Source organism: Centruroides vittatus, unplaced genomic scaffold (genome assembly GCF_030686945.1).
Source record: "Centruroides vittatus isolate TY-2023 unplaced genomic scaffold, ASM3068694v2 contig_875, whole genome shotgun sequence".
Classification (NCBI taxonomy): domain Eukaryota; kingdom Metazoa; phylum Arthropoda; class Arachnida; order Scorpiones; family Buthidae; genus Centruroides; species Centruroides vittatus.
The window spans coordinates 2,244,233-2,363,569 of NW_027122567.1; the positions used below are offsets into that span (position 1 = coordinate 2,244,233).

Below are 119,337 nucleotides of genomic sequence, written 5' to 3' on the forward strand. Positions count from 1 at the left end.
TTTCAACAATAAGCTTTCATTATGATTCATAATTGTCAAAATATTTAATCTTCAAAATTGAAAATTACATTGATACATACTTATATGCACACATTTACAAAAAAAAAAATTATTTAAATTATAAATACAAAAAATTACAGCAATTGTTATAATGATAAAGTATGTAACAACATTTACAGAACCAATTTCTTGCATATAATATAAAAAACGAACACTGCACAAACATTTTCCAACTCCTGATTCTTCAGGTTTGACAGAATGGTTACCAGATGAAACTTTATTAGAACAAATGTCTGTTTGTAAACATTTTTAAAACAACATAATTTGAATAACCTTCAAAATTGTAAACATAAATTTACTGCTACATTGGCATTGTCATGTGCATAATGATCATTCAATTAACCACTACAGGTGGTGTCCAGCAAGGCCTGACAGGCCAATGAAAATGCCATTTCCTCCTTAAAATTTATACAAGATGATTCAAAAAGTTAGCTTTAAAACTTTCTATGGCTTCCAACCATCCGAGAAGCTCTGTGTGCGATGTTGTGAGGAAGAGTTTGACCCGTGTGAAGACCATAACTATTTTCGGGTCTGCTGTATATGTAGAGAAGGATGTCGATGTTCTAGCATGTCTTTGAGTCATCTTGTATATAAATTTTAAAAAGAAAATGGTATTGTCAATGGCCTGGCAGGCTCTGTTCAACACAACATTATAGTGGTTAACTGAATGATCATTATGGCATAACAATGCCTATGTAAAAGAAAAAATGTTTGTTTATAATTTCTAAAGGTCATTTGAATTACTTGTTTTAAAAATTTTTACAAATAGACATTTGTTCTGATAATCTTTTATCTGGTAACCATTCTGTCAAAACTGAAGAACTCAGGAGTTGGAAAATGTTTGTGTAGTGTTTGTTTTTTGTAGAACCACCAGAAATTTGTTCTGTCTCTGGTGTTACATATATTCTGGTGTGGTGTGGTGTATTTTTTTGATAAATTATGTTTAGAATGATTTAATGTCCACCTTGATTACCAAACAGTATTTGAATCTTTTCATTATTTGGATTAGCTTTACCTACAATATTTCTTTCTGCTAGTTCTCTCCAAATTATTTTTGTAATAAAAGGTTGTAATTTCTGAAAATAATATAAAAAGATTTCACTATAATTTTATATAATTTTTCTACTAGTCAAGACAAATCTTACCTGTACAGGATGAAAGCTAAAACTTGGTTCTAACATTTCCCATATTAAATATCCTGATTGTTGCCATTCGCGCATTACTAAGTGATTAATACATATAATTATTGTTAAATATAAATATAATTTTAAAATTTATAGCAGATAAGATTTTACCTTGATGTAATGGATTATGCATATAATGGAGTTTAAATGACTTGAATTTATATGAAATACTTATTTGTTTTAAGACAATGGAAAGTTCCTCTCCTCTCTACATAAAAATATAAATTTTATTTTCAATAATTGCTTATTATATTAAAATCAGATTTAAAAATTTACCTTTGAAGTAGCTGTCCTTAGGGTTTCATTTTTATTCAACCATTGATAACAAGGACCGATTTTCATACAATTAAACCAATTATATAAGTCAGCATAAGTTACATCTTTATTTACTTGTCCCAGAGGATGTAAATGTTTTGCCATTGTAGGATAAATGAAAGAACCATTTACTAAACCCATTAATACAACATGACTATTGGGAGGTAATGTATTTTCCTGTTGAAAATTTTACAGCTTTAAAAAAACAAGTAAAATTAAAGTATTTATAATAGAATAAAACTTAGATTTTACCAAAAAGTTTAGACTTTTTAATACATTTTCCTTAAATTTTTCTGGTTTAATTAAGTCATTTAAAGAATTCATGTAACTGAAAAAAAAATAACAATTGTTATTTATGAACATTAATTTCTTAATTTCAATCAACCAAGATGTTTTATCATCAGATACGTAAAACATATGAAGTATAAATTTAATATGATCAATAAGTCTTTAATTTGATATAAGTTTATAATTTTATTGAATCTTGTAAGAATACCTTAGCTAATTTATATTTAATTTATAGAATTACTTGCCCTGAACAGATATCATTTCCCATCATGGCATATATGGCAATCACAGGTAATGATGTCTTGTTACGTGAAATTCTACCAAAAACAAAAAAAATAGTTTAGAGAAGATATATAAAATTTATTCTAATAAAAACACTTTTCATTCTGTTCTTATATATATTCTAGGGAAGTAAGTAGATAATTTTATCATTGATGTCTAAACAATTACTTATTTAATCATTTTTTTTAGAGTTAAATTAATACTTGATATTAGGCCTAAAAGTTCCTTCATTTAAAATTTTGGTCTTTTCCTACATTTTCAGAATAAATGTTCAAGAATATATAACCATTTAAAATGGGGAAAAAAGCCCAAAATATTTTGGATTGCACTTAAATGTTTTGGACTATTTTTAAAAGAATTTTTGAGCTTAATATATTGAGTAGCACTATTAACTTACGAAGTATAAACTTACTCTTTAATATATTTAATTGTCTCTTCACTGTCTGCACCTAATAATAATTTTATTAATAATAATAATAATTAATCATAACATTAATACAGCAGAAGTTTAATCTGGCACCCTATAATGCAGAATGTCAGGAAAACTGGCTACATCTGAAAAATACTTAATAATCTGAAATTGTGTGATCATCATCCAGCATGCATGTTTTCTGTGAATCTGAATTTACATGTATATAAAGGTTTGTGGGTGGAAATTGAGGTGAAGATGGCTGTTGCTGTGCACACTACTACATATCAGTCATTTGTGGGATCAGCAACGATGTGATAAAGAGGAATAACTCATTACAGCATCTTGTTTCTGTGGGTTTGACATCTTCACTAATGCTTTTCTTTGCCTAATAAATGTATGATGGACAAATGGTGTTCAATCAAATTTTTTTCGATTGTTTCACCTCCACCATTTTATCAAAAGATCTGTTGAAAATCATAAAAATCATTTCCCACGAACTTGCTTCCTCGTTGAGGATGATCCATCTAGTTAGTTGTCTGTCACCCGGAACTTTTAGAAGTAATTCACGTATTGGACACTCGACCCTTAACAAAGAGATCCTGACTTCATGGAAAAAACCCAAGAGGAAAAATAATATGGGAGAATGAGGACAAATCCAGGCAGTCGTCGTCTGGTCATTGTAAAACCAACCCTTGGAAAAACATCCCGAAACTTTCACCTTCAATCTACACTCAAGTGCTACCTAGAAGATCGTGTGGAGTGTTTTACACCATGGACATTGGGACAGTGTTTTACACTGTGGACCACTGAGACACACACAGTCCACAAGGACTGTGTGTGTCTCAGTGGATTATAATTCTTGGATACCATTTAGACCCTGCTAAACGGCCAATCTTCTAACCAAGGTATTTATCAACTCGCGGGTCATTTGTAAACTCTCTCTCTCTCTCCATGTATTTAGAAATTTTGGGTGAGACTGTTAGCTATGCATCGCCTGTATTCACTGTTATTTTTATTAAATTTATTCTTGTTACTTAGCCAGTATCCTGAGTGACTTACTTCCTTGTTTCTCCTTCCTCCACCTCCACAACGGACATAACCACTCACCCACAACTGCTCGCGTGACATAACCACTCTCTGTCACAATTTCAAAGTCCTGAAAGACTCGGTGGTGTCACAAATGTTTATGCTATAATCATTAAAGTTGGTGCAAACATCTTTTAGGAACAAACTTGAAATCATCTTCCATAAGTCTGTATAGCTGTGTGTATGAAAGGAACTTCCCTCCAAACTAATGCCAGTTCTTTGGGAGTCTCTGCAGTTTCTCACAGGTTGTTCTCAAGTTGCTTACTAGCCATCATTCAATAAAGTTGTAAATACATTTGACAAGCTAATCCAACTTATATGCAACTTACTTCTGTCTCTAGATCAAATTTCCAGTACTATTATCCATTTATATAGACTTCAGCTTCTACTTGGTGGCAATTCAAGTATTTATGCAATGTATATATCAATCATGCAAAGGGAATAGAAAGAAAACAGGAAAAGTGGCAAAGGCACAAAAACAGAATGTTCCATACATTTTCTCTTCATCCCATTAACTAGTGTAACAAAGAAAATGAAAATCATCAGATAACTGGAAAAAGATGTATATCAGCAGAAAATTATGAATAATTTTAGCATTTGGTTGCCAACAATCTGACGAAGTAGAAAGCCTGTTGTCATTTGTAGCCAAATGTAAGGCCCGGAAATTCCGTTTAAAGAGAAAAGCGTAAAATTTGTTAAGGTCAACAGTAAAGAAAACAAGTTGTATGAGTGTCGAATCGGTGACACCGGACTTTGATGTCGATGTCGATGCTTATAAAGAGTAGTGGGAAAAACAAAATTTTAGATAAAGAAAATTCAAAATATTAACAATTTAAGATGCAGTTTAGAAAGCAAAACGAAACTAGAAAATTTTAGAATGGGCGTAGGTGTCATAGTCAACGATTAAATGTGATCAGAGTCTAAAAGACTGTCAGGTAAATCATCTCTAGCTGATCTTCCCCGCAACCTATACAGAGCTCCATTTACACTTGGAGACGGGTGGGAGACCAATTAGAAGGTGCAGAAGAAAAATCTGTCCAATTAGCAACAAGTCCATCACTAAAAACTTATAGAAACTCCGACTTCAAGAAACAAAGAGAGCTTCCACTAGACTACCTGTTGTGATCGTTTACCTCTGTTAGTGGTGTTTCCATTCATCTTTTGTGTGCTGTCTCTTCAGATTTTGAACATTTTACTCGACATTGCTACGGGGCCCCTCCAGCGTAGAACCAGACCGAAACCGAAAACAACTCCCGAAGACAACCTAAAGATCTGAACTTAATTAAGGACCATTGCTAAATTAATGTAAGCATTTTTGACAAAAATAAACGGTTTCTATGTGAAACACTTGTTTTTATGCCTCCTCAAAACCACCACCCGCATACAAATAAACCTTAGCCATCCCGATGGTTGGGAATAAACCCCCCCATATCGGGGAACTTACACCAAATATGAAGCATCTAAGCTTTTGGAAGAAAGGATGCATCTAAGATAACCAAAAATGGCTGAATTAGATGTAGTTTTTTGTAAAAATGGTTTAAGACAAAATGCAATGAAAGAGTAACAATTACTAGCCCAGTGGTGATTGAAAAATCAAAACACTTTTACACAAAAATAAATACTGCCGAGGTATGTTCTTTCTCTGATGGTTGGTTTCAAAGATTCAAACTGACACAGCATTGAAAACTTGATATTTGTGGAGAACAAAAGTTTCTGATCATATTGCTGCAGAAAAATATTGCAGTGTTTTGGATTTGGTAGAGGCAATGATTTATCTTCCTCTCAGGTACACAGTGCCAACAAAACTGGGATGTTGGAATGCTGTCTTTTGATCACTACCTTAGTTGGAAATGAAAAGAAAGCTGCTAACAGATTAAGAACAGAACTAGTGTTTGTGCACTTAGAAACACTTCTTGCATGCATGAACTGAAAATTCTGGTTATAGAGAAGTCCAAGAAGCTAAGAGCATTTCAAAACTTTACAAGCTTGCCAGTATACATATAAAATAGTTGAGTGCTTTTGGATGACCTTTGTAATTGCCAAGAACTTGTTTTTTCATGTTTGTGTTATGAAGCAGAATTTTGAAAAAGGAGGACTTCCCCAAGACAACAAGGTCATTCTTGTGGCTAAAAGTTGCAAAGCACATCCCCTCACTTGCAGAAACATTGTTGTATCATCATCTGGCAGACAGTCATTGATGGATTAGTGAGTGAGTACCATTTTTAAATATACTATAGGGACTTTTATTTGAAAGTTGGTTACCTGTGATTGCAATATCATTGAATTTCAATCTGCATACAATGTTAAAAGTAGTGTATACTGCTTATGCTAAAGTGGAACAGTGCGAGAACTTGTGAAAAAGTCACAATAGTAACTAAATAGAGAAAAATAAATATTTCAGTTTATACATATGAATTATTGTGAATACTGATTTTGTGCAGTATAGTGTTCATTGAAATGTTTTAGCAGGCTTTTCAATCTTAGCACAGTATAGTCATGAATGGTATCATATTTAGGCTGATTAATGAGCTTGTATAAACAAGTTTAAAGTGCACAGCAGTGTGTCCTGTTACAAAATGCATAGCAATGTCTGCAATGTTCAGATTGTATATAACTTATCAAATTTTGCAAAAGTACAAAACCATCCAGTAATCTGACAGTTTCAATAATCCAGCACCACTGTGATTCTGTAGATGCCAGATTAACATACTTCTACTTTAATGTGAATATTTATGAAACAATACCATTGACAGCCAAATTTTGATAATCTCTATGATTACATAAATTGTGTTCCCTTAATCTGAAATACAAAGAATCTGTGTATCCTTGAAGTGTAGGCCAAGAGAGATTCTTATAACCTGGAAATAAGTAATAATAATATAGTTTTATGAACTAATTATTAAAATTTAAAATGTTTACCTGTTGCAAATGATGTTTCAGGCCAGTCAAATTCATTTCCACGAATAAATTTAAGGTGTATAAAATATTTCTAAAACAAATGAAAGGTTTGTATATAATGTAAATAATCAGAAAAATTAACTAGGCTTTCTGAAAAATTTATGGTTTTTAAGAAATGAGAATTATTTCTTGCTATCTGTTTAATCTGAAAACAATAACATTTTTACTTTAAAAATCATGAAATAATAATTTAGATATGTTTGTTGGAAGATAACAACATTTCATAATTTTATATATTAATATAATGAATTTGTTACTTTCATTGTAGATAAATTCAACAGTATTGCCTTGTATGTGACTCTTGTTTTCCAATATGTTATTTTGTAGCAATTTAAGTACAGTACATTTCATAGGATTCAGTAGGTGAAGATGATACATTTCCAGAAATGTTTAAACAGTAAATTTATTTTTCTTTCTATTGTGATTATTGCTTTTAGGAAGATTATCTTAAAAAATTTTTTTTGTCAGCAAATACTTAGAAATGTGAGAAACATTTGAGTTAAGTTGTAAATGCATTTCATTTACAATGATATGATATCTGTGAATTAATTATTTTTTTCTTACAGGTCATTGCAATATATTTCCTGAACTTAATTTCTCAAAGATGAATTATTTATATTTTGCATATCTGCTTGAAATGTAATTTTGCAGAACTTGAAAAATAATGTTTTTGACCTTATATTGTGAATGTCCATATTAAATTTTTATCCTAAAAATATTTTAGTTTTTGCATATACTATTTGATAATAGAATAATAAGAATAATAATAATTACATAAGAAGCATAAATGGTAGAAGAGAACAATAGTCCAAGCAAGAAATATAAGTGAGCTTTTTTAATGTCTAAAAATAATCTTAAAAAGAGTTTTTTATTTGTTATTATTTTGTTCATAGTTCATAATTTTAATGAAACCAATTCAACTAAACAATCATCTACACTCCTCAAAACTGAAATTATAGCACCATGAAGGAATGTGCATATCCACATGAACATTGCAGGACCAGTAGAGGTGACTGATATATGCACATGATTAAATTTGCATATGTATCAGGTCATGTGGTACCCAGTTTTGGAGTATAAACACCAGATGCTAGCTCGTATAACAAGTACTGTACATAGTGAGCCTCACTATGTACAGTACTTTAGTTATAATTTTAAATGCATGTTTCTTGTCTTGTGGTTTGTGTTCCATTGGTTTAATAATGTTACTTTTTGAAGTATTAGATAGTAGGCAGTAGGATTAGTTTATGTGCATTTAATAATCTAGAATGTACACCAAAATTTAATTGTGACAACTGTAAAAGAACTGAAGAGGGACGATACAAGTCCAAAATGCATTTTTGTTAAAGATACCTAAGAAGAATAAAAGAAGAGTGTTATAAGTTATTGTGATAAGTTTGGCAAAACACCACTAACAGGTAGGTTACTGAAATAACACTTTTATACAATTTATCAAACAAGAATCTAAATTAAGGAAACAGGTGTCTGTAGGATATCTTTGTATGCTCTTTTAATCTTTTGCATATGTCTTCCATCTCTACCAGTCCTACAACGTGCACGTGGCTAAGCACATTCCTTTGTGGTATTGCGATTTCACTTTTGAGGTGTCTATAACAAAAATGAACAAAATATCGCATCACATTGTAATAAGTAAATTGTTACTTTTAGCAAATCCGTAACCATTAAATATGAAGTAACTAACATTAATCTAACGTTTTCGGTCCTTTTGATCGACAATCTTTAGGAAAATACGTAAAATTTAAAATTTCATAAAAAATAAAGCCGGCGCACCTGGCTACATTTTCATCGCTTTTCACATTCAATGGCAGGTATACGAGCAAAATAAAGGAGTACTCATAGGCAGCCCCGTTTCCAGGTCACTGCGAGATGGTATTGAGATCATTAGAAAGAGCAATCATACACAAAAACAGAGTATTGCTGCATATGCGCGTTTTGTGGATGATGTATTAACAGTATGAAAGAAGAGATGACCGGATGGCCAAGCGGCAAGGTGGTAGCCTATCGCTTTGAGGGGCCCGGGATCGAATCTGGACGACTCGAAAAATTTTCAGGAATTTTTGGGGTGGTCAGTCCGGATATGTCGGGGCCCCATCCCTCACCATCCAGCCGCCCCATTGGGCGCCTGGCCGAACCCATAATGGGCTTGCTAAAAAGAGGCCGCCTTAGTGCCCACAGGAGAAGTATGGAAGAAGAAGCCTAACATCCGGAAATTAAAGAGATTAATTTGAACACATTTGGATTAGAAACAGAATTGGAGCAGGAAGGCGATGTCGCCGCGCACTTCCTAGACATCTCGATGAAGTTAAATGGAAACGTCACCAACGATATTTACAGGAGGCCGACATATAACGCAATATTCATACCGTGAGCCTCCCACGACCCAGTGAGCTATTAGCAGATTAGCAGCATATAGAGCTCTCATAAAACAAGCTTATACGCATTGCACCGATAAGATAAGAAAGCTAGAATATATCGAGGAGATGGCTCGTCTGGTTGGGGTCAAGAGAAAAACGATAAAGAGAATGATATACAAATGGAGAATACAAGACAGGGAGGTGAAAAGAAATGAAATGCAGAACGAATTTGCTGTTGTTGAGTACATGACAACCCTCCGAAATGTTTATTGATTTTGAAACGTGTCATGCGATATTAGCGAGGTTAAGGTCGAAGTTTTAAATGCGAAAACGTGTACGTCGGACTGAACTTCTGCGTCGCTTTCCTGTAAGCCTAGAAGTTTGACAATGGCGTTTGGAATGTCGAGCATGATTCCACTGACTTTCCAAACATCATTGTCAAACTTCTAGGCTTACAGGAAAGCGACGCTGAACGTCCGACGTACACGTTTTCGCGTTTAAAACTTCGGCCTCAACCTCGCTATTGTATAATACGTAAAAATAACAAACACGCCCGTTTTTTAAAATTTGTGTATTCCGAAAATAGAAGCTTATAAAAACTGTTTTGGAATACGAACGGCTTTGTTATTTTTCTGAAATTTTAAATTTTACGTATTTTCCTGAAGATGGTCAGTCAAAACGACCGAAAACGTTAGAGTAATAAATGTAAGTTACTGCATATTTAACAGTTACGGATTTGTTGTGATGGTGCAATTATGGAAAGGATTAAAAATGTTACTTTTAAGTTTACCAAATAGTATTTAACATTTCAAACATTTGTTTAAACTTAGACTATCTTTAGCAAATAACAAACTTTTTAAGTGGATTCATTAAGTGGGAAATATTTAAAAGTTTATATGCTGAAAATATAGCTAAATTTAGGCCAGAAACAATACAGAAGTTAGTGTTTCAGTAAATAAAAAAAAATGCAATTTTTTTGAATAAATCGAATACACTTAAAGCATGTTACTTTCTGTTCATTAAACAGAATAATGCTTGATCACACGACACAAATAATAACGCAGTGAAAATTAAGAGTTTAATGAGACTGGCAGGAAAGGAAATTTGTTAATAATTCTCTAAATTTTAATTTTAATTTTTCAAAATAGAAAAAATATTTGAAAACAATAAAGAAGTTAAAAATCATAACTGGATCGAAGTCTGGAAAAATATATTTGTAAGATGACACGTAAGTGCTCAGATTAAAGAAAAAAGATTATTAGTGGATATTATTTTTTGAAAAATTATAGAAGCTTTGAATGTTAACTGTTTCTATTTTACTTTAAAAATGCATACATTTTCTGGATACTTCATTGTAACAGATGCATATTATTTTTTTAAATTTTAATGAGAAACTCTAGATAATTTTTCTTCGGGATTTATAATGTGTATAAAATTTAATAAAAATTTAATTTACTTTTAAAAATTCTTTAGCAGTAAACCATTGCGAAGGAATGTGTAGATGAGCACCGACTGAATCTCCTATATATACGAGACCACGTGGATTTGTTCCTTCACAAAGCTCTTTTTCGTATGGTTCACCTGTAATTTTATTTGTACCCTGCAATGACAAATCTTAAGTTATAGAGAACTAAAGTATAATTTATGAGTAATTTTTATATCACTGAAAGCTTTTTAAAACTATTAATAGAGTAAAATGGTATTTAAAATATATTTTAATTAAGAAATAATTAAAACACTACAGAACCATTCTAAAGATTATAATATGTTATAGTAGTGATTAGGATGAAACTACTATAATTAATTGGAAAAATTAGTTGTTTTAACAGACTTGTGTGTATGAAAGAATAAATTTTAAGTTGAATGAGTTTTTTATGACAAGCTTGAACTTTGAACTGGGAAATATATTGTTACTCACCCATATTCCATTACAGTTTGAATCAATATCTCTATCATAATCGGCAGGTCTAAGAGGAAGCACAATTGATAAAACACGGATAAATTAACTAACACTATTAAATATAAATGTTAATTTTGAATAAAGATAGTCACCTGCGACCTGGGTGAATATGTTTACTCAAGTCATTGCAGTCTTTTCCTCGCCAAGAACTACCTCTCCAATCCTAACGTAATTATTAAATTATTTAATTTTGAAAGTAACAAAATAAAGCTCTAAAGTATAGAAGTTACAAAGTTTATGTATCAAATTTTTTAGAGATATTTTAAATATTTGTACATATAATAATTTACCTGAACAGTACTGTAACTATCACCGTCCAGATCTATCAGTGGTTTGTTTTGAAGTGAAAATCTATTATAAAATATAATTTTTAAAAGACAAATTTTGATTTTAATGAAAAATGAATTTTGTTATTACCTTTCAAACATATCACACACAATCCGTAAAACTTCATCATCACAGAAAGAATTTACATTTCTAACATTTAACTACATGCAAAAAAGTACATTCAAATTAATTAATTAATAAATGATGATTAAAATGTGAAAATTTTTTAAACCTGTAAAATATTTTGCAAAGTTCTAGAAGCTTGTTGAGACTTCATAATAGCTGGATACATCCCTTCCTATAAATGTTTTATTTGTTAAATTCAAAATATTAAAAAAGTAAGAAAAACAAGTTATAGAAACTAACTTTAGGTATAGGAAAAAGATGGCAAAATTCTTCACCCTTATCAACATGACACATGCCCACACTGTAACAAATTACATCTGAAGATTCTTTCCTCACCATTCTAAAGTTTTGAATTAAAAAGTGTTACAAAATTGGTTTAATAATTTTTAAAAAGTAAGTGTGCAAGAATTGGCATTGCAAGTTGTATAAAAACAATGTAAAAGGAAAATGAAAATCTAAGTCTAGTCTAATAAATAATTACTTGTTGTGACATTGCCACAATGCTGGGCTGCAAGTTTTGATAATTTTACTTTAAAAATAACGTGACTTTTGGCCCCTAAGTTTTCCGCATCTAGTTTCGATTTTCATCTAACTTCGCTCTTGAGATCAAAGAAGGTCAATGGACAACTGGGAATCTATAGGTCTGCAATTTGAAAATTGCATCTCAATAAGTTCTACTATATTCGTTAAAGATTTCTTCAGGTATAAACAATGTAAGCACAAAAAATTTTTGGATAAATGAAAAATTTTAAAAAGTACACTACGTGCCTATTAAGAATAATTGTACAAAAAATAAAGTAGGCCGAAAAAATAGAAAGAGTGCTTGTTTTTTTTTTAAATTTATATTTTTGTACAACTTTCAATGCCGATTATTTTAAAAATCAAAATACAGTATGCAAGCCTCATTATTTAGTTTAATATTTTTTTTTTTTTTATAAATAGAAAATTCTTACTTAGGTATTATAATAGAACCCCATTTTTTCACTATAATTCGACACAACTGCGCAAACGTAGTTGGAAAAACGTCACAGATATTAGAAACGACATCAGTGATATTTTTAGATTCTACTTCAGCAATTTGTTCCAATAATCCAACAGCAATAGTACACGCTAAAAAATTAAGTAATAAGTTATTTAAAAAATATTTATACGGTATATTTACATAATCAGTTCTAGATATATTCACCTAATCTGTAATAGTAGTAAATATTTAAAGTGCTACATTGTAATCAATAAGAGTAGCCTAGTTCTGTTGATAAAACGATGATAAAATTGAATTTTTCATTAACATAAACTCTATAGATAATTGTTTAATCCATGATGTATATTAAAGTTTATCAACTTTATGTAGATTGTATTGAAATAAATTTTATTGTATAGTCTATAATTTGGTTTCCCTAGAGGAAGTATTTATACTAAAAACTTTTCATGTTGTTAAAGAAAATTTTTAGATGGATCATGATTGTGGAAGGATTTATTTGATGGAACTATATACAGTCCTTCATCAGGGTTTTTTCTACGTGTAGTTTACTAATTACAATATAAGAGACATAGAGTAACAAAATAAAGTAAACAAAGTTAGAACTGAACGGATATAAAATGTTATTTTTGCATTTTTTCGTATTTTTTAATTCTTTCCAAATAGGGAGTTAAACCCTCAAAATTCCCCATGTATAGGACTTGTATATACAAAATATGTTAAAACGGAATTCTGCAGCAAAAGATGAAAAATAAATCTCATAAATCACAGGAAATGAGAAATCAAAACATTTATTATATATATATTGGCTTATACATCGTAATAAATTTTTAACTGTTCATTTTCTGTGAAATTTATATATGCATTTAGTATGAAGTGTTTAACACTTCATAAATGCAGAATTGGTGCAGTATTGCTATGAAATTGTTAATTTGAGAAATATATATATATATATAAAAAGAAAGTACCTGCACATTTCATTCCTCCATTGACTCCCCTCTTGAAATTTGTTATAGAAGCAACAGCAAACCCCAACGAAAGTATAACAACAAAAAGATGTATAGCTTTCATTTTCACACAGGTTTTTCTTATGCTGTTTATATATTTCCTACGCTTCAGGTCGCCTTTTATATAATTTTCTATAAGTCATCAAACAAACTGATTATCTCTCAACTATTTTATCTTTGATTAAGATATTAGTTTCAATTTCTATTTTATCATGAAAGGTAAACATTTTGAATTCGAGTCATAAAATTTCGATAACGTATTTAATTATAAATTGTGTTTAATCTTTTTTCATGCGTGTAACTTATCGGTTTCTTTCGAAGAGCCATCACGTTGATCCGAATCGGTCGGAATAATGTCTCGTTTTTGCGGGTGTATGACCGGGATTGAATCGTTTTTATTGTTACTGTAAGTGCTTGCCATATAAAGATAGCAATTAAGTAATTCTGATACAAAGGAAGTTTTATAAAGGCATTTTTGTGAAAAACCACTTACAGAAGAATGTCATAATTCGTCAGATTTTAAATAGAATTTAAATAATTGAAACGTTAAATATATATTTACTCGATTAAAATTGAATTGGAACCGTATTATTAAAATATTTGTTGATTAACAAGGTGTTTTCGGGTGCGATAATCTCACGTAAATACATCCGAGATCGCTTTTATATCTATCTATTACATAACCAATACGTATTTTAAATGTGTTTACATACATATCAAGGACGGTCTTAATCTAATATTTAAGAGCCTTCCACCTCCACCAAATGATTGACAATAGATATTCTAAAGTCTTTTGTACGGAGAAAGCGAAATACTATAATTTTAACTTATGTATAAATCCAAAAAGTATCAAAAATTTCAATTTATTTTATATTGATTTACAATAAATATATCCAGCTATGAGCAAAAGTAAGATGCAGCTGAAGTGCGTTGTCAAAGTTAATGTTAACAAATGGTATTCTTAATGATACTCATTTTTATATAATTTGATCGTTTAATTTCAAATTGCTGCTATTACAAAAGTCACGTTTATATTATTATTATTATTTTTAAATAACTTTGTCTTGAAGACATTAAAAAGGCCCTTTTGCAAGTTCGTGTTCAGCTCGTGCAGGCCCACATGAAGACTATGAAAAAAGGACATAGTACGTACTTACAGTACATTTTGTCACCGGTAAAAATGTTTTGTAATAAAAATGAGTAACTAATTTAAAGATAAATTGAAACCTTAGATCTCTATTGGGGATTTAGAAAAGGGCAACTCAATGACAAAGATGGGGCACACGTTTACCAAATGCCCCAATGTAGTACAGTACGGGTCCTTCTGTCTTACAACAATGCGTCGGGTAACGAGGATGAGCCCGATGCTGCTGAACTAGCCACAAAAAGTTCTGCAGGTGCGACTCAAACTCCTTTAGAGGGAGAGAAAGTGATTCCGGCTGCTCCGCTTTTGATGGCAAATTTCGTTCGTCGAAACAAACGAAAAATAATAAATCGACATCAAATTACTAATCAACTATAATAAACACGATTATTTTAGTGATAACTCTTTGTTTTTTTATTATTATTATTTGTGATGAAATGTAATGATTTAAACAGTTTATAAGATAACGATATCTGATTTTAAGATTTAATTTTCGAACGATAAAGTTTACGTTATGAATGATCAATAATCATCTAAAAATAAAGAGTTTAAATGATTTTTTAACTAAAAACAGATTTCAAGATTAAACGTAAAAAAATAATATTTTTTAAAAGACACCCGAGTTAAAACACTTATTAAATTTACCGTTAATTTATTAAAAAATTTAAAAAAATAATATTTACAACTTTTGAATTAAAAACAGATTTTAAAAAACAAAAATTTTGTTTTAAAACGTCATTGACCACTAGAGGACGTCATGTGACCGGAAGCGTCGAGAGTTCTAGGAAAGCTTATCCTATTGCGCACGCGTTAATACTTAGCGGGGGAAGTTTAAATTTCAGACGTTACGAAGTATCGACCGTTTTAAAGATAATCTTGCTATTCGATCAGAAATTATGGAGTTAGATCCTTTCACAAAGGTATTATTTAGTAATAAGTAAAAGCCACCGTTTACTATATAAAAATAACGAAATTTAACGATTTAATATAGAGTTAAGCACAAATATTCGATTAGCGCAGTTAATTTACACCACGCTATCGTTTGAATGCTCAAATTATTTATAATTTATATTTATAATTACATTTCATTTACTATTTGAATATTAATTTAAACTGTAGTTTAACGTTTTAAGTATATTTTGTATCAATTATTTGAATTGTCCTTTCTTTATCTCAGATTCTATTCACTTAGTAAATATTTCAAAATGAGTTGTTATACAACAGATAAATTGTTTAAAAATAATAGTTTATCAATTTGATTTGTTAAAATTTTAATTTAAAAAGTGATTTTGTTAGTTTGACAGTTGATGTCATTTATTAGATACAAAACAGATTTTATGTTAAACATTTTCAAATCTCGGTTACTATTTTTATCAGTTTAGATGCAGAATTTTGTCCCTTAACCTGATCTTTGATTCTTGTTTATAAAATTCTTACTTACAAAGAATAGGAAATACTTTTTGATAAGTCAGGTTGTTTTTTACCTGATTCAAGATTCATTGTAAATCAAGTGTGTATTTAGTAGATTTAATGTAAAAATACTTTAAACAACTTTATCATTTTATTCATAAAAAAATACTGTATGATTATATTCGAATGCTCAGTTATTTTTGGAAATGAGTTATCATATAAATCATAATTTAAAAATTCTAAAATAATGACTCATAGTTGTTTTATTTTGATAAACTGTTTGACAAGTATTGTCGACTTGGTTTAAAGTATAGTTTTTTAAATAGAAATGTTAAGCGTTACTAATAAAAAAATATATTGATTGGTAGAATTGAAATTAGTTACATGTATAAATGACAACTGAAATGTTTATTATGTGTACATATAAATGTAATAAATGAAGGGTTTGGGTTTAAATATGGTGCCATAAAGCTTTAGAGGAAATGGAAAAATTAAACTTAAGAAGTTTCTTCTTTGTTTACTTTAATCATAATATGATGCATGTTATAGTTAAAAAGTGTTATTTAAATTCAAATATATTGCTGTTTAGCTGTTAACATGCGCTGTAATGTAGTAATCGAAATGGCTACTTGTTTTAAACCCACACACTTCAAATGTAAATATGATAGATAGGCACTTGAAAAAATATATAACTACTAATTTTAAATAATGAATAAAACTGATTGTTTAAAATTTATATAATCTGCTTTAAATATATTAAGTTTAAAACTAATTCACAATTTAACAATTCTAATGGTTGTATATGTAATCAAATCTAAGACTATAATTTTAATTATTCATCGAAAAACCATCAGAATTGTTGTTAATCTCTTTTTATATGATTAAATTTCTGAAAGTAAAATTTATCCTTAGTATTATTCTGTTACACTTACAACAGTTCATAATGTTGCATATTAATAGTTTTTGTACAGTATATTTTTTAGTTTATCAAAATTCATATAGAAATATGTAAGTCCTAGATAATAATTTTAGCATACAAGTGATCTCATTCATAAAAAAATTAATTCTTAAAGATTTTCATTCAGAAGAATATCTTCTGAATGAATATTATGAATACAATATCATAAAATGTAAGGAAAAAAATTAAAGAGTAAATTCATGATACAGCAAAAATCTCATAATAGAAAGTTTAATTTAGTAAAATTGAAAAATTTGAAAGTCATGTACTTTTCAAAAGAAAGTAGTTAAAATCTCAAAACACGGGCAATGAGATTACACTAAATTATTACATTGAATTATATCTTAATTTAAACAAAATGAAAATACAAAATAATGATAAAATGGAAATAAGAGTGTATAATATTATCAGTTATATGATAAATTTTAATAAAACAAATTTCTGTGAATTAAATTATTTTAATTTCTGTTGATATTGTAAAGTATAATAAAATTTTTTATAATTTTGCAATCATTTACAATTTTAAATTACATTATTATATAATATACATTGTCACAATGATGATTGATAATTTAATGTGAATTTTAGCGATTCACGCAGGGTTAAAATATATAGTAATCTTTTTCAAAATAAGATATTTTGATAACTTGACCATTATGTTTAATATATTACATAAATTAATGTTTAGGATTTGTATAAACAATTTATATTATTAATTTGATCTGCTAATTATCCTCTCATAGACTACATACACATCACATGTGATTAAAAGGTTTACTACATGTTAAAACCTTTTATATTCTGTATGCATAAAATAAAGTATACAGTATAAAAAGTATAAAAATATCTATATTTATTGAAAATGATAAATTGTTTATTGCTTAAACTAAGTTTTACTCTCTCAATTTTGTACTGCTTTATATGATTCTATGTGTACATATAATTGGTTTTAATAGGCATTGATTACTTCATTAAATGTTTATTTCTTCTTGAAGAAAACAAAAACTTTTACTGGAGATATACTAAAATTTGCAATTCAGCTGTGATTTGTTGATATTGTTAATACTCAACCACAGTTCTAAAACAATGTCTTTATGATATTGATATTCCATATTTATCCCATGTCATTTAACTAATAAGTAAAAGTTATTGTAAAATTTAGCTAATGATTATATTCTTAAGTACGGTATAAAACAAAATGTTTTTTTCATATATACTGAAATTTTTCTACTAATTTTTTTAAAGATATTCTAAATAAACAGACAATTCTTATTCTAATTTAAATTTCAGTAGAAGTTAGTTAATTGGGAACCTGATAATCTGGAATGTCCTGTAATCAGGCACCCTCTTAAATGTAGGCAATAATTCGAACTGTCTGATGATGATTCATCTTGCTATTATTTTGCAAATTGAAATTTCTTAGTAACATACATTAAGAACATTGGACAGAAAATTGGTACATGTATGGAAAATAATTGACGGTCATTCAAATGAAACCCGATCAACGGATATATCAAAGCGCAGAATGTGTGTTGCGAATCATTCTCCATTTTAAATGTAGGTGGAAACACTGTAGTGTCATGTGACGCTGCTGTCACGTGAACCTACAAACAAGCTGTTTGTTTACCGCGCCAGTTAGATACTCCGTTCAACTTTCAAGCACGTCAACAATTGAGCTGATGGAGTTTACTGCTGTGGAACTACCACAAATGCTTCTCGGTACGTGAAAACTAAAATTTTTGCGAGCTTCCATCAAGCCAAGCGGCTGGTCTGTTTTCGCAAGGTGTCGTCATCCTTCATGACAACGCCCGCCCTCATATCGCGCGCATCGTGCAGGGAATTCCTCGTGAAATTCAAGTGGAAAACACTAGCATCCTGCATACAGTCCTGACTTGTCTACGTGCGTTTTCGACGAGCTTAAGAGGCACCTGAAAGGGCATAAGTTTCAATCGGACGCTGAGGTGGATGATGCAGTTCGGGAATGGTGCAGATGTCAAACCACCGAGTTCTATAAGCACTGAATCGAGTGTCTGGTGTCACAGTAGGACAAGTGCCTTATTCATCAGGTATTTAGTACATACTTTTAATGTAATGTACTAAATACCTACTAAATAAAGCCATTGGTCGGGTTTCATTTGAATGACCTTCATATATGCAATGTGTCATTAATGTTGATTTTGTCCAATAACATCTTCATTAGCGTTATTGCAGGTTTTTCAATCTTAACACAAGTATTAAGACTGAAAAGCCTAATGCACTATCATTTTCAGATTAATTTTGAACTTGCATAAACAGATAGGAAGCATGTGTTGGTACAAAATGTGGAGCAATGTACGAAATATTTCTGCGCTTTTTGTACCACATAGCTTAACCGAATTTTGAGAAAATGCTAAAATACAAGAAAGCCCGGTAATCCGGCATTATTAATAACTTGTCATAATTCCTGTTCCGGGGAAAGCACCCGGCACTTGAATGTCGGATTACGAATTTTTACTATATTATTAATAATAGACCTGTTTCGTAGGAACATTCGGCTCAGCATGCGCTATGAATAGTAGGGCGAGAAAACATCCGGTTTATTTAAACATTGAAGTGTATACGATATTTATTATTATTATAGTTCAATAAATAAATCAATATTTAAAATGCTACAGACATTTTCTTCTAACGGTTGTAATATGAGAATCGCACAAATAACCTTTTATAAATTAAATATTTTATCGATTTCCCATTGGTGAAATTTGTAGAAGTGCGCGGATTTCGCTAAACCAGGACTACACGATTTGTTCAGATGGTCCAAAATCGCCTATAATTAAATCTCTACAACCTGTTACATGGTTATACTACTGAAAATTTCTATTTCCTAGGACAAAAGATCGTCCTTTTTGTTGCTACTATATATTTTTACTAAAGTAAAAATTACATGATGTTGCTATCGTGTGAAACGATGCAATGAACACATTATCCTTCTAAAAACTATAGAGAATTTGCTAATAACATTATCGTAACGGATTAAAAAGAAATGTAAATTTGCTTGTATTAGTTTATTAATTAATAAAAGTATATTAATTGACAAAACAATTACATACATCATTTATAGATATTTTGCTGACTTTTTAACCATATTACTTACATGTAGATTAATTTGTATGTAGAACCGATTAAAGACTAAAATTTTACAGTATTTGGTTCATATCAATTTAATATTACAGATGTAGGAAAAACGAGCGAAATTTCTGATTATATGAAAATTTCATTCATTAAATCGAATTGTAAAGCTTACGCCTTATACAATGTATTAGGGTTTTTTTCCAGGTCCTTTGCTTTTCCCGGGATTTGAGAAAAAGTGATTGTTTCTTGGGATATAATTATTTTTAAGATATAAAATAAATCTTGAAATCGAATGATATAATTATTTTTCATTTTTAAAGTAATTTAATACGTCCTGCGATCTCTAATAATAATAGCATTATTATTATTATTATTATTATGTAAAATATATATTAAAAATTTTAGGTAGAATTTACCTTTGAAAAAAATACCTTTTGAATTAGGTAGAATTTTTCACAAATAGAAAAAATTTATTAAAGTTCGTTGGAAAATGCTTACAAGAAAAATGCCTTTTGAATTGAGTTGAAAATTTAAAAGAAAAAATGAACTTAGATCAAACTTCTAACTTAGAAGCTAATTTTCGTTTTCTAAATAAATCACATTGATGCAAAATAATATTGTAAATTTTTATAAGATTTTAAAAAGCAAAGATGGTCAATACATCGATCACTCAATCTTGTACTTATTTTAGTAATGAAAATCCTCCTACCGAGAATGCTCTTTCCGATTCAATTGATGTGGGTGGAATCGTTTTAAATGCATTTAAGAGAAGACGTGTGTTTTCTTACCTGTAGCCTCGAAGATTTCTAGTTCGTTTTCGAGATGCGTTGCAGTACTTTTTTGCTCTCTAGTATTCTTGATTTGTGTACACCCACCCACCGAGGTCTTTACGTAATTTCTGGACAGCCTCATAACTATTTTTTAGGCAATGAAACTACAGTTCGATATAGATTATAATTCTTCGTAACCAGACTGAGCGCGCAACCTATATCAGATAGCATTAATTGCTTTTGGATTTAACTGCTGTTATGCCGAAATATGTAGCCTCAAAGATTTTTAATTCGTTTTCGAGATGCGTTGCAGTACTTTTGCTCTCTAGTATTCTTGATTTGTCTTACCTCTGCTGCTTTAATAGCTGCATCAAGCTTATACCCCGATAATTCGGCAGTTCGTATGGCTTTCATAATCAGATTTAAGAAGAAAAACTTCGTACTTGCATACTTGATACTAGTTTGTATCCTTGCCCTATTTGCACAACTCGACATAATGCAGTTATTGAAGCTACTGTGCATGGTTAAAAACTAAGACAGCATCGGCGCAATTATTCAAGATATTACAGGTTCTGACAAGTAAAGAATTCTCAGTCCTGCCACAAATAGGCTACATATCATTATTAACAATCTGTGACATGCCATAACAAGCAAAAATTTAAACTAATAAGCAGGCTTAAAATTAATAAATACACTGTTCAAATATAAAGATGTATTCGAACAGTTTGAGTTATACTTTCTATTTGCAAAATTTCTTCAACCTTAATACAAGATAAGGAAAAAAAGTGAACTTTAAGAAATTTGCAGAATTTCCTAAAAACTCCCTGGATCTCGTTAGAGAAATCCTATAGTGTATCACTACACTGCGTAACTTTTTCTTGGAAAAAAAATGAATTCTTACCTCTGGCGCCAGAAAAAATGCACTGAAGAGCCGACACTAGGTTATGTTATGCACATCTATTTTACAGTTATGCTAATATGCTAAATACAATTTGTTCAGAACTATATATGTATCTAATATAGGCATTTTATACATTTCTGACTATGATTTTAAAAGTTTGATTCATATGCGAAATTTTACGCATTATAGAACTATACAAAATGTATCCATAATACACGATTATGAATATAATCCAGACTTATCACAAAAATATTTATAGGGAGTTTTTGTGCAGTCTTTATATTTATTTGTTATTGCACTCGCAAATCAATTAATTAAATGAGAAACTTGTCTAAAACCGTTCAGGTGCAATGCCCGTGCATTTTGTTCTTCCATTTATTTAATGATAACTCGTAGAAAATATTTTACATCGAATTTCATTTGTTGGGCCAGCGAAAACTTCAAGATGCACACGAGCTATATTTTTAAAATGAAAATATAATTATAAGCATATAAATTTTTCTATGCTTTTAGTAATTGACTAAAGTCATGTATTTCTACAAGCTAATGAAAAATATCTGGCCATTTGGTCAACAATTAATGAGAGCGGATGTTGTAAATCTTGATAAAACACCAATTTCATTCCCATACAGCATAATTATTGATATATAGATATACTTTAAGTGACGGCGGGATGGCTGGGGAACTAAGGTGGAAACCTGCTCTAGGAGATCCAGAATCAAATCTGGGCGGTGCCCACCAGTGGCCGAGTGGATACTCGGCCAATGGTGGGCCGAGGATTTGAACACTGAACACTAGTAGTTTTGTCGTTGGTTCACGTTTCGTCAATGGGTTGCCACGTGGAGTTTTTCGGGTTTTCTTTAAATTTGTAACACGTAAATTAGGAAGGAGTCTCCTCCCGGGAGTCATCTTCCCTTGGCGGATCACCCATGTGTCACGCTGCAGTAAACAAATAAACAAAACCAATCGAATCCGGGCAAACGACCCCAGAAATTTTCCGAGTTGTGGTCTGTCCGGAATATGCCAGGATCCTGTCCCTTACCAACCGCCGCCCTAATCTGTGTGCCTGGTCAAATTTGACAAGAAAGATGAAAAAACCCTCTTAGCGCTCATAGGTGGAAAGAGTCAAAAAAGAAAAAAAGAAAATAAAATTCTGTATTTAGGATATTCACGGGGATTATTGTAGGTAACTCTGTTCTGTTCAAATCAGAAAGCAATCGAATTCAAAGACTTGATTTTGGTTAAAGTTTGTAAGCATAGTTTTCTTCCTGCCCTGTTAGTAAGAGGATCTTTTTATCAAGCTCTTCGATCGTTCGACAAGCCCACAGAGGTACGCGAGATTTATATATCCGGGACGGTTCACCCGGAAAAGTTTTTGGCGTTTTTCGATTCGACCTGATTCATTTCCGGATCTCCAAGACCTATTGGATGACACCTTAAACGTTCGGTCATCCGGCCATTCGTTTAAACAGTATAAAGCTCCTGAACCGAATTCGAACATAGGTTCATCAGAACGGCAGGCCGACGCCTTTTAACCTTGGGCATCCGGCCGTCTTTATTTTGGTATCATGGACGTTCCGATATAACTTGTAGATATATTTTGAACTTTGTTTTCGGTTTCAAATGAAATCTATTAAAATATGAAGGTTTTGTTGACAATTGAAACATATGATGTACTGTACAAAGAAAACTTATCTCAAGTGACTGATTATAACGAGTAAAATAAGAATAACACAAACGCTTTCTGCAGTATGTTTCGATCACGCATGTTTAACATCCTCATAGAGTAATTAAATTTTGAAGCGCATCGACTCAAATTTACAAATCGCCGAAGCACGTTTTGTGAAGTAATGGCCTGATCGATTAGAAGAAAATTTTGCACATTATTAGAAGTAATAAAATAGCGTGTCGTTACGGAGGCAGAATTTTAAAATTCGACCTAGTACGGGAAATATCGGGGGCAGGGCAAAGATCGTCCCATGTTGAATCAATGGGAAAATTTTGCATCGAGAAAACTTAAACGAGCGCGCTACCGACGTTCGAAGTATGGCGAAACCCTTGCCAAAATTTTTTTTGAATACAAGTCTTTTCTTCATTTTTTTCGAAAAATTGACATTATATGTATATATATCATAATACTTGCATAACTTATGTTAACGTATTAAACTGCACAACATCTATTATGCAAGTTAACTAAGGAAGTTTTAGAACAGAGGTAAGAATTTACTGCTTATGCAGAGGGACAAGTCACTTTAATTTAGCGCCCCGAAGGATCTAACGCAAGTTCGAAATCCATCGCTACGCTACGAAGTTCTAGTTGTTATTTTTCTACACCATATTTCTCAATACAGAATGGTTAAGACTGCAACCAGTTTTGTAACATACGATCTTTCTGAAGCATGTGCTTCAATTCATCTCATAGTATTTATAGAGATACACTCTCAGGTTAATTATAGATACAGTTTCAGGTATAATAGTAAAATAAAGCTTAATTACTACAATTTTTAATTATATTGATTTTGATTGCTTTAATGCGCAGAATGATTTATCGTTGAACGAAGGTTTAGCAAACTAATTGTTGATTGTTCTTGCGTATATATAATTTTTTTTAATTCTCTACCCTATAAACAATAATTGGACGTTTTTAAATCATCATTTCCATTATGAGTTCGGCCAGCCCCATAATAGGGCGGCCGGATGGCGGGGACGAAGCCGACATATCAGAGATATCCGAAAAAGTTCTGAAGTTTTTCGACCCGATCTGATCCGTATCTTGGTCCCCTATTTGAAATGACTGATTCTTGAATTTTAAAAGTAATACAGAACAAATTATATATATATATAATTGCTGTCTTTGTTTAAATGTATTTAATCTGATACAGAAGTAATTGAATTTCTGACATTTAATAGAAAGTTATCCCATGTAATCTGAAATGATTTTTACATAATTAATTTCAATAACAATATGAAAGATCAGTCACAAACACGCGATAATAGACATATGCAAGTTACGATCTGTTCAAAATTTTTTATTACTAGAATTTTGTACTGTACTGTACATAAAACAATGTTTTAAACGATATTCTTATCTACGGTATATAATACCTTCTCTGTATAGTTAAAACTACTGGAACGTATCTTTGATATTTAGCTTATTAGGAAATAAGACTGCGCGCTTAACAACGTCTTAACAGTTAGGTTGTAAGGCGGAGAGTACTGTAGTTTCAACACAATCTAACGAAACAAAAATTGTTTATAAATAATTGCTTGCAAACAATTCTATAAATATTAATAATTAGATAATTATTTTAAAAATTAATAAAATAAATATACTTATTCTATCCATTTAGACAATTTAAAAATGAAAAATAACATGTTCAACTGATTAATTTTACTTTCCTGATGTAGTAGCTCAAGGTTGGCTAATTGCACAGACCTATCACAACTTGTAGGTTGAGGAAACTGAAATATAAATTATATAAAAAACATATATATGTATTAAACAGGTAAATGTACAGTCTTTAGTTAACGATTCGGTTGAGAGCAAGATCATCGTGTGTGTGTGTGTGTGTGTGTGTACGTTACATACATACACTGTATAAGAAATTCTTCTTATAGGTACGGTTTAAATGTCTGATAATTTAAAATATTATTTAACTGAAAAATAATTTTCTGTAATATTAATTATTTAGTCATCAACGCTTGCTGTTTGGACTGATGAGGGACTGAGTTCGAAATGCATTTTCCATACAAATAAAGCGTATACTATTGAACTTGATCTCTGTTTCATCATTTACAAGGTGTGATAAACTATGCAAGTTAGCCAAATTAAGTTACATCATGAAGCATTAACCCAGACACGAAGCGAGAATTTATAATATGTATTTGTTTCAATACTACCCATGAAATAATTTTACGCGATTTTAATATTCTTGTCTTATTGTCTATTAAAATCGTGTGGTATATAACAAATAGACAAATAGTTGTAAATCCTATTACACACATTAGGTAGAAAGAATAAGCTATTAGTTCAATTTTACTTAAAGTAAATAAATATATTTATTTACTTTATCTCAGAAATCTAAAGATTGAGTGATAGATTTAATTATTATTTTTTTTCCCTTTGTACTATACTGATAATTTATTATCTGTATATTTTTAGACTTTTTAAGAAAACAAAAAAATTGTTTTGTACTGTACTGATAATGAAAATTATCTGTATATCAGGTATTTCAGTTAAACTAAACAAAAAAACAAGAAATTGTACATTTTCGTTATAGACATTATTTACTGGAAATTCTCACAATTTGAATTTATATGCATAAAGTGAATCGAAAAACTGCGCTTCGCTTTCGCGAAACGTTATCCCTATTTTCCCGGCTCTGTTATATGTGACAGAGGGAAAGTATGGCAATCGGTCAAAAAATGACCCCCAAGATTTTTACATTTTTGGACTCGAGACCTTGAAATGCCGAGAAATGCAAATAATTCGCGGTTTTTTTTCTTATATGTATAGATTTAGGGGCCGTCCATAAATTACGTAAGGTATTTTGGCATGGGTGGGGAGTCAAGGATTTCTTACGATTTCTTACTCAGGGGTAGGGGGTAATAGATCTCGTCTTACGTAATATTCTTATTTTTATTTTTTGATCTTGTTGAGTGGTGGAGTTTTGAATTTGGCTTTAATTCGGCGGTTTCTATTAAGAACGCTCGATGTACTGTACTAACGCCATCAAGTGTGACATAATAGAATAATAACGCTAGCACACATTTTTTATCATGGGAGAAAGGCCGTGTAGTTGTCTCGCTCTTTTTTTTTTTTTTTTTGAATAAGTGCATTACTCCTATGGATGTATAACACTAAGAATACATAAACCAAAATACATGATACAAAGTAAACATGAATTAGTATTCGGTTTTTAGTGAAAACTAAAATGTAAAACTAGAAATTATAAAGAGTCTTATCTTCAATATTTTTTGAACATAATTGTAAAAATCATCAAACAGTGGCTTCTGAACAAGCTTACCGAATGGATATGGCCACCTGAAACCAAGCGTAAAGATTTCTAATTTCAGAATAAGTATCTTGATCGTAAATTGGACAATAATAGATTATATGGTCGACGGTGTCTAGGTTTTCTGTAGAGCAAACGCAAGAGGCAGTTTCTGCCCGGTTATACATGCTCAGTAAGTAGTTGAGCAGTAGCAAACGTTAAATCTCTAAGTGGCGACGAGAACCTGCATTCAACACTAGGAAAATAAAGTCTTGTTATTCTACCAGTTATACTGTTCAACCATTGTCGATTCCACTTTTGCATAGCGTTGTAATTAGGGATTGCAATCCAGCAGTGTTTTGAATCCAGCTGGATTTTTGCTGGATTAAAATCATTCCAGCTGGATCCAGCGTGGATGTATTTTTGGTGCAATAGTATTATCTGTCTATCTATCTATCCTTATGTTTTTTTTAATGAAATAAAACATTTTTAAAAAATACTTAAGAAGCTTTTATTATTTAGACTGGTCACTATAAATCAGTAAAACTTTTTACACATTTAGGTAGTAAACTTAACTTTGGTTCGGTTTAACACTTGAGATAGAGATAATTAACTTTAAATGTTTAGTTAGATTATAATTATAATGTAATCTTTAAGTTAAATAATAGCAAAGGTAATTCTACTGATTAATTTATATTAATATATTATATTATAATAATGTAAGGACAGATAATCAGTGGCAAAGTGGCTATCAGTCTTACCAGTTTTCATATATAGGCTCTACATATTAGTCTGTAGTTATTTATAAGTATATAAAACTATGTACTGGAAGTAGAATAAGTTAAATAAACTACACCTTTATCAATCCAACAAAATTTAATAAAATAATAACGTTTTCAATTGTTTTTAACGATCTTCCTCGGTTACAAAAAAATAGAACATCAAATATAGAACATAAAATGTGTTTGGAATAAATATAAAAATTAACGGAAAACGCCCAAACGGACAAAATATAGATAAATAAACAAAATAAATAGCGGAAAAAAATATATATAGGGTGTTTTTTTTTAACTGACGGTACTCTTTTTTTTTTTAACTCTTTCCGCCCTGTGGGCACTAAGAGGGCCTCTTTTAGTAGGCCCATTATAGGTTCGGCCAGGCCCACAATGGGGCAACCGGGTGGTGAGGAACGGGGCCCGACATATCCGAACGGACCACCCCCCGAAAAATTCCTGGGGATTATTCGACCCGTTCGGATTCGATCCCGGGTCCCCCAGAGCGGTAGGCTGCCACCTTTACCGCTCGGCCATCCGGCCGTCAACTGACGGTACTCAGAAACATCTGTAGAGCAATCTAACAGCCGGACTGTCGCCAAATTTGGGAGAGTGACTAAGGACGACATGGAAAAGAGATTCCGCGAAGAAAAAAGTAATACCTAAATTCGCCGGTAGAGGAGGATTTGGCGCTGTTGTAGCGAAAAAGTTACCAGCACTTCACTGAAGAAAGGGTCATCAGTCGCTTTTTTCCACTTGCATGGCCGCCTCGCTCCCCGGATCTAACCCCATGTTACTTTTTCCTGTGGGGTTACTTAAAGTCCAAGGTCTATCTTGGTAGTGTCCCAAACTTGATGACTTTGAAGGACAACATTTCTCGAACTGTGATGAACATTCCTGCGGACATGTTACGTTCGGCCATAGAGAACACGGTGTTCAGGATGCAATGAGTTGTCCAGCAGGACGGTGATCGCATTGAAGAAGGGAGAAGGTTATTTGCTGATTAATTAAACTTTCGTTATTACACTGAAACCTCTGTCTGATTATTCATTCGTGTGTTTGTTAATTGCAGCTGGATTTTATGCAGATTCTTAGCTGTTTCGCTACAACAGCGCCAAATCCACCCCTACCGGCAAATTTGGGTACTACTTTTTTCTTCGCGGAATCTCTTTCCCATGTCGTCCTTAGTCACTCTCCCAAATTTGGCGACAGTCCGGCTGTTAGATTGCTCTACAGATGTCTCTTGAGTACCGTCAGTTTAAAAAAAAACATCCTGTACAGTAATACCTCGACTTACGCTACCCCGACTTACGCGAACCCGGAGTTACGCGATTTTCAAATCTCGACGATTCGTCTTTTGATTGAGCGCCACGCAACCCTTGATTACTCACCTCCCCAAACTATTGTTCAGCTTACAGGTTCGGACGTGTCGCGCGGAATCGACGCATAGCTACAATTCATTTTGTCTTATTTATTTCTGTGTTTGTTATATCTACGGAGACTTGAGACTCTACTGTGTCATCCAAACGAAGTAGAACTGATTCTTCTGCATCAAACAAGAAAAGAAAAACTCCATCTTTAATAATGTTAACTTTACATTCCAAAGACTTCGATACAAAAATGAAAATTTGTAAATTGGCAAAACTTGATCCTTTAGACCCTGTTCAATCAGATGATCGAATGACGGTTGGAAACTTGACAGAAGGCCTCAGTTTAATTAAAAAGAGGTTACAAATTTTAGAAAATATAGACTCAAACGAAGAGCGCATTTCTACAAAACGAGAAATAAAAAAATTATTAGCATGCTACGAGGAAATTTTGCGGGAGAAAAAAAATCTTTGAGCCGTCAGACGAATTTGTTAGATTTTAGGAAGCCTTCTATAACAAAATAACTTCGATTTACGATTTTAATAATATAATTTGTTATACATATGTATTATCTAAGATTTTATTAAACATTTTTCTAAATTATTGTTTTCTTTAGTCTCCGGCTCCAATTAAAAATAATTTGTATGTATTTATATGCGAAGTTATACCCCGACTTACGCGGTTATCGCTCGGTCCCACCTATCGCGTAAGTTCGGGGTATTACTGTATATAAGATATAACAACGAAACCAGCATTGTCCGTTAATAACATTAATTAATGTAAAAGGATTTCCACATGGTAGACAATGAGTCCGCATCTCTATGGTTTATACAACCAGTTGTCATGTGCACCTTGCAGATTGCCAATCTCTCAAGATGTTTGACCGTTTGCCTATTCGTCGTCGTTTTTATAATTGCCGCTCGTACCCCATTGGACGTTAACATCCTTCTGTCTTGCGTATGATGCCAGCGCAGTGTTGTCAAGGTTCTTACTGATTGTATATTTGTGCTCTTGAGCCTTTGTTTTAAACTGCGCATCGTTGCACCCACATAAACAAGCTTGGAATTGAAACGTTGGTTGTGTAAAGGCACCGAATATATACCCGTTGTTGAATTCCGATCCTCTTTCTTTTTATCGTTTCTTAAAAGTTTGAAAACAGTGGGATTACGTCGGTATACAATACGAAAATTATCAGACCTGGCAGTACATCTATGTATCTTGTTTAAAAAAATGGGATGTAATTAAGCACTATTCTTTTTATATTTATTCGAAACACATTTTATGTTCTATAGTTAATGTTGTACTTTTTGTAACTGAGGAAGATCGTTAAAAGCGATTGAATACGTTATTATTTTATTAAATTTTGCTGGATTGATTAAGGTATAGTTTATTTATAAGTAATTTAATTATTAGTGTTAGTAAAGTAGTGAGTAAGTAATTAGTAGCAGTCTAATAGTTAGCAAAGCGGCAACGCGACAACGTAGACTTTTGCGCAATTATTTAGAAAGTTAATTGAGTATTTGCGGATCCGCAGCGCTGGATCCAGCACCAAGTGCTGGATCCAGCAGGCCGAAGAATGCGCTGGATCCAGCTGGATTGCTGGATGAGGGATCCAGCAATTGCAATCCCTAGTTGTAATAAATATAATTTTTAAGGCTGCTGCGTGAGAGAGGTATGTGAGTGTAGTCCTTTGCAGCTGGCATAGCCTCAAAGTCGGCTTTTTCATTTCCTAGTATGCCAGTATGGCCACGAACAAACATAAAAGTTATCTTATTTACAAGATTTTTAATATGGTGCTGGATATATGTGATTTTATTGCTATTGCAATTGGGATTTAATAGAGCTTTTAGGACAGACTAAGAATCACTGTAAATGTTGATAGACAGTTTTGTTTGGTAGTGGCCCACTGAACAGCTTGGTAGACAGCATCATCTTCAGCTTTATGTGGGGATATCTGTACCTTTTAATATATTTTGGGCAAAATATGTCAGTTTGAAGGAAGATACAGATACTCGAGCAGACATGAAGGGGGCTTTTGGACCCATCTGTGTAGATATTGTCTGCATGGTTATTCATAGAGGAAGCAGATGACACCAAATGTACCCTAGGGATAACCTTGTTTACAGGGTGATGATCAGAGATAGTAGGGTAATTGCAATATGGTAGCGTATGAACAGCCGTAGATAGGAGCAGAGACCGTTATTGAGCCTTGATGTTGATAGTTCTGATGTAGTAGTTTAGAACCTTTTTTACAATACATAGTGGCAAAGGAAGGTGCTCCACTAGAATAAGAGAGGCATTAGTAGAAACAGTTCTGCAGCACTTTGAAATTCTGATGGCAAACTGTCCTTGGAGAGAGAGTAATTTACTTGTAACTACAGTAGAGCGTCGATAAGTGGAACCAATTGGGAACTGGGGTCCTTCCAGTTAATGATTTGTTCCAGTTTCCGACTTTGTACGAAAAAATACATTAACCTGTCCGATGTTCAAATTTTTCTCCGTTGCGTATCGCTTCCTGTTGAATTTTCGTCGATTTTAAGCCTAACGAAAATTTTTATAATAATAATCGAGGTTATCGTATCGTTAAAAATTATTTCTGCATTTTGTACAAACAAAATAAATATATTGAAGAATATAAAAACATGAAAATTATACTTTAGAAGTAAATTTAGTATCAAAAACGTTCGATTCAGCACGACACAGTCCGACTGAAAATCGTTCCACTTTCCGGTCATTCCACTTACCGACGTTCCACTTATCGACGCTCTACTGTAGTAACAATTCAGTAGCATGACCCCAGCTAGAGGCCGCGTAAAGTAGCGTTGGTTGTATTGCCCCATTATATAGAGTTTTTTATAAGCTTTATGATTTAGACCCCGGGTGCACCTAGCACATTTTAGCAGCATGTAGTTTATTTTCTTGGCCTTAGCCATGATGTAATTAATATGGCAACGGACTGTGGTTTCTATTCTCTCTTGTTTTATTTTGTATGACGTTTCTGTTTACACGTGCTAGTTGATCTGTCAAAGTATTTTGCGTCCTTTTGTGAAAATTAAAATTAATATAAAAATGAATATAATGATGATGATTAATGATTATAATAATAAAAAGATTGTTAATAATTAAAAAATAAAGTTCTTAAAATAAATTGTTTATTCGAATTCATTAAATTTTTATATTTTTAAATTTGTTCACATAGTCTTTTATAAATAATAGTACATATTAATTAACTAATTAATAATTATATATTTTGGACCTAAGGTTTTTAGGGTTTCGTTAAAAAATTTATTTTCGTTAAAATCTTTCTATAAAAATTATGCCTAAATATTATGTAAGATAGGGAAGGGAGATCAAAGAAATTATTACGGTTTCTTACACAGGGGTGGGTGGGTATCTAGAATGACCGAAATCGCCCTTACGTAATTTATGGACGGCCCCTTAGTGAAAGATTTTGTTCATCGTCTTTAAAGCTTAATAACTCCTGTGCTTTCTGTCGAAAATTTTTGAAATTTTGCAGGGGGGTTTGTGTATTAGGAGAATTGATGCTATTAAATTTTGGCGGTTAAAGGTCGACGAGTAGGGAGAAGAGGAGTCTCGTGAAATATCTCGAGTAGTATCGGTCTTAACGACGATTTTACTAGTTATTAGCATTTACAAATTTCATAAAACTCATCTCTAACCTCAAAGTTAAGCTTTTTGCCGTTTTATAATAATTAAAAATATAAAAGTTTTTAAAAATAAAATATTATAACAGATGGTGCTACACACAGTTTGAAATGTTACCGAGAAAGTTCAGCGACTCATTGCTCAATTTTTTTTTAAATTTTAATGCATTTCCATGGGATAATTTAAAATCTCACATAAAGTTACGCGACGAACAACCCTCGTGTAAATGGTGATTGCACCGTATTTATGGATACTTTTTTCCATCTGTTACTATATAAATCCATTTAAAAAGATATTTTTATTATGCTGGATAGGACTATTGTAAATAAATTCTTACAACATGTAAAATATGAAATGTGTATAAATAATTTCGAATGATTCGCATCATCCTTGTGAAATATAATTTTGAATGTGTCCAATGACGCCATGATCTTCAACATTGTTATTTTTTTCCCAATTAAATGACTGAATATTTATATTCAAATCTCTCTAACTTTTATGAACAGTTTGCTTTTGTACGTTTAAAATGATTTTTTTTTAATTTAATGTCTTATGATTATTTTGTTGTTGAAAGTGTATTTGAATGAAATAAAATTAGAATCATTTATCAGAAGTTATATTATTAAAGTAAACCCCAATATTTAAGAATTACTGTTTTACAAGAATTCTGCAGTACAGTATATATGTATATACTGTGTAATGTTTCAGACCATAACACTAGAGGCTCACGTGTTGACATAAGACACTTGGAAAAATGGCGACAGGGAAGTCACGTGCGAGGCAACCAAATCTTACAAAACGTGAAATAGAATATATTTGTGAATTGGTCAATAAATATAAAAATATTTTAGAATGTAAGAAAACAGATTCGAAACATTCAAAGATGAAAGAAGAAACTTGGAAACAATTAGCTATGGAATATAATAGATTACCCGAAGTTACGCAAAGATCTCACGTTAAGTTAAAAATGCTATGGCAAAATTTAAAGAAGAGAAGTAAAAAAATTTTGACCGAAAAAAGACATTTTAATCCAGACTGTGAACATTCTTCGAATATTATTGTACCTATGGGTGTGGAGTCTTCTATGGAAAAGATAAGAGATATGCTACAGCAACCCACTCGTTGTTTGTCATCTGATGGTGAACAAGACTTTCCAACATCAGGTTAGTATTTTTTTTTTTTACTTTGTTTGTTATTGAAATAAGTTATATAAGTTTTAAAGTTTCTCTACTATATATATATTAGAGAAACTTTTAAATAAAAGTTAAATAACTTTTAAAAATAATTTGAGTGTTTATCTACGTATATAATTTTCATTTAATTTGTGTTTAAGACTGTTTGAGTAATAATATATATTTATAAAATAAAAATGTATAGAATTTCATACATTTTCAATTTTTATTTTAACATTTCGCAGTATATAAACAAAAAAATTTTTGACTTACATAGGATGTTAAAATAATTAGAATACAGTATGGAAAAAATCATATTTGTTTATATAAGTGTGATGCATATAATTCAAAATCCATATTACTAATAGTTTCACACCAGCTCCAGCTACATTGAATTTATAACTTTAAAGTTTTGTTTGATATATTCCCATTTAATTAAATTTAATAATAATTCTTTTCCTACTCTCACTCAGACTCTATTTAACTGTAAGACACACACACCTTTATGCTGAGAACTATAAATTTAAATTTAATCATAAAAAACAAACGTTTTCGGCCACTCCACTGGCCATCATCAGGTTAACTATATTCGAATACTATTTCGAACAACCCGTTCAAAATTGAAATAGATTACAATAGAACTCACGCGCTCAACTACGTAAACCAAATGTAATATAAATAACATAGAAAAATAAATAAAACAAAATAAATAAAATAAAACATGCCAATGGTACATGTAAACATAGCAATATCTATATATCTATAGGCAATCATTTGCGCCTAGTTAATGTGTTCTTGTGACTTTTTTAATTAGAAACTTCCAAGCTGATGGTAAAATGGTCGCATCTTTGTAATTTAAGCATTTTTTGGTTAAGCTGGACTTATAAATTTCACATTTTTCGGTTGTCGCTGCAAGTGTCGGCGAATGGACAGGTGTTATGATTTTGGCTTCTTCCCATTTAACAACGGATCCCTCCGTCTGCGCCATTTTTGCTAATGTTGTTGTGCATTTACTTTTCGTCACATCATATCTGTGTTCCTTAAGTCTTTTAGTTAGGCTTCTCGTCGTAACCCCGATGTATTCTTTCTCTATCCCTATTTGGTCGTTGCTGTACGGTATCGAGTACACCCCCGGCTGCTCACTTCGTTTAATTTCTTCCTTGTCGTTTCTTAGTAATTTATATATCGAGGGAGCTCTTTTGTACACAATATTGCTGTTCCTGTGGCTCGCAATACACTCCATAACAGAGGATAGACGCTTATTATACGTGAATTTCGTGATGCCGTTTGTAAGATCTCGTTTTTTCTTGTTTTTATTAGGACTCTTGTATGCTGCAATCAAACGTTCAACTGTTCTTGGACCATATCCCAGCATCTTGGCCACTTGCCTGATTCTCTCCAGTTCCCGCATCGTATCCATTATGTTAGAGCAATATTGAAACGCTCTTCTAATTAACGCTCTAAATGCTGAGAGTTTATAGGTAATAGGATCATTGGATGTTGACGGTATATATAGCGGGTCGTGTGTAGGCTTTATATAAACTTTCGTGTTTATTGCTCCATTCTTAAATGTAATACCAATGTCCAAAAAATGTAATTCGTCGCCACTAAGTTGCTCCAAGTTTAGCCGTGGAGACGTATGCATTCGTATTTGTCGGAGTTGATTGGGGATTACCAATTTGTTACAAAGAGCCCGATGAGTGTAGTAAAGGATTTGCAGGAGTTAGCCTTAATGGATAACGAAGTTGGTTCGGTAATGGACTTCGAGAGTATGTATCCGTCAATCAAACCATCCTCATGTTTTGATGCACTAATGGAATTGTTATATGGCTTGCATCCGACGGCGGCAGCGTACCGTAAGGACCTGGAGATGATGGCAGATCTGGTATGCGGGCAATCGTTTTTCGTGTTCGAGAGTAAAATCTATAAACAGTTAAAAGGTGTCCCGATGGGCAGCCCAATGTCTGGTCTGCTGTGTGAATTGGTGGTAAGAAGAATGGAGCGCATCATACTGATCAACTTCAAGGAAGACATAATCTTGTACAGAAGATATGTGGATGATGTGCTTGTCATATGGAAGAACCACGCAAGGATACACCAATTCTTAAATGCCATGAATTCCAACGATCATGGCCTACGGCTAAACTTGGAGCAACTTAGTGGCGACGAATTACATTTTTTGGACATTGGTATTACATTTAAGAATGGAGCAATAAACACGAAAGTTTATATAAAGCCTACACACGACCCGCTATATATACCGTCAACATCCAATGATCCTATTACCTATAAACTCTCAGCATTTAGAGCGTTAATTAGAAGAGCGTTTCAATATTGCTCTAACATAATGGATACGATGCGGGAACTGGAGAGAATCAGGCAAGTGGCCAAGATGCTGGGATATGGTCCAAGAACAGTTGAACGTTTGATTGCAGCATACAAGAGTCCTAATAAAAACAAGAAAAAACGAGATCTTACAAACGGCATCACGAAATTCACGTATAATAAGCGTCTATCCTCTGTTATGGAGTGTATTGCGAGCCACAGGAACAGCAATATTGTGTACAAAAGAGCTCCCTCGATATATAAATTACTAAGAAACGACAAGGAAGAAATTAAACGAAGTGAGCAGCCGGGGGTGTACTCGATACCGTACAGCAACGACCAAATAGGGATAGAGAAAGAATACATCGGGGTTACGACGAGAAGCCTAACTAAAAGACTTAAGGAACGAAAAGTAAATGCACAACAACATTAGCAAAAATGGCGCAGACGGAGGGATCCGTTGTTAAATGGGAAGAAGCCAAAATCATAACACCTGTCCATTCGCCGACACTTGCAGCGACAACCGAAAAATGTGAAATTTATAAGTCCAGCTTAACCAAAAAATGCTTAAATTACAAAGATGCGACCATTTTACCATCAGCTTGGAAGTTTCTAATTAAAAAAGTCACAAGAACACATTAACTAGGCGCAAATGATTGCCTATAGATATATAGATATTGCTATGTTTACATGTACCATTGGCATGTTTTATTTTATTTATTTTGTTTTATTTATTTTTCTGTTATTTCTATTACATTTGGTTTACGTAGTTGAGCGCGTGAGTTCTATTGTAATCTATTTCAATTTTGAACGGGTTGTTCGAAATAGTATTCGAATATAGTTAACCTGATGATGGCCAGTGGAGTGGCCGAAAACGTTTGTTTTTTATGATTAAATTTAAATTTATAGTTCTCAGCATAAAGGTGTGTGTGTCTTACAGTTAAATAATAATAATAATGTTGTTATATTATTTTACTCGAGTGTCTTAATTTTTGACAACGTACGGGTGTCCATAGAGTCCGTGTGCAATTTAAAAAAATTTATAACTTTATCCAGATTAGTATTTGTGATAGAGAAATTATATAGAATGTATTGGAAATAAGAAAATCTGTATTTTTTTTTATTGTATTTTATTAAGTTTCCACATGGTCACCATCATTAGTAATACAAAGGGTAATAGGATTTTGTAGTTCTCTAAAAACATTTGATAATTGATTTACAGTAATGCCTGAAATCATATTAGTTATTTTAGCTTTCATGTCTTCTAACCGTCGAGGTTTGGTTGCATAAGCTAATAGCGAGGTTGAGGCTGAAGTTTTAAATGCAAAAACGTGTATGTCAGACGTTCAGCGCCACTTTCTCGTAAGCCTAGAAGTTTGACAGTGGCGTTTGGAATGTCGAGCATGATTCCACTGACTTTCCAAACACCATTGTCAAACTTCTAGGCTTACAAGAAAGCGGTGCTGAACATTCGACGTACACGTTTTTGCATTTAAAACTTTGGCCTCAACTTCGCTATTGATTTCATGTGTCCCATAAAAAATTCTAATGGAGTCTAGTCTGGCAAATGTGAAGGCCAAGAAAATGGTCTACCTCTTCTAATCTCTAAAAATATTTGTTATTAAATAATGTTATTTAAAACTAGGTACAGGTACATTAAGCTTTCTAATACTTTTTACAGATTTTATTTCTATCACAAATACTAATAAAGTTATAAATTTTTTAAATTGCATCCTGGACACCCTGTATTATTATTATGAGACAAAAAAATTCAAATGTTTTTTTTTATTAATTTTATTGATATTCTATATTTTAAGAAAATGCATTATGACACTAGTACACAATAGAGTTGATAACTGAAAAGTTTAAATCATTAGTTTGATGATAAAATAAGTAATTAGTTTAAAAAATATTCTTTTAAAACAGTAATAAATTTAATAAAAATGAACTTGAATTGGACTTAATAAATGCTTTGAATACCTGAAATTAAATTTATTAAAGTAGGAGAGTGCTGCTGAGCAGCCATTGTTGCTGCATTCATGGATTGTTTTCTAACAACAATTAGGTTGAGACTGTTTGGCACAAGTATAATTTATTAAATAATGTCATCAAATATGTTATCCCACCTCCTGAAAATTAATTTATGCATAGAAAAATTAAATTAAATTAATTAAAGGAAATAGCTTGAATAAACTTCTCCAATAATAATTGAAGAAGTGGTTTACAAAAATATAGTGAACAATGTTCAAATTTTACATTTGAGTAATATAAATGCTAAACTAATTTATTAGAAGTTAACTACACTGTACCAATTACACCTATAATTACTGTTATAAACATCTTTATATTGTTATGTAAACATTTCTATTTAACAATTAATTTTCAAGTATCATCTTTGCATTTTGTTTGTTAAATATCTTTTCAATAATTCACTGACTATAATTGTAAATATTCTTGCTTATTTTTTTTATTTTTTTGCATTAGTGTTTAATGCAGCGTTTCTCAAAGTGGGTGATAATGTCCCCTTGTGGGCGGTGAGTAAATCTAGGGGGATGCTGGAGGCGGGGTACTGAACGGTGACCAAAGGCAAAAGTTGGGGTCACTGACAGCCGTTCCTTTTCTTCTGTTAAACGGATAAGAGGAAACATTGCATTTAATGGTTTCCAGATGTTGAGAACAATGTACGTAAGGCACAAGTGTGAGATTCATAGAAAAGTTTTCCTAAGAATATTTCTAATCCTTTCTCACACAAGAGAAAATGAGTTAGGGGGTGTTGGGTATAACTTTATGGAACAAACGGGTCGTTGGACCGAAAAAGTTTGAGAATCACTGGTTTAATGGAATCTTTTCTTGATAAACAGTTAAATATCTTATATTAAATGATTATTTTTATTATTTTAATAAAACTTTTTATTGCAAGTTAAGATCATCAGTATATTAAATTATTAAAAATAATTTACCCAAATTAGATTCTTGTGATCTGTTTTTTAGTTTTACATCATTTCTCATCATTTCTTAACTTCAGTTTATCCAAATAGAAAATTCATTGTACAATTACATTTACATAATATGTAAAGATTATTTTTTAGGCTGCTTAGGCTTCATCTTCAAATCTCGGTTTTTGAATAAGAATTTCTTATTAAAACAAAACTTTTAAAGCATAGTATATAACATTTTAAAATTGATATAATCATTCTAATTTACATACAGTATATGATGTGTTTAAAATTTTAATAAAAGTTTAAAACTTTTTTTAAAATTTAAGAATGTTAATGTTACATGTATAAATTAGAATTGTCTGTTTTAAACTTAAGAAAAATTGAGAAATAAAATTTTAATTTAAGGCTTTGTAATTCTACATTATACAGTACATTGTACATCCTAAAAAAAGTTTATACAGTGTAAGGTATGGTGATAACACCTAAGCAGTCCTGAAAGCAATAATCTGTAAAAACTAATGCAATATCAAACTAGGTAAAGTTAATATAAAACTAAAAACCCTTTATAAAAAGGTTTTTTTATTTTTATAATAATCTGTAAATGTTGAATGACTTTTTAGTTGTGCGTTACCATTGCATTTAAACAAATGCTCTATTTATTACTATTATTATTAGTTTATAAAAAAAGATTTATTTCTATGTAATATTAAAAGTATATTTATGGATATATTTTCATTTTATCATATATTTTTACATTAGATGCAAATAGAGAATCACCAATTGCAGCAGTTCCAACAGAAATAATTGCTGATATTCCTACACCTTCAGAAACTGTTTTATCAAATAATGTAAGTTACTTTATACTTTTCTATTAACACTATCCTAAATTGCCCAATTCCCTATATTGGAATTTAATACATTTTTTGGGCTGCAATTTAAAAATTACAGTGGGAATTTATAGATCTGCAATTTTAAAATAGTAGATCTATAAATTTCCACTGGCATCCATCTGTTTGTCCTTCCTTAATGTTGAGAACTAAGTTAGATGAAAGTTGAGACCAGAAATGTAAAGCTTAGGAGCCAGAGGCCCCAATTAACTATATACAAACTTCTTGTTTGGACAGAAAGTCATGATATTTCAATTCAAAAATTTTTTCCAGAACAGAGATAGATTACTGGCATGACACTCTTGTTAACAGGAAAAGTTTGATGTACAGGAACAAGACACTACTAGAATGAAGATCATTGTGCACCGAGATCTAAAAAATTGCAGCCCAGTATTGTGACAATGTCACAATAAATAATTGCTTGTTCAAGTTGTGAATTGATTTTTAACATGATAAACTTTTCTGATAAACTTTTACTTTATAATTTCTCAATAATTAAAAGAAAAAACTTTTTTAGTGGAATGATATATTCCACAATATATTTGACAATACTTCTGACATAGGTATCTATATATGTAAAGATTAGATTTCATCATCATTAAGAGTAAGATTTAAACTTATAACAAATGGAAGATTAACTTTTTAAATTTTTTTTAATGAACACATCTACATTAAATAGTTCATAATAATAATAATTTACTGAAAATTTATAAAATTCAGTTTTCTGAAATTTCATTAAAATTGGCATATTTTATGATGATATCTATAAAATAAATGTTTGAAAACATAGTTGTTAGAAAATGATACAAAATTTTCCTTTTATTCTATATTAGAATATTATAATATTCTCAAAACCCAAATAAAGAAAAAATATATATTTCTCTTACAGACAATACATATAAAATGTGTCTTTTATCAAGACATCCTTTCTCATGCAGTTGAGGGATAAGACAATTCCACGGCGGAGTCGACCTTTTATTTGAGGCTTCTCAGTCTACCTCAAATAAAAGGTCGACTCCGCCGTGGAATTGTCTTATTCCTCAACTGCATGAGAAAAGATGTCTTGATAAAAGACACATTTTATATGTATTGTCTGTAAGAGAAATATATTTTTTTTTCTTTATTTGTATTTAATCGTCTTGGCTTATTTTAAAAATTATAATATTCCTTTTCAAATTTTTCTATATAATCAATTAATTACAGTTTGTAAGTACAAAGAATATTCTAAAATAAAATGTCTTTACTAGCTTCCAAAATACTTTTCTGATGAAATATGTATATTCATCAAATTCTTCATAGTGATGATTTTATTTAATAGTGCTTAAGAGTATTCATATCAGAACACAATTGTTTTTAAACTACTCCTTAATCTTAGGAAATAGAAAATTTTTATGATATAGGATTGGCTAATACATTAACACAATTCAATTTCATTGTTTTCAATTGTAATTGTTTTATTTCCCTTTGAATTCAAATGTCTTATTTAAAAGTGCATACAGAATAGACTGTGATGTTTAATTTTATTGATTATACTAGATTAGCTATTTTAGGATTAGATTTTCTTGGCATGTGTGAAATCTGCGAATTTAATGCAGTTGTCGGAAAAATAATTGTAAACAAATCTGATAGAAAAAATGCTCCTTGTGAGAATCCGATCAGAGGTCACCGTTTGCGATAACAAACGGATGGGAAAGTTGGCACATAGCTGTCAAAAATGCGCCGTCATCGTCACCCTTTGCCGATTATGTGATCCCTTTCTTATGACAAGGAGATAAACGCAAAAGCTACCGGAAGCTCGGGGTGATCGTCATAGGAAGTTATAATTGGAGATAGTGTCACCTTGACTTCCGGACCTCCATACAGCAGGCCCGATCCAGCTAAAGGGAGAAAACATCGGTTGGAAGATACCGAGGACTCCTACTGCTTCCATGCATGCATGATCATCGCGTACTTGCCATTAGAGGTATTTTGGGCTGAACTTTGTAAATTCTCTCTGATACGCAGACTAGACACGTGACATAGTTCTGAGATTAGTTGCCACTTTGTGTAAGTAGTATAGTATAACTGCATTTAACCTTAGGATTTATATAGTCTCCTATACTCTTGATTTAATTAATCAATAAATGCTTAGTTATTTTATTATACTTGTCTCCTGTCACTCCAACCCACCTGTTGACTTGCTTACCTCCCTTGCCACGTGATAAAAAGCCATCCGAAATGACAGCATGGGCGGTCTTTGCAGACTGTTGCCGAGTAAGTGGTCAGTAGGGATAACCCTGGCCCATGGTTTCTCAGACATGCAATTTTATGACAGTTACTTGGTTTTATTTCAAATTTGTAATGGATATGCATAAATTGTACAGTACTCAGAATGTTTACCAACTAAGATGACTGAAAAGACTTGATTTGTACCAATTTGTCTAAAGAAATAAAATCCAATTTTAGAAAGTGATTAAAATCTGTAATTAAGAATTTTATTTCCCACATTTAATGTAATTTGATTTATATCTAATATAAAAAAACATGTAAATTTTTAGATTAAACTTTATTTTTATAATTGAAATAAACCCAATTCTGTTTTTACATGGTAGATATGTTCCTGAAAAAACTGTGTAAAGAAGGTACTGTTAATATGGAAGATTGGTTCTAGACCTTAAAAATCAGTAAAAATAATACAATTAATCAATTAATTTACTGTAATAGGGTGCATTTAAAAAGAAATTTTAATTAATAAATCACAAGACTGGCAATTTTATCTTATTTACTGACAAAATTTAATAAATTTATTTTTCACACATTTTATTTCGCATTGCTTTTTCAATTAAATACCAAAATACCTCCTAACTTTTAATACCAAATGGCCTACAAAAAATTATTCTGTATTTGAAAGGATTGGATTGATAAGTCAATGCAACATATGGACAGTCTCTCAATCAGGAGACTCCTGGGAGGACTTTCTATGGGAAATTAGTCTGTTTAGATATTAGACATATGAAGGAAACCCGGAAAACTCCATGTACCCAGCCCATTAATCAGGTGAGAACAGTGGTCAGTGGTATTATTCACTTGGCTCCTGGTGGGCCTTGTATTGATAGGTTTAACAATTATGTCAAGTCTTAAGGTACCTAGATGTATAGGTGAGTTCAAAACTATGTTGTGAATATGTATATGGCAGTAGTGAACACATTTACTTGAAAACCTACTGTAAACTTCGGTTAGATTTCATTCCATTTACAATGTGTGATTATATCAATAAATTATCAGATATTCTAAATATTTTTGTTTTATTTTAACTTTAAATCTGAAATTTAAGTGACTAATATTGTTTTGTAGAAGAATGCATATGGAGAAATAAACTTACTATGCATACAGTAGAGTTCTGGAAACTCAAATCCCGATAACTTGACATTCTGTAAAATTTGTTGTGTCATTAAAAAAAATACTTGTAATTTAATTTTTACTCCTGTAACTTAATACTAAGAGCAAATAACTTATCATTTTTCACAGGTGACACTTAATTAATAATAGCACCAATTCCATGTGTTAACAAAGAATATGTCTTTTAACAAGGTACCACTGTAAAACATCACAATGCAAATGTTACTAATCTGAAAGTCACTGAATAGCCAATATTTTTTTACATTAAAATTTAACTACATATAGAGACAATCATTAATGGTACATAGTTAATACATACACAGATTTGTACATGTAATATCTTTACAAAAATTCTATTTAGACTAATGTCATTGCTATTTGTAAAACTTGTTATTTTTGGCAACTCATTAGTTTCTCAGTTCCACTTTAAGTGGAGTTTGTGGGACTCTACTGTAATATGTATGATATTTATAATCATTTAATAAATTATTCATTCATGTAAATAATTTGAACAAAACACAATTTATAAAATTTCCCAATAAAAATGTGGATAACATTAAAGTTGTTAGATTTTAAATTTGAATCTAGATCAATCAAAAAATTAGAGATGATTCTAGTAATAAAGAAAATATATATAATAAGATCAAGAAGTATTTATTTCCACATTAGTTTTTATGAAAGAAGAGATTAATGTGAAAGTAAATTTATAATTGATATCTTTACAAACAAATATAGAAAAATGATTATTTCTGATGATGATGCTTAATAATTATTATTATTATGGCTTAAATTAGAAGAAATAAAATTTTTTACACATTCTGTGGACAGCCACTATGAATTATCTCTTTTCATATTAATCAATTTATTTTGCCTTTTTTCATTAATAAGAAAAATATGAAATTTTTTATTTTATGAATATGGTAATTGTTACCACAATTTTTCAGTATTTTTTCCAGAACATTTACTCAATGCTAGTATACTTCTATTCATGAGTTAGCTGTTTTCATCCTTAGACATATGGGTCCTTAGGTCTTGACATCATCATTAAATCTATCCATTGAAAGAAATTTGAAAACATGTTATAAACACAAATTGTCAACTTTTGAATTAAACTTTTTTTGACTGCTTCATCATGGCATAGTTGGAATGAAAGATTTGTTTGTTTGTACATGTATTCAAATAAGTTGTAAAAAAACAGCCAAATCTTAAAATTTGAGAATGTATTCAAATGCCTTATATTCAAATTCTAAGAATTTTTCATTAAAAGGAACAATTTTCTAGAAAAGAAAGTATAAATATTTTTTCTTGGAATTGAAATCAAATGGATATTTTTTTTTTTCAGGCTGTTAAATCAAAATCATATTTTAAAAAGTCTATGTAAAAACAGAATTAGGAATAAACATTTTAAATATTAATTTTTATTGATTTTAATTTCATATTAAATTTTATACTCATATAAATATTATTTTAAGTTTTATTTAATTTTATGTATTTCATTTAGGTTACTCCATTAACTTATGTGTCATCAGAAAGACCAGTGTGTACTATTGAAAAAATTACAAAAGTTAGAAATTCAAGAGTATATTCATCAATATCAAAGAATAAAGAGAAGAAAAAAAACTTTTATAATGTTTTAAAAAAATTAATAGAAGAATATCATGTTGTTCAGATTGAAGGATTAAAAAAAGAACAAAATGAAAAACTTAAATTAATGCAAGAAGAACATGAGTTTAAAATAAAATTATTAAAATTAAAAATTGAAGTTGAAACTTTGAAGAAAAATAAACTATTAAATGAATAAGTGTTAACTTTTTTTATTTAATTTAAAATTACAGAATGAACTCTGTATAATATTTGGATTTATCTTTTGAATCTAAGATTTTAATTTGTTTCATGATGGATTATGATCTATGAAATCTAAGTTTTTTCATCTTCCTATAATACAAATTATATTCTCATTATTATGATATTGAAAAAGGAATTAAATGTAGCTTTATCATCATTAGATAATACTTTTATATGTGATTTCTTTTTCTTTAAAATCATAATTATTGAAATAAATGTATATAGAATGTATATATAAATGTATAATACAGATATAGTATGTTATATTTAACATTTAAAATAATCAGTTATATGTGATTTGCTCAATGTAAAAATTGATAATTTAATCAAAAGTACAATTATTTTTGTTAAATTTTGTCATCTGAAAGAAACAATTCTACAATAGTATGTAATTTCATTTTATACTAGCTTTTTGTAATATAAAAAAAAACTTATATCAATAAATTTTATTTGATTTTAAATATGAGTGATGACCAAATGCTAATTGCTTTACCTGATTATATTAATTTTTTGTAAGCATTTGATAAGTATTATTTTATTTATTACACCAATGAATATAATAATAATAATTTTTTTTTTCAGTTATAATTTAGTACAGGGCTTCTCAACTTTGCTTTCTGTGCACTTATGCAACCATTTACAGTTAATACAAAAATGTTAAAATGTGTTTAGAAAAAAGAAGCATTTTTGTATTTTTATTTATTTATTTTATTTATTTTTACAGTACTAGACCAAATATTTGGCAAGTGTGTAATCAGAAGAGGTCTGATTTTTCTGAATACAAGCTAAATATATACTTAAAATATAAGATAAGAAATGGAAAGTAAAGAATGAAACTGTTTTTAACACACTGTAGGTCTATGCCAGCACTGGAACTGGTGTGCATTGTGTGATGCACATGCAACAAAAAGTGACTATGCTGCAAATTACAGCTGCACAATAACCTGCCAAATTCAAAATCAGTTAGTTTCAAAAATAGCTGATTTTCTGATCATTACATATTTCTGGAAGCTGGATATTTTGTCCAGTACTGTACAATGAACAACAGTTTAATCTTGTGTTTCTGAATATACAGATTCAAAATTTTATTATACTGTATAGTGTACACTACTTGATAAAAATATATGCAAGCCAGACTATTCACCAAGTGAATGACATTTAACGATTTTTCATTTTCAGAATTTTAGAAGTTGGAGAAGGATGGTTTGATGACTTAAGAATCAGATTCAGTGATAATAGGAATGGTTAATCTAACCATTCATCAAGTGCAAGACAGATCCATTTATATAAATTCTGTGTAAAACAAGACCATACTGTAGACTATATAACTGGTCTTTTGGTATTTGTAGACTTAATATAAAAATACAAAAGTAAAATTCAGGCAAAGAACAAGTGGAAAATAACAAATAATCAGAGTATAAACTCTTTGTATATAACAGTTTTTTAGATTTTAACAGTAAAAATGCCTGGAAATCATTTTACCTAAAAGCACCATTGCCAGTCAATGACTGGTATAGAAGTGTCCTATTTATTAAGAAAGAATATATAATTTTAAATTTTAGAATATATAATTTTTAGAATACCTGCTCTAAAATTTAAGTATTTATGTTTACCTATTTATTTGTTTGTCTACTGGGTGGATGGAAAGTAACTGAAAAATTGCTATAATTTCTATATTTATAATACAAAGTTGATGATAGTTATTTGACATGTACTTTATTAAACATAAATATGGATTCAATAATTATAACAATGGGATCGGTATACTTAAAAAATACTAAAAATAAAAATTATCTTTAGTTTTAAAACAAGTAAAAACTACTTTGACTTATTCCGACTTCGAGGAACGATACGAGTTTAAATGGACGAATCAATGGTGAAAAATGACCTCAGTATTTTAGTATTACCAGTTTTATTTTGTTATCCTTTATTATGTTTTCCTCAATAGTTGAGCCTCTTCAGCGAAACAACTGAAGAGGCTCAACTATTGAGCGAAATGCATCTGGACTTTCTAAATTGTAAAAAGGATAACAAAATAAAACTGGTAATACTAAAATACTGAGGTCATTTTTCACCATTGATTCGTCCATTTAAACTCGTATCGTTCCTCGAAGTCGGAATAAGTCAAAGTAGTTTTTGCTTGTTTTAAAACTAAAGATAATTTTTATTTTTAGTATATATATTTTTTTTTTATAGATATGGATGCATACCTTAAAATTCAATTTAAGCACTGGTATCATCCATCAACTTCCTCAAATGACCAGAAATTGTGATGATGATAGATGGCTACTTCTCTGTGCATCCACAACTGATCCTATGATCATTATCTTTGAATAAAAATCTTGATTGTTTATGGATGGATTGTAGCATAATATCCTTTCACTGTATGCCACCATCACTGAATAGCAACTGATTTCCACAACTCATAGCATGCAGTAAATCTACTCTTGCTCCTGAACAGACATGTGGTTGGTTATCTCTTTTGCCACTGCACCTGTGACCTCTCTTGGTTATTACCCACTCCACTGATGTGGGAATTATAAAATTTCATTGATTGATGTAATACACAAATTTTATTATGATTGCTATTATTATTATTACTAGAAAAATTATAGCAATTTTTTAATGCTTAGTTACTTTCCACCCACTCTGTATATATAATTCTAGAACATATGAAAGGTGAAGGAAAAACAAGGAATGCCATAAATTCTATATTTTGAGATATATAAATTTTAATATTTAACATTCTAATAACTTTTAAACTAGTAGATCTAGAAAAAACAAAATTATGTTGTATTATAATATAAAGATATTCTTTACTAATTAGAAACAAATTTTATATATATATATAATGAAATACAGAAAAAATGGAAAATTTCTAGAGATGCAAATAAACTGTAAAAAAAAAGGAATGTCATTCAATATAAGCTTTTAATATGTTATTTTCTTTTACTCAGTAATAATAAATAACTATAAGCCCACTGGCCTTATTGTTATGATTAGACACACATGATTCATCACACCTTTTTGATTTTTATTCATTAATATATGATGTCCTACATTTCATTTTGGCATAATCAGCAGCTTTCTTCAGCAGAGTTACATATAACTTACACATCATGACAACATGGTATTATAATTAAAAACATATGAAAGAATCTAATAAATGAAAATATACATATAACCCAACATTTATATTACTATACAACTAACCACTTACATCATCATAACAATAATCATAAAAAACATTCAAAAATTGAAGTTAAACTACCAAATACTGTAATCACACTTAACATTAATTCTATACCTCACAGACACTGTTATGTGATATTCAGTTACTGATGATGCTTTCATTTTGGCATATTCTTTATCTTCTTAAAGTCTAACACACCATGAAATTGAAAACCATCATATTTTACATCAAACTGTCTGTTGACTTCCCTTTTGCATCAGTCATATACATTATTTTTTTCCTTTTAAATTTTTTGACTAAAATGGTTGGTAAATTAAATCATACCATCAAACCATACTATTTGTAACCAACTGTTTACAAATAGTATGGTTTGTATAGCCCATCTCAGTCAAGAGTGCAAACATACAGTATCACTTTATAAGTCATTGAAGATATTCAGACATTCAAAACAACCTTTGTATGCAGAAAAAATTTTAATTACTAATGTTTTCAGTCAAGTTTTACAAAACCTTTCACTCTTTTTCTAGCTACTTTCTTAATTGATTAGATAAGAGAACAAATGCTTTTGGCTATTTTGAATTGCCTTCTTCAGGTTCCACAACATTGAAATGTCAGTTCAATGTTGTAGAACCTGTATTCAATATTGTATTTTAAATACAGTACTGTATTTTGAATAGCCATTGTATACAAAATAGCCGAAAGCATTTGTTCTCTTATCTAATTAATTAAAGAAGTAGCTAGAAAAAGAGTGAAAGATTTTGTAAAACTTATTTAAAGCAGTTCTAGCTTTCCATGCATAGAACTGTTTTCAGTCATTTTTAATGATTGTCTTCAGGTATGATACAAAATTGAATGATGTGTAATATGAAACACTTATGTAGGATGATAAAAATATTTTGGAACGAATGCTGGATAATTTTAAATGAAAAAATTAAAATAAAGAATAAAAATACAAGATAAATACATGTGAAAATACATAATAAATAAACACAAGAAAATAGGTATGATAAAAATATGTAAATAGAAACTATACATAATTGAAACTATTGCCCATAATGGCAAAAATAAGTATAACCAAGAAAAAACAAAGCTCAGTATCCCAAAGTCAGAGAAAGTATCATTAAAAGTATCAGAAACAGATATCCCATACATAATTACAAAGTTTATATATATTTACAAATTTGATGGTTATCCCATCAATAACAAAGATCTTAATATCCTTTCTGTGGCATGGAGAGCTTGCTATAAGTTGAACATTGTGTAATGGGGAAGGAAACTTTCTCTGACTTTGGGACACATTGTGGAAAGAATGGAGAAAGTTGAGCATTGTTATCCATATAAGATCAGCCAGTTGCATGCTGCCCAAATTCAACACTTGTAACTATTGTATTTGGGCCATAAGAAACAAGAAAATTTCTGTTTTCCAGTAGATTTCACTGTACTGTACTTGCCTAAAGTTAGTCTGATGTGGATTCATAGGTACATTTATCTTTGGACCTTTGTTAATTATAAGCTGCATTCAATAATTATAAAAGTTCAAATCAACATTTCGCCCACCAGTGGCCAAGCGGTCTTCGTACCCTGAACACTGGGAGTTTAGTCGTGGGTTCACGCCTTGCTCAGATGGGCTGGCCACATGGAGTTTTCTGGGTTTTCTCCATGTCTGTAATGCCTAAATAGGAGCCAGTTTCCCTTAAAAGACCTCTCAGAAGGCATCCCCTAGGCAGATCACCCAAGTGTTGTGTTGTCATAACTTAACAAACAACAAATCAACATTTCAAATGATCATCTGAGAATTGTTATAATTTTAATTCTGAAAATTTTCATAAATTAAAAACATATTTCCATTCAAGAATGAACTGAAATATTTTATTAAACAGATAACTAGTCAGTTTTATTAAAAAAATTTTTAAATTTTTGAAAATGCTATTTATTTCTGCAAGTGCTAGGTAACTCAAATTAATTCTATAAAGAAATTTTAATGCCAAAAAATAAATGACATGGTTAATGAAATGTTAATTTTGAAGAAATATCTATTTAGGTCAATTCTAATTAATGGTATGAAATGTTTTTACATATTCATAAGGTAGTGTATAATATAACTAGAAGATTAAAATTTTGAAAAAAATAGGGTAAACTTGCCTAATTCGTACCCCTTAAGGAAAAACCATCATATTATCGAAATTAATAAACAAAAATTATTTTTCATTTTAAGTAACTTTTATTTGAGAAATATTTTATTACTACCATAATCAAATTTAGCATAAATCTTATAAACTTCTGAGAAATAAACAATTTAAAAAAACACTAAAAAAGTACGATTTAGAACCATTCATCTTAAATCGTACTGATATATTCTTAAATCGTACTTTGAGATCCTATCATTGGTTTGCATCTTAAGAATCAAAATCTTAATCAATAATGTATTAATACGTGTGTAGATTCGGCTGATGGTCTTCGCCAATTCTTGGCAGTCATTGCAGTTGTAATTCGTTGCTTTTTATTGGTTCCTGCGCAAAGTTCATATACCCATATCTCACATCGTGTGCATTTGATCATACTTTTGCGGTTATTTTTGAAATCAGTAACTTAGTAAAAAAATAACAGTTTACGAATCGGTAATAGCTTATTGTGACATTCATCTAAAATGGTTTTCCTAAATCGTACCAGTACGTTTTAAGAACTTGCCTGGAGTACGAAATAGGCGCAAGAGTCGAACAAGTTTTACATTTGCCTCCAAGAAATTTGACAACAAATACTCATATATCATCACATCAGGTGAAATCACAAAAATACGCATTAATACGTCACAGATAGTTAAAAAACTTGTACACGATCCAATTTGAAGAATGTTCTTACGAAATGTGCAAAAATATTACAGAAAAAGTTGAAAAAACTTACCTTTTCAATATTTTTGTCGGAAGCAGCGTAACAGCGTGTTGTCTGTCAGATGGTAATATGGCCGACTGTTATTTACTTTTTTTGTCACTAAAGGCACTAATAGCTATTACCGGAGTTGAGATATAAGCGAAGTACGAATTAGGCACAAGTACGAATTAAGCAAGTTTCCCCTAGTATTGTAATACTCATTAGTAATAATTTGTTTACAATATTATATGTATAATTAAAAAATTTATAGACAAAATATTTCTCAAAATGACTCTCTTGTTTCATATCTTTGAAACAATTTGAAATGTGACAAAAGATACGAAACAGGATATTTTAAGAAGATATTTTACTGTAATATATATAAACTAATTAAAAAATACTAAAATAAGAAGAATAGTGGAAGAAGGAGTAATAAGCAAGATAATAAGATAATGTGTTTTTTTGTTTGTGTGGAAAAACCTGCAAAACTTACTAAGTTACTAAAATTCAAAGGGCTTTATGAGATTTTTTGGTAACAACTTTTATAAATCATGAAAATATTTCTAAATTACTGTCAGAACAAAAAAAAATTAATGATTGTTGTTTTAGTCAGGTCCCTAAGCTTAGTTTTAGTCATTATATGCTGTATGTATTGTTTTATACTAAAACTACATTTGGGTGATTAAAACATAGTTTTAAGTAAAAGTTTTACCTGCTTATGCTAAGATGATATTGTTCTGATTTTTATAGTATTGAGAAAATTTTTACAAAACATTAAAAAAAATAAAGTTTAATGATTGCAAAGTTTCATTTTAATACTTTTTTTAGAAAATTGTTTTACAATTTGTTGAAAATATTTAGTTTTTTTATTTGAGACATAAAGTCCTTGTAATTAAATTTTATGTATAATTTAAATACTTTTTAAAAATTGTTTAATAAAACTTGATATTATTGCAAGAAATTGATTTTTGTTCTCTTACTAGTATACAAAGCATGTTTCTTAGACACTTTTAAAATTTATATTTATTGTTTGTGTATTTTTACAACTGAATTGTATTTAAGTTCATTTTACTGTTAATTAAGCTACTATTTACTAGTAAACTAATAATTACTGTTATAAATTTTCTTTTAATATTTATATTAACATACTAATTTCATGTTTGCTTTAGTGTAAAACTTTTCATTTCATTTTCAGAAACTTTTAGCACGAACGCAAGCTCGTCGAGAAAATTTAAGTAAAATGGAAACAAATACAACAGGAGCAGCAGTAAGGAAAAGAAGAGTACCTATGTCTGAAAAAACAAATGCAGATTTTTCTGATGGTAAATCAATTTCTAATAATAGTATTTAAACTTTACAATGTTCATAATTTATTTTTAAAGAGAAGGAAAAATATAATAATATATAATAAATAACAATGTTAATTTATAAGTTGAAAATTTATACACAGAATTTGATTTTGAAATATGAACTTTTAGAAATTTAATATGATTTAGTAATTGTAATGATATATAATTTTAAGAGTCATTTTATATCATTTTTGAATATCATTTTGATGTTTAGGTTTGTAACATTTGCATTGTGATGTTTGCATTGTGATGTTTGCATTGTGTATTTTAAGAGTCATTTTATATCATTTTTGAATAGTTAGAATTATATAGAAAAGTATATAATTTAATTTTTATCCTATTAAATTATTAAGAAACTAAAATAGTTTGTAAGAATAAAATAAGAATTAGAGAATTTGTATAAAGGTAAGATTTTTAAGTTTCATTTCAACAGCAAGAAGAGGTTTTTTTTTTTTCTTTGTGGTTTTAGGCCCTTTACCGCTCAGAGCACAAAAGCAAGAAGAGGTTAACCTATAATTACAGATATATATATATTTCTATCATACATTTTAATATCAAAATATTTTAAATTATCTTAATGATTTTAATAATCTTAATATTCTATAGTCTTAATATCTTAGATAATCTTAAATATAGATAATCTTAATATCTATATAGAATTTTTAGTTCTCTATTGATAATTGATTCTTTATTTATATCATCCATAAGACATAATGTTAATAATTTTTAAGGAGTTGGTTTATTACTAAATAAAATGTTTTCTAGGCTATTGTATCTCGTACGATTCAAACTCAATATCAGAATCAAATGTTAAAAACATAGAATTTTATGTTTTTGTTTTATTTTGATATTTTTATTAAGATTTTGGATATGACAATACGATATAATAGTCTTGAAAAAATTTTATCAACTACTGTTTAATCACATCATTGATTTCAAATTTTATCTCAGTCCACAGCAACTTAATATAGGTGATGGATTGAGATTTAAATTTTATTCCAAATCATCTATGAAAATGTGAACGGGTTCATGTGAATTCATACTGTATCTAGAATGATAGAATGATAGATTTTCTTTATCATGTGATTATGTGTTGATCATTTTCTAAAAATTGTTTTATATAATATAGAATGACATAAAGATCTTTCCTCATTTTATTTTATTTCTTCTATTTGAAACACATAATTATTTTAGTAACGTACAGAATGTTTTTTTTAAAGTAGCTTAAATTTTTCTTATATTTCTTACTAATTCCTTTTAAATGTAACAAACTGATTTATTTTCATGTCTTTAAGGATCAGTAAATTTGTTTTTTTATTAAAGAGAAAATCATTAGTATGATAAAGGAAAGTCTGAATGAAAAATCCCTTCTCAGTTTTTATCTGGAAATACTGAAACCAACTTATAAATCAATGTTATGTTAATAGTGTATTTTGTGATGTTTGAATCAGTTACTTGTCATCACAATATTTTTGTCTGCTCTGTATATTTGAATCTGTTAAGTGTTTGGTCTGATGAAACAAAAAAAGGTCTTAAAAAATGTTTAATTGCAAATAAACAGGTCAATTCCTTGAATTATATCGTCTTTGAATTAAATATGATAGAGTTGTAAAGGTTGCCAGTTAATGGATAGCTTATCTCACAATTATATTAATTAGCTACTTATCTGTAATATGATTTTAAATTGATGATAAACTCAGAATATAAATTCAAATAAAATATAAATTTCTGTATTTGAAGTGTTCTAAATAATTTGATAGTAGTTTGTATTATTTTGTATTTAATTCAAACATGTACAATCAAAAAATGAACTGAGGAAAGATTGAAATACAAGACGATGACATTTTTTTCAATATTTTGTGAAGAACTTTTCATGTAACTGTTTGAATGATTAGTAAATAATACTTGTTTCAAAAGAAATTGTCTCTAGAGATGTAAGAAATGGAGAAAAGAAGTACCATCTTTTATGGCATATAAGACATCTTACCACAGAATATTTAGGAAAAAATTATTTAATGTAATTTGAATGTGTGTCTTTAATCCGAATAAATAAATAAATAAATAAATCCGGTAGACTTCCTCACAGGTTAGGTACTCCTTTATTGCAATTCACAATGTGAATTGCAATAAAGGAGTACCTAACCTGTGAGGAAGTCTACCGGATTTATTTATTTATTCGGATTAAAGACACACATTCAAATTATGTATATAACAGCTACCACATCTGACATTGAGATAGCTTATTAAATAACTTATCTTGTGCCTTTGGCACTTGACTCCAAAATTTTTTTACTGTATTCTAATTAAAAAAAAGTAAAATTAGAATTACACTTTTACTAGTCAAGGAAAAAGAGGAGTTAAGTCATTTATCCTTAATTAAATTATTCTACTTGAATACATACAAAAGCTGCTTATCTGTAGCACGAAATGATTATTCTAAAATATTCACATAAATCTAGTTTCAATTTTACAAATTAACTAAAATTTATGTAAATACTTTGATTTATTTTATTATTAGACATTGATAATTTTTAAATTTGAATAATCATTTTCTCGTTCTTAATTGAAATAATTTAAATTTGAAAAAATTTCTGAACACTGTGTATAATGGAATATAAATATCTTTTAAGATTATATACTATTTCTTTTGCTTTGATATTTAATAGATAAATATTAGTAAAAAAGTGAAATAAAAATAAATGGAATTTAATCTTTTAACTAAGAAATTGATAATTCTGAAAATTGAGAAGCTGATCATACTTAATAGCTTATTATTTGAATATTAATTTTCAACTGCATTTTAAATTAAACTTGCTTTTATTAATTAAAATTTTTAGGTATATTTGATATATTTTAATTATAATTTAATGAAATAAACTTAAGAAAAGAAAAAAATTTTAATTTGTTTAATTAACATTATTAAAATTCTTATATATATATATATATATTTTTTTTTTATATATGACTTTTAATTTCTTTACTAATTTCAATGTAATGTAGATAACTTAAAAACACAGTCTTCAAGTAAAGAAAGCCCAAAAAGACCTTGCTTACAGGCTGATGAGATTAATAATGAGAACAATGAAGATTTAACAACTGTTAATGAAGTAGAGTCTAAAATAGAAAATAAAGAAAATATTGATAAAATGGAAATTGAATTACAACAAGAAAACTTTTCATCAAAGGAAAGAAATTTAGATAAAGGTTTGTTTTTTAAATGTAATAAATTTTGAAAGAATTGAGTGTTGGATGTAGCTGCTTTTTCGAAGTTTTCTTTATTTTAAGAGTTTTTATAAGTTTGAAGAAATATTGCATAGTTTCAATAATGAATAATGTGAAAATAAAAAAGAATGAAATAGAATGCCCATTTATATTTATATTTATAAAGTGATTTTCAGAGACAACTAAAGCATGGTCCAAGTTTTAAGGACACAGTCCTTAAAACTTGGCACCATATTAACGTACATACTTCAAATCTGCCTATTCACGAAACCAAAATTTTTAGGTTATTTTTGGAAATGTTTTTGATACTTTTTGAATCAGTTTCAGCCACAAAACCTTTGAAATTGGATTTATCACCTTTCAATAGAATATAGAATAAAATGGTATCAAATCAATGCTTTAAAATGTGAATTATGTTATGCAGCATAATGATGTAGAAATGTTACATTACTAATTTAATCACTTAAACAGATGCAGTGCTAAAACTGGAAAATATAGATAATAACTAAGGTCCGGATGTTTAGGTACCACACCCATTCGATTTTTGAAAGAGGCAGAGTGTAAAAAGACAAACTAAGTTGGTTTTAGTGCAGTAGGTCCACTCATTGCCAAATTGTTTAGCACCCAAATTGCAAACCTGCCCCCAAAACAGTGATTAGCACCCAAACTATATATTTTGCACCCAGCTTCCCCCTTTTATACACTTTCATAGAATATGCTGACAATTATCTCTTTTTTTGGTGGTTTTTATTCATTCACTTGAGGGGGAAAAACAAATTCGTTAAAACCAGACCATGTATGCTGAAGAAAAAAATACAATAATTAGCTTGCTCTCATCTTTTGTTGAGAGAAAAGGGGTAAAGTGGAATTTTCTGGACTAAACTAAGCCTTAGGATTGTTTTAAGAATGTAAACAGATTCACTGAAAATCTGCACTGAGGTCACCTTACCCTGACTTATGAGCACAACAGTTCCAATTTCCTTTGTTTGGTGTCGGCAACATTAGAAAATGGAAAAATTGTCTGCATCTAAACTTAACATTTTAGCAAATAAGTTTAAAGATGAAGGCGTATGTACAGATGCAAAAGTTCTTTGCTATTCCATTTGTGATTCTGATTTCGGTTGATGTGAAACACTAAGAAACGAAAATCAGGCAACACACAAGTTTGGAAAAGCATAGAGAAGGCAAAGAAAAAAGGAGGAATTTTGAGTATATATTTATAGGAGCACCTGGACGTTGTTGGGGACAATCCTGTAGTGTTTATATGGGAAGAAACAATGGATTCCACAAAATGGTACCTGCTGAACATTCTTGTTGCACCACTGGCCAGGTGCTATGTACAGTACAACCAATGTTGTTTAAAATGTACCAACTTGAAAATATGACCTCAACAAACTCTAATATCTGGTCATCCATTGGGGGGGTCTTGGATAAACAGTGTGGTATTCTACTGCGAGAACTTTGAGAAAATTAATGTGTTTATCAACAAACTTCCTCCTGGCGATTCTGCGGCCATCGACAGTGTTGAGAAACTGGTTGCTGATCCAGTAGTGACCACAGAGCTCTACTCCGTGTAATTGTAAAAGTTATTAGTGGATAAAATCAATGAGCTGGAAAGACATGGAACTGAAATGCGGGATAAGTGAAATGTTGTAACTCAGGCGCTTGATGTACTGGACAGTTTTGCCCTGGACAAACTCAAATTTAGTTTATCAAAAAATCCCGATTTGAAAAATATTCTGGATTGCACTGAACTAGAATTCTGAGTAAAACTGAAACATGTCCCCTTAGTCTCCATCGATGTAAAAAATCTTTTTCCTTATATAAAGACATTCTATCTTCTAAACGAGAAAACTTCACTTTTAAGAACATTGAAATGATTACTGTTGTAAATTACAAAGCTCATCTTCATGTCTAAATTGCAATAAACAATTATATAGTTTGTAAATATAGTACATCTTGTTGGTTTTTGTCTTAATGATACAGCATTAAAAGCAACCAAAATGGGACCCAAAATGGAGAAAAAAGCACCCAAATGAGCACCCAATCCATTCTAAAACTGCACCCAAAAATCTGGACCTTAATAATAACTAAAGAATTCTGAATCTTACTCAAAATTTGCTAATAATTATTATTTACTGTGTGCCTGATGCCAATGTATTATGGTTAATGGCCAATTTGATTTCAAAGGATTTGTGGCTAAAGTTGATTCAACAATCAATAATGTTTACAAAATAACTTAAAAACTTTGCATAAAAAGTTACTACTTTTTTAACCATATCTTGATGAGTTAACAGATTTCCAAAAGTCAGAGCATGTCAGAATATCTAAGAAAACTCTGGAAATGTTGAACCAAGGTGGACATCAGATTATTTCCAAAATTGTCACAGGTGATGAGACATACATACCATTTCATGACTGTCCCACATGTCAAGAAAGTCAGATATGGATCCATAAAGATGATCCAATTTCAACAACTGTGAAAATGCAGAGAGCAATAAGAAAGTCATGTTTGCTATTTTTTTTCTGTAGCACTGGTCTGGCAAAATCAATTGAAGCAACTGAGCTTGATGAACAGAAAACAGTAATGGCTAATTGGTACACTACAGCTTGTCTTTCTAGAATTCTGGAGTCACTGAAAATTTGAGGTCAAATTTTGCATCACATACTGCTAAAAAGGCTTCAAGCTAATAATATAAGAATCATTCAACATTCACTATATTCACCAGATTTGGCATTGTGTGATTTCTGACTATTTTGTAATTTTAAAAAACATTTAAAGATTAGCAAATTTAACACAGGATGAAACTGAAGCTTCCATGACAGAGTATTTTGATACCAATCCAGAAAATGAGTGGCATCCTGCTTTTGATCTTTGGATGGAGCAACTACATAAGTGCATTTTGGCCAGAGGAGAGTACTTTGAACATAAATAAGAAATATTTTGTTTCAGGCCTTACAGTATTCCTGTATTGCAAAACTTTCAGTCACCCCTTGTAATAGTCTATTATTATTGCAACTTTGCTTATTTCTAAGAATATTGTTCAAAACTCTGTTAACCTAATATAAGAGATATGTGATGTGTGAAAATGTTTTCTCTGGCTTAAACAGCATAACATTGCAATTGGAAAAATGACTAGATCAATCTGTGGACTATTTGGCACATGTTCACATATCACCAGTTGTCCATGGACCATACTTTGAGAATTACTGTCTTAGAGAATTTGTAATTGAATATAAATATAATTGAAGATTAATTAAGATTATTTTTTTAAATCAAAATTTTACCTGGATAAAATACAATTTTATGATTAATACTACTATTTCTTATTTAAAGAAGAAATATTACAATGTGACTTTTTATATTTTCATTATTTATAAAAATTAAATTCTAATGAAAGTTTACTGGGCTGCAATTTGAAAAAATTGTAGACCTATAAATTTCTACTGTTGTTCACCTGTCTTTCTGTCTTTCTTCAAGAACCATGTTACATAAGTGAAATTCTAGACCAGATAGGGAAAGCTTGGGCGGAAGGTCCCGATTAACTATATATGAACTTCTGATGCAAACTGGAAGTCATGTTATTTCAATTCAAAAATTCCCCTTGAAAGGAGTTATACAGATGATTGGCACAACTTCATTGCTAACAGTTAGACCTGGCACTCTTTGGCCTACCTAGGCCCTTGTATCACCAACTCCAACCAACCAAGCTTTGCTAACAGAAAAGTATGATGTACAGTACATAGGCAAGACCTTACAGTACTAATTTGATGTGAGGAGCATATATTTTAAATTAAATTAATTAAAAAAATGATTAAAAATTGCAGCCCAACATTGTGACAATGTCACAATAAATAATTGCTCATAATTTCTTTAAATTATCTTACTGCATATGTGTAAGTTCGCCGACCTTTAGGGGGGGGATCGTTAATCCCGCGACAGGATGGTCTAGGGTCGTTCGCGTGTGGGTGTGAGGGAGGTGACACAGACAATAAGTGTCTCACAAAGAAACCCGTTTATTTAAACATAAAACAACTCACACTATGCACAGATCGTTACAAAGGTGAACGTTCGAACATTTTTGTGCCGATGTGTTTCCTATCGTCGCTCGATAGAAGGCCCCGGGGCAGCGGCTGGTGCAGCGACTTGTCGGTTGGCGTCGGCGGACCTTTCGATGGACACCTTGGAACACCTCTTGTTTCCCTTGAAACCTCTCGGAAAAAGTCTCTTGTCCTTCCAATTCGGCGATCACTTCAATCTCTCTTTTTCGTATTGTTCATGTTGATTGGCTCCACGTCCTTCCTTTCTCTCTTCTCGATTGGTCCCTCGCTTGTTTCCAAGCGAAAAACGACCCCTGTTCGAGTCACGAGAAAGAACCGCCTCGACAAATCTTACTTGACACCCTCCGTTTACTCAGGATGGAAAGAATTGATGGAACTTTGAAACTTGCGCTCATATTTTCCCTATTGTTGTCTAGTCTGAGAGATTTTTGAAATTCAATGCTTTGATATGAAGTTTCTTTTTATAATTAACTTTTCCCTTTTTCCTAATTTTAATGATCTAAATTTCGTATACGAGCGACTTGTCAAAGGTCCATCTATACTGGAGGACATTCGTCTACAATCATTACTCATTACAATTATTGCGTTTTATTTTACATTAGGCCTTTTTGTCTTTCGACATCTTTCTCCTTTTTTTTCATGCGTCGCGGTTTCAAATGACTAACGCGTCAAATACGATCTTTGATCGGCTTTTGTCCCTTTTAACAATGGACGATTTTCTACATTCGTTTTAACAATTTTCTAATATAAATAATTAATGTTAACCCGTTTTGGGGACTTCACATATGTTCCATGTAATATTTGAGGATTTCTGGTCATTTATTTAATGAGTTTGAAAATGGAAATATCTATGACATTGCTTTTTTGGAATTCTTGTTTAGTTGGAAATGTAATTATTTAAATATGAATACAATTTTAGAATTTTAATATTTATTTAAATTTTAATATGATATAACATATTAAATTTTATTTTTCAGATAAAAAGTCTGCTGATGATTTTCCTGCTTCTAACAATGAATTGCATGAAGAATCAATTACACAGGCACGTTCTAGTTGTAAAAAACGTTTAGCTGCTTTAGCTGCACGTATTAACCAGTGGGAAGATGATTTCACTTACCATTCTTCATCTGAAAGATTTGTTAGTAAACCTTCTACTAATGATTCACATACTAATTCTGTGGTGTCTAAAAATAATACTTTTACTAACCATTCTAAAAAGTCTAATATTAATACAGTGCATATTGAGCAGAATAACAATAATAATAGCTGTAGAGAAACTTCCTCTGAAGATTCTAACGTCAGTAATAAAATCTCTTCTTTAAATGGTGGTGGAAACCAGATTCTAAAATCCATTATAAAGAAAGATAAGAATCATTCACAACAGGTGAGAAAAGTTGTCGTTTGGGATCATGCTATTCTGGAAACTTTGGTGAGTTGAAAATGAGAGATTCAGTCTAAAGAATTTCAAACATTGAAACTGACTAAAATTTTTAATTAATTAAATCACAAATTAAGTGAATCAATTATATTAAAATTTAAATGTCTTTCTAATTGTGTTGTGTTCAGTGTTCATCTTCTTGTGTGATCTATTTTATAAAATAGTATTGAATTTTTCAAAGTTACTACATATCTGAATGTTTTATTTTTTAATATTAAATAGTTTAGAATTTCTAGTATATAGGTTCAAGTTTTTAAATTATTTGAATTATACAAAATATTTCTTTATATTAAAATTTTATTTTGTTTTTATTAAAATGTTTATTGTCATGTTCAGAACTGATTACAAAGCTGTCTGACTGAGAAACTAGAAAAATATTATTTTTATTTTTAATAAAAAATAAAAATAATTACTGTTTTTTTTTCTCCTCTGTATCATCTGAAAACAAAATTTTTTATTAGATCAAATATTAAATGACATTGATGTGACATGACACTTTCTGTCTGCATTAATGAAATAACCAATGTTTAATACAATAAAATAATTTATTACAATTAGATCAGGGGTTTTAATCTTTTATGATTCCTATACCAAAGTAAAAACAATATATTAGCTCACCATAACAGTTTTATTTTGCAAAATCCTATACTTTTTCTTGAAATTTAGACAATTAAGTATCATATTTAAATATAGAATAACCTAATCTAATTTTACCACTTTAAAACATTTGTAAAGATAGAAATAAATTTTAGATTTTAAATAAACTAGATTTTATTATAAAAATTATCAATGCTAATATTAATACAAATAAACTTTCCTGTAAGAAACTAAAGAATTTGATGAAAAGTATATACATTACCTGGTTTTATCATTTAATTATAAGTAAAATTTTATACATAATAATCATATTTCTGTTATAGCTATCAGTTCTTTAATCAATAATTGTTATTGGTGGCAAACAAATGTGAAAGAGTAATGAAATGATTTTGAAAGATAACATTGTAGGACTCAACAGGAGAGTAATTAACAAATCCATGTTGCATATCATAAATGCATGGATTTTATAAAGCTTGAAAGTTCACCTGTGAGATGTGTTGAACAAATTTCACAAGAATTTAAACATAAATAAAATTTTGAAATAAACATGCAGTGGAAGGAATATACAATGAAAATAATAAAATGAATGAAAGTTTTTTTTCTCTCTCAGTGAATTAATCATTAACATGTTTTAAGTATTTTTTTGTCATTCAGAATTTCATTTTTCTGAACTGTTTGCATGGCTATTAAAAATTGCTGTGTGCACTGTAGGTTGCCAATCCCTGATCTAGATAATGAAATTATTTAGCATTATTTATTTCAGTAAAAATAAATAAATGTAAATAAAAAAAAAAAATAAAGTTTGTAGTTTTGATTTAAAATAAAATGTTTATTTAAATACTCTTACATAGTGTAATACCCTGAAATATTCATTACTATCAGTACAGCGGTTAAAAACTTCCAGGAGAGATAGAGTACACCTAGACGATGGGAAATCACATAGCAATGGGCCCCACCATTACAGCTCTCCACCTGAATGGAGTGTATGGCCAAAAGTGGATCGAGTGGGGTGGTCCCGGTGCATTGGCCTGCTCAATCGCCAGACCTCACTTGCCTTGACTATTTCCTCTGGGGATACATCAAGGCACTGGTGTATGAAACTCCCAATTAACAGTGCTGAGGAACTTGTTGCATTCATTGTGGCAGCTGCTGGGGAATACCGGGACATGCTCGGTATTTTTGAGAACGTTAGATCTTCAATGCACTGGAGATGTGAGGCCTGCATCATAGCCTGGGGTCGTAATTTCAAACACCTTCTTTGATTTTTGCTGTACTAAGAATAATAAACATGTTTTCTCACCCTGTTCGTATCCTTCCTTTCTTGTGTTTGTGTCGTCACTACCGTGCCAGGAAAACGTTTCCGACCATGCATTGCTATGTGATTTCCCATTGTCTAGGTGTACTCTATCTTTCCTGAAAGTTTGTAACTGCTGTACTGATACACCCTGTATATAAAATTATTTATTTAATCTTTTTGAGAAAAATACTGATGAGTATGATTAATAGTGAAATAAATTTTTATTGTTAAATATATAATTGAAAAATTTGAAAGATTTTATTTATTTACTTATATTTGCACATTTTACAGGAATGCCAAGGTTTCACAAAATCTCCTTCTACAACCAAATTACAATATGAGTTTTCAAGTAATTCATCAAAAAAGACTGCTGAATCAATTTTAGAATCCAAGGAAGAGAAGCTTCATTCAGTTCCTGATTTAAAAACTAATAAAAATAATAATAATAGTAACAAATTAATTTCTTCTAGAAATGAAGGTAAATACTAATTTATCGTGGATTATGAATAAATAAATATATATTAGTTGAATTATTACATAATACATTTTCTATTTGAGAAATTTTTGTTTTTAATGATTTTACAATTATATTATTTATTTCACTTAGTTTACCAGCACAAAGAATTAGCATATTATATTGGAATTTTCGTACCTTTCTGATTGATTGATATTTTACATATATAAATCTATCAATGAATCAGTTTTTATTATATAAATAGGGAAAAGCTTTATTACAAAGAAAGTTTAAGGAGTAATACACAAAATTAGTAGTTTTACAATTTATAATGTAATAGTTTTAGTATATTTGTATACAATTATTAATTTGTCTTGACACATGATTTTAACCTTTAATATATTTTTAGATATATGTATAACTAAGAAATCTTATACATTTGAAGTTTATTCAGATAAGAGATAATTCTGTGAATTATTTTTGGTTATTAAGTTAGAAATATTTTGAAGATCAGTTGATTTCTGAATAGATTTTAATGCTTGACATTCTGTGAGAATTTGATATATTGAATAATCCTTGCTTTTGCACTAGTAATAACTATCCCTTATCATTTTAATATATTGTTTATATACATTGAGTATTTATTCAGACAACTCCAAATTTTATTAGTCTTTTTATGACAAGCCCAATATTTATGTTTATATATGGTAATACTGATAGAAATTGAAGAGTTTGGTGGTACCATGGAATGTAGAATTGATTAAGGTTCTTTGGTCTTTTAATATTGAATAGAAAAGGCTGATATTACTATTTATATGTAGCCATATTTTTGGTCCCATTTCATGCTATCTGAAAGTAAATATGATACGCAACAAAACTAATAAATTGATAAATTTATTTAATAAAAAATTTGGTTTTTCTTATTACTCTATTTTGATATAGTTTATTCAATTGTTTTAATATTTTTGATATTATTTTGTCTTTATTATTGTTTATTCTTAAATAAAACCTCATCAGTCTTCAAGTAGATTGGAAAGAAACAAAATCTGCTGACTTCATGTTATGTTGTATGGCTTGGAACATTCTTTTCAATGTAAAATAGTTTCTGTAAAAAGTTTTGTATCTTTTCCATGTCATATAATGTTCATATTGGGCTTGCATAATAAATTGATGTGTTGATCAACTAATTAAATATTTTCATGTGAATTCTGATATTTGAGATTTTTATTGAACAGTATAACTTATAATAAGAAATTAGATTAGTTATAGTTTTATTTGTTACCTTTTTGCAATTTATTTTAAAATTATTATTTTAATGAAATGTAATTCTAAGTTAGGTGATCATCTCAATTAATGATATCAAATTATTACCTTACATATATGTAAAATATTTAACATCAGTGCCCAGAATAACATTGAAGCAAAAATTCTATTTAACAGGATATTATTGATCTTGTGGCACTTATTGACATTGTAGAAGGAAAAAAAAATTGCTAGAGCTAAAGAAAACTGCTTTAAACATGTGCACACACATTTTATTAATTTTAAAATTTATGAAATATAACAAATTATAAAAGTTTCTAAAACTTACACATTTTATTTATAGAACAACCTGCTGAAAATGTTTACAGCAAGGATATAGATCCAGCTGAACTGCCATTGACAGCTCGGAGAGCTCTTTTTGAGAAAGCTTTTATTCATGGAAATAATAGAAGTTGTGAAAATCCAGAAAAGCTTTCAGTAGCTGAAAGAGCAGCTTTATTTGAGAAAAGTTCTGGTTTGTGTAATGCTAAATCATCAAATTTTCAAAGTTTCAATCAGAAGAAACAAAATGAGTCTTCATTTAGTCAAAAATCGGAAATATCGTCAAATAATTCATCATTAAAGCCTGTATCTAGTGTTAAATCTTCAACTGGTGAGTACAATTTATTAATCTTATTTTAAATTTAAGAAAATTAAAATAAAATTAAGAAATTTGATTTTGTCTTCTTTAAGAATTACCTATTAATTCTTCTCCGAGTAAAATTGGAAATCATACTCGTAAAGTTCAACATCAATTACTCTCATCCAAAGACAAGAGTTGGCAGCATAATGAAATTAGTATGAAGACAAAGATTGAACGACAGAATGAAATGGCAGTTCTACTAAATCGCTGGGAACGTGCATCCTCGAAAACAAAAACTGAAAATTCTAATCAAGTAAATTTGTTTTAATTAAAATTTTTATTAAATTATTTAATTTAATTATTATGTTTGTTCAAACTCAGATTTATTTGGTTTCTTCAAAAATTTAGCATTATTTATTCATAGAATTAATTTTAAGCTTTTATAATGAATTTATAAGATGATAATACCTTTTTAAAAATATCTATATTAAAATGTATGAAAATATATTTCATATTAAATGAATTTAGTAAATTTTATACATTTATGTCTGATTATTAAATAATACTTAAATTTTATCATTGTTTAAATTTGAAGGGAAAAAAAGTCATATTGGAATGGTAAAATATATTCATTTTATTTTCAAATTATTGGCTATTCTATGAGAATTGAGTTTTAATCAATTGTTGAAAAATGAGAATTTATATCAACTGTTTCTGATTATGATGGGAGTATAACATAAAAAAAAGTAAATGAATATATGGTATATTATATTCTCCGACTAAGATATTACCGTATTTTACGGTAATATCTTAGTCGGATATCCGAGATACACGGTATATCTCGGCAGATAAGACGATAGTTGAATCATAAAAAAAGGCCCCCAAAATCCGGGGTTGTCTTATAGGGCAGATACAAAAAATTAGATTGAAATTTATATAAATTAAAACCATTATAAAAAACGGACAAACGGTAATTATTTACTAGTAGAGAGTAGGGTATGAGCACAAAATAGAATAGCCCATACGACGTTTTTGTGAATAGTCAAGGTCATTACCTGAATGCCGAATCAGTGAAAATGCTTGCAACAATCTCGAGGCAGTGCTGCCAGATGCAAGAAAATAAATTTGTTTATTTGAAAAATTACAAATAGGACATAATTCCATATACACCATACAGTATTATTATTCAGATGATGATCGCTGATCTAAACTAAATTCATAGGCTGTTGATAGTTTGGGGTCGTCTTATAGGACAGATATAAGCTAAAACTATAAAACTTCGACGAAAATTTATACCTCGTCTTATCTGAAGGTCGTCTTATCTGCCGAGATATACAGTAATTAGAGAATATAATATATGATAACCTTATACATAGTTCTTATCCATGCATATAGTATATAAATATAAAATGTATGCTGAGAAATAAATATATATTTCTCAGCACAATTTTAAAAAGCAACACACATTTAAAAAGCTTAAACAATTTGATAGAATTATTATTCAATTTCCTAAAGATTACAGTTTTTTAAATACTAATATTCAAAATACATGTTTATTTATGAATAAAAACAGATAAAACATGATTTAAAATATTCATCACATTGAATATTGTGTTAAATAAATTTTATAGTTTCTAACATACATGAACAACCTGATAATTAATTTATTTAAACAAACAGTCAGATTCTTAATTATCCTCAATGTATTACAATAATTATTAAGGAATTAAGTAATTTGGCTAGAGATACACAGTTAAATTGCCATCTCAAGTTAAATTTAATAATTAGAAATAATTTAATTTAGAATATTCTGGAAGGAAAGATAAACTTGGAATAGGACTTAAACTTGCCAGTCCTTACTGTACAGATGCATTGCCAGGTTTCTGGACTTCTGACCAATTTTTTTGCTTCCCTACCAATTAATTAATTTCAGATATAACCATACTGGTCAATTTATAATTTATCTGATCTCCTATTTCAATAAAAAGTTAATTTTGATATTGGTTTATTTCTTTGAATTAGTTGTCGTAATTTCAAAAGATTTACATACTTTGTTTTTTATAAATTGAATTATTTACTTTAGAAATGACTTAAATAATTTGTCTGGAGTCAAAATTTGAATATTTTTTTTTTTAAATTGGAAATGTATTGTTGGAGAATTTATAATTTTACTAGCTATTTTTAAATTACATATATCATTTAATTTAAAAACATTTCTTAAACATAATCTTGATTATTTTTTAATATTATGTCATAAACAATTAGATGTTACTAATGAAATATGGAAGGTATATATATACAGTATATATAGGTTTATCATAAATTATGTTCTGTGATTAATATATCAGTCAAAGAATATAGCATATGTATGTATATGATAAATGTTATTGTAAAGATATTTTCTGTAAATGTTTGAGTTGATTTTTATCTATATATATAATCGAGACAAGTTGATGATGATAATAATAATAATCAGTGCAGAGCCCAAACAGTTAGGAGTTGAAAGTTGAAATTTGGTACACAGTTAGGGTACGTCACAAGAACGCACACTAAGAAGGGATTTTTTGAAATTCCTCCCCACGGGGGAGAGGGACAGGATTAAGGCTTAACACTTCCATCAACAATGGAAGTGTTACGTAACAATGGAATTGTTAAGAGAAAGCGACTTACAAGACGCAGATGCAGTTTTTTTGTTTTTGCGGGAAATCGAACATATTTTTAGACCCATCTAAAAATTTTGTAATTAGTCTGGAAACGGGGGACCCAATTCTTGCATTCTGTGAAAATGGTTAAGGTTGACTATAACGAAATAATCTTGATTTTCGCTAAAACGGTTAGGAGTTGAAAGTTGAAATTTGGTACACAGGGTACCAAAGTGTTAAGTACCAAAGTGTTAAGTAACAATGATAGTGTCAAGTAACAATGGAGAACAAGAGAAAGCGACATGTAAGATTTACGGGTGCTGGAAAAAAAAAAAAGTAATATGTTAGAACATATTTGATTTTCAAATTTAAACAGATTAGTTCGGTTTTTCTTGACCTTTCTTCTTTAGAACATTCAATGAAAATTGAATGATATAATCAGAACACGTTGTGAAAATCAAACAATATTAGAACATTCGATTTTCAAATTCAACCTTTCTTTAGAAATACTTAGTTCGTTGATGAAATTACTCTGTTTCTTTTGTGACTATAACGTAATAATCTTAATCTTCGCTATCGTTACTTTTGCCCGAGCAATGCCGGGCCTACCTGCTGGTTTATTAATAATTCAGTCTGCATAAATCATACAAAGTCATTCATTAGTTCATTGGTCATTTTAATTTTGATTTCTCGAAACTTAGTGTCTGTTTTTGAATTTATTTACTTGAAATTGTTTTATTTCAGATATAATTTTAAATCAAATAATAATAATAATAATAATATAGTTATTGTCAGTCTATTTTACTGACTATTTCCTTTCTTATATCTATTTTGGCATTTTATGATAGATTTATACTAATATCAATTACAAATATCAGTGTCCTAATTGTAAAATGAAAATCTTGAAATTATGTACTAATGAAATCAAAGTTTACTGAAATATTTAGTATAGATTAGTTGCTATCAAATTAAATAAAATTGATATTGAAATTACTATTTGATTTGAAATAGTTGTTATTTCAATAAACTTGTAAATGATTAGTATTAAAATCTTTTGGAAAAATGTAAAGAATATTCTAAAAATATGAAATCCTCTAAGGAAATTTGATATAAGAATTTAATAGATTTTAAATATAATTTTGAGAATTATTCTTTTAAAAGATTTTTATTATATTATATTAATGCATATTTATATTAATTTTTGTCATTATATTAATGCTTAATTATTATCATTATATTGAAAGGTTATTGATGTAATTTTATAAATATAAAGTTTATCCTTAATAATAAATTTTAAATTAAAATATTTATTTTAAAATACTTTTATTTATAGAAAAATATGCAAATGAAGAGTCCTATTCGCTGCAACCAACCCATAAATGAAGATATCAACTATCCAATATCATCATTATCTACTATAAATGATACAGAAGAAATATCTGAGGTATATATAAATTTTAATAATAGAAAAATATATGTAAATACAAATGTGTTGTAAAGTTTTAAAAATTTTGTAAGGATGATGATGAAATACAACAATCTGAGAATAATAGTGAAGAAGAAATGTATGAATATGAAGAGGAGGAGGAGGAGGAGGAGGAACAACAAGAAGAACAAGAGCAACAACATACTGAAGAGGAGAAAATTTATGAAGAAAATATTAAAAATAATTCAAATTTAAATGAGAGTGAAATGGTAAATGAAGCAGTAGCTATCTGTGAAGAAATTGATGAATTATTAGATGATGCATTAAGTGACTGTGAATCCAGCAGTAGTACAGAATCACTTGTTCCTGTAAAACAGAGTGCCAACCCAGAGGTAATATATATGAATTTAGAATGTCTATACTATTTTATAAATTCAAAAATAAAATATTTTAATATTTAGGTAACTCAAACTCCTGTTAAACCATCAGTTCTAAATAAACCAATGCAAAATAATAAAACACCAATATCATCATCTGTAGCAGAATCTTCAACAGTAGTTTCAAAACCAATTACTTCTTCAGCTACAGCTTCAAAACCTGAAGATTTTCTACCAAAATCCATTATTGACAATGGTGAAGAAGTCCCATTACTACATACAATAAGTTTTTATCGTCGAAAGAAACAAGGACAACAGTTACTCACTCCCGTGAAGAAAATTGTTAGAAGGGAAGAAGTGCACAGTCCTCCCTCACCTGATGAAGAAAGTAGAATTGCCACATTGCAACAAAAAATAAAAGTAATTATATAAAATATTATAAGGTTCTATTAAATTTAACATTTTTTTGTTTTTCAGCTAAATGCTATTACGTTAAAAAAAGTTTTTTTAATAATGGTGCTGATAGAACAGTAAAAATACCTTTTAATGGTATATAAATTCATTCTATTGATGATTCTATAATTAAAAAATATACATGTTAAATTGGGTTTATAGTGTGATATTTTAAATTTAATGATTTGAATTAGACCAGGTGTCACCAATTTTTTTTTCACAGTGGCCAGATAACAGAGAATGATGAGTGTGGGTTGTATAACCATTTTGTTCAATACAGCATACTGAATACACAAAAAGTAAAGACAATCAACAAATTTATTTACCAATATATGAACATGATTGTTGCAGCAAGCTTGTAATCGCTTTCCTTAGAAACTTTATTGCATGTACTTATACAAAAAGCACTCTGATATCCAAAGTGGCAAAAAGTCACCAAATTCTTTATTTCACCGATTTATCTAAAAATTATATTACTGTCAGATGCAAAAATCAGATTGCACCAATTTTGGCATTTTACTTACTTATTTTAATTTTTACATTGTAAGTTTATCTACAATCTATTATATTTTACCGTATACATAATTATATTTTAGCTCATTTGTGGCACAGTGCGGCAATGGGCCGAATGAACTGACTTTGCAGGCGTAGTTTGGTGACCCTTGAATTAGACAATACTAAATTTATATTAGAGAGGTTGAGGCGCACATATTCAGCCCAAAATGTGAACAGCAGATGGATGAGTGCCGCCATCTGGCAATTCTGTATGGTTGATAATGGCGTTTGCTACGTCTAGAATGGCGAGTAGACAATCGGCTTAAACTTATCTCTTATCTAAATTAATAATTATAATAATTTTTAAAATAATTTAGAATATTCTGGAAGAAAAGAACTAACCCATAAGTAACCCGAAATTGTTATATCTAAATTTAAATATATCTGGAAGCAAGATTGCTTGGAGTCTGGATGATGTAACTGGCAAGTACACCACATGGTAAGTGGAGGTTGCTGGTTCAAGTCCTGCTCCATACTAGTTCTTTTCTTCCAGAATATAATAATTTATTAAATAATTTAGAACATTCTGACAGTAAAGAAATAACCTAGAGCGGACTTGAATTCACAATCTCCATTTACCATGCAGTAAGCTTGCCAGTTACGCCATCCAGACCCCGAGCAAGTCTTGTTCCAGATGTATTTAAATTTAGATATAACCATTTCCGGTTACTTATGGGTTAATTCTTTTCTTCCAGAATGTTATAAATTATTTAATAAATTACTAAATTATTATAATTATTAATTAAGATAAGAGATGGCACTAATGTCTTCCTCCAGTATCAAATTACTTAGTTTTTAACACATTGACTGCCACGTGACTTTTTAGGATTCTGTTGTAAAACGCCAACTTAATTTAATTATATTATATTATTAAAAACTCTAATCAGAGTATATAGTAATAATCAAATAGCATATAGAATGTGTTTTTCTTAAAATAAAGGTATTACGAATTATCTCGTAGTTGGCTTATGTAACAGAAAGCTCTTCGCTAAAGCCAAACTACGAGTTAATTCGTGCACAGACACGATTCGTCCTGTCACTTCACTACAGCCAATCGGAGATGTGCGTCTAAATTCATTAGTAATAAATCGGATATAGAGGCGAACACATCACATTACGTCTTTTTTGAGAGTGTTATTTTTTATTTATTTTTATAATCAAATTATAAATATCCCAAAATGGATAAGAAAAGACCACTGAGTAAAAAACAACTTGATTACTACACTAATCTAAGTGATTCAGAATCTGACAAAATTTTTGGTGAGGATGGGGGAGTTTATTTGGCAGCGAAATGGTCCTGTTACTGTTTGTAAATGGAAAGACAAACGAGAAGTCCTTACCATTTCAAACATGCACGTTGTTGAAATGGTAGAGGTGTTCAATCGCAATGGAAAATGTTCGATGAAACCGAATATAATTCGAGATTATAATCATGGAATGTCTTGGCATTGACGATCAGATCAAAATGCTATCGTACTACACAGCTCTAAGAAAGACTATTAGATGGCCCAAAAAGGTTGCATTACATATTATAGAAATATATATACATAATGCGCACAAACTCTTTCAAAAAGCAACTTCTTCTAAAATAAAACTTATAAAGTTTAGAGAAGCATTCGTCAAAGCGTTAATTGGAGAAGAGATTCAACCAGTTTCAAAAAAAATTAAATTGCAGAAGCTCCACTATTTACAGAGTATCCCATCTACTCAGAAAAAACATCATCTGACAAAGCCATGTCGAATTTGTACCAAAGCTAAAAAACGCCGAGAAACGCGTTATTTCTGTCTAATCTGTCTTGAGAAGCCAGCCCTTTGCGTAGAAGATTGTTTTAAAAATTATCACAAACTATAAAAATATCGTTTTGCTTTTGATTTTAAATAAACATTTTATAATATTTTCTGTTCGTTTAAATTTATATTTCTGTTTTATAAATTATCACAAACAATAAAAATATTGTTTTGCTTTCGATTTTGAATAAACTTTTTATGATTATATTTTCTGTTCATTTATTAATAAATGTTCTGTTCATATAAGCCAAACTTGATTTTTTGTTCTTGCCCCTGAAGCTATCTATTCATATTTACACTGATATACTACGAATTACATCGTAGCTGCACAAATATGGCAAGGAAACAAACTACGATATAACTCGTAGGTGGCGTCCTAGGCAGAAACGGTAACTACGAGTCATCTCGTAGATGGCAGTCAACGTGTTAATTATTAACAAGGCTGTGGCCAAAATTTTTATTTCTAAAATGCGAATGTAAAGCGTCGCTATCTTCTAAGCAGCACTTGACGTTCAACATTCATGTTTTAGAGATGAAAACTTTGGCCACAACCTTGCTATTAATTATAGCATAATAATAGACTGATTAATTATGGCAAGAGTTTGGATTAATTTTAACTTAAAAATTATGATATTGTTTAAATATATTCTAAAATATATAATATATTAAATATATTATAACTTGAAATTGTTATAATCTAACCTAGTGTCTTCAAGAAGAAATACTTTCTCAACAAACAATCATCAGTCAAGCAACCCAAGCTTTAAATTTATGTCATGCCACAACAGAATTTTTTGGTTCTACCGAACAAGTTGAAGGCGAACGATTATTGCTTATAGCCAGTAAGATACTTATATTTGTGCTTTTTTTACTACTTTATTCATAAAATTTATTCCTAAATACTTTCTTAGCTCAGAAAAGACAAGCATACCTGAATGAAATTCAGCGTCTAAAAACTGATGGAGCATTGAGAAAGAATTCAGAAAATGGAATGGGAACATTAACTCTTACAGATATAAGTTTAGGAATTAAACGAGAATTTCTAACGGCCCAAGCAGAAGGAAGATTAGGTATGTGTTTTCTATTTATTGTAAAATATATAAATGTGTATTTAACTGTAATACAATATTTAAATGTTTAAAATTGCAGAATATTGTATTAATTTTGTTTTATTTTTTTAGACAATAATGTACACTACTTCATTTGTCTTATTCGATATGGAGCCCAACTAATAGCAACCCAAATGTTATCTACTGATGGAATTTCTGGAAATACACTCAATTATACGAATTATATAACACTACAAGAACTGCAGAGTGATTTTTGTGTTTCATTTGAAGTGTTTGCATTGGTATGTATTTACTGAATTCCTTTAAATTAATATGCAATATTCCTTGTTGATTTTTACTATTTAATTCTAAACTCTATTTAATTCTGTTTCTAATTTCACTATATATATATATATATATTAGAATTTTGTAATATTAAATAAATTATGAATTTTTTTAACATTATAGCAAACTAAGAAAGAGATGATTCCTCATGATAAAAAATATCATATTAAAAAGGTAATTAAATGTTTAAAATTCTCTCTCTTCTTAATATTATTTAATACATTTGTATTTATTTAATTTTGTAGGAACATAGTAAGCTACGAATAACTCCGAAAGCTAAAAAAGATTCTAAATTAATGTCACCTGGTAAGATTATTTCTTGTTATTTATCCTTAAAATACAGTGTTTTGTTATTTATATTATGTATTTTGTAAGTAATTTATATAATAATTAAAATTTTTCTAATATTTAAACTTTTAATGCATAATTGTTCATTTACAAATGTAAATGAGATACAAATACTTTTAAATAAATTTGTTTTATATTATTGATGCATATTTTAAAGACCAGTTCTTAAAAGTTTAATTTAATGACTGTAAAAGTTTATTTTTATGAGTTCAATATTTAATGTTATTTATTCCTTATAGCTATAACAAGTCCTGGTGGTCCAAATGCTGTGAGAACTCCTAGTTTTGCATTAATTGGTTTCACTCGTTTGTGCCTTACAAATTGCAATAAAAGTTCATATGTTCTAGAAAAAGTATGCTAAAATATTATTGAATTACATTTAAATTCTTTAAATTATGTAAAAAAATGTAAGTAGTTTAATGAAAATTTCTTTTGTAGGTTCCTTATCAATCACCATTAGAAGGTAATGTTTATATGAAAGTTCAGTTACATGCTGAGCATAGAATTGAAGAAAGAGGATTTTTGGTATTTTGCTAATATTTACAGTTAATGAAATCTTTACTTTATTTACCTAATGAATTTAATTTTTTTTCCTTTAGACAATGTTTGAAGATGTGAGTGGATTTGGAGCTTGGCATCGTCGTTGGTGTATACTGAAAGGAAATAATTTAGCATACTGGAAATATCCTGAAGATGATAAGAAAAAGGTATATTTTTATAAATGAAATTAATATAAATTGCAGTAATATGGTTCAAAATATTTTAAAATACTTAATTCATTACATCTTGGCATAAAGATGTATAATAATCTGCTCATTTTTTCATTTTTGCATTTCTATAAATGATAAAATCTTTCATATTTTATATTTTTGATATGAATTGGAAAATGCAATATTATTGTGGGTTAATGTTACCTTAGGTATACAAAATGGCGGCTCGTTTCTGACTCCAGCATACAGAAGCCAGGAAACGTGGGGATGCACGTTTTCTAAACCTAACCTATTCTAATAAATTATCATAATTATTAGCAACTAAATTATTACAATAGGTTAGGTTTAGAAAACGTGCATTCCCACTGTTTCCTGGCTCCTGTATGCTGGAGTCAGAGACGAGCCGCCATTTTGTATACCTAGGGTAACATTAACCTTATTGTGATAATGACAGACTGAAATTGAACAGATTAGAAAAAATACATGTTTCACATGTTATTTTAATATAGTGAATTCAAGGGTAAATTGTTACATGTAATAAATCTGCTAATTTCAATAATATGTAAACCTCTTTTTCCTATTATATTTTAATATGAATAATTTTAATTTCATTGGATTTTTATTTTGATTTTAATCTATCTAATTCTTACTCTAATTCATGCCTTTACACTATATATTTATTTTCTGAAATTGTTTATAAATATTTGATACATAAAAATAGTCTAAATCTTTATCGATTTTTTTTCACATTTCTTTCAAAATAATAATTAAAGTAATATATTTAAGAAATAAACTAAACATGAATTGTTAATTAATTATATTAGAATGAGACATATACATTAATAATAATGTATGTCTCATTCTATACATTTCATTTTTGTGATAAGTATAATGTCATTGTAATCTAAAACATAAAAATAAAATTTTGTATAGAAAAATTCAACTCACTCTCATACTGTTTGGGTTTGTTAATACTCAAAAAAAATTTAATGTATGAAGTAATAGAACAATTTACTGTATTTACTGGCTTATAGGACGAGGTGTGACTTTAAAGATCAAAATTTAAAAAATTAGATTTATTAACACAATTCTAATTTTATTTTGTTTAATCACAAGTAAAATGTCAAATGCACGTAAATGCAACATTATCCTGCAAAAAATACTGGCATTTTAAACTTCAAGGAAAAAGCTTGTAAAATCAACAACATAATTTGTTCACATAAAGCTGGACAATCATGAACCTTTTTTACCACTCGAATCCAATCTCCATCAAATACACTTCAGAGTTTTTCCGAATAATCATCTATTTTCACGTGGGAATGGATATCCAACTCCTGTGTAATTTTGGAATTCAATTCAAAAGCTTTGCTTTCTTTACTGCTATTCATCTTTACTTCTGACAATACACAAGAACGATTCAAACGACCCAGATAGAATACTTTTGTTTTTAAAAACAAGAGGGTGAGCATTCGATAAAAAATGCGAATACACGGTTCACAAAAATTATTGCAAAAATGCAAAGAACTCTTCTTTCGTGTATATAAGATTTAAAAAAATTTTTGAAGCAGTGAAAAATGAATAAAAACCTTGTCTTATATGTGACTAAATATGGTAATTAAAACAGTTTTCTACTACTAAAATTTCTGTTTAGATTTATAGTAATGATTGTTTTGTTTCCTAAATTTTAAAATGAGAATTTCATTAATCTTGAAAAAAGTTTTGGGACTAGAAATTTCTAAATTTTGTCTGGAGTAATTGCAAATGGTACAGTTTTTCAGTATTCTTAATGTTAATTTGGACTGTTATATTTGGTTTACTTAATTACTTTTACAATACTAATCATTAAAATAATAAGACTTGTATGTGTATTTATCAAGTGTCAGTTCATTACATATTTATAAAGGTTTCAATTACTTTTTGAAGAATTAAAACTATGATTAGATACTTAGAAAATGATAAAATTCAACAAATACAGTAAAATCTGTTTGTTGTATAATTTTGAAACTTGCCTATGCTGATGACAATGACTAACTGATAACATTAAGCAGGATAAGTAAAACTACAATTACTAAGAACTTTAGTTTTATTGACTCTGATATTAATTAAAAAGATGTGTTAAAACAATTTAATTTATTAAATAGATTATAACTGTTATTTTTGAATACCAATGATTATTTGAAAAAGGTTTTTGGCTCTACTTGAGCTTGCATGAGTTTAAACTTATTCTACTTGGAACAACTGATATTTTCAAACATGACAAATTAACTCTAAAGAATATTTTGTCAGTGTGGTATCTTGAAGTTATACAGTTTTTATTAATAGTAATTTGTCCTGTGAATAATTGAAGTAAGAAATTCCAGCAATTCAAACTACTGTACTTTAAGCAAATAAGAATTAAAACAATTGGCATTTAATTCTTAAAAAGTACTGGTTAAGACTGATGATTGGTAATTATTATTAGTACACTGATTGACAATATCACTAAAATTTATTTGTGTAATTAAAATTATGTATGTATAAGTAGTTTAATTTCACAGAAGAGTTTTCTGTATGTATCATTGCTTATGTACTCACCGTAATTCTGAGAATTATGTAATAAACAAGTATATGATCTAAATCAAAATAAACAAACAAACTAGTAATTTTGGCCAAATTACTAGTTTGGCCCTCTTTCCAAAGGCAATTGTTATTTGTTAATGTGTCAATAGTCAGTAATTAAGAATAATTTGAGATCATCCCATAATCTCAACCACACTATTATAGTGCTTATATTAATTAAAACAAATATTTGTTGAAAAATACAATTTCAGTGCTAATTCTGATTTTAAAAAAATACAACCTGTTAATTTAATTAGGCTTCAATTTTGAATACATTGTAGACCTATAAATTCCCACTGTTAGATAAATGAAATTCAAGACCAGATATAGAAAGCTTAGGGGCAGGTGGCCCCAATTAACTATATAAGAACTTACCAGAAGTCACTTTATTTCAATTCAAAAATTTTCCCCTGAAAGGAATTAGATAGATGCCTGTCATGATTTCATTGCTAATGGAAAAGTATGATGTACAGGGGCAAGACACTACAGTACTAATTCGAGGTGGAGAGCATACATTTTAAATTAAATAAATTAAAAATATGATTAAAAATTGCAGCCCAGTATTATGACAACGTTGCAATAAATAATTACTTGTTACATATAAAAAGCATTTGAAAATTAACATGATGTTAATTTTCACATATGACATAATTTATTCAAATATAATTAATATAATACAGTAGTGAACCGAAAATCGGAATCAATTGGGGACTGGGGTTGTTCAGATTAGGGATTTGTTCCGATTACGGTTTATGTACGAAAAAATATATTAACCTGTCCGATGTTCAAATTTTTCTCCGTTGCATGTCGCTTCGTGTTGAATTTTTGTCGATTTTAAGCCTAACGAAAATTTTTATAATAATAATCGAGGCTATCATATTGTTAAAAATTATTTCTGCATTTTGTACAAACAAAATAAATATATTGAAGAATATAAAAACATGAAAATTATACTTTAGAAGTAAATTTAGTATCAAAAACGTTCGATTCAGCACGACACAGTCCGACTGAAAATCGTGCCGATTACCGGGGTTCCGATTTACAAGTCTCTACTGTATATAATTTATTCAAATAAAAAAAGTTTCTTTCAATATTTTTCAAGTTTCTTCAAAGATTCATTAGAATAGTAGCTACAAAATAATAGCAAGGTTGAGGCCGAAGTTTTAAATGCGGAAACGTGTAGTCGATTATGTTTGCATTGTGACGCATATTAAATGTTTAATTTTAAATAATTTAACTTTGATGAATTAACATTATTACTGTTGACGTACTGAACGTCCGACGTACACGTTTCCGCATTTAAAACTTCGGCCTCAACCTCGCTATTGGCTAAAAATTATTTAATGATTTTGTTTTTAATCTTGTGCTTTAGATTCTTTCTGTATCATTTTAAAATATTTATTTCTTAAAAAACTGTATAATGTATTGATTGATAAATTATTTAATTTAGTTTATTCATTTTTCTACATATTAATTTGGTTTCAAATGTTTATTAAAACAAGTTTTAAAAAATCTTTTCGATATTATAGGCTCCAATAGGAACAATTGACCTTCGCCACTGTGTTACACCTCTTGTAAAATTAGTATCAAGAGATATTTGCGCCAGACCTCATACTTTTCAATTAATATCAATGAGGCCAAAAGAGGAGGATGACAGAGACACACTCATCTCGCAGAGTGTCAATACAATCACTACAACCAAGTATGTAGAAACTCCCATTTCTTTAAAAATATAAGTATTTAACCATTAATGCCATTTCCTTTTCCAGACATCTTCTTTCTGCCGACACTAAGGAGGAACGTATCCTGTGGTGCAATCGCCTGAACGAAGTGTTAAGTAGCATCCGCAAGTGGGATCCCGAAGCGCTCCGTCCGATAGAAATTGCCCAATAAAATTTCAGACTGATGCTTGCCTATCACTCTGCATGAACTTTGACCTGTAACGCCAATGAAAATTTTTTCAACTTGTTGCTATATTATGTTTGAGCATTGTGACGCATATTAAATGTTTAATTTTAAATAATTTAACTTTGATGAATTAACATTATTACTGTTGATCAGTAATAATGTTAATTCATCAAAGGCTTTTATAAGCTGTTAATAAGGGTTAAAAAGCTTAATTTGTATATAGTTTGTAGATTTTATTAAATCAAAATAATTAAAAATATAGTAATTGAATTTATAAAGAACAGAAGTATTTTTTGAATTACAGCATATATTAAATTTTGTAAAGGAACTAATTACTTATAAATGACATAATTATGCACCCCAGTTTGATAATTCTTTGTTTGAATTTAATAAAATTTGTTTAGGTATTAAAACAAGCCATAAATATAAAATTTCTTCTGTAAATGAATTCTTTGATGCAATGAATACATTAACATACTACATGCGAATTACATATTACAAATAATTTTATTATTCTTCACGCTTTTTGTCTCTCTAAAGATAATTCTGATAAAAATGTAATTCAATATTTGCACAAAGATTAAATCTTGAAATATATTTTCATTATTGTGAATGATAATTTATAGAAAAAAAACTGACAGATTTGAGCAAAAGAAGAATTAAAAGTGAATTTAAAACAAATTCTCATTGAAAACTTCTTTAGAAGTTATCGTCATCTTTTTTTATTCTGTTACACAAGAATATAACATTTTAAACATTTCTTTGCATTAAAATTTTATCTGATTGTTTGATAATTTTTGTAAAGGAATTTTCCCATAGCACTTAAAAATATGCTTTTTATCTGCTGGAGATCACATGCATAATCAAAGAGGTTATAATCATCCTTAATAATAATACTTTGTTTGTACTTATTGCAATCCAATTTATTATATAGTAATGTGCATCAATTTTACAGCTTGAGTTTGGAGTGGAATTCTTTATTTAAATGGAAAATCTAGCAGTATCCTTTACATAAGTGGTTCCTAATGGGATTGGTACAGCCCACTGGTGGGCCTTGAAGAGATCTAAGGGGGCTTTTCTGGTCCAAGGTAAATTTAGGGGTTGTTGAGGACCAACCACCACTCCCCTGGGCAATACTTGCAAGAATACACTGATGATTTTTAGTATTAATCAAACTTTTCAAACACATGTTTCAACAAATAGTTATAAATGTCTTTTAAGCAAGACCAGTTCATAATAAAAGTAGGTATTGGTATATTAAAGCTTTGTTCCTAATACTTTTTTGACTAGTACATGAATGAGTCAAAAAGTCTGTATGGTGCACTGCGCATGCTATGCAGTGCACCATATGGAGCACCACAGCGTGTGTGTATTTCCAGCTCGATCAACAAAGCTTGTATTTACAAGTTTGCACAGGTCACGACAAGATTAACACGCGTGCATAATATCAAATCTATGCTTGTTTTTGACAGGTTCATTAAACATTACTATAAATACGTGAGGCTTTTTATCCATACAAGATTGTTTGGAAGTTCTTTCAGAGTAAGTGTGAACCTAAAATTTCTGTGCGGTATCTACAGATCTCATTCAAAGGACAACTTACATGGACCACTTATTACAACAAAAATATATTTTTAATAACTATTTGCCACAAAGGTATGTATGTACATATTTACTATTATTATTTGTTTATTATTCTTTTTACTGACCGATGTTAGCAATGTAATTTAAAACTTATTTAATATGGTGAAGGCTGGTCCTGTGGTGGCCACAGCAGATTTTTTTTACTGTTTTTATTTTTACAGATAGACCCATGTCAGATTCAAAGAAAAAATGTTTACAATATAATGTTGAATATTTGAAGTATGGTTTTATTCAGGCACCCTTAAACAAGACATCATCAATGTGCCTGATTTGCCAGTTTTCTCAAATGAACTCATGAAACCTTCACAATTAGAAGATTTCACCAATACATCCTGACAGAAAAGATAAAGATTTATTTTACTTTCCAAACAAATTCCTACGTTGAGTGCACATCAGTGGTCTCTCGTTGAAAAAACTGTTCTACTTTTAAAACCATTCAAAGAAATTATTGTGGAAGCCAGCAACCAAGAAACCACCTCATCTTCAATAATTCACACAATAGAGACTCTGAAATTATTCTTACTATCAAAAGCAAAGGGCATTAGTTCCTTTAGTGGCATTAATACCACAATAGGACTAGAAAATTCAATAAAATAAAAAAGATTTTCAGCATGTAAAGAAAACAAGTCTTTATGCTTGTCATCTTTATTAGATTCAAGATTCAAAAAAAAAAATAAAATATGATAGAGGAAATAAAAAGATAGACAATCGATAGCTTAGATAATGTTGATAATTCAAAATCTTAAGAAGAATTAAATCCTGAAGCTTCCATTTCTGGAGATGATCAAGATGGAGGAGAATCTCTGTTTTTTTCTAATTTATTTGATGAATTAGCTTCTAGTAAACGAAAAAATGAATAAGAGCATGTTTTTAAAAAAGAACAAACAAACAAAACAAATGTTTCGATCAAGAATTAGAAAAATATTTACAACTTCTTTTTATCAAAGAACATCTGAATTTGAGATCTTCATGCATTCATTTACATATACAGGATGAATCGGATATTTGTAGAACCTATTATAAGTGACTCTTTGATATGACATTATAATTTATAATTTAACAAAATTCAAGGAACTAAATAACAAATTAATATATTTATTGGCTATAAATACTTCTATACAAATAAATAATTCTTATCCGTTACAGAATAAAACGGATACAGATAACAAATATTCGAGCGCGAAATTAAAAATGTGAAATTTATCCTCTCATATTGTTTGATAAAAAGGCAATGTTTATTGCCAAATATAATTGGGAAGCATATATAATAAAATACATTTCTACATTATATTACACGAGTCTAATATACGGTCTGATCCAACTAAAGCGTTCGGTCGTCCTTCCAATTCCACGGGATGCACATCTCTCCGTCTTGAAGGATGGAATAATAGTGTGATATTCTGAGTCTGCAGTTTCTCAAATAGTGCATGGAAGACATACCACTATCCAATAATCTCCTGCAACATTGCACCATTAGGTCGGGTGTAACGTTATCATCCTTGTCCAGTGAAGCCAGGCCCAATTCGGTCATGCAGCGATCGTAGAGTTTCCATTCTTCTCTTCTCAACCTATTAAATAATTTACTATGACTTATTGTTAAATCTAAATTTTAAACTGAAAGATATATTTGGCATTAATTTCAAAAATGGCTGTCTAATTTTTCTGTCGTCTTTAGGACTCAATTAGCTGAACAGATCAGTTCATCAGATCATCCAATTTCATTATGAAACAAAAGCATAAACATGCTATCAATATAATGTAACAAATTTGATATTTAAATATGCAAATCAAGTAATTCAAAGAATTTTGAAAAATTGAGTTAATTTCTTATGAATAAATATAAAAGGATTAAAATTGTTGTAAACATGACTTGATCAAACTTCCACAACTTTTTTGAAAATCTTTACAAATATGGAGCATGCACTGAAAAGTTTCTGGTATATTGAGCTTGCTTTAACCAAGAATATAGGTAAAACTGCAAAAACTAGTACTGAATTGCTAAGAAAGTGTGTCCAGGATCCAATCTCTCAAAAACTTGTTTATTGAAAAGCATGCCACAAAACTGATTTTTTAGCAGGTAACAATAAGTGTCAAAATGAGCCAAAAACAGTAAATTCTAATAACTTTAGTAAAGTTAGTTTCAGTGCAGAGTTCAGTTGGTAACAAAATAAATCTATAAAGTTGATATCGCATACTATCAAGAACCCACTCAGACTGATGAACATTAAGTATTTTTAACCATGGTATGCATTTCGGGCAGACAAGCTGTCTCTCTTCAGTCATTACAATCACTAAATTACAAGCATGTAATCCATAATTGTAAATATATATATCTTGTATCAACATTCCCATTAACCATTTTAATTTTCTGCCCTTTAATTCCAACCAAAAACACCATACAAATAATCTCTGTACGGTTAACAACTATTACTGTAGAAGTTTTACTGTAGCTATAGATTAATTAATCTGTTATTTTCTAATCACATAAAGCATAATACTAATTAATTATCTATTTGTCCTACTATTAATTTATAGTCCTGTACAAATGATAAGACTCCTTTGGACCAGTGAGGTAACTAAGATGGAGAAACTAGGTTTATAAGATGATGACTAGATTAACAGAAAGCTTAATCATTAAGTTTAATCAATTATGAATAAAATTACAAGTTTAGATATAATCATTATTGAATTTATTTGTGATGGTACAGTCAAACCTGTTTTTATGCGGTCTTTTTTTGTGCGGTATAGTTGGCGACTAGTCTCGTGCGATTTATCATGTCTCACGTTGACTTATTATAGCTTAAATGAACTTATTATAGTAATATTATTGCATGAATATGCAAAAAATGAAATAATTTATTTTTTAAGTCAACAAAACACCACCTGGACAAAAATATGTAAAACAGACGATAGACTAGACGATGCAGTCAAGTGCTGACATCTGTTGTCAATAAATTCTATTTCGTACGGTTTTGAGTTATTTTCTATGTGAGACTTTTTTTATGCGGTCCCTATTCACCGCATAAAAAAAATATATTTTTAATTGTGTTGCGAAAACTATTTTTTATAGCCACTCGTGAAGTTTCGTGCGATTTTTTTTTATGCGGTCCCTATCCACCGCATAAAAACAGGTTTGACTGTATTTGAAAATTATGACTTCTGGCACCTATTATTACATGTTTAGATAGTAGGGGATAACAAAATAAAACAAAAGTAATGTTTATTACAACATATCTGTGAGCAAATCTTGCTACAGTATGGATGTATTTTAGTGTATATTACTGTTGCTTTATATGCATTATGCATGTTAATTGCGATTTCACATATCAGCAAGGACTTGATTTTTTTTTTGTGTGTCATTAAATAATCTCTCACAAAACATTCCTATAGAGTAAAAAATGCATTTGACATTTTTACTAATTTGAAAACAGTACTTAAGACAGACACTACATTTGATACATAAATAGAAAGATTTGGATGTCCTGGCTTTTCATCATCCAATTTCAATTTGCAGTAAGGAACTCGGTCTCTAACTATTATAGAAATGGACTGTTTGTGTCAAGGCCAAATTATTTGGCAGGCAACTGTTGTCTACTTCGTGGAAGTGTGGTCATTAATGTAGGAATTTCTAGCCCAAAAACAAATCTGTGTACCAAATCACCCAACATATTTTCAGATATGTCTCCCTGTGACCACTATTTATTTATGAAATTATCATTGAAAGGAAAACTCTGACACTGAAGGCATCCAATAGATTTGTTCTCCACATGATACAGTATTGTGGTCAAACAACAACTTAGAATAATTTGGGCATGTCTTTTATGTATCAATGTAAAAGGGATGTATTTTCAGTGGAATAAATCAGTTTCTCTAAGTCTGTTTTATTTTTTTTTTTTTTATCCTGCTATCTGGTTGAAGGATTGTATATGATTCTGAACTTTGTAGAAAGCAATTTCAAAGCTTTTATATTGCTTTTCCATAGATTAAGTAAATCTACACAGAATAGAAACATTCAAGAATATAGTTTTTACTATTCTGATAATTTTTCTTCTAAAATTGATAGTGAATAAATACAGGGTTAGCGAGAAATAAGTTTTCCACTTCAGAGCACTCTGGAGTGCGTTCTACTGCTCGAAATGAAACAAAATTTGGACTACAGATAATTCAAATGATGCGCTTTACATTTCTTTAAAAGAAAAAAGTACAAAAATCTGTTGATAGGTGGTGCTGGAGCATACAGAAATACTGAATATGCAACACAAACTGCTCAATATGTCCTCCTCCGTTTTGAACAATGTGCTCTAATTGTAAAACCATATTTTCCGCTGCAATATCCAGAGCATGGTGCCGAATGCTGTCTTTCAGATCTGGCACAGATGCAGGGTCTTCTGCAGTAGATGTTGTCTTTCAGGAAACCTCATAACCAAAAGTTGCATTGTGTTTCAAATGTTTGACATATGCAAAGAAATGCCATTCATATTACAGAGCCACCTATCGATAGATTTTTTTACTATATATTTTTTTAAAGAAATGTCAAGCACATCATTTGAATTATCTGTAGTTCAAATTTTGTTTCATTTTGACCAGTAGAATGCAACCCAGAGCAATCTGAAGTAGGAAACTTATTTCTTGCTAACCCTGTATTTTAAAATATAGTTTTAAATGAAAATTTGAATTTACCTTTTATATTCTTCCATTTTTAGTTGTGCTTCTTCCATGTGTTTTGAAATAAAATCTATCAATAAGAATGCAGGGCAAGATGCAGGAACAATAAACTGGCCTGTTGGAGATAGCATCAATGGACCTGCCTCACTACAGAGAGAAAATTTTCATTTTAAATATTACTTATTTTAAATTATTAAACTATAAAATCCTTTTAGAAATCAATTATTTATAGATAAATACAGTAACACTTCTCTAACTCAAACATCTGTAACTCAAATAAAATGAAGCACTTTGTAAATCTTAATGGAATAGCATATAAATTTAACATGAACTTGAACTTGAATTTTCTTCAAGCCAAAGGTTTTCATAGTCCCAACACATTCGTTTCTATGTTACTTTCAAGTTTCCTGACCCAATTAGGATCACTTTGGATAGAACAAACATTAAAATTTATCAGTTTTCCACAAAATTTTCACACAGTTATTTGTACTGTATCTACTCTCCCACACTCATGAAGATAATGTTCCAGTCCAAAGTGAGAGGACCTGTTGCTTTATCTCAATAAGATGTACCTACAAAACTTCAATTCTATTAGTTACATTAAAAAAACACCTTTTCAGCAAAACAGCCAGGTAATGTCTATCAAAGATTCTTTGTATAATGCAAGAGATGTAAAAACAAATTTATTCAGAATTGGCATTTTTTCACTGTATTGTTCTCTAACTCAAAATTTTTTCCTGCCCCTTGGTGCTTTGAGTTAGAGAAGTTTTACTGTATAAATTTAGGTATGGAAGCATTACTATACAGAAATAATGGTGATAAACTACAGGAGCTCCCCTACTTATGAACAATTTGACTGTATGTCTAAAACTTAAATTTCACACAAATTCTGAAGTTCTCTTTGCTGGTTGAAGTCAGTCTTTAGCCAGCAACAAATAATAAATGTGGATTTATTTCTATTGCATATTGTCATTTTTCATTTTATGCAAATTCTGACATTCCATTGCCACTCGAGAGGGGGTATTAAAGTTGGTAACGTCAGAGTGAGTTGGTTTTTCACTATTGTTTGCAATAGTTTTATAAACTTTTATGATTAGTGCTTCAAAAATACATTCAAAATATAATAGTTTTATAACGTCAAGTTTAGGTAATAGAGCCAGACTTTTTTGCATTTATCTCCACTGCAAGATTTACTAAGTGTGTTAGAAAAAAACCATATTTGAAACACCTGCTACTAAGCATTAGCAATCGAGTAAACAAGCATAATGTATTCTATAAGTACATTGAAGGATCAAACACTAACAATACATGGTTATTCTGTGTACAAATATACTTTCTAGATTAGTCTTCAACTTATGACAAAACCTTGGAAACCTAACCCATTCATAAGTAGAGGAGTGCCTGTACATAGGACTAGTTATCACCATCAAAAATGATATACAATATACTTAGTGCACTGTAACTCAATGCCCTGTCTCTATTTTCAAATATTGTTCACTGTATTTTATGTAAACAGAAATCTATATTTAAGTAACAAATAGGATGATACACAAGTCAGTCTGGACCACATTTAATATATAAAGTAATAAATAGTTGAAAAATAACAGTTTTCATTTGTAATTAAGTTCAAAATAATTTTTATTTTAAATAATTCATTTTTTTCTATAACTTTGGAGATTCTATTTTCACACCCAAAAATTAGGTCTTAATTCATTAGTGAATTTGACACTATTGACTTACCTATTGACTATAGTTTCTAGTTATGCTTCCATTTCTTTGGAACTTAGTATAGTCTGTATCCACCTTTAGAAATAAGCTAACAAGTTTGATGGAAAGAAGTATACAAAACTTATTTATTTTAGAATATAATATATGCTTCAGGTCTTTGTACTTTAGTGAGAAGATGGCCAGACATTTGCCTATCCAATTTGAACAACACTTGGCAAGAACATAGCCCTAAACACAGAGATTCTTGTCCAAATAATGGGACACACTAATTATTAATTCATATGCCTTTGTGTCCTTATTTTATTCAATTTATTATAAAAATGTCTACTAGGACATATCATATTATTAGGACTTATTGTACTGGTGTTCTGTTTCTGCAATTGAGGAAAACTTATTCAGAAAAATCAATCTTTATTGTTCAAGTGGTATTTCACCTGTGAACAATAAAGATTATTGTCACAAAGTAAACTTATTAATTAACAGTTTATTATAACTAATAAGGATTCTTTACTGGATATAATTAAAAAACTTTAGAACTTAAAAACAAAGTTTAAAATGATTTATAATATGAATAAGTTTTGAAAATGTTCATGAAGATTGTGACAATAAATACAGAAAATGGCATCACGTTTTTAATCTCTTGCGTTATAAGCTTTAAACGTGAGGAATAAAAATAGGAATAATAATGTTAATGATACAAAATATTTATTTTACTGTATCATTAACATTATTATTCCTAAAATAATAAAATAATTTTGTATCATTAACATTATTATTCCTATTTTTATTCCTCACGTTTAAAGCTTCCCACCACATGCCTTCCCATTTTTAGTTTTTTTTTGTGTAACAAAATTATTTTATTATTTTACTGTTACACAAAAAAAAAAAAAAACTAAAAATGGGAAGGCATGTGGTGCCTACATCACACACTTGGCTATTGCAATTACAAGTGAACTTTCCAAAGACAAACTAAATACTCAATTTTCAGAGGCCCGTTTTTTCAAAAACATGTGAGAAATGGATCTTATTATTTAAACAAGGATCTCTCTGTACTTAGGGCTACATTCTCACCAAGTTTCATTCAAATTGGAGGGGCAAACGTCTGGCCTTCTCCTTGTAAGTACAATGGTTTTTTCATTGTCAATAAGAAATCTTCAGAATTTTTTGTCTTAATCTCTTAGTATACATTCTGTATATTTTAAAAGTTTATATTTATTATTGCCAATACTTGCTTAAACCACACTGACAACTGGAATTGTGATATTAACAATAGAAGTATTTGTTTAACAAAAATGTGCATTTTCATCAGACAAAATCTTTGGATTGTAATTTTCACAAACTGGTTAAAAACTTTCATTGGATTGGCACTGTAACATGGAAAGTTTATATCAACAGAATCACAAAGAAATAAAAAAATGATAATTTAGGTCCTCGTAACAATAAGATATTTCACTTTTTCAACATTTTTGCTGTGGACATAACCTTAAATATTAAAATTCGCTTTAGATTATGCCATCCTAACTATGTTTGACATTTTATTATATTAAGTAAACTTATTAAACTAACATTCTTTACTGGATATAATTAGAACTTTGTTTTTAAGTTTCTTAAAGTTTAAAATGATTTAGAATATGAATAGGTTTTGAAAATGTTCATGAAGAATAAATTAAAGATTTCAATTGTTGATTTTAATCATTCATAAGGAGTCAAAGTACAGTACATCACAATTAATGCAATGTATTTGCAACAGGGCAAGTGCCAAGGATGAGATGCAAGAGGCATCACAACAACAAACATTTGTGTGTTGTGGACTAAAAAAACTAATGTATTGCCAAGGGCATCAAAAACATTGCTATATCTCTCTTTGTATGTATCAATAGCTGATTAAAAATTCTTTCATATTTTGTATAATATACATCTAAACTTACACCTAATCAAATTCTTCCAAATCTTGGAATTGAAAGACATTCCAAAAAGTAATAGATGAATTTTTTTCTCATCAGTGTATTCAAAAATTAATTAAAAACAATTGACTTGATACAACTTACCATTCTACAGCTAATTGAAATTTGTTTAAACGATCAGGCCAAGAATCTGGATATCCATTTTTCCAATAGTATCTATACAAAGCTGAAGTTAATTTCTGTAGTTGTTGCATGTATTTTTTCACCATAACTGACTGTCGAAATTCTCGATGATTAATTGTAATCCCCCTCAAGACATCAGATAATGCTTTTTGTACAGATGGAGCTTGAGCTAACAGGTTATCATACTGATGTACTGATTTAATTAACTGTTAAAATTTAAAATAAATTTATTAACTTTTGTAATTAAAACAACAAATAGATGAAAAGCTTTAGTGTTATCAAACTTACATCTAACCAATTATGTCTCACATCTTCACTGCTCAATATAACATGACTATCAAGACTCACACCTGTTTCTAATGCGAACACAAGTGTCCTACCTAAATTAAATATGCAAATATTCATATTTAATAGTAATTAATTATGAAGTTAATAGTAATTATGAAAAATAAAGATTTTTAGTGCTTTTAGTTAGTTTTTAGTTTATTAGATCACTGTTAATCATGTAGCAAACTAAATTTTTTATGAAGAAAAACATCATGCAAAAAATACTGAACCAATTAATTGTTGTTGTACTTCTAACATTAAAAACAATGGTCTGTACTTAAGATCAATTGCTATCTACTCAACTAAAGAAAGAGTTAAAATGTATACCTTTTAAGAAACATAACCTAAGCAGAAAATTTTTCTAACTACTGAAATTTTTGAAATTATTAGCCAAAAAGCACTAAAAAGTATTATTAAATAACTATTAAATTTTGTAATTATTTCATCTCACCTTTCAGCACTTTCATATCATCAGGATGCTGAATAGCCAGACTCCTAAAACTTAAAAGACATCCGCGAAAATGTGATATGCCCCAACCACATTTCCAAAAAAGATTTTTTAGTTCTAATGAACTTTTAAGTTCTTTACGTAATTTGCTTACTTCATCCCTAATTGGTTGTGATGCTTTTAATTTTTCTTGTGCTTTAGAAATATTTTGAGATAACCAAACCCTTAAAAAAGTGTTCAGTAAAAATTAAATATTCATGCAAAACTTAACTTTAATATATATTAATACTTACTTAAGATCAACCTCTGGTTCCTTCTCAATTTTCTGTTTGACTTCACTAAATGTTATGTCGTGAATTTTCCATTCTTTAACAGGATTAAAATCAACTTTGAATTCAATTCGACTTTCAGAACTAGATGACTTTATATTATTTTTGTTTGCATGCAATTGATCCAGGTATTCAGTTGATAATTGACAAGCTGATAAAATTGCATGAACTGTTTTGTGAATATCTCTTCCCAGGAGTTTTATTTTAACAGATTTAAAATTATCTAAAAGACAAAAGTAGATATATTCAAATTGAAAAGAAAATACACTCATGTTTGTGAAAATTGCAACACCATGAAGGAATTGTCAGAAATTAATGAAATTTATTCCACATATTACTGATAGTGGTACAAATAAACGATCAAATTTACAAGACAAAAAACAAAAAGATCGTCAGAAATCAGTTCTTTGTGTGTCTGCCAAGCTGAGCGATGAGAGCCTGTACAGGTCATGGCATTGAATCATAGAGATTTTGAATGTAATCCTGGGGAATGGCATTCCAGATGGTTTCGACTTGACGCCAAAGTTCAGTCTTATTGTGTGCCCCACCAGCTGTACAAGCAAGTCACCAACCAATGAAATCCCAGATATGATTGATGGGCGACATATCCGGAGAATAAGCAGGCCATGGAAGAAGCAAAACCTGTTGTGCACTGAAGAAGGCTTGTGCAGTCTGAGAAACATGTGCACGAGTATTATCCTGCTGAAATACAGCACCCAGAATGCATCGAAGAAGGGGGAGGACCTCTGGCTCCACAATTTCCTGTATATAGCGATCACTGTTGAGGTTGCCCGCAATGTGCACTAGATGGGATTGACAATTATACCCAATAGCTCCCCACACCATGATGCCAGGCATTTGTGCGGTATGATGCTGGATAACACACTGTGGGAGCAGACATTCCCCTCTGTAACGTCTGACGTGTACTCTTCCATCATTGTACTAGATTGTAGCGAGATTCATCGGAAAAAACAACTTGTTGCCACTGGGCACGTCACGCGCCGTGTTGCTGAGCCCATTGAAGTCGAAGGCGTCTGTGAATCAGCAACAGGGGAATCCTGCGTAGAGGAACCCTTGCAAGCAGTTCATGCTGCAGCAGATGGCAACGAACTGTGGAGCTAGACAACAAAACACCCGTAGCCGTTCTCCAACATTGTGCTAACACACGAGAGGACGCTGTACGGTCCGTCACAGCCATGCAAATGAGGTGTCTGTCGTCCCGTGCTATTGCTTGCCCCACTACCAGGTTTTCGCCTTATTTGGTTCTTCTCTGTCCATTTCTTCCAAACACGCATCACTGTTGTGGCATTACACTGCGTGCGGGCTGCGATTTCTCGATATGAAAATCCACTCTCTCACATACAGACGATGCGGCCCCATACAAACTCTGTTAGTTGTTGGTATGGCTTCCTCCCGCTTTTGATGAGGCATATTAACCACCAATGAAACGTTTACCGCAGACAGAGGAAGATAAACAGATTTTAATGCATCTTTACAGTTCTTTATATACCTGGAACAAGCGGCTGATAAGGAGCAATTTCTCGTTCCACGCATGTGCAATCGCCTTGTAATTCTAATCATTTGCATGTCTTACCTCACTTTACATTTCCTGTAAGTTTGGTTCAATTTGCACAATTCCTTCATGGTGTTGCAATTTTCACAAACACGAGTGTATTATAAAATTGAAAAAAATTTGCAATTATAATATAAATTCAAAATATTTTCATAAAAGCTTAAATATAAAAAAAAAATTGAAATGATTTATATAACTTACAGAATATTTATTTGTAGAAAATGTATCTTCTATACTCTTCTAAAGGTGGCTCATATTTGCTGATATGACTCATGAGTAAATCGTCCACACTATTCAGTCTGGCCAAATATTTGCTCAACAGTCGGCAAATACTGAATGTGTGGGGCCACCTTAATACATCTTATAACTTTTAATTAACATATAGTAAAGATTGGAAATTATAATATCCTATTCTGACTTATTTATAGTAATTTATGAACTAATTATGAACAATATAAATATAAATATGTATATTGTTAATTTTTACAGTTTGAACTATATAACAAAAGTTAATTGTATGTTCATTGATTAATTGCTACATACAATCACCACTGTCATCTAATGTATACTCATCAATGATCTTAGTCTGCAGACATTTGATTCCCAATAAAAAATTAATAGTAATATATTTTGTCTTTTTTTTTTTAGCAATTTATTATAATTTTTAAAAAATTTTTTATATTGCCATATAAATTATACAGCAAAATTTAAAATTTTTTTATTAGTTCTATAAAACAATTCATAAATTTTGGAACTATTTTGCTGTTTTGTGTCAATTTATTTATGATAAAAAGGTCCTCTTAAAACCTGCAGAGAGGAAAGATTTATTTAATTATTTATAATGATCACTTATAATCTCAAATACAGTATATATATAAAAACAGGAAAGTTTTGACAAAACTCTATTCTTGTTTACGTATACATATATAAGCACAATATTTTACGCACTCTTCTTTCATTATTAATTTCTTAATAATTACAAATGGACACAAAATTGTAACACAGCATTTGGAAATGACTGAATGAACATGTTTGAACTTCATCAATATACTAATGAATTAACTCATATTTATTTGAAATTCAGTTGTGTTAGAAAACAATTTTGAAAGAAATAAATCTTCTAACAGCCTTCTGTTTCTAAACCAAATAGAAAAATAGTTTCAAATGCAACTACGAACCTTTTTTCAAGAATTATTCTTAAGATCTTTAATTTTTGTGCATTAGTTTTTAACATGTCCATTCAAATGATATTTAGGAAATCGGTCAACAAATACCCATCGATTAAGAGAGTTGAAAAAAGACTTATAAATAAAAAAGTTTAAAATAGTTTATCGCTTTAATGTATAAATCCTATATCCAGTTAATAATTGGTAACATTTAACACCACTTTTTCCTGAAATATATTAAAATAATTAACCAAATTATATTTCTGAAAAAATTTTATATTCAAATAATAGCGAGGTTGAGGCCGAAGTTTTAGATGTGAAAACGTTTACGTCAGACGTTCGGCACCGCTTTCCTGTAAGCCTAGAAGTTTGACAATGGCATTTGGAATGTCGAGCACGATTCCACTGACTTTCCAAACACCATTGCCAAACTTCTAGGCTTACAGGAAAGCGGCGCCGAACTTCCAACATACAAGTTTTCACGTTTAAAACTTCAGCCTCAACCTCGCTACTGTTTTTAATTTATGTTTAACTGTTGTGTTCAATTGTTATTTTTAAAAACATTATTATTATTTGTGAGACAGATATATAAATCACATTATTCTCAAAGAATAGTTTTGTACAAAAATATATTAATATTAATAATCTATTTAAATCTAATAATCCACTGTATTTGATAGAGCAGAAGATAAAAATTTTGAAATTTCAATAATTTCAAAGTTCAAAACTTAATCAAAAACTGTTCAATTCTTACCTGTGTTAATTACATTAGCTTTTGATTTTGTGTCTCTTAAATAGAAGGTAACACATGTTGGATAATTAGGATGATTTTTTATTAATGTTTCCAAAAACTCATTCAGTTGTTTCAAAGAATTCTCATTAATCTCCTAGAAATAAAAAAATGTATAGAAATTATTTTTTATCTGAATAAAAACTTACTGCTATTTTTCATTTATAAAATTTTAATTTTTCTTTTTCAAAGCAAACACAACTAAAATTTCATTCTAAAAAATTGTCTTACAAATATATTCAGACATACAGCATTATATACAATGAAGTTATATAATCTGTTGTAGCTTTATATATAGTAGTATAAAGTGTATTTATATAATGTAAACTCTACTTTCAATAAACTTTGAGATATATTTAATAAACCATTTCATACATTATTTTTTAGTTTACAAATTTCTAAAATGATCAGTATGTATGTTATAGTATGAGGGTTGGTCAAAAAATTTGAAAAATATCTTTTAAAATTGTCACTTTGCAACAGTGCTTCATCTGTGTTTTTGGCAGGGGTCTCTGAAACTCACATGCAAGATGAAATTCACCTATTTCAATATCATGAAGAAAAATTGTTCTACAAGTGCATCAATCCAGCCTATCTTGTCTTCTGTGACTGAAGAACAGAGTTGCAATTTTGGTGCAGTTTCACCTGGAAGATTCAGCAGTACAGTGTCTCAAAAACTCTGCAATGAGCACATTGTGAACAAGCCCTATCCCAGATACTATTGTGTTTAAGAGGTATCAGCACTTTTGATCTGGGGGCTTCAACCTTTATGATAATGAACGGTATCCAAGGGCTGTGATAATTTCAGGGAAGATTGATGTTGCCAAGGCCTGCTTGATGAAGACTGACAGATAAATACCAGAGAGCTAGGATGTAACCTCAACATCTTTCATGGATCAGTTATTACCATCTTGCATGAACACCTGCAAATGAGGAAGTTGTGTGTACATTGACTACCTCATCGGTTGTAGCTGAACTACATGGGAAACATGAAAATTTTTGCAAGTTTATGCTGGAGAAATTTAACAGCAGAATGTCAGAAACAGTCACCAACATACTGACAGGTGGTGATAACCTGGAACCCTATTATAACTCTAAAACTAAAAACTAAAGCAGGAAGTGGGTAACTGAAGGTGAAGACGTCTCCAAGTTTCTCCGAGAGCACGGTGCTTGAAAAGTCACGGTCTTTGTTTTTCTTTGCCATTGAAACATCTTTCTACCTGTTACCTTGGAACAAGCTACTACAGTGACCAGAGAATGGTACTCTTCTATTTGCTTGCAAAAAGTGCTTCAGTCACTTGAAGAAGAATGTTTAAGACCCAAGCTATGCAACATCATGATCCATTAGGATAATACTCCTGGACACAGAGCCAAAGTGATCCATTTGTTTTTGTAGTCCTGCAAGTGGTCCAGCATCCACATCTGCTTATTCATCAGACTTAGCACCTTGCGACTTCTTCCTCTTCCCACAGATGAAGAGAAATTTGAAAGAAAGTAAGTTTGATTCAAAGGAGGAATGCAATGACAGCAGATTTACTCAAGTTTTCAAAGGTGGATTTGCAAGGGTTCTTTTCAGACTGGTTTTCAAGAATGAAGGCATTTGTGTGCATTGATTCTGATAGAAAATATTTTGAGAAACAGAGAGATCTGTGTTCAAAACATGAATATCTGACAACAATAATAAGTGTTTTCCTGAGAATTCTTTGACATTCTGTACATACAGAAAATACAGATTTAGTACTTTCTAATTAATAATTAAATTTGAAGTAGCTGTTTATTTGCTTCCTTATTTAACAAACTGATCTAGATTCTTATTTTAATCACATCATTTTCATATGAAAAAAGTAAGAAATTGTTGATATTTTGAAAAAATATCAATAATTAAAACAATATTCATACTGGTAGTACATTTTTATAAAATGTATTTTTTTTAAACATTATTATTGATTATTATTATTGTATGCAAATATTCTTGAAAAAAATGATTACAATGCACTTTTACTAATTTAAATTCTGCTTAATCTAAATCAATTATCTTTTTCATTTTCTGCTAAATGTTCCATCACAAAATGATTTGTTTCTATTATCTATTATCATTTAACTTCAATATGAGGTAAATCATTCATATTAAAATGTAACTATAATAATACACATTTTTATTCTTAACCTATTGTACAGTAAATATATCAGCTGTATAATAAATAATGTAAAAATTGTTGTTCTTATATCTGATCAAATTCACTAAGGTATAATAAGAGCTTAAAGGTTATATACATTATATACCAGAGGTGGGCAAGCAAGAGTTCAGTGGGAGCTGAAATGTAGGTTTTGCAAAATGCATGGGAGCCGCAGTTCTGTACTGTCATGGCGGATAGTATGGTAAGGCATATGGTAAGGCATAGGGTGTCCCCCCCATCTGGGTTGAGAACTTGTTTTAAAAAAATAATTTGAAATGTCAATTTAATTTATTGCACCAACTTGGAAATAAATTACTAAATATTACATATATATAATTACATATTTTCACAAAATTGTGGAAATAAAATTGTAAAAATAATAATAAAAAGAAGAAATTAACACTTTCAGCAAGAGCCGCACGTAACTCAAAAAGAGCCGCATTTGCGCATGTCTGTTATATACCATATACATTATATTTGTAATTTTTAATTTGAAATGATTGTGGCCATCCACATTGAGTTTTCGGTTATCTGAGGTACTATTGATCCACATTACATCAGATAATAAATCAAGGTTCTACTATACATGTATTTAACATTTCTTTTATAAAAATAATTTAAGAATGTGTGCATTAAATGACTGGGGAAAAAAGTTAATGCTAATTGTAAAGTTTCTTAGTGTATTTACTGCATCATTTGTAAATATTTTAAAATAATTTAATTAGAAATACTTACTTATTGAACTACTTTAAAATTATATAAATTTTGATAAAACTTAGATAAAAAATTCATAGTTATCCTTTCCACCTTTTAAATAGATTTATTTATTGAAATTTAAGCAACATTCTACAGTTACTAGAACATTCCGTGTTTAAATTTTTTTATCTAGTGACAATCAAAATTCATTTTTACTTTCCTGGCTATTATATACAGTATATCAAAAGGAAAGTATGGTGATTGGTCAAAAAAATGACTTCCAAGATTTTTACATTTTCTGACTCAGTAGACCTTGAAATGCTGAGAAATACAAATAATTTGGGGATGTTTTCCTGTTTGTAATGATTTTGTTTGTTTGTGGGGGGGGCACAATTTTGTTCACCCTTTTTGAAGCTTAATAACTCCTGTGGTTTTTGTCGAAAATTTCTGAAATTTTGCAGGGAGGTTTGTTTATTAGGAGGATTGATGCTGTTAAATTTTGGTGGTTCAACGTCAAGGAGTATGAAGATAATAGGGGGTTGTGTATATCTCCAGTAGGGTGAGACTTAATTATGATCTTACTTGTTGTTAGTATTTACAATTTTTATAAAACTCATCCCTATCCTCAAAATTAAGTTTTTTGCCATTTTATAATAGTTAAAAATATTAAAAGTTTTTTAAAATAAAATATGATAATAGATGGTGCCACAAATGTTGCCAGGAAAGTTAAGAAACTCATTGCTGGATTTTTTAATCATGTTATTTTTAAACTAATTTGAAATTTGTTTTGGCTGATTCCCAGTTATATTATCCAGGCTACAGTTAAAAATTTTCTCCTATATATTTGTAAAGTATTACAAGAATTTGTGTGTTTATTTACTTTTTATTTTCATTATCCTAAGTTTTGGAAATGATTTGTTACATCTTGACTGCTATTTCAACACATTCCATCTTATCTTAGTTTGCATTCCATATAAAATAAAACTATAGCTAGTAAAAATCACTTCCATCATTATTGAATTCATAAATATTAATGAATTTTATAATGATAGAACTGATTTTCTACTAATAAATTTTGTAAATAAATTTCATTATCTGTAAACTTTATATAAATATGACAACATAAATGTCCAGCTTTACAATTGTTTTATATACAAAGTATACTTTAACCAATTTCAGCTAAGGGCTAGAAATCTTGAATTTGTTACATTTAAGTTACTGTGAAGCGATTATAATGATATTTTTTTTATTAGTTTCTTTTCCTTAGTTGCAATTAATGTTAATTAAGAACATATAACTGTAACTAATCATAATTTTATATTATTGTGATTATTAGTTATGCAAAAAGTCTGGTATTGAAAAGTAGTTAATAAACTTTAATTTCAACAAGCTCATAAACCCAAAAAACCAGCAAAAAGGTAAACACTCACATTAGCAAATGTTTTCTTCCATATTAAATGAACATCCCCAGGCTTTTAACATTGAAATTAGAACTGAACATGTTGTAACACCTCTACTTAAATTATGCTGGCTCATTGATTGGTGGAGTGGTCACTGTGATAATCTCCATAGATGTAAGAATATGATGTAAAATTAGACAGAATTAAAAAACATTTTACCATTCTGGGGGTAGGAATCTCCCAGCATGTTACAAACTCGTTTATTTAAAGTTAACAAGTGTTTACTAGTCATTAACTTTAAATTCTTTTACAAGCTCTCCCGAGAAAAGTTGTTATGCCAGCATCTAATGTTACATATTCAACAATATATACAATTTTATTAATTCAAAATGCATTAACTAATCAGCGATAACATTTATAAAGAATTTTAACTTGTGAATTCACAAGCGAAAAGTATCGTTATATTTACGAACTTTAGATAAGCACGGCGAAAAAATTTTGTACATCTTTTCACTCTAATCGCATATCAAGGTACACAGCAGATAAAATATCTCATACTGTGTGTAATGTATTAAGAATTTGCTGAAAGAAATCGAAACCAACATCAAATTTAGTATAAGTAAAATCCTCTTACATGCCTTTTCCTTCGGATATTGCCAGAACAGATCCGGATGCACGGCAAAGTAAAAGGGACGAAGGGCCGCGGCCACCTCCTGGGCGGTCAGCAACGGGGCAGAATGATAAAAGCGGCAAGACACACCACCCTTCTTGAAGAAATATAAACCACATCTGAAACCACGATAACATACAGCATACAGAATACTTTCTGCAATTCATACTTAAATATATAACCTTATCTTATTTTTATACATTTATTTGCAGTTATATAACACCATTGCACTCCGAAGTTTCAATTTATAGGATAAATTAGTTTTAAAAAAATTTATTAATATAATGTGTCAGTAGAAGTTACTTTTAGGTTTATGTCCTATTTATACGTATGGACACATTTCACTAAAACTAACTTCTACCGTGTGCCTATACAATTGAATCCAGAAATTCAATTAACGGCATTATTATTATTATTATTATTAAATGAAGCATAAAACAGACATAAGGTTATATTTTATAAAAAAAAACAGCGCCATTAAACTGCTTAAATGGTTAAAAATATGCAAAATAAAAGCTAAAAACGCAAACCTTCTTATCACGTTACTCGCCATCGTCCGATTTCGTTCATTGTACAAATTTACCAAATTAGTCGCGTGAGGCGCTGTTTCTATTCGCGACGTCACTATTGACCTTTAACAGTTGTTTACAAAGCTCTGTTCAAGGTTCCGATATCGACGACAAATTAATTTAATTGTTAATTCGATTAATTAAACTATTAATAAATGTTTAAATGTTTAATCGAAAATTAAATAAAAAAATAATAAAAAAAAATACGGATATAATCGATAATTTTGATGCATATTAATTGATCGGAGCGGCATCCGAAGAGATGATAAAGTTATTCATGCGAAAAAAAATTATAGAGAAAAAACATTATTCGTTTGAATAAAATTTATATCAATTTTGTGTTACTTTTATTTATGTTCTTTATTTATAATTTTTATCTTTTTGAAGTTGGCTTTCCAGCAATACAACAATTTTTTCATGGCATTCTCCAATTGTATATGGGCCAAAATTCGTTTAAAAGTTATTTTAGATTTGGCCAGGTGTATAAAAATATAATTTAATCTGTTTACTTTACTTTTTCAATCGAAATATTAAACGAGAAAACTCAAATAAACTAAAAAATGTTACAAAAAAAATCATTTGCATCCTTTCAGATTTTAATGAAGTTTAGAATTATCATTATTATAAATAGTTTATTTTATAAATGGTATTTTAACTAATGTATCAATTTCTCGGAATTTTAAAAATGTTTCTAAAAATATCTAATCAATGCTAATGTGAATAACCTAACAAGTGTTATTGTACTCATCCTTGAACACAAATTCATACAATGTAAAAATTGTTTATACAGAAATTCAGTATTTTTTAAACTTTAAATGACATAAGTAAATAAATACATAAAATTGGCTATAAAATTTTTTTTTAATGTTTTATAACATTTTTATTTTAAATACCGTATTTTCCGGCGTATAAGACAAAGAGGACCCCCGACTTTTACAGTTAAAATACAGAGTTTGGGATATACTCGCCCTATAAGACGACACCCAATGTATAAGACGTCTCCCGACTTTTGAGAAGATTTTCCTGGGTTAAAAAGTCGTCTTATACGCTGAAAAATATGATGTATAAATTAATGTTAAAACCAACAGAAAATAAAATTATGAATTAATCGTCTAAAAAAGAAATCTTGAATAATGCAATTATTAGTAATGTTTTCTTGGTTTAAATAATTTGCTAATAAATTAAAGCAATTTATTAGCAAAGTTATTTGATCTTTAGATAAATATCTTTAAAATTGAAATAGGAGAAAGATATCTTTTACCTTTCTGTAAAAAATATTTTATAAGAATTATATTCATTCATTGTATAGATAAATAAGAAAAATAATTTTAATATATTTTAAAAAAACTTTAAAAAATGCATATTTTTTGGACATATTTTTTGAGATTGGGAGTGGGAATGGTAGGATGATCTCATCCTCATTACATAAATCATTACAATGCATTTACATGCACACATGGTGATTAAATTTCACATTTGGTTATGTTTATAGGGTTTCGGGATTGTGAGGTTGGGCCACCCCTTAAAATATTTTTAAAATGCCTTAGGTATGTCCTCAAAGTTTCAGCCTTATATCTTAATTAGAAGGGAATGAAATTTGAGTTCTAAGATTTACAGACAATACAAAACAAGTTCAATAAAGTTCTTTAATAATAATAATAATAATAACATATAAATAATAATGTTTTTTATATGTTTGCTATACAAAATATAAATATAAAAACAATTGCATCTTATATTTGTATTAAAATCAAATTTTGTTTAATGAAATTATGAACTTTTATGTTGACATTTTACTTTGAATCTATAGTATGCACTTCATTAATTGAATGGTCCATTTGTAATAAATTTTGGATCGTATTAATACAAAATGTAATATTTATGACAAAACATATGATGTAAATTTCATTTTATATTTGTATTTTAGGCACAATAGACTACAGAAGATGTAAAGTGTATTTTGATGCATTAGTTATATTTTAATCAATTTAGAGAAACACTCATTACCATAAAACACATCAAAAATATATTAATAAAAAATATGCCATGTAAAATCAAATCTGCAATTCAAAATTATGCAATCAATTCATTAATTATGTTTTATACGTTGTATTAAAAAAAAAACCTTAAAATGAATAGACAAAATAAATGAACTAAAATAGAGAGAAAATGAATAGCATTGAAATATACAATTCATCTACAATGATAATAAATTATAACATCACTTTTATAATTTTACTTGATAAAAATAGATTATATTTGTTTCAATAAGTATAATAATAATAGAATTCAAGAATTAATATAATTATAAAGTAATATACTATTAAATATTTACAATATATAGATTTTAAATAACAACAAAATGGATTGTAAGAGCTATAAACATAGTCTATGTCTGTTAATCAAAATTATAAAAAAAGGACATAAGAAATTTTCAAAAATAATTTTTCTTAAATGGATAAGCATGCAAAACATGCTTGAATTTCTTTGTGACATGCCTCTATTATCATTTGTAATGTATATAAAGTTAATATTTTATAAGATTTTGGTTACATGAAAGAGTAAAAAAAATTAATAATAATAATAATAATTACTTGTTTGTTTTCTGTAATATGACTGACACAAGACAAAAATTTTTTCTTTAGATATCTAGAATTAATAGAGACATGGAAAAAATGCATTGGAAAAGATGGTAATTATATAAAAAAATCCAGCAATGAGTTGTGTAACTTTCTTGGCAAGAGTTAAAATTCTTTGTGGTGTTATCTGTTACGAGATTTTATTTTAAAAAATTTTATTACTATTAATTAGTATAACATGGCAAAAAGCTTAATTTTCAGGGTAGAGATGAATTTTATTAAAAAAATAAAATTGTAAATGCCAATAATGAATAAAATCTTCATTAAATCTGACTCCACTTGAAATATGACATGTGACCATCACTATCTCTCCACTCCTTGACTTTTAATCAAAATTTAATAGCATCAATTCCCCTAATATACAAACTTTCTTGCAAATTTCAGAAATTTTGGACAAAAGGCACAGGAGTTATTAAGCTTCAAAATGGGTGAACAAAATCACGCTCCTACACGTGCACGCAATAACATCCATACGTACGGAAAAATCCGCAAATATTTTTTGCATTTCTTGATATTTCAAGATCCAGAGTCCAAAAATATAAAAATCTTGGAAAGTCATTTTTTTTGACTCGTTTGACTAATCTTGTCTACAACTTGGTTAAACAATTTTAGTTATATGTTGATTGAAAAACTGAAAATATTTAACACTGGTTAAATACAATTTTTCTCTCTTAAAAAATTACAATTATTAAATATTTCTATCAGTAAAACAAATTCATACTGCTTTTCTAAGAGTGAAGAGTTGTTAGAAAACTCAAATGTTGCTTTTGAGTTTATGCGTATCATCAGAAGTAAAACAAAATTTTTATTTTTCTTGTCTATTTTTCTCAAGAATAGTAGTACAGATTAGATTTACATTTGAAGATATATGATTACTAGTAAGGACACATTAATTGAAAATATATGTTCTTATTGATGATAATTTTTTTTTGTTTGTTTTTTGACTGTTTGAAATGTTATTTCTGAGTAAACATAATATTCTTAGTAATTTCATATTTCAATTAATTGTTTTCAAGTTTTTATAAATATCAATACCATATATATAAAAAGCATTGTTTTAAAATATTATTATATATTCCAAAAAATAATTTATGTATAATAATATATTTTATATTTACATTATTTGTTTAGAGATGTTTTTGTAACTTTTAAAATTATTTCATGTACTTATTACGTGTGAAATAACTTACTCAAATCTTTAAAAATATCAAAACAGATAAATAGAATGATTGTAGTATTTTTATTTGGAGTTTACTTGTTACAAAGTTCAAATTATTATTTACTAACTAAAGATAAAAATAAAAATGATCTCAATACTTTGTTTAATAAATACTAATTTATGGAGTTTTTTATATACAAGTATTTTACATAAATATTTACAAGAATAACTTTTTCTTAAAATATTCATATTTCAAATTTCCTATAATTTTAAATTTACTTTGGTTTAATAGAGTTTTGTTTAAAAAAAATTGAAGCGATTACTGTATTCGTTATATAATTTTTTATTTTATTTACATATCCAAATTGGATAGTTTCCAATTTTATTTCTCCATACTTTTTATAATAATATGGTATATCTTACCAAGACTTGTTTTTTACTCTTTCTGCCCTAAGGGCACTGAAAGGACCTTTTTTCTTCAGGTCCATTGAGTTCAGATAGACTCATAATGGGGCAACCAGAAAGTGAGAGATTGAGCCCAATATATCTGAGAGAAAAATTTCTAGAATTTTTTCAACTTGTCTGGATTCAATCCTGGGCTCTGCACAGCAGTTAGACTGCCACTTTAACAACTTGGCCATTCAGCCATCAACTGTAGTACTTTTGAGTAAAAGTATTGATGCCCTAGAGGATTGGCTGGAAAACCCATCTTCAGGAGCATCAATAGTAATAACCACATATTGCAAATAAATGCTCACTTCACTCTCCTAGTTAGTGATGGCTGCTATGGTTAAGATGTCAGTCTACCACTCTGGGGACCACTTGTGAAATTCCTGTGATCAAATCTGGAAGTGATAAATCGCAGATATTTTAGACCCTGTCCTCCCTTGTGGGCTTCATTAAGCCTACAATGGTTATGGAAGAAACTGTTGCTAGCTCCTGATTAACTTCTGCCCTTTGTTGGACAGATTATACAATAACTCCCACTTTTTTCCCCTCCTATAAAACAACCACCCACTCTGTATGTGTCCTGAGATAATTTGGGGACCAAAAGGGTATTCCTTTGACTCCAAATTTCTCACAATTTTTAAAGCCTTAATGAACTGAAAGAAAATTTGTCCTTTAAATCCACTTCCACTTTTTTCTAAACCAATTAGTTCTTTATTGTTTATTTCCCCTTAAACAGACGAGACTTGTTCAAGCAGTGTGGAAAATATATAGTTTGGTGTCAGTGCCTGTAAATATAAAGGGAGGGTGACAAACAGCCCCATTGATGTCTCTGTAAATTTCCTAACTTCCCAATGGCCCCATTTACTCTGCATTTCCAAACAGACATCAAGGAATCTCTACCTCTCACATTAACCACCCTGAATTTACCCCCCTTCTTAAAAGTCATATCACCACCAAACAATTTGTTTTTCACCTCTTCTAATATTCCCATTTCATATTAACCTCCTTTCTCAAAGCCTACTCTGTTAATACCATGGTGATGTTCCTCCTCTTGCAGTCTTTCCTGTGCTCCTTCAATCTAGCCCCAAGTACTTCTCCTTACCCTCATATAACACTTCTTGCCCTCTCTGTATCTTCTATTATTAGTAGTACAGTATATAGACTCCAGCTTTATCCTCTTTCTTATCCTTTTCATTCTTCAGTAAATCAAATAATGTGAGGCCCGGAAATAGCCCCCAAAAGGGATATGTACAAGTTTGTTAAGTCAAACCGCAAGATGATAACTTTTATAAGTGTCGAGTCGGCGACACCGGACTTTGATGTCGACGCTCATAAAGAGTAACAGGAAAAACAAAATTTTAGGTAAAGAAAATTTAGAAAGAAAAATATTAAAAATTTAAGACGCAGTTTAGAAAGCAAAACGAAACTAGAAAGAAAAAAATATCAAAATGAGCGTAGGTGTCATAGTCAACAATTAAACGCGATCATAGTCTAAAAGATGGTGTCGGATAAACCTTCTTTTGTCGACCTTTCCTGCGACCTAACGAAGCTCCATTTACACCTGGAGACAGGTGGGATACCAATTGGGAAGCAAAGAGGAGAAGAGTTAGCCAATTAGCGATGATTCGATCCCGAGAAAATTATAAAGCCTCCGATGTCAGGGACAGAAGGGCTTCCTCTAGACTACCTGTTGTGTTCTTTACCTCCAATAGTGGTGTTTCTGTTCATCTTGTGCGCACTGTCTCTTCAGATTTTCGAACTTTTAACTCGACGTTGCTACGGGGCCCCTACAGCGTAGGACCAGACCAAAACCAAAAACAACCTAAAGCTCTGAACTCAAGGACCATTGCTAAATTTATGTAAGCATTTTCGGCTAAAATAAACGGTTTCTATGTGAAACGCTTGTTTTTCTGCCTCCTCAAAACCGCCACCCACATGCGAATAGCCCTTAGCCATCCCAACGGTTGGGAATAAAAACTCCCCCCCATTTCGGCGAACTTACAATAAGATGGCATTTTTCTCTACATAATCCTTTCCTGAGTCATTTTTTCTGACCTCTTATAAAAAACCCTTTCCATATTCTCTAACATAATGTGCTGGAACTCTTTCCTTCTGGTCTATGCCCAATTTGTCCAGAGTCTTACTACTCTTCCTCACTCTAATACTGACATCATGTATTTCTTGAACATACTCTTGGATATACTATGTCACTTAGCAATCCTTTCAAAGTAGCTCTACTCTTTCCTAAACACCTTTCAATTTAAGAATCAGTTGATAGCCCTTCTTATCAATGTTTCAAATATTGATAATGTACAGTATAACTCCATGGATCCCCAGAATTGTATCAAATGTATATTGATCTAAATATGCCTTTCCTATATGCCCTTGTTTCATAACCAGCCATAACCCAAAGATCTACGAACAATCTTTTTCTATTACTCTTGCTCTTTTTTTGAGAGTTAGACTGAAACTTCTACCTGAAAAAGAATCTATAAATGTATTTAGTTTAACATGTCACTATTCTGATAATGAGAATATATTGTGAGAACTGGGAGTTTGATAGGAAACATTTTTATGCTTTTAAAAGAGATTTTTAGATAATATTTTAGAATATTTTTAAAGCTGTAAAAATATAGAAAGTTTATTTTCTTGTCATCTTCACATCATTAGAGAAGTGACATTGTTACTTTAGAAGTGAAAGTAACACTTCATAGTTTCCTTAGGAATAGAGCATGAAAGAAATTGTGGGCAATACTCATTGGTCCACTGATTCTGTATAAAAGGTGAAGATCATTTCTTTAGTGTGCTTTTTGTCACAAATAACATGTCACTAGCCAAGTAAATATGTTCATTGTTGTTCTCACCTTAATTTTGGTGCATCAATCCCATCACAAAAGAATGATATGAGAAATCCTCCCATTCAAAGAAAAAGGTTCTCTTATCACGTTCATCATTACAAGGACTGTTAACAAATATGTTTCATTGTAAGCTCTCTTGAATTATTTTGTAGTTTGCATTACAAATGTTTACTTAGTTGAATAATCAATTCCTTGTATTCTCATTTAGTTGAATATTGGTTTGATATATATTATTATTGAAATATTATGTTAATTGTAATTATTTTCTATATTAATGTTTAAATAAATATATTTAATCTTTTTATAAATTGCTACTTCCATTTTTATTCCTACAAATTAACATCCCTCTTAATACCACTTGGATTAAACTAAACTAACCACATGGACTAATTTGAGTCTGTTCAATGGTTAGTGTCCTATCAAGAATTAGTGTCAGGACCTGACAGATGAGGCAGAGATTCTTACAATTTTCAGTCTCCTTATTTTTAAATTAATTATCCTTCCTGATTATGGTGAGCGGGATCTCATCACTTCCAATCTCACATTTGGTGTCAGGAGTTTGGATGTTTATCCCATCTCTTCACTGGTGCTTTTCACACAATTTCCATCCTGCAAAAGATGTGAATTGCCTCACTACTGATTTTCACAATATCTTCCTGCTGAAAGTTAACAAAAACATAAGCTACATACCTCCAGTGAATCTTCAATAAACTCCCCTACTTAACACTTTCACCCTTCTAACTACTAACTCCACCAATATCTAACTATCAGGGACTTTACCAGAATTCCCCTCTTCTGCTGATAGAACCTGTAAACAAACTAGAAATACAATCTATGTACAGTACATTGTATAGAGTATATCCAATATCTTCTGAAAGTTCATGCCTTTAACTGACTCCTGTTTTTAGCCAAAAAATCTGTTATAAAAAGGTTTCTGCTGGTTCTTGCTTTACACTTGGATGTAATCACTAACAGTCCATAGTAGTTAAATAATTTTTCCTCTTCTAAAGGCATCTCCATCACACTCTCCTCATTCAAAAAGTAGATAGCTGTATGTATTTGATGAATTTGGAGAAATAAATTTTATGTGAAACATTATCATATTTTATCAATTTGTGTTTATGTATATTTATATAACATAATAACTGGAATGAGTAACTTAAATTTGATATATTGATCTGTCATAATAATAAAGTCTTATAACTATCAGATAAAATTACAGAAAAAATTATTAAAATAGTCATAAAATATTGCTAAATTTTAGTTATAGTAATGAAAAATTAAAGCTAAATCTTGATATATTAATATCATTATTGAAATTTGTTTTGGATTTAATCTACTTATATTCTTTTAATTCCTTCACACACTAACCCATGATGATATTGTTATTAAAAAGTGTGAAAAATTTAATTCCATTCAGATACAAGCCCATTTTTACTATCTGGGTTTTCATATTTTTAATGAAATTATTTATAATTTGAATTTATATTTGGATGTTTGGGACATTTAATTTTAGCAATTATGTAAATTCTACATTCTTACTCTAAATGAATCAGCAAATTTACTTTTTAAAATGTTATACCAACCATTTAAATTTTAAAATATTTTAATCATAATGAAAATAGTATTTGATAGAAAATAATTATGTTGTAATTGCATTCAGAATAAAATATATAACTATTTAAATGAATCGTATCATTTATATATACAGATGAAGATTATAATTGCAGATGATTTTATTACAATGACTCATATGACAACTGATATAGATGTATGTCATAAAAATTCATTTGGAATTAGAAACTATGAAAAAATATATAACAGATATTATTTCCATTACTTATATGTTAATGACATAAATCATATTCAATTTTCAAGGTTTTTTGTTTTAAATATAAGGCGTTACTAATAACATTGTTGCATTTTTAATAAATAAAAATCTTATTGCATAAATTTAGATTATAAATTTAATTTGTTCTTTTTTTGAAATTTTAATTAACTAGAATGACTAATTTGTTGTTTAAAAATTGCATATTTTATTCTTTATGTAATTACAATAAGAGTTTCAAATTAAAGTACATACTTAAAAATTTTACTATAGATATACAAGTTAAAAAAAATTCAAAAAAGATATTTTACTCACATTAAAAATATGAAATGTTTTCTAATTATTTCATCACATTTAGATCTGAAAAGTTTTTATATATTAGAATTTTTTAATATATATATTTTGGCTTATTCATTTAAAATTATAAGTTTGACAATATCTAGTATTATTAATACTGTATAACCATTTTTTAAAATTAATTTTTTTTACATTAATAGCTAACAATAATTTTTAACATCATTGTTTAACTTGATATGCTTCAAGTAATTTTAGTAAAAATATGTAGCCTAATTATTTATAGTGGAATTATAATTTTTCCTGCAAATTCTTTTAATTAATTAATAAATTCAAAATTTATCCGATAAACAGTTTATTTATGCCTATATTTTTGCATTTCTAATGTTAAGACATAATCTGATTATTTTTGCTTTGAGATTTTCAAATTTTTATAACTTATAATAAACTTTTTGTTTTATATTTTTCAATAATATAGTAATCTAGCATAATAATAGTACTGGTAGTATAATAGTATGATAGATAGATATCAGAGATTGCCAAATACAAAAAATGTTTGGCAATTATATTTTACTACCCTAGTTTCTTTAATAACAATAATATATATTTGCTAATAGAATCAGATAGTATGCAAATAATGAATGCATTAAAATACAGGAAAATGCAATAAATGATGCTTAAACATCATTTTCACACTATAGCTATTATTTTTGTTAGATTTTAATTCATTTATAAATATGTAGAGATAAATAATTTAGCAATGCTTAGTCAAAAATTTAATATTTTATAAATGTTCTATCAACCGTTTCATTTTCTTATGCACATCTACTATTAGGTCATTGTTGCCAGTGCCGGATCCAATAGGTGCGAGGCCCGATTGAATTTTTTTTTTGTGGGGCCCCTCAAACTTTAAATAACAAAATTAATTAACAGCTAATTTTCATATTGAAATATGTTGTTTTATTTTTAATAATAATATACCTAGATATTTATTTTTGTAACATGTACTATTTTTAAATATATAAATTTTGATGTGATGCAGGGCCCCTTCAAGCGCGGGGCCCGATTGGCATCAATCGCTCCAATCGCCTCAAATCCGCCCTGATTGTTGCCCCCCAAAAATATCATTTACTGGCATGTGTATATGTATATATATATAAGCTAATCAAAACTGACATTACATAATGCAAAAAAGTTGGTACAAATGCAGTTCTGAGAGAGGAAGTTTGGACCTTATGAGAGTTGTAGACCATGCCCATATGAGTAAAAAAAAGGAAAAATGGGAAACTGATACCTGATGGTTACATATGAGCCTTCACAAGATACAGGCCTCTGAAACTTTGAAACTTCAAAAATGGGGTAAAATTTAAAAGTAAAAAAATATGGAACTATTTCTCAAAACAATGCTAAAAATCAACTATTTTCCCATTTACTAGATAGTTAAAAACTCATAAAACAGAGAAATTCCATTATACTGATTACTTCCAGAGCATGATTGGAATCTCATTGCATGTTTTGTTAAGTCTGTAGCATGTTTAACAAGCAGCTGATTTCATAGGCTATATCTCACAAAAGGTCACATGTAGAATTATGATTCCTTTGACTTTTTTACTCCTATGGGCATGGTCTGCAGCTCTGATAAGGTCCTAACCACCTTATTCAGAGCTGCATTTGTACCAAAAAGTTTTATTCAGTATTACGTAAATGTATTAATAAATATAGAAATCATTATCATCATATCAGTTTTATTACTTTTTTGTGTAGTGATAAATCTGTATCCAGTCAATTATTATAAAAATGAGCAGTACACCATTGCAGAACTTGATGCCAGATACACTAAGTCAGAATTATGAAACCAAATAATGACTTTCAACTCTATTCAGCTTCTTTTGAAGAAAGTTATGGTTATCTCAGTCTGCATCATTAACCTATTTCAATCTGAAATATAATATGAAATGCAAAATTCTAAAGGATGACAAAATAATTTATTTTATTTATTTAGTTTTTATTGCATTCAAAAATAGCAAACAGAATTGTGGAACAGACTTTCAGATTTGTAAAGGATAATATACTCAAAATGACCACTGCTTACAAAAATACATGTCTGCAACTCTACAGAATAGTGATAATGGCAGCAATGAATGAGTTATACATAAATGGCCGAGTTTTGTATATTTTGGATTTCAGGCATTTCTGCAAAAATTCATTAGGTTGAGGTCTGGGTATTTAGATAGCTATTCAACCAGACCATTTGAACATATCCACTGTTATTTGAAACTCATATTTAGCCATTCAGTGTTGCAGCTAATAATGTTGTGCATTGGCATTCAATCTTGTCTTGTCAAATCATACATATGCTTTGAACTCTGGAAAGCAATGTTTAATATTTTGGAATATAATAAAAGCTAAATTTATTTTTTTTGTCATTCTTTATAAGGATGATAAAATTAAGTGTTGTCCTTATCTTTTGTTAGGAATTGAAACGGCCCCTATCCCTTCAATATACAGAGAGGCTAGTTAATTCTATCAATGTTTAGTGCAGTTCAGACTTAGTGTACACTGCCATGTTTCATGATTGATGCACTACTTCATTTACAATAATCAACTGAAGAAATTTCTGTCATCACCCTGTATACATGTAAACATGAGATGCATTGAAAACTTCCAGCAATTGATTAAAACATCAAAATATGTCACGATATAATTTATTTAGTATTTTTCAAGATAATTATCCTGAGTTTAAATGCATTTTCTCCAATTCAGGAAACATTTAGAAAAATTAGTTTCTTTTAGGGAGTGCAAATTTTCTTCAGCTCATCCTGTATTGATGTTTATTGACTCAAAACTGTTTTATTTAAGAACTTTTCAACTTTGGATAAAAATGTTAGGAACTAAATTAAGGAAATAGAATGGTTGGAAAAGAATAACAGTTTAAACTTTAAAAAAAAAAAAACTCATTTGAATCAATAGAACTTGTTACAAGAGAAACTGAAGAAAATTTTGATCCCTACAAGATGATTTTCTGTTTCCTAAATTGGAGAAATCATTGGATAAAGTCTAAAATTGAAGCTCAGTATGAGTATTTTAAAAGATACTAAATTTCTCTACATCCTGTTTTATACTCAATTTAATGTTTTAATGTTGAATAAATCTGTAGATGGAATTCTGAAATGCTTCATAAAATATTAAATGTTTAATTTCTAAACAGTGATAATTTAATTTTATGCCTACATAACAGTATTGGGTTCATTTGGTCTATTTGATATGGTTTCATTGATGCTATCATTGTAGCCTTTTTCTATTTAGTAAAGATAGTATTCTGAATTTCTGTTCATATTTGTTGTCACTCTAAGTTTGTCTTGTTTTACTCAAAGTTGTCTTCATTGGAATCAGATTCTTTTAATCTTCATCTGTTTGTTCATTCCTAGTTTTCTCTCCAATCATAGTCAATTTCAATTTCTTTGTTATCATTAATTTATATAAGCATTAGAAAGATTAATAAATTGATAAAATTAAACATTAGCAGGTGCTATGTTTAATTTTATCATTTAACAAAGAATACATATTTCTGCCATATGCAAGTCTTGTTTGAGTAAGTTTTAAATGAGATCAATGAACTCATTTTTAGAGTGGAGGGAAGTTGAAAGATATTAGTCCTTAAATTTCCTTTTGAAATGATGTTAAATCTTCAAGCAAAAAGTAATCAGAAAATGTACTAACAGAGATATATTGGTTAATATGTGGGAATATTTAATTTACATTATTTAGTACACTATTAACTTTGTCCATTATTATACTTTAATGATTATTATTGCTAATATTTTAAATATATATTTATATTTGATATATCTATATGCATTCATTACATAGCAATTAACAAAATTTGCATAAAAAATAATTTTAAAATTAGAAATTCTCTCTCTCTCCTTCAGTAATAAATTATCCTATAATTTATTTAATCATAAATAATGAAAAATAATATTTGAATTTGCAATCAATACAGAAATTCAATTTTTGAATTTAATGGCAGATTTTTGATGAGTTTTGAACAGTTTTTTTTATATCAAATTTAATATTAGCTTGTTTCTTGATGGATTTTTTTCCTAATGAATGTTTGAACTTTTTGAATATTCAATACATCACTATATTTAGTTTCTTCTTGCTGTTCAAGAAATAACAATAAAGTGTTTGCACAGTTCAGAGCCTCCTGAGCAGTAATTTTATTCAATGTAATTAAATCATCAGTCTCACTAATATCTACATTTGGAATAATTAATTCATTCTCTGAATCATTTTCTGCTTCACTTTTAACTTCAGTAGATAACTGATTTTGATTTGGAGAAATACTGCCTAAAATATTTGCATTATCCTTAAGTGATGTATCTAAAACACATTCAGGCTGATCATTATCAACATTAAGCCATTCTTTCACATCATTTACATCAATATTTTGGAAACTATTAGAATTAAGAATTAATTGAAGAAAATCTGATATATCTAGCTTATCATTTATACATAAAGTTTCATTTTGATTAATATTATCATTCATTTCCTGAGGAAAGAGTTTTTGCCAGGAATGCTTAAGACTAGTTAACTGAATTTGATCCCACGATTTACCAACTGCAAAAATTGCATCAGCAATTGTCCAATTTTTATAAAATTTTTTAACATCTCTCTCTTCTTCCAAAAGAGTACAAAGAAAATTTTTCCTGTAATGATATTTGAGAATCTCAAAAATACCTTGATCCATTGGCTGCACTACAGTTGTTATGTCAGTTGGAAGATATGTTACAAAGATTTGCCCATCATCGCTTCTCAACTCATCTTCGTTTGAATGCAAGGACGATTTATCTAAAACAAGCATCGCTTTTTCGGGGAGTCCTTTAGAATGCAAAAAATTCACGCACAGACGGAACAAAATTTTCAAAAAACCATCTTTTAAAGATTTCGGGAGTCATCCACGACTCCGACTGATGATAATAGTCTACAGGAAGAAAATAAATTTTTTTACCTTGAAAAAATTTTGGTCTTTTAGAACAACTAACACAAGCAAGTTTTAATTTATGCGTACCATTGGCATTAAAACACGGAAGTAACGATATACGCTCTTTATTTGATTTAAAGCCAAAAGGAGTTTTATCGGATTTGGAAGGTAGCGCCTTCCAAAATAAACCAGTTTCATCGGCATTATATATTTGTTCTAATGATAAATTATGACTTTGAATCAGTTTCATAAATTCTATTTGATATAATTCAACCGGCGAAAATTCACGGACCAGCGAGTCACTCTGCATTTCCAGGTGGCGAATACCGTGACGGGTCTTAAATCTCGTCAGCCAGCCCTGCGAAGCCTGAAAAGGTCCCGCCAGCCCCAATTCTTTATGAAACCACTGAGCTTTTTCAATAAGTACCGGTCCCGAAATCGGAATCCCCTCGGCCTGCTGCTGTTGAAACCACTCGAACATAGCCATGTCGAGTTCGTGATACGTCGACTTTTTTATCGTTTTTCTCTTTGAAGTTGCATCGAGACTATCACACGAGAAAACAAAGTTCATTAATTTGTTCTTGTTGTTTAAAATATCACGAACAGTTTGATTTCCTATGTTATATTCTTTAGAAAGTTTGGAAACACTTTCGCCTTTCTGTAACCTTTTAACAATTTTTAATTTTGTTTCAATGGTCAACACTACTCTCTTTCTTTTCATTTTATTAGTATTCTTGGGTGGCATTTTGGAATGAATTTAATTCCAAAGGGATGAAAACAAAATGATTTTACCCCTTATTTGTCCCATAAGCAAATAATGTTTTCTTAAAACATTCTTTGGGCTAGGATTTCTTTTAAAGATTAGATGAACCATTACTATAACGAGTAATTTAAATATACATTAAAACATGTAAACTGAACAAAAAGAAAACGACTGACAGCAACGACACCTCTCAACAGTCCATTTGTTTACACTATTGTGCTTTTACAATGTTGCCAGTTGTGTTTTAAGCAAACGATGTCTATTATTTTTATATTTTTTCCCCCTATTAAAAGTTCGTAAAAAGTGTTTTTGTTATCACGAATTAATAATAATTAAAGCATTTCCGTGTGATTAATTTTCTCCTAATTTTGTAAGTTTTCTAGAATTGGAATTTTTCAGATATGTCCGGCCCGGTCCTTCACCACCCGGTAGTCCCATTGTAGGCCTGGCCGAACCCATATTCGGCTTGCTAAAAAGAGGCCCTCTTAGTGCCCACAGGGCGGAAAGAGTTTTAAAAAAAACACCTAAATAGGAGCCACTTTCTTATAAAAAATTTCTCCCGGGCATCTTCCCTCGACAGACCGCCCAACTGATGCGTTACTTTATTCTATCAAACCAAATAATTTCTTTTGTTCAAAATGATTTCACAAAGAACAAAGAATTTAAAATATATCTTTATTAAATGAATTTTAAAATCACCTTTTTATGTTTAAGGTTTAAGTGTCTGACATTATCTTTATGTAAAGCAGACAAATTCTTATCTCCGTAAAAATTTTGAATATCTTTCTGTAAGAATGGTTGATATTAAACACCTTTAGAAACTATAAATAAAAAATAAAGATAACGGCAAAATGTTATATTGTGATATTATTGAATAAAATATAAAGCAATTGCTAAATATTTTATTTTGTTTTTTCAATGGCAAGTTTCTGTTTTGCTGCACTCTATTCTCTGGGTCAGAAATCAAACAAAAAATTAAAAAACTCCAGAGTAATGATTAAATATTTTGAGATATTTGCTATTAATATATATTATTATTTGCAGATAATATTTAAAACTTTTTCAAACTTTGATACTACGAGTATCACCACGAAAATAAATTAGTTTACAGAAACTACACATAAATGGCGTCGTAGTTTCCGATCACGTGGTATATCCAAATTTCTGGGTTATTATGTGTTAAGAAACATTTAATTTTAAATTTAAATGTGTATTGAAGGAAATTTATACTACCTGTGACATTCTAACGTGTAGCCGTTAATTTTTACTTATATACAACAGAGGAAAAATAGGTTATGGCGATCGGTCACAAAATGACCCACCAAGGTTTTTACATTTTTAGACTTAGGACTACTTGAAAGGTCGAGAAATGAAAAAAAAAAAAAAAAAAAAATTCGGGGGGTAATTTCTATATGTATGGATGTTAGTATGTATGTGGGAACACGATTTTGCTCACCCTATTTAAAGCTTAATAACTCCTGTGGATTTTGTCGAAAATTTCTGAAATTTTTCGGGTAGGTTTGTTTAGTAGGTGAATTGATCCTGTTAAATTTTGGTGGTTAAAGGTCGAGGTGATGTGGGGTCGTGTGTATCTCCAGTATGGTCGGACTTTATGACGATTTTACTGGATATTAGCATTTACAATTTTTGTATAAAACCTACCTTCAAAAATAAGCTTTTTGTATTTTACAATAGTTAAAAATATAAAAAGTTTTTAAAATAAAATATGATAACAGATGGCGCCACCAAAATTGTAAATGTTGCCGGGAAAGTTGAGCAACTCGTTTATTTTATTTTATTTTATTTTTTGTTCGGACGATGTCTGAATCCATAGACAGATAAAGACTAGATAAATCTTATCTAATTTATTGATAAATACGGTTATAAACGTTCGTTATTTATTCAATTTATTTGATTTGATGGATAAAAAGTTAATCACAAATGTATGAACTGCCGAGCAATTAGCAATATGCTAATTCTGGCGTTGATTAATCAATCAATTGACTGATTACTAAAATGCAATTTCTAAATATTTTTATACTTATTCATCTAAGAAAAAATTTTTACAATACTTCTTTTATTTAAATACACTATTGAAATTAGCATTATCTTTATTTAAAAAGAAGAAAAAACAAACGTATACGATAATTGTTTTAAAAATTTCATAGTTAATTAAATTATAAATTATAAATACAATTACTCATTAAACTATACTCTTCATTTTAGCCAAAAATTGGCTAGAATGCATTTTAAAATATTGCAATAGTGAATTAAAAGTTAAAAAAATAGGGAAAGTTCCTTTATATATTTTTTTCTTTATTAGAATGAATTCCTATCAAACCCGGATAAAATATACATATTATTGTAGATAAATATCTTGATAATTTTTAAATTTTATTTATAATTGCCAAAGCATTAAAGTCATCACCCTGCCACTCCGAGGATTGTGATTCTAGAATGGTTTGACCATTCTAGAATTACAATCCACGAAGTTTTCGGGAACCCATCTCGAATATGTTGGGTGCCGTCCCTCACTATCCGGTCCCATTACAGACCTGACCGAACCTATCATGGGCTTGATTAAAAGGCCTTCTTAATGTCCACAGAGCGGAAAGAGTAAAAAAGAAAAACAATCTAACCGTCTATTATTATATAACATATAATAATTATAACACTATGATCCTAATTTTAAATCTTATTAATATTGAAAACTGGTCGGATGGTTGAGCGGTTAGAATGACAGCCCTGAAGGACCATGTATGCTGGATTCGGACGGAAAAACCCCAGGAATTTTTCGTGGGAGAAGTTCGTCCTGATATGTCAAATACGTCCCTCATTATCTGGCTGCCCTATTGTGGACTTGGATGTACCCATGTTGGGTTTGCTAAAAAGATTATCTTAGTACCTACGGGACGGAAAAGTCAAAAAAATATATACATACAGTCGAACCTATCTATCTCGAGTCTCACGGGAACGAGGGAAAAAAACGCTAGATAGACAAGTTTCGAGATATAGAGGTTCCTACGTAGTAAACAGAAATAAGTTTGATTAGAGGTGCGGTATTTTATTAATACAATAGCAAGTACGGTACATAGACCTATCTGTATTAGGTATATATAAGTGGTTCACCTAATGAAGAGATACGGTGTAAGTTGTAAATAAATTTTAAAACTGAATTAAACAAATTCGATCAATTACAAAACAAAAAACAAACAAACAAAATAAAACCACACAGCACTTAGAAGTTATACTATGCAATGGTCAATAAAACTATCATAAAACGTACATTTTTAGTACACGATACAATGATGAAGTATCATAATTTGTTTTAATTTACTTAAATTTCTCTTGCTAGAAAAAATATGTTCTGAAGATCTCTTTACTAAAATCTTTGGATCAACCAAGCTACTTGCTACAAAACTGGGCTTTAAGTGATTTGTATGCTTTTGTGTGGTTAAGTTAAAAATTGTGTTATTAAGATAAGTTGTCACCATATTCTATCTTCGGCCATAAACTACGATCCTCTAAGAACGAATTTGAGTCATCTTCGTACGGATAAACCCCACTATACATTAAAAATTTTTACTTTTTTACCAATCGGCGTCTTGACTAGTAAGAGTTGTTAATTAAATAACCTAGTAAAAATATCCAGCAACGAGTTGCGTAACTTTTCCGGCTGTTATGAGATCTTAATTAAAAAATAAATTTTATATTATTAAATATAAATAAATGTGTGTGGGGCATCATTATTTATGAGATTTTGTTATGAAATTTTTTTTATATTCTTAGTTATTATAAAATGGCAAAAGGCTTAATTCTGAGGATAGAGATGAATTTTATAAAAAAAAAAAATATTGTAAATGTTAATAACGAGTAGAATCTTCATTAAGTCCGACTCTACTCGAGATACGTTCCACGATCCCTCTCATAGACTTTTGTCTACCAAGATTAGTAGCATCGATCCCCTAATATACAAACCTCCCTGCAAAATTCAGGAAATTTCGACAAAAGTCAAGGGATTTATTAAACTTCAAATTGAGTGAACAAAATCGTCCCCACTATACACACACACGCATACATACATACATACAGATAAAACCTCGAATTTTTTTTTTTTTTCGCATTTTCGACGTTTCATGGTCTCGAGTCCAAAAATGTAAAAATGTTCCAATAGTTTCCCTCTGATATATATAAGAGAGTCGGGAAAGTAAAATGCATATATTACCATGATAAACGTTCAGACGCAAGCCAAACTATATAACCTCCACGAACAGCACGGCACAAATATGGGGCAAGAGGAAGAGCGATTACATGACTTGACGATAATGCAAGTTCTCTATAGAGATTTTGAGAGAAAATTATTCGAGATAAACATGGAAAATATATCGAATTTAGGCTGAAAATACAGGAGAAAAAATAAATTTCCTGTTTGAGATAAACAGGTTGAATTGTATTTAGAAAACTGGAAAGTAATTATAATAAATGCATACTAGTCCATGGTTTTAAATTAATTATTTTTTTAAAAAATT

At 29.6% G+C, this 119,337-nt stretch overlaps 5 protein-coding genes and 2 long non-coding RNA genes across 7 annotated transcripts; 3 read left to right on the plus strand and 4 right to left on the minus strand.

Annotated features, from left to right (window-relative positions):
* Positions 1–952: 952 nt before the first annotated feature.
* On the minus strand, positions 953–13,517 carry LOC136983076 (acyloxyacyl hydrolase-like). Its single transcript, XM_067279708.1, has 18 exons — positions 13,321–13,517; positions 12,327–12,483; positions 11,614–11,713; positions 11,480–11,545; positions 11,338–11,408; positions 11,211–11,280; positions 11,013–11,083; positions 10,879–10,927; positions 10,417–10,560; positions 6,547–6,616; positions 6,372–6,485; positions 2,542–2,578; positions 2,089–2,164; positions 1,812–1,928; positions 1,521–1,736; positions 1,356–1,452; positions 1,206–1,282; positions 953–1,136 (listed from the first exon to the last, which is right to left on the minus strand). Exons 1-18 carry the CDS (start codon positions 13,421–13,423, stop codon positions 1,014–1,016), a joined length of 1,758 nt encoding a protein of 585 aa, XP_067135809.1. The 5' UTR covers positions 13,424–13,517; the 3' UTR covers positions 953–1,013.
* Positions 13,518–15,266: 1,749 nt separating this feature from the next.
* Positions 15,267–79,945, plus strand: LOC136983000 (anillin-like). Its single transcript, XM_067279597.1, has 20 exons — positions 15,267–15,423; positions 52,257–52,383; positions 55,411–55,614; positions 60,672–61,123; positions 63,318–63,504; positions 65,087–65,395; positions 65,476–65,678; positions 69,341–69,451; positions 69,526–69,825; positions 69,895–70,230; positions 73,313–73,448; positions 73,518–73,676; positions 73,788–73,957; positions 74,124–74,174; positions 74,246–74,306; positions 74,588–74,700; positions 74,787–74,873; positions 74,948–75,055; positions 79,186–79,358; positions 79,426–79,945. Exons 1-20 carry the CDS (start codon positions 15,400–15,402, stop codon positions 79,547–79,549), a joined length of 3,435 nt encoding a protein of 1,144 aa, XP_067135698.1. The 5' UTR covers positions 15,267–15,399; the 3' UTR covers positions 79,550–79,945.
* LOC136983051 (uncharacterized) lies at positions 24,667–25,053 on the minus strand. The gene is made up of 2 exons (XR_010881971.1): positions 24,987–25,053; positions 24,667–24,887 (listed from the first exon to the last, which is right to left on the minus strand). It is a non-coding gene; the product is annotated as an uncharacterized lncRNA (long non-coding RNA).
* LOC136983056 (uncharacterized) lies at positions 25,193–25,431 on the plus strand. Its single transcript, XR_010881975.1, has 2 exons — positions 25,193–25,271; positions 25,346–25,431. It is a non-coding gene; the product is annotated as an uncharacterized lncRNA (long non-coding RNA).
* Positions 33,201–45,031, plus strand: LOC136983059 (myb/SANT-like DNA-binding domain-containing protein 3). The gene is made up of 3 exons (XM_067279690.1): positions 33,201–33,617; positions 39,650–39,738; positions 44,657–45,031. Exons 1-3 carry the CDS (start codon positions 33,209–33,211, stop codon positions 44,954–44,956), a joined length of 798 nt encoding a protein of 265 aa, XP_067135791.1. The 5' UTR covers positions 33,201–33,208; the 3' UTR covers positions 44,957–45,031.
* A 2,338-nt stretch (positions 79,946–82,283) lies between the features above and the next one.
* LOC136983005 (T-cell activation inhibitor, mitochondrial) lies at positions 82,284–99,900 on the minus strand. Its single transcript, XM_067279604.1, has 9 exons — positions 99,795–99,900; positions 99,233–99,383; positions 94,286–94,418; positions 90,757–91,015; positions 90,467–90,687; positions 89,977–90,068; positions 89,650–89,894; positions 85,889–86,020; positions 82,284–82,776 (listed from the first exon to the last, which is right to left on the minus strand). The coding sequence occupies exons 1-9, from the start codon at positions 99,815–99,817 to the stop codon at positions 82,530–82,532; spliced, it is 1,503 nt and encodes a 500-aa protein (XP_067135705.1). The 5' UTR covers positions 99,818–99,900; the 3' UTR covers positions 82,284–82,529.
* Positions 99,901–113,136: 13,236 nt separating this feature from the next.
* LOC136983077 (jerky protein homolog-like) lies at positions 113,137–114,790 on the minus strand. Its single transcript, XM_067279709.1, has 2 exons — positions 114,073–114,790; positions 113,137–113,942 (listed from the first exon to the last, which is right to left on the minus strand). The coding sequence occupies exons 1-2, from the start codon at positions 114,788–114,790 to the stop codon at positions 113,137–113,139; spliced, it is 1,524 nt and encodes a 507-aa protein (XP_067135810.1).
* Between the last annotated feature and the right edge of the window lie 4,547 nt (positions 114,791–119,337).

Bases quoted from the DNA above. Each gene is read 5' to 3' on its own strand.
- LOC136983076 (XM_067279708.1), bottom strand. From the start codon at position 13,423: ATGAAAGCTATACATCTTTTTGTTGTTATACTTTCGTTGGGGTTTGCT. The intron at 11,714-12,326 runs GTAAGAATTTTC...TCAAAACTTTAG, and splicing joins GGTTCTATTATAATACCTAA to AATGGTGAGGAAAGAATCTT. The intron at 11,281-11,337 runs GTAATAACAAAA...AAAAATTATATT, and splicing joins GTGTGTGATATGTTTGAAAG to TTATAATAGATTTTCACTTC.
- LOC136983000 (XM_067279597.1), top strand. From the start codon at position 15,400: ATGGAGTTAGATCCTTTCACAAAG. The intron at 15,424-52,256 runs GTATTATTTAGT...TTTCATTTTCAG, and splicing joins AGTTAGATCCTTTCACAAAG to AAACTTTTAGCACGAACGCA. The intron at 61,124-63,317 runs GTGAGTTGAAAA...CACATTTTACAG, and splicing joins ATGCTATTCTGGAAACTTTG to GAATGCCAAGGTTTCACAAA.
- LOC136983059 (XM_067279690.1), top strand. From the start codon at position 33,209: ATGGCGACAGGGAAGTCACGTGCGAGGCAACCAAATCTTACAAAACGT. The intron at 33,618-39,649 runs GTTAGTATTTTT...TTTTTACATTAG, and splicing joins ACAAGACTTTCCAACATCAG to ATGCAAATAGAGAATCACCA. The intron at 39,739-44,656 runs GTAAGTTACTTT...TATTTCATTTAG, and splicing joins AAACTGTTTTATCAAATAAT to GTTACTCCATTAACTTATGT.
- LOC136983005 (XM_067279604.1), bottom strand. From the start codon at position 99,817: ATGGCGAGTAACGTGATAAGAAG. The intron at 94,419-99,232 runs GCATGTAAGAGG...TTTTATTTCTAG, and splicing joins GGCAATATCCGAAGGAAAAG to GAGATTAATGAGAATTCTTT. The intron at 90,069-90,466 runs GTGAGATGAAAT...TATTTAATTTAG, and splicing joins TGATATGAAAGTGCTGAAAG to GTAGGACACTTGTGTTCGCA.
- LOC136983077 (XM_067279709.1), bottom strand. From the start codon at position 114,790: ATGCCACCCAAGAATACTAATAAAATGAAAAGAAAGAGAGTAGTGTTG. The intron at 113,943-114,072 runs GTAAAAAAATTT...TGCATTCTAAAG, and splicing joins AAGACCAAAATTTTTTCAAG to GACTCCCCGAAAAAGCGATG.